This window comes from Archocentrus centrarchus, chromosome 7 (assembly GCF_007364275.1).
Source record: "Archocentrus centrarchus isolate MPI-CPG fArcCen1 chromosome 7, fArcCen1, whole genome shotgun sequence".
Classification (NCBI taxonomy): domain Eukaryota; kingdom Metazoa; phylum Chordata; class Actinopteri; order Cichliformes; family Cichlidae; genus Archocentrus; species Archocentrus centrarchus.
Window position 1 is genome coordinate 36,642,032 of NC_044352.1, and position 144,179 is coordinate 36,786,210.

Here is a 144,179-nt window from a genome sequence, read left to right on the forward strand (position 1 = left end):
CTCGGTCCGGCCCGATTATAGCGCTATAAATGATACATTAATTATATGGGTTTGCATATTTAATCCCTTTGTACCCGATAAGCCGATGGAGGATACGCCAGTACGATTGTCTCTTATCTGTTAATATTCCTCCGTTTAGGCTCAGATCGCTTGATGACTGACGGCGCACTGACCGGAAACGCAAACTTCTCCCTGACGTGTTAAAAAGTAACGAGTCTGTTTGATAATGTAAGAAGTAGAAAGTACCGATACTTGTGTAAAAATGTAGGGAGTAAAAGTAAAAAGTAGTCAGAAAAATAAATACTCAAGTAAAGTACAGATACCTGAAAAATCTACTTAAGTACAGTAACGAAGTATTTGTACTTCGTTACTTCCCACCTCTGGCTGCTCCTAATTTATGTCCTAAAATCAGTCAGGCTCTTGCTTCTTTTTGTTCATCTGCTAAGTCCAGTGTTTGAATATCTTGGTTCATTATTTGATTCCTCTCTGGGCTTTGATTCACATGTTAAATTGATTTCTTGTTCCCATGCTTTCATTTAAGGAACAAGTGATGCATGGTCTCCTTGGCTTAACTGAAGGAAATTATCCACGCATTTGTGTCATTGCATTGAGATTACTGTAACACCCTGTTAACTGGCTGAGATAAATCATCTCTTTCACACCTCCAAGCAGCAGAAGATGGATGGATGGATGGATGGATGGATGGATGGATGGATAAACTTTACTCACTAACTTAACAAGAAGTGATACAACAAATTCATGTTGGCAAGCAAATTCATGGGTGGCAGTGGTGCAGTGGGTTGCTGGTTTGAGTCTCCGTCTGAGTGTATGCTGTTGTTGTGTCCCTCGGCAAGACACTTAACCCACATCGCCTAAGTGTGATGTGGTTGTGTGGTTGGTGTTGGTGTTTGGTGGTGGTTGGAGGGGCCGTATGTGCGAACTGGCAGACTTCTGTCAGACTGCCCCAGAACAGCTGTGGCTGCATTAGCAGCTTACAGTACCACCACCAAGTATGATTGAGGTGTGAATGAATAGTGCATGAAATTGTAAAGTGTCTTTGAGTACCTTGAAAAGTGCTATATAAGTCTAATGCATTATTATTATCATGTTCAATAATAAGTTGTTTTAATAGGAGTTAATGTCAGAAACCATCAAGGAAATAACTACAATTTGAAATGACCTGTAAGTACAATAAGAATACATCACAAAAAAACGTTTCTATTTATTAAACTAAAAATTGAAAATAAACTAAATCACAAAAGCAAGATAAGGCTAGATAAAATACAATAAAATGGCAAACAGATCATAGAGTATAATCAATTTATTGATGGGACGATATTAGCTATTTATTTAATATTTATTTAATATTAGCTATTTGCTGTTATGGGCATTTATTCCACTGGTCAAAAATGATTTTGCTACCTGGAGAAAAATACCTGATATAAGGTATTTCAGGTGTGCTGATTCCAAATCTATAATCAGAATTTCTCTAGCACGTCAGCTTCTTGAGTTATGCACATATCAATATTTAGCTGTTTTGGAGCTTCTCACACAAATGTAGAGTGTGCTAAGATTTTCTAATTTTGAAACTGAAGAGAATTTAACAATAATTTGGGTGATTTTGGGGCTGAATCCAAATATGTCATTAAAATTCAATCAGCTAAAGTTTAACTGCCAATATTGAGGATCAATGATGACAGAAATTTGCAGTTTCTTATAGTGACCACTTTAATCTGTCAGTAGATGGAAACAAAGTTTTAGTTCTACATCCAGTGATGAATCGTGTTTCTGGGGCGGTCCAAAGTGATGCCAAGCTCAAAGCTGGATCTCTGATGGACCCCGAGTCTGTGAGCTTATTAGAGACAAAGGCTTTCAATCTAAGCTTGAACTAAGAGCACAGGAATCATTTGTTCAGGTGGGACAGAATTTCTTGAGTTACCACAAATTATGAAGATCTAGTTGACAACATGCTCGAATCATTCAAACATGGGCTGCAGAACGTCACTGAAGATTCGCCTCCTTCACTCTCATCTTGATTTCTTTCCACCCAGTTTGGGTGATGTGAGCGATGAGCATGGTGAAAGGTTCCATCAGGATACCTCTGAGATGGAGATCAGGTACCAGGGGCGCTATAACAAAGACATGATGGTGACTGCTGCTGGTTTTTACAGCGTCAAACTTCAGTGAAGCACAAGAGCAAGTGTTTGTCACACTTTGAACTGTTTAGGCCGACTAACTGTGGACTGTATTAGTTTGAGATTCCTCGTATGATTGATTTTGGTATCTGTGTCTTTTTTTAAGAAATTTTTTTGATAGTTTTCCAGTGGAAATAGACAGGAAAGAGAAACAGGGGAAGACACGCAGCAGATGGCGACAGGCTGGGACTCGAACCTGCGCTGACCACCTGCTCACACCCTGAGCAATCCTGGAGCCCCATCTGTGTCTTTGTTTTTCACCAGCTTTGTGTTCATGCTGTACTTTTCTAATAAAATCGTTGATGTCGAGTTTGATGGTTGGCATTTATTGGCATAGTTACATAACTCAAGATCCTGACGTGCTCGAGAAATTCTGTTTGCACATTTGGAATCAGCACATTTGGAATCAGCACATTTGGAATCAGCGTACCCAAATTAGTGAAAATCAGCCGTGTTTCCTCAGGTAGCAGACAAAAAAGGGTTTTTTGTTGACCAGTGTAATGGGTTAAAATGTAATGAGTAAAGAGATGGGAGAAATTGTCTTCAACCATGAGTGTTGGTGTCATAGAGTTTGTCCACCAGAGGGCGCTGTGCAGCTTCCCTGTTGGCAACACAGTTCTGTGAAACCCCAGAGAGAACAGTTTAGAGCGGCTCAGGGCATAAAAGCTGAAAGCTGCCTTTCCAAATGCTGTTGTTCATATGTTTATTAAAAAAAAGCAGATTTAAAAACAGACCCCACATGAACCCCTAAAGGTCGAGTCAATGTTTACCTGCAGTTTTCACGCAGGTAATGGGTAGGGTAAGCCCAAAGCGGTGTTAATGGTCTGAATTGAAGAAAAAACACAAAAAAACAAAAAACAGGGATAGCTGAGCTGCTAACTCTTCTTTGTAACCTGTACTGTGTGTTGACTTGTTTGCAGATGTGGATGACATCTATGAGGACATTCAGAGACCTGAAGATCACCTCGGCTCCAAAAGCTGGAGCTCCAGTGAGTTTGAGAGTTACGATGAGCTGTCTGACTGTGAGGCTGCTCCTCCAACCCACAGCAAGGTCACTCATTCATTCACTTAACTGATTTATTTTCATTACAAAAGACTGCATGTGAAGTAATTTCAAAAGGAATTAAAGTAGATTTCATAGATGTTTGGTCAGTGGGATGCTGCAGGAGACTGTATGAAAACAGCGTTCATGTGTTATTGTGTCTGGAGATTTTACAAAATGATGAACTGAAAGGGAGAGGAAGTGCAGGGTTGGTGCAGATTCACAGGAAAATGCAGCCTTTATGTTTTGTGAAAAAAAAAAAATCCAGCAGTATCAGCTTTAAATTATTCACACTTCTTTCAGCTCAAAACGCTCTCTGCTGAAGAATAGCCACAGCAGTTTGAAAGTGAGGCGTGATGAAAAGAGGAAGTGATTTATTTCTGGTAGTCCCTCACCCTGTCAGCACTTCTGTCTTCTGCTTCTGTCACCATGTTGCTAATGTTCTGTCACTTGCTGTCGGACTTTCCCCACTCGGCTCACGTCTTAGTATTTTGAAAATGGAAGCATGTAACTTGAGTCACACGCTGAGTGTGGAGAACTGATCACCTTCATAATAAGGAATAAGGAGTTCATCTACCGGGTCTCTTTACTTTGGATAAATAAAGAGTGTTGACTCTACTTAAGGTAAGACTACATACAAAGAAAGTATTAACAGGTACTAGAGGCAGGTTACTGATACTGGTTGAACATACCATACTTAGTAACGCTGAGTTCTATTTTAATTAGATTTGAATAAAATGCTGTTCTGAGATGTTTAAGTGCGCCTGTGAGCTGTGAGGACAGAACTGGACAGGAACAGCAGCCTGCTGAGAGCTCGGAGAGCGTCAGGTACATGGAGGCGGGGCTCTGAGTGCTTTAACAGAGTTAAAGCATGATCAGTGATCACATCTATCCCTCTGCCCTCATGTTAGTTCACAAAAGACTGCTATACCAATCATTTCATCTAGTTAGACACAAGCTTCCCCCGCATGTGCTGCCTGAGTCGCTCAGGCAGGAGGAGGTGGCTGGCATTAGCTGCTGAATGGAAGGTTAGTGCTTGGATCCTAAACATCATCATGATGCCTCATCACTGCGTGAGTGCGTGTGACAGTGAATGAAGCACGGTCTGAATGTGGCTTCTAGTGTCAGAGAATAACTTGTGCACCAGCTCTTGCTTTAAAAGTCACTGCAGATGTGTGTAACCACTGACTGCACTGACACTCATGCCCATGGTGACTGAGGTCAGCTTCTGACCACACAGTGTTGCAGAGGGGTAGATCAGAGCCATGCACAACACTGTTAAATACATTTAAGAGCACTGCAGCTTTTGCAGTGAAGCAGACAGGTGTATTAGCAGGCTGACAGTCATGTGGAAAAGGTTTCAGCATACGAACGCGTGTTTTTCTTCTGGCCTCACTGTTTGCTGTTGATTTCTTTAAGCTGGGACTAACTCCTGTTACACTGCTGTTCTGCTCTCGCTGCCGGGCTGCAGCTGCCTGCAGATGTGCTGGGGCTGAAGCAGTGCTGTGCTGCGACCAGGAGAGAGCTGGCGGTGTGTGTCGGTGCACCTCACATCAGGCAGAGCTGTGACGCTAAGGTAGTTTATTCTGCTCTTATTTATCCTGCCTACAATCATCCTTCTTTGATTTTTATTCTGACCATTGATCACATCAGCTTCATTGAAGAGCTGGTAACAAACTAACAAATACTAATAAAACATTCTGACAAATTTATCGAGAGCTGAGCAAATAAATGTATATATAAATAGTTATGGTGTAAAAACTTTCTTCCATAGCGATATAAAACTTGAATATGAAGGCGATCCTTTTAGGATCTCAACAATGAAACAAAGTCTCATCACTCTGATCCAAAAACCAGCACACAACAACTTTAACTGCAGCACAGTGACCCTCTGCAGCCAGCACACTGTTTATGCAAATAGTTCATTGAATGTTTAAGACATAAAGTGGATGAATGTCAGTCAGCATTTATGAAAGGGAGGAATATTCATAATCACATTAGACTGATTCTTCATATGCTTGATTACGGAGAGCTGATCGAAACAAAAATCGATCAGAAAGAAGGATCCATGATGGATGTCATTTCCCCAAAGCTGTTCATTTTGACCCCTCAGTTAAGTATCCAACATGACCCTGAATTGAAAGCATAACTATTCCTGAAAAAGAATATGGAATCAAATCCAAATCCATAACCAGAGGAGACACCGTGCTGTCGACATAACCACAGAGATTTTGGTCGAGTGGTCCTGAGAGCTCTGTCTACATTAACGTACCCGTCTCAGTCTCTGCACGTCTCTGATGATGATGAGGGTGAATCAGAGGTGGCTCGGCTCATGTTTGTCACAGCCCGACTCCGTGTGGGTTCATAAACCCACATCTATACTGAAAGAATTACAAAGATCTGATTTTTTATTCAAATGTGACTTTTATCAAATTTCCACAAACAGATCCTTTCCTTTTGTAAAATGATATTTATACGTGACTTTTCTCCCACATGTGAAAACAGAAAGTTATTTGCTGCTTTGAGAGTGATGTTTTATTCATAACAGCTTTACTGCAGTCAGAAGCTAATCTGTTGGATTATGTGTCATTGGATTATGAACAAATATAAATGATGCTGTACATCCAGCTTCGTCCTGCAGTCCCATTAAAGCAGTTAATCTATAACATCATGTTACAGTCAGTTATTGTAAATGTGTCTGTGCTTCTCTCAGATAAATTCCATCCTTCGTGGTTCATTAATTAAGATTTTAGTTTAATATGTATGTCTGTGATATTTGTTTAAAATCCAGTGTTGCCAGTGGCGGATCTAGGATTTCTCTGAGTAAGGGGCCATCAAGGGGCCACAGTATTCATAGAGGGGCCAAGTATTTGTGGTAGATGTGGTGATGTACAGACCAATAAAAATAAAAGCCATTACATTAAAGTTATGGTAAATCTTATCACCATAACTTATGTGGCATTTCACTAAATAACAATATCAGACATTTCATACATTACAGCATTAACTGTTGTTGCTCTCCCTAAATGATTTCTGACCTGATGAAAAGGGGCTGGAGGTGTCCTGCTCTTGACCAGCCTCTGGTCTATTGTGTCCTGCTGCTCTCTCCCTCCTCTCACCCTGCTCATGTTCAGCTGGCAGACTCACTCTGCTCAAAAACTGCTGAATTCCCTCCTGAGACTGACCCTTTCTTTTCATTTTCTTCTCTATCACCGCCAAACATTATAGTTAATGTTAGCACACAAATGCAAATTACAAAGAAGTACATGATTTAGTGAAATGCAAACATTAATGTCCAAACACAAGTAGGGCCTCAGTTAACATTACTCTTAACTAGCTTTGCTTCTTAATTTAATGTTTATCAGATTTATACTGGGACAACTGTGAGTAAAAGGGATTTATGACTTAGCATTACCAACAAACTCCTCAAAATGTAGACTGGCATCAGTTGTCGGTTAAAAACTTTCTTCGCGAGATCGTTAAAATCTTTTTTCTTCTGTAAGCTTTATTGATGCTGGACATTCCTATTTGGCTCATTAGCGCTACTGGTGTTTCGGGATGGAATTGCATCCACCTATAATTTGATCCTCACTCTCGGACAAAGGACAGAAGAGTGACAAGACAGGGGCACTTCAGGGGGCCAATCAGATTTCAGATGGGGCCAATGCCCCTGTGGCCCCGCCCCTAGAACCGCCCCTGAGTGTTGCAGCACATTTATCAGGTTCAACTGCTGACTGAAAGTAATTAAACCAAAATGAATCTTATGTTTTCTCATCTGAGACAGATTTGATCATTATCATGATGTATATCAATATCAACTGATATGAAAACAATGACTGTGTTCAGATGCTTTTCCATTTCGCCCAGTCCTGTGAATGGGTTCATGTTTTTCAGATCTGAATTTGCAGTAACCACGCTTACGCAGTTGTTCTTGTTTTCCAGGTGCAGCAGTTGGTGAAAGCGGCGAGGAGCGGTACCAAGAGAACAAAGTTAGCCATGATTCGCAAAGTGTCCTTCCTGCAGAGAAAAGACTCGACAGGTACAGGAGCTGAGCCGGGGTTAATGAGACGTTCCCCTAATGTGGGAATGATCAGTTGCTTCCTGTGCACACGGTACAGATGGTGCAGATCTGTAGGACAACTCCAACCAACAATGGCAAACCCATCAGGCCGGCCGAACAACAGATATTAAAAAAGAAGTGGCTGTGATCTGTGGCTCAGCCTCAGCCTGATCAGTCTGTAAATAATGGCTCCATCAGGCTGCAGTTTACAGTGAGGCTGCCTTGTAACTGTGCATGCATGCCCTCAGTCACAGACACGTTTGGATCCAACACCAAAAATGCCAAACGCAGGGTAACAGCAGCAGGTGAAGCCTGTCACCACAACATGTGGTCAATATTTGTAATGAGTAGGTTACTGCTGAGCAGAAGGCATCTGCCTGGAGTGAGATGTTAAGATTTTATTAATGATAAAATGCTTTTTATATTAATGTTATATTCTGTTATGGTGATGGAAAAGAGCCAGTAGTTGATTAATAAGCCAGTAAAGTCAGTTTTCTGCCTGTGTTTGATTTTGCAGGTGATGGAAAGGATGATGCAGGTTACATGGATGTGTCTGTGTGCGAGTTGAAGCACCCTCCACCACAGCTCTGCCCCATGCCAGAGGGGCTCAGCAGTCAGCAGGTGGGTGGGTGTGTGTGTCAGAGGGTGCTCTGTTTCTGCCAGCAGCGGGAGCCACAAGCAGGGTTGCACTAATAAACTTTTTTTGTTGCAGTGTGCTGATGTTGCATAATCAATTTGTGATATATTGGTCACTTTATTAGTTGGAGGAACATGCACTATAACATCACCCCCCCAGCAGCATCACTGTTGCTTTCTCTCCTTCATGTGAACACCGACTTTTGTCGGTGGTAGCACAGGCAGGGGAATGCCTGCAGAGCATTGTTGCTTGCCACACCTCCGGCGGTGCCAGTGCAGGTAGCTGCAGGGTCATCAGCCAGGATTTCGCTCCATTAATCCCGGAACATCTTACGGTGGTGGAGCAATGGCAGGGACGTCTCGCTGCCACCCCCTGCAGCTGACCCTAGGACCCTTGCTATCCCCACACCTGGTCTTTCCTTCTTAGCCAAAGCCAGAAACTTCCTTGTTCTGCTTCCTCAGCCAGATCTTTCAAAGCCTTTCTGCATTTGGGGCCAGTGACACCCATACTCTTCAGGAAGTGCTGGGTGGATGCTCCCACAAATCCCCGGCAGTCGACTTCAACTGGGTAGCAGACAACTGACCACCCTTTTTCTCTGCGCTCGTTTATAAGGTCTTTTTTCCTCTCAAAGGCTGCATCCATTCCTCCTTTCCATGGAACAGTAAGCTCCGCCACGGTCCCTGCCCGGTCCATGGCAGACCAGAGAATCATGTCCGGTTGCAGGTTGGTTGTCTTGATTTCAGTTGGGAACCTGGGCTGTTGGTCGAGATCCACTCTCAGGTTCCACTCACAGCTGCCTGTCATGGCTGATTTCTCTGATTGCGTGATGTTGTGGGCCCCTAATCCTTCTCTGATGAAATGGATCAGGTGTTGGTGATGGGTTCTCCCTGGTTTATTCCAGCCTGTGTTCCTGCAGGATCTCTGCCAGCTTCCTCAAGACTCAATCATGACGCCACCTGTATCGCCCCTGGGCCAGTGCTGTTTTGCAGCTTGAAAAGATGTGCTGCAGGCTTGGATTTGGGGCATTGCAGAGTTAGCATCTCTCCTCTGAGCCATACCACATCCAAGAAATACAAACACAGAGACAAACACAAACAGGGGGGGACAGGTGTCTGAGGTCATGCAGCCGTTTTACCGGCACTACCTTTAGCAGGAAAACAGAAAGAGATACACTGGGATAGGTAGGTTCAAAAAAATCATCTGGTACTGTGTTCATTATGAACACCTTACGAGGTTCCAAAAAACACCTCAGCAAAGCAGCAGCACATTTAAAGCCTGGAGAGCACTAGGGTGGGTAGGGGAGGGGCTGCCAGCGGAGACGAGCAGGATGCTGTGATGGTCACACAGCTTCCAGACCAGCAGTTCATGATAATGTTCATGATAAGATGGTACAGTGAGCCTTGGTTGCCAGGATACCAGTTCATACAGGTCACAGGGCGGGGGTGAAGAGCATCTGTTTACAAAACATCTCCAGGAGACGATTTAGACAGACAGCATCCAAGGCCGTCTGGGAGCCAAACTCCAAATACTGCAACTGTTTTGGTTCAGGCCGTCATAACTATTTGCTGACAGAATTACAGTTTTCTGGTGACCTCTCAGAAATCCAATCATCCGAATTTGGTTCTACTCCGCCACACAGAACAGAGACTCCAACACTCCTCCAGATGTAATCCATTTCGATTCAGCTCTACTGAGTCTGATTGAGTTCGTACTGTTTCTGCAGTCTTACTAGGGCCTGAACAGCTGCCCAGAAACCAGGTATCCCCAGGTCCAATTCAGGAAAAATCCTGGGATCAATATAAATGCCACACCCACGCAGTGCAGCCAGGAACGTTATCTTCCATCCCCACGGGAAACCATAACATAGCCAGCCGGGTGTGTAGCCAGGCCAGAGGAAAGAGGGTTCCCCTTCTCCCAATCTCCTTGTTATGAGAATTTGATCATCAGTAGTGTTGAGAGACCAGCTGACCAGATCCATAATTTAATTTCCAGTTCGGGGATGTGTGAAGAGATGCTCTAAGCAGCGAAGCAGCAAAAAGCAGGGGTAGATAGGGAAGGCTGGGGAGAAGAGAAAAATGCATCCGTCTCCACCGAGAGCAGGAAGAAAAAACAAAAAAAAAACTTGGCAGAGTGTCATAGGTGGACCTTATGAGCAAGCTCAGTCTGGCTTGGGGAATCTTCCACATGCCAGCCCAACCTATGGTTCTGCTAATTACTCCTTCCCAGGTTGTCCAGTCTCCTTGCTGTCGTTGGCTGAGGGCTTTGATCATATATTGCTCCTCCTCGGTCCTTACCACTTTGGAGATCACTAGCTCCTTCCTCTCTTGTCGCCTTGAACCACAACTTTGGAGCAGTCCCCCACCCCAAACCAGTTCTCCCAGACTGAGTTTTGCCAACAATCTCTTGATGCTTCAGCCTGGTGATGGCCTGGTCCACTGCAAGCTCTGCCCTCCACTTACGACCTGTTCAAATTGGTGCCTTGGTGTTCTGCACAGATGGATCCAACAAGTCCCTCAGCTTGAAGACGAGCCTCGCCTTCTCCTGTCTGCAGCCCAGGAGGATTGACTTGCAATGGCAGCTGCAGTGCATTTCTCCCAAACAGGCCAACACTGCAAAGACTCCGGGGTAGGCCCAGCTATTTCCTGATGTAACTGTTGGCTTTGGAGTCCATCTTCAGCACTGTAGAAGTGGCAATCTTGCACATCTTGAGAGGCCACATTGCAAGGTGAACTGGTAGCACCAGATTTTAACCCTTTAACTCCGAATGCATCGGCCGTGGCACAATATACTTCAAAAGTGCTGCTGTTCGTGAACTTACGGCAACGAATGTCGTAATACCCCTATATGGCTGTGACGTGCAATTTCTGGGCTTTCAGGAACCGTTTGCATTTTTTCGATAGGACAAACGGTTGCGGAGTTACGGTAATAAGCCAGCTGATCAATGTTTCTTTCATCAGCCGACTCCACGCTGATACGTCACGTCTCAATCAGCTGTTCGCCGCTATCGAGGGCAAGTAACGGGCGCTTCAGCGGTGATTGCCCGGCGTTAAAGGGCTACGTGCTGTTAGGTCTGTAAATAAATGATCTGGAGTTCATGATCTGGAGGAAGGCTTTCACATGGGTAGGTGTACCATTGTCAAAGCCTACAATCAAGAACAGTTTACAAAGGTGCAAACCACAGGTTACACTCAAGAACAAGAAGGCCAGATTAGACTTTAGAAATCATCTAACAGAGCCTGCACAGCTCTGGAAGAAGTCTTTCAGCATCAGGAAGAATCAAAGCACTTTATGAATTACCTTCCAGGATTATTGTGTTGTTTTGGCAGTGAGAGGAGCTGACTACTCTGGAAACCTTCCAACTGTGAGCCCAACCTTATGGGCACTGGTAAGTGGGCTGGTAATGACTAACTGCTGGTCACATTCAGCCACTCACACACATTCATACAGTAATTTATTCTATGCCTTTAAGCACTTTGTCTCACACACAGGAACAGTTACTGATGGATTCATCGGGGCAATTTGAGGTTCAGTAGCTTGCCCAAGTGTAATGAGACAGCCGGGGATCACGCTACCAACCTTCCTATCAGTAGACAACTACTCTATCTGCTGTTTTAAAACAGACGGTGGTGCAGTGGTTAGCACTGTTGCCTCACAGCAAGAAGGTCCTGGGTTTGATTCCACCTTGGCTTCCCCCACAGTCCAAAGACGTGCACTTAGGTTATTTGGTGATTCTAAACTGCCCGTAGGTGTGAATGACCCCCCACCCGTGTGACCGTGAAAAGGATAAAGCAATCATTAAACATGAGATACTCCAAATAAAGATCAGCTGGTCTGTGTGGCTGAGGTTCACTCATAATTGTAGAAATCTCTGTCCACGTCTGTGCACTCAGCTTGATGACATTTACAAACCTGAATCACTCTGATGGTTGAAAACTTCAGTTTTTGTAAACTGAAGCTGGGACCCAGGTTACCCTCTCCCTGTGTGAGTGTTAGCTTTGCCAAAACCAGCTGCCCTAAAACAGTGTTGAAACTGCATTCTTCATTTTGTTAGGCTGTCATGATGATAATGTGCTGTCCGAGTTTGTAACAGTATGATAACATTTTTCTAGTTAATATCAGGTTGCATTGTAGGTTGTGACGTTTGCCACTGCTTCATTCAGGTTGTCAGACGCCTCATCCTCAGATCCATTGTGCAGAGTGAGAGCAGCTACTTGGACTCTCTTAAAAGAATCCTTCAGGTACGTCATGTTTCTCCTCAGGTGTGGAAACCCTGGAACTGAGGAACTCAGACCTATGGTTCCTGTCCAGCCAGCGTTCTGTTCTACATCTTACATATAAATGTGAAGGCTGATGAATAGTTCTCACTGCTCTTCTGAACCCTTTTGGGAAACTCACTGTAAAGCTTTAATTCCTCTGTTGTTGTATGGAAAATATCTTAAGCCATCAGAAAAATAACACTACAATTTCTAACATTAGATTATGAGTCATTATTTAGCTGATAAATTCATTAAGGATATCAAAGTGCAGCGTATACAGTTTGCACTGTTTTGGGGTAAGCTCAGTGGAACCTGACAGAAGCGTACCAGTATACCAGACTGATCTGTGTCCTTCAGGAGTACCAGAAGCCTTTGCTGGAGCCACAGAGCTTGATTTTAAACCCAAAGAAGGTGCGTCAGATCTTTTACCGCCTGCAGGAGATCCATCAGTGCCACTCCATGTTCCAGATCGCCCTCGCATCCCGTGTGGCCGAGTGGGATCAAAGTGAGAAGATCGGCGACTTGTTCGTGGCTTCGGTCAGTCAACATTTCCTTCCTTATTTCCTCTTTTAATTTTCTGTCCTCCTTCCCCTCTGAGTGAAGCGTCCAGCACCACACTGCACAAATCTCTCTGAAGTCTTTCAAATTCCACACAAACCTGCCTGTTAAAGAGTCTTAGGCATACATCCCTACAGCTCCTTTTGCAGGCTAGCGCTCTCTTTAATTTATCATGACTCTTCAAATCTGTGGAGTTTCCCTTTATTGTGATGGCCCTTTGCTTCACCCCACTGAACTTTTAAAAAGTTGCATTGAATAACACTGTTTGTTTGAATGGGTATTCATGGCACGTATCATGAGGCAAGAATTTAATGTGTTAGAAGCAGGAAAAATGAGCAAATGTTAGGATCAGACGGTCTTTGATGAGGGCCGTGTTGTGAGGTCAGTCTGCAGTGTTAGCACCTATTAAAGTGATCTCAATAAGGATCATTGATGGTAAATGGTAAATGGACTAGTTCTTATATAGCGCTTTTCTACTCAGTATGAGCACTCAAAGCGCTTATAATGGGTATAATGGGATGGGTCAAGAGTACTCAAGTCTCACTGATGTGCATGGGCAGGGAAGGCTGGTGCATGTGGCTATGATAGAAAGCAGCTTGCTGCATATGGGGCTGTGAAGCCTGCAGCAAGCACGTGCTGAATCTCATTTTCCTTACTTAGATGGATGGACCTGAGGAAGAAATTGAACAGATGTTATAGGAAGTAAGCAAGAGGCAGTATGATGCTTTGTGCAGCATTCCAGTTGGTCTCATGCAGGCCACATCCCTTCACGGCAGCACTGTTTCCTGATGACATTGAGCTAATATAAGGACACAGATATAGAGTATGTGTCCTTATGGCAGCAGAGCTCAGTCATTTTGTTGTGGGTGGATTATCCACGATGCTTGCTAACGCATTAATCTGGCTTCATAGTCGCACCCCTCTGAATGCTATAATGCAGATATTGTATGAGCAGCTGAATCCTGATGTCACACTGTTTCCTTCACAGTTTTCAAAGTCCATGGTTCTGAACGTGTACAGTGACTACATCAACAACTTCACCAGCGCCATGGCTCTCATCAAGAAGGCCTGCACCTCCAAACCTGCTTTCCTGGACTTTCTCAAGGTGTCCACACGCTTCTGTTACTGACCCCATAGCTGTTCTACATGCTTGTATTTCCTGTATCACAGTCTCACTGACAATCATAAATGTACAAATATTTAAAAATATGAGCTGCTGGAAGAATGGCTGAACTACATAAGAAACTTCAGCATTTATGTGACCGTTCATGCACCAAATGGTAAACAGGTGTTACTTTTTTTTTAATGCAGTTTAAGAGAAAATAAAGTGATAAACAGTTTTGATGGATTATTACTCGGATTTGTGAGAAAGGAAAGAGCGTGGTGGAGTGGTTAGCGCTGCCACCTCAGATGGTCGTTTGAAGGTTTAAAGGTTCTCCCTGTGTTGGTTTCCTCCTGCTTCCTCCCACAGTCCAAAGGTGAACTGGTGATTCTGTGACAGTGAGGAGATCAATAAAGTGTATGAATGCTTAAAATGTGACTTTCACAGTAAAAAACAGCGCTGCTGCTGGTGGGCTGCCGGTGTTCAATGAAGTGTGTGTGTGTGTGTGTGTGTGTGTGTTCTTGAATCCTGTGAGTGAATCCATGCAAACCTCTGCTTTAAAGCACTTCTTATTTTAAGAGCTCAGTGAAACTAAATCAGTTTTCTTTTGACGTTTAGAGGAAGCAGGCATCGAGCCCAGACAGAGTCACCCTGTATGGCCTGATGGTCAAACCTATCCAACGCTTCCCACAGTTCATTCTGCTGCTGCAGGTGAGTGATTGCAGGTCTCTGATCCCTGTGAGCACGTTTCTCTGCTGTCTTATCATCTGCACTGGTCATGCTCATCGAGTGCATGCTGAAGTTTTCAGTTTTCATCTCGCACAGCAGGACGAGCAACCAGTCGCTGAAATAGAGTTTAAACAGATGACCTGCATGTCAAATAGAATGGTGTGTGGTCAAGTGCACATGTCAACTGATACTGAAACTTACCGTCTCCACTGGAATAATTTAGGCCTTCAAAGTTGCACTGAAACTTTGTGATGAGAGGAAGTGAAAGGCAGCTCCCCCCCACTATCTGGTACAGTGAACTGTGCAGCACACGTTACTGTACCAGCGAGCTGGTTCTTCAAACAGCAGCCAGGAAAGCAAAAAGAACTGCATCAACATTTAAACACGACACTCAGTACACAACCTGCATCACATGGACCAACTAACCCTCTGGGGTATAATTACCCATATTTGACTACTTTTATATTTCACCTTTCAGCACAACCTCACACGTGTGACTGAGCAGTTATTTTTCATTTTGACATGCTGTATTAACACACTGGACAAAATCATACACAAAAAAATAAAATCAGAGTAGAAAAAAGTTAGATTTTTACTGTGAAAAAACTTCTGTACAGATTTAGCAACAACAAATTTATTTACAGCTATTTTACATTAAAATGCAGGCAGGGCCTCAGGTGTCACAGCTGCCGCTCCGAAAACAGTTCCTGTCCCCACAGACAGAGGGCGCCATCGCAGGGTTGACACTTCCAGGTGTGTCCCTCCTGCTGCTGTACACCTGGAGACGGCGTTTACCTTTGAGTCTGCCTTTGGTGGCTTTTTGTCCATGAGCACACAACCCGCTGGCTACACACTCCAAACATGCTAAAATCTCTCACTTTTCAAAACTCACCATCAACATCGCGGTCAGTGTTTCACCCCGTCACTCTCACAACTTTCACCTGTTGATCAGCATCCATAATTTTGGATTGGTTGATGTGGTGATTTTTCCACCAATAGGAAAGGGCGTCATGTTTTCTATATGTGTGGTTTTGTTTGTTTGTTCCTGCTAGTAAGAATGTCACGGCTGCTGCGGCTAACTAGGCCGGGAGGACCTCAGAGCAGGACAGGGGCGAGAGCACGATTGATACTTGAGATTTTATTAACAACGTTTTAACTGAAATAGGCTGAACAGAAGGCAGCTACACAAAGAAAACCCGAAACCTGAAATCCAAAACTAGAAAACCCCAAAACACTAAAGACACAGCAGGAATGTCGACATAAAAATGACGAGGACTCGAACACAGAACTAAACAACACTGAGACTTAAACACACAGAGGAAACGAGGGGTGAGTGGACACAACTGGGAACAACAGGTGAAATGAATGAGACTAATAACAGGAAGTAAAACACAACACAAGGAGCACAAGACTACCAAAATAAAAACAGGAAGTGAACAAAACACACGCAGACCTAACACAGGAAAGTTGACAAAGGGGATCAGACATTCACAGAGAAATAACAGGAAGGGAAACTAAACAGAACATCTAAACAACAAACTGAAACACTAAAAGGCACAACCCAAGAAAAACAAAACAGAGCTATACAAAAGAAACACAAAACACTGGGCCAGGACCCTGACAGAGAATCCCGTTTTTCCCATTTCTTCCTGCACCAAACGAGCATCACAATAAACAGGAAAAAGCATGGTGTAAATTATTGATCATAATAATCAAGTCTGCACTTTCTACACAAGTTGAACAGAGACTGAGCGAGGCTGCATCCTGCTGCTACATCATCCTTAATCAGTGATGTCATTTGGGTTAAAGAATTCGCCTGCTGCTGTTAGTGAATATCAGTGAATAACAGCTGAATAGGCAACATTGTATTAAGTATTAGTAACACTTGCCTTGTTCTTCTTTTATGTTTTTAGTTCTTTATCAGCATTTTTATTTGTGTAACAGCTGCCTATGAAAAAAGAGTAGAATAGGATAGAATAGAATAGAATGCCTTTATTGTCATTATACAGAATGGACAATGAGATTGGAGGCTAATACATGTATTAGCTAACTTAGCTAACATGAATACACATTGTGTCAGGGTTCCATTAAAAAGAAAAATGACTGAAAAACAGGTATGATGGCACACTCTGGGACTAAGACCTGGTGATTAGTGCCATCTGGTGGCTTTCAGATAGAATGCAGATTTCTGCATGCATGGTTTAAACCAGGGATCCTCAAGTCCAGGCCTCGAGGGCCGGTGTCCTGCAGGTTTTAGATGTGTCTCTGCTTCAACACACCTGAGTCAAATATAGAAGTCATTAGCAGTACTCTGGAGAGCTTGACTGCATACGGAGGAGGTCATTCAGCCATTTGAATCAGGTGTGTTGGATCAGGGACACATCTAAAACCTGCAGGACGCCGGACCTCGAGGCCTGGATTTGAGGATCCCTGGTTTAAACTGTCAGTGGCATATTCTAAGTGTGATAAGCTGATAAACCTGACGAACCCATTTATCAGTGAGGTTTGAGTTTAAAGTTTAAAGTGGATCCAGTTTGGTTTGTTTTTTCTGTGGGTTTTGGTTTTTTTTTTGCATATATCTGGTTACAATGGTGCACGTTAGCATGTGCACAGGTAATCTTCTCCAGACTTCTCTGTCTGTGTCTCAGACTGTTGGTTCTGTATGATCTCAGTGAGGGGATAATCCTAATGTGGTCATTTCAGTGTAGCTCTGACAGCAGCCCCACCCCCCTGCTGTTGACACTTCTGTTTATGAGGGGCTTCGGGGGGGGGTTGGTTAAAGCAGGAGGAAGAGGTAAAAGGGTTCAGAGAGAGGATGAACTGAGGGGCTGGAACAAACTCAGCATAAGGTGAATAGAGATTATTTTTGCACTGTCAGTCACTCTAATCCAAAATGAAAATAAGGAATCAAAATGATCCGCAGACTTTAAATGAGTAAATATTTGTACTTTAACCCACGGACTCAGCAGCTTAGATGGAAGGCTGTAAAACCCTGTTGTGTTCAGTATTTTTTGTCTTTAACTTTTGCATCCCACTGTGTAAGGAATGTGTCTCTTTTACACTGCACATTACCAAGTTCTCTGCTAAGAGTAAATGGTTCTTATAGAGCACTTTTTTCACACATGCTTTTCTACATCTGAGTGCTTTCTGACATTCACACTGATGAATGCATCGGGAGCAGCCAGGGATAGAACCACCAACCTTCTGGTTAGTAGATGACCTGCTGTAGCCACAGCCACCCTTTAACTGTCCTTTTGTTGTGCTGCATCAGGACATGTTGAAGAACACTTCGAGGTCCCACAGTGACCGGCTGCCCCTGCAGCTGGCTCTCACTGAGCTCGAGACGCTGGCCGAGAGACTCAACGAGCAGAAACGTGTGGCCGATCAGGAGGCTGAGATCCAGCACTTGGCTCACAGCATTGGGCAACGCAGTCTCAACAAGGTGACAGCAATGCATTCACTCATGCATAAGCTCTTCATGTTACTGTTTTGCAGTGTTTTTGGATCATGGCGTCTGCATGTATTCCTAATAACCAGCCACTGTGAGAACTACCTCCTGCCAAAGTAAAACTGACAGCTGGGATTGGTTACCTGTAACAAACCTCCAGAAGTTAGCAGGAAGTTCGACTTATTTGCTCACTTTTCTCCATGTCCTCCTTTTTCTATATATGTAATTGTACAGTGCCACCTGAAAATTATGTTTATTGAAGAATGTGATATCTACAGCACCATAATTTTGTTGTTAGATATGAAACTCTGGTTTGTCGACTCGTAGCTTGTGATGTGTGAATTTTAGCTGGTTTGCAGCAGCTCTGAAAGTGAAGACATTTCTTGATATTTTATAACCAGTGACCTGCTGTGTTTCCAGTTGCTGAACTCAGAACAGAGGCAGCTGATTCATTGTGAGCTTCTTACTGAGACAGTTTATGGGGATAAAGGTCAAGTTCTCAAGTCAAAGGAGCGGAAGGTCTTCCTGCTCAATGACACCCTCATTTGTGCCAATGTGAACCTGAAGTAAGTACCTGACCTCTAAAATGGAGCACACACCTGTTGCTCTTATTCTCCTAATATCAGGTGTTGCTGAGTATTCTGAACCAGTCATGCTGCAGGTTGTTGGTGACTCTGTATGAATAAAATGGAGCTGAACTGAACGGCTGAAACCCATGTTAGCAAACACAGATCAAATCCTGGGATTTTTATCATTATTTGGAGAAACACTTATTTTTCTGCCAATTTTAACTCATTATTATTATTATTTTATTTTGGGGAAATTGGAACATTAACTCATGTGCATATCTGTATGCATACCACTATTTCTATGTTGTGCTTCATTATGCAGCAGGTCAGTGGTCCCCTTGATGGAGCTGCGTTGCCTCAGAGACAGATACAGGAAGTCTTTCAGAGCACCTGTGATAACTGCAACCACCTGTGTGAAGCTTTTCTCTAGAGTTGTTCATACATTTGAACATTTTATTGTATTTGAAGTATCTTATTGCCTTTTACTAGCTGACCTTAAATTCAATTTGCCTACTTGTTGGTTTAAGTTTTGTTTTTATATTTTTTCATTGCGTCCTCTCACACAGCAGTGTGTGTTACACTTCACACACCACAGGAGTGGAAGTGAGCCGTCATTTGTAAGATATACTGTTGTGGTCCCAGCAGACTTGCGAACTTTTATAAATCGGTCATACAGTGTGCATCCTGGGTGTGAGTTATTGATAACCACCTTTGTGTGAGCAGATGTTAGAGGAAGATGAGGCTGCCCTTCTGCCATAGCTCAGGTCCCTGCTGGGACCGCTGTGTGTTAACACTGCCATGCTGCAAATGTTTATAACATGTTTGTCCACCAGGGGTCCCCCTGACATCAACAGCCTGGTTCCTGTTGGTCCTAAGTACACAGTGAAGTGGAGCGCCCCTCTGCTGCAGACTCAGGTGGTGGAGGTGGGACAGGATAGTCTGCAGAGCACAGACGGTGTCATCACAGACAGACGCCGCAGCTGCAGCACCACTGGTACTGTCTCACACTCAGTGATGTGCAGTGTAGTAAAGGCAATTCTGCACTCTTTCTTGTACAATACTGTGCAAAAGTCTTGATCCAGGAGTCAGACTTTCTTGTGGTTTTGTTGTTTTGAAGTGTTCTTGAGAAGGACTTCTTCAGGCTTTCTGAAGGGTTTTTTTTTTTTTTTTTGGACATTGGCTGCTTTTTCAATCATTTTCAGTCCTGTCCAAATACCAGACCAGAGGATGCTTTTTGTTTGTTAGGCCACTTAACACTGATCTTTGAATCACTTGAGCATAAAAAGGCTCCTAACTCAAAGGATGAACCTGTGTTGTTTCTACACAGAACAGAACCCACTGTGTCATGTGCTGTGTGGCAGGGGAGGGTTAGTGTCACGGCCTACGGCCGAGGCTACAAGGTGGACCCAAACCCAGACAAGACGGCAGGAGCTGATAGCAAACACTTTATTTACAACACAAAGTAATTGATGCACAATGCCAGGAGTGATATCCAGAAGGGCATTCTTGTAGAGCACTAGTTCACTTGTAAGGGGCACAGGAGGAAAATGCAGGTGGCGTGGCTGCATCTCTCTAGGCAGAGGAACAGGAGAGTTGTTTGCTTTACAGAAAAAGTGGTTAAAGAGACGTTCCAGAATGGCACAAGGGATCTCAAGCAGGGGTTGTGTAATCTGTGGGAGGAGTTATGTGGTTGCTGTGGAAGCTTTGATGTCTTCCAGGAGGGCAGGCAGGTAAAGGGAAGTAGCGAGGTATCTCCAGGAAGCATGGTGAGCAGGCAGATCCAAAAACACTGGTAAATGAGAAGAGAGTTGGACCTTGTAGTGTAGCTCTTGGATAAAACCAAAGACATGAGCACAGGGCAAACGATTCTCTCGGTAACAAAAGGGCTGGAAGTCATACCGCACAATTACACACACTCTGGCGGAGACTAGGGGATCAGGCTGGGCCTTAAAGACTGGGTAAATTGCCACAAAACAGGAAACAGGTGCACCAGCTCTGGCAACCAGTCCTGCCCTGAGGGGCGGAGGAACTCCATAACGCTTGCCTCCTGGAGAAAAAGGAGAGAGAGCACCACAGCAACAACAACACAGCATCCTGACAGGCAGACCCCAAAATGCAGGACTCAGGCAGACTTAACTGAAAGGTTGTTTATTGTGAAAGGACAAATGAAAAGTGCTATACTGGGCAGGACGGGTGCCAGAACTAAATACAAGAAAACCAACAGGCAAGGTGACACACAGCAGAGGGATCACAGCTGACAACACAACAAGGAACAGACACAGACTGAGGACTTAAATACACACACAAGGTAATCAGGGAACAGGTAACAGGTGAGGGGCAAAGCTGAACGTAATAACCAAACGAGACAAGGGGAAGCAAAACTAAACACAAAGCACCAATGAACGAAGGTCTATCAAAGTAAAACAGGAAACACACAGACACAGGACAGAGACGCAGGAGAGACAGGAACTAGGAAATCAAAATGTAAACATAATTAATAACAAGACAGGAAAATAAGATGAATAATCAAAACCAAAACAAAATAGGACATAACAAAACTCAGTGAAAACAGAACTAAACATAAAACGCTGGGCACACAGCCCAGGACCGTGACACATTTTCAGTTTTACCTTTAGGCACTTTGTTACCAGCAGCCCATCACAAAACGTATCATTTGTTCCCAGAATTTGGCAGATTTGTTGACAGCAGTTCAACCTGATAAATGTACTGCAACACTGAACAACTGGAGTCTACATAAATATCATAGACATACATAATAAACTAAAATCTTAATTCTGACCAGTCAAAAGCTTCACGTGTGACAGAAGAACAAAGTGGAAAACTGAATTCTTTCGTCAGTTTCAAAGAAATAAAGTAGCTATTAAAAGAAAAAACACCTCCACACCGTATCTTATTTTTTTTGGTGTAAAAACAATCTGTTTGAACTTGTTGGGAAACAAACCCTCAGACAGAAAGGAAAACAAACATTAATGGATCTCCTCAAAGTCCAGAAACTGTCAAATGTAAATGAAGGCAATCAGAAACACGCAGCTGTGGTCTGTGAAGTACAGTACTGCCCCGGTGAGGTGGGCAGCGAGCCTCAAACACGGATCAGATGTGCGACCAGCTGTTCACCTGTCTGCCTGCACTCGTGCAGCTGGGAAAGAGACATCTGTTTATGGCCACTGCTGTGTCCCCGGCCGAGGGTTAATCTGCACACAACAGAAGGTGTGACTCCCCCTCCAACCAGTCCCAAGAAAAGTTCAACAACACCGAAACCACCGAAGACACCGAGCAGCAGTTTATTGGCTTCAGATGTGACAGGTAAACAGGTAAACAAAAGACAGTTCTACGCTCCTAACAACTCACAGGGCTTCTCACTGCCACACTGCTCAGTGTATGCACTGTATAAATATTCACAATTTTCTATTTACAAAAAGCTTGGTGCTTATAGTAATGATACAGTATGGATTTTAGTACAGGATTCTCACACGAACACTCAGAACTGTGTGTCTGTCGGGTGTAGAGGAGTGGAACAACATGGTGCACAATCATGGATCATAACACCACAGAGGTGGTCAGTTACTTTAATCCGTGGCTAGTCTGCAACCAAGCAAACATGAGTGACCACGACTAAACAGTAAGAGGAAAAATCTCCTGTAACAAAATTAATGACCCCACCCGCGAAGGTAAAAAACCCTCAAGAGCCGAAGGATATTCCAAATCCCTGGTCCAGGCTGTAGAAAAGTTAACTGTGAAGATTGATAACATCATGATAACTAATATTACAAAACTTGTGGAGATGAATGGAGCTGATGTAATATAAAACAGGGACACAGAGGCGAGTGCAGCTGCCGGGGCAAAGATGGAACGATCCAGAGCGGCAGGGAGCTCGGCTACATCGGTGCTCACAGCTGATGTTTTAGCAGAAATGTTCAGTTTGACCCTGTTTAAATAGATGGTTCTTATAGAGCGCTTTATACAACATGTCTTTATTCACCCCATTCATACAAGCACTTGTTTCTATGTGTTTCATTTGAGAGATGCATGGTGCTCCATAACCCTGATGCCTCAAGTCTTCACCTGGTTTACACCAGATTAGACTATTCATTTGGATCAGAAGCTCTGGTCTGCAGGCTAACTCTAATGGCACCTTTAACAGGCCACGGCTTCATTAAACTTATCTTCAAACCTATGAATGTATGGACACCTAAGGAATAAAGCTTACTGGAAATTAAATTCAGGCCTTCTGAGGTAGGAACCATTCTGTCAGGAAACTATAACAATTATAAACTAGAAGCACTCAGAGAGCACAAACCTCCGCCAAGGCCATAGGGTCACTGACGCTGTAATACGTGTATGTAAATATTGTGAAATAATCTTTCATCTTTCCCGGTGAAGAATCCTTAAAAAAATTCCTGGATCCAGATCGTGATCCGGATCACCGCCAAAATTTAATCACTTCTTCCTCTTGTCATTTCCAACCACTCCACAAAATTTCATCGAAATCCGTTCATAACTTTTGGAGTAATCCTGCTGACAAACAAACAGACAGACAGACGAACAGACAAACAAACCAAGGCGACCGAAAACATAACCTCCTCGGTGGAGTAATGAGATAATAAAATGTTACAACTTGCAGGGATAAATGGGATTATTTGTCAAATTTCCATACCTAATAGTAAAATTAGGGAGGACTAGTCAACAAAAGGAAATTGTTAAATAGATAGTGTTTGTAATAATCTATCACTGAAAATGATAAACAGAAACTAATTGCTCTGAAATGTTCACTATATAATATTTACATTGATAAGGGAAAGAGTTCAGCCAGGAGTCACAGACCCGTCAGCTTTCGTGTTCAGATGCTGAAGCTGTCTTTGAACATACTAAAGAATGGATGATTGTTTCAGAAGAATCTGCGCTCCAGAGAGCAGAATGGATGAACCGGAGAAAGCCAGGAAATTCTTGTCCTTAGACTAATCTGTGTTCAGGTGGATTAACCAGAGTGTGTCCAAACTGGTAACAGTTCAGTCACTTTGACTGCATTTTTTCTTTGCCTTTTCTAAGATTAGCTTAGAAGCTAAACATGGCTGCCTGTGTGTTTCAGGTAAAGTGTTCCTTGGCCCTCCAAGATTGTACCAGGAGTTGGAGGAGCTGCAGCATGACCTGGCTGTGGTGGAAGAGGTCTCACTGTTGGTGGGGACGCTCCACGGAGTCTACCAGGTAGCAATGTTTGCCTTCAGTTTGCTTTACACAGCAGGTTTGTGCTCCTATCAGCATTCTGACAGCATGTGAGACTTATTTATTTGTTATGCAATGATATAAAAGAAGCTGTCTGGTTTTCCACCACCTTTCTGTTAAAAATTCAGAATCTGACATCTTGCACAAGATTACGTGTTTTCTCAGTGTGTTTCTTCTGAAATCTCTCTGAAACAGCTCTGCCAGCTCCCAAGAGTGCAAATATGTTCTTAATTTTTCTATACACTGTCACATTATGTCAAATCACATCATCTTTAGCAAATGTGAGCATTTGTTTTAGTAAATTGTTCTTGTGCCCGAGCACAAACTGTGTGAAGGCCCTATTGTAATTGCTTTGGACATTTAGGCAAATGAATTGCTTTTTTGAGGGCTCAAAAACTCATGAAATTTTGCACACATGTCAAATCTGGTGAAAATTTACATATTTTGATAAGGGACGTTTAATAAATGTCGACATTTTCCAGAGCGTACAAAGCGTAGAACAGGGGGGAGGGGGGTAACACCCAGCTTACGCTTTTCAAATAGTTGCACGCTGCCGTCTGACCGCCGATGGCCGAGGAATCCACACCACTGCACCATTGCATGGTCTGCAGCCATATTTCCTCGGGTCTGGCAGATCATTTCAAAGGCCTCACTGAATTCTGTAAAATAGGCCATCATCGATTCACAAAATGACTCTACTGACGATATTAGACAGGAACAAGCTGCGAGTGCAGCGCAGCAGGTGTGGAAAGCAGCCAAAGCCGCTTTCCACAAATGAAAACCGTACGCAGTAAACCGCAGAAAACGATGATGAATTTTATTCTACATGTTCCGGCCCATTTTCATCTATGCTGCCCCGGATATTTGTGTGTAATCTAGCGATCAGCGGCCGGCGCTGTTGCCAACTTTTGTGCAACAAAACTCGCTGTGGGCTGTCTCAAAAGCAACTAGAAGTTGCTGAAGGACGAATCGAGGTCCTGGGGTGTGTGTGCTGTCCCCCTCGGTTCAAAGAGAGGTCTGGGCGATACCACAGGATATGACGGGATGCAGTACGAGCGCTGTATGTACACAAAACACGGTGACAGTGGAGTTTTCAGGTTTCCTGTGTTGAGTCAAAAAGGGATTTCCTTTTTTTTAAAAAAAAAATGTTTTCTTTGCTTATATCAGTAAATAGACAGGTGCACAGGATTTATGAAGGGCTTATATATAAAATGAAGAAATTGTTCTTACCCTCATTAATAAAGAATATATTGTAGCGTCTGTTAAGACGTTGAAGAAGATGGCGACAGATTGCCAGAAAAAGTTGCCCTTTTATTAACAATTAAATGGTTGCTGTGTACCGCAACCAAAACAAAACAGTAACAACAATGAGACTGACTCTGATAATGAGGAGAGGGAACCCGGCATGCTTGATGCCGAAGTCGCCCAAGTGTTGAACTCAGACACTGAAGATGAGGTATTTGATGGATTTGTGGAAGATGAATGATTTAAAATGTGAGGGTATTCTCTGTATTTGATACAACTGAACAATATTCTGAGTTATTGTGAATGAGATGAATAAAGTTCGACGCTTTTGTTTCGCTCTACATATGTTTTATCGTGCGCCTTATAACCCGGTGCGCCTTATGGTCTGAAAAATACGGTACATTATCCAATCTGGATCAAACTTCTTCAGTAGGATGATGGTCCGCCCCTAAACACATACATATGACAATATTTAATGACAGTCGCAGCGCTACGTAGTGGAAACAGGAATTGTCATGTTTTACACTTTGAGGTACAGCTCCAAGGTGGTTGAGCAGAACCATCTCAAATTTTGCCTGGAAAGCCTTAAGCAGTTGGTCTTACATTGTTTTCAAAACTGTGAGTTTTCACCAAAGAGCGTGACCCTGGCGGGAATTTTGATGTTTCGCCATGAAGAAAAAATGTCTGTAACTCAAAATCTGCAAAATCTTGCCCAGTCTGCACCAAACTTCAGTGGTTTGATAAGCCTCCTGTCCTGAACACATTGATATGCATAAAGTCCCTAAACATTAGAGCACCAGCTAGTGGGACCTTGAAATATCATGAAATACCATGTCTCATACTTTGATGTACTACTCCTCCCAGTTCAACTCAATCCACCTCGAAAGTTGTCTGAATAAGCATCAGACATTGGTGATGATTTGGTATGAAAATTGTGAGTTTTCATACAACAATGCACCCTGTGGCAAGCCGATTCACAATCACTCCAGATCATCTAGACAAGGAGCCCATCAAAAGTTATCCAAGGTTTTATACTATATCAAATGGTGTTGCCATAGCAACACTTTGATTTTGGGATTTCAATCATATAACACAGGACACCAAATCATCACATCTCAAATATACGTTGTCCAATCTGTCCCAAACTTCATATGCTTCATGAGAGTGTGAGTGTGTCTGGACACACCTATCTACCAGCTTTGCATCACACTCATAACACCACCTAGTGGGGACAGGAAATCAGCAGTAGACTGATAATCATCATCCCATGAGCATTACATTTTCATTCTTGGTGCAGGCATTACATACAGCATCATGACACTTTAAGTAGTGGGCACTTGCCAACACCACCTAGTGGGTGCGGGAGACGTTCAGTGGCCGAACAAACACAACATCCGAGTAGCACACTGGGCTGACAACATCCAGGTGAGCCCGTGACGCTCCCGACCCTGGCAACCTCCGAGTGCAGCATGGCTCGATGCGCGCCCTGGTGCGAGGGCCCGATCAGTGCCGCTTGCGGCTTTAATTTCCTTTTATATTTCTTCTTTTTTCTCCTCTTGATGAATTATTGTTATTTTTAAGCATCCATCCACTTACGTATAAATCTATCACTATAAGCTGAAGGCAGACAGCTGCAACATGCCACATCCTCCCAGTCTGGCAGTTTACTCTAAGCTAAGCCCTCAGTGTGAGTGCTGCTGCTGTCCTGCATTCATGTCTATGACGCATTCCAGACACCTCAGAAGTTGTCATTCCTGAGTTAGTGTGTTCCAGTAGTAAAGTCTTTCTGGCTTTACTACTGGAACACAGTCTTTTTTCATTGTTTTGGAGTGATAAGATCCCAGGATTTGTTTTGGTTCATGGCGACAGTGCTGCAGCACGTTCATGGACAAAGCATGATAAGTGCTCTGCGTATGGCTTATTTAGTGAGTCGCAAATACACAGCAGTGGCAGCACAGAGTTCACAGTTTTACCACTGTTTACGTTCACTGCTGCCATCTTGGATTGTTAATTTGGGATTGGTGGGGAAACCTGAGCTGAAGTGGCATTCCAAAAAAACTTCCAACTGAGAACTCAGAAATTCCAACTTCTTCTGGAACACACTATTACTGTTTCAATGACTCCACCACACCAGCATCCACTTGTGGGTTCCAGTGGGGATCTTATCACTCCAAAACAATGAAAAAGACTCATGTTGTGGTAAATCCAAACTGTCCTTTCAGGTGAGCCAATACAGGCATAGAGGCGTGATCTTGGAGAGTGAGAGGAACAAGGCTGATGTGCTGTGGTAACTACAGAGGGATAAAGCTGATAAGCCACTTCGTGAAGCTGTGGGAAAGACTTGTTGAAGCTAGGTTATGAGGAGAGGTGATGATCAGCAGTATAGTTTCATGCTGACAGAGAGCACAACAGATGTGATGTTGGCTTTGAGAGGGCTGATGGAGAAGGTCAGAAGGAGCTTCACTGTGTCTTTGTGGATCCAGAGAAAGCAGATGATAGGCTGCTGAGAGAGGAACTGTGGGACTGCATGAGTAAGGCACGAGTGGCAGAGAAGGATGTGAGGGAGCAGGATGTGTCTGAGGACAGAGGGACAGCAGTGAGGATTGCAGTAGGAGTGACAGATGGGTTCAAGGTGAGTTTGTAATGGCAATGGAGAGGTTTACAGAGGAGGCTAGGACTCTCCGTGATGGTCTGTGATGGTCACACACAACATTGCAGTAAGAGTTCAATTGTGAATGAACTGTGATTAACCACATTTTATTTTGGAAAGCTGAGTTCAGTCTCGCTGCCCCGTCCACCCTGATCACTGCCAGACCTGCTGAATCAATAAATAGAAGCTGTCTGACAAAGTGAACCAGTCTTTAAAGGGTTATAGTAAATGGACTGATTCTTATATAGCACTTTTCTACTTTGGCGCTTTATGCAACACGTTTACACACACACTCATACAAGCACTTGTTTCTGTATCTAAGTGCTTTCTAACATTCACACTCCGATGAACACATCGGGAGCAACTCGGGGTTCAGTATCCTGTCCAAGGATACTTTGGCATGCAGACTGAAGCAGCCAGGAATCAAACCACCAACCTTCCAATTAGTAGAAGACCTGCTCTACCTTCTGAGCCAGAGCCACCCCAGGCTTGAGTCATTTCTAAGGCTTTGGGACTCTAACACACCATGGTGAGAGCCATTATTCATTTGTGGATAATGGATGTTACACAAATCCATAGTGTGGATTTGTGTATTTGTGGATCCATAGATTATCCATAGTGATAATCCACAAATTAATAGTGTCTGGCCTACCAAAATGACTCCAAGAGCATCGATGACTCATCCAGGAGGTCACAGAAGTATCCAGAACAACATCTAAAGAACTGCAGGCCTCACTTGGCTCAGTTAAGGTCAGAGTTCATGATCGAACAATAAGAAAGAGCGACTGGGCAAGAATGGCCCCCACGGGAGAAGAAAACCAACAAGGACACAAAGATGTGTGTCACTTTTGCCATCTTGATGCTCCCTGAGACTTCTGGGAAAATATTCTGTGGACTATTTTGTGTCTGGTGATATCTGGCATAAAACTCACACAGCATGTCACAGAACATCACACCGACAGTCAAGCATGGCGGTGGTAGTGTGATGATCTGGGCCTGCTTTGCTGCTGTGGGACCTGGACAACTTTCCATGATCGATGGAACCATGAATTCTGGGGGGTGCTTTCTCACAGTGCTGTCTGTGCAGGTGTAACTGTGAACATGCAGGGAGCAGAGGCAGTGAAGGTGGACGAGTTTAAATACCTGGGGTCAATAATCCAAAGCAATGGACAGTGCAGAGTGCAGGTGGGGCAGAGTGGGTGGAGACGAGTGTCGGGGTGACATATGACAGAAGGGTAACAGCAACTAACAAACACTAAGAAACTAACAAAAAGACAGGAAGTGGAGCTAGAGGTACCAACCTGCAGGAAAAGGGGAAGCCCACAGAGAAGGTTTGTGGATGTAGTGAAGGACATGCAGAGGGCTGGTGTGACAGAGGAGGAAGTTAGGGATGGGGTGATGTGGAGGCCACCTCTAAAGAGAGCAGCAGGATAAAGGAGTATGAAGAACTCTGAGACCTCTGGCTTTCATATACGTCTTTTCTTCAGACTAGTGGAAGGAAAATGTCCAAATATACATTCAGGTGTTTATTTTACTGCACAGTGTCCACTTGCAGGTTCGTGCAGGTTCTTCACAAGCCTGGTTTATAAAATACATTCTTATTTGTTCTGGTAGTATTATTGTTTTTATGGAGTGATAGAAAGGTTTCTAAAAGTTATCTATGTAATAAACTATGACTGGGGAATATTAGTGATATTTTACCGTATGTTTGTCACCCCCACCAGGCGGGCGGGCAGCTTTTCAATTGTGCCATAAACGCATCTACTAAACATTTTGGACGAGTTAATCGCAGGAAGTATTCTCAGTGGGTTATATTTCTTATGATTTCAGCATTTCTCATTCCTGGTTCTTACTCAGCCCTTTGATTTGAATTGATATGGTCAATAAAGTCACTGAGGCTCATGTGTTAATCTCTACTGAGACCTGAACTGAGGGCGGCTGACAGCATTATTCCCTGCAGTCACAGTTAAAGGTGTGCAGCTGTGTAATGTAAAGCTTTGTAAAGCTCATTATTGACTGAAACTCGATGTCTATTTCTTGAGTAAAGAAAAAAGCAGAGTGAGGTCCATCCTTTTTCTTCTCCCTGCCAGAATCTGAATACCACAGTGTCTCAGGACTGGTGTCTGGCTCTGCACAGGCTCATTCGTCTGAAGGAGGAGGAGATCCAGAATGCCAACAAGTGTCGCTTACGCCTGTCTGTTCCAGGCAAACCTGACAGGTAAGTGTCCAGAGGGCCATATCCATAGCAGGCTGGGAGCAGATGCAGTGAGGTTCTGCTGTAGTGAGACAGAGATGTGTGACAGTGTGCTTATGTCTTCTATACCTCTCAGGTCTGGTCGTCCAGTGAGCATCATGGTGGTCTTCAACACTCCCAGTCCCTTCAGTAAGATCTCCTGGGTGAACCGGCTTCATCTCGCCAAGATAGCTCAGAGTAAGCTCAGCTCTGTGTGCAGTGTGTAAACAGACTGGTACTTTCCTAATGAAGCAATCAGCGTAGAAAGGTGTTACTCTACCTGAGCACATGAATCAGTCACTCAGACTCTGGGGTTCAGAAGCATGAAGGCAAATTTGGCAAAAATGAAACATGAATCTTATATATGCTGAGCCATGTGTTTGACATGACCGATGAATGATCAGGCTACTTTCTATTTTCCATTTTGTTTTAATCACAAGTTCAAAACCTTTTGTTCTTCCAGTGAATATTTATCTTCAACTTTACTTTCTGGGTGTTTGCAGCTTTTTGATCTTTTTAATAAGGCATAAGTACAGGTACTACACACAACAAAGTTTGTATTAATGTGTGTGCATGTGTGTGTGCGTGTGTGTTGTTTGGTTAGGAAAGGAGAACACATCGGGATGGGAATGTGCTGAAGAAGATGGGAAGACGAAGGCTGTGTTTAGTGGCCCGCTGCTCACCTGCAGGCTTTCTGCTTTCTCCTCCAGGACACACACACTGAAGGTGAGGGGAGAACTGTTGCTGGTTGTAAATACAGTTGTTTAAAACATCATTTCACAGGCCGGTGCTATCAGATCAGCGAGCAGCTGAAAGATGTGGTGTAAGTGTATCCTCATCATGATGAATTATATGCTCTGTGGATAGAAGCACATTCACCCTGAAAGAGCTGGAAGAAAAACTTTGTGTAGATTTGTTGCCAGGTTTCATAGGCTTCAATGTTTTCCTTTAAATTGTCACCCAGTGCTCTATCCTACACCGAGCCTTAGCCAAAGATTCATGTAAAGAGCTCATATCTGTGTGAGGCTGAACAGAAGGAAGGGGGGGTTGTAACATTTCATCAGACACCCCCCCCCCACCCCCCCCACCCCACCCCCCCATGGTGGATTTTGGGAAAACCAACCATGAAAAAGCATTTGAAGATGATGAAACTGAGGCCATCAGAAATCCATTTGAATTTCCTCTGCCTCTCCCAGGAGCAGATTATTGTCTGTGCTTTGGCAGTGCTGCAGCCTCTGTGTGATGCTGTGGGATGTATGCATGTTCTATATTAAATATTACATGATAAGAATCATTTAGTACACGTAATAATAAAATAAATACAGAATTCACTAAGTAAAAACAGTACTAGATTGAAATACGGTACAAATATATATGTTCGTTTATTAACACATTATTGTGTGTACATTTTGTCACTTTGAGGCGCCTGTTGTTATGAATTGGCACCATAAAAATTAAAGTGAAGCAAGTTGAATTTTTCCTTTTTATTGATGAAATATTTGGTTTGTTTGTTTTTTCTTTTTTGCTTATATTGTTATATATTACTTATTGTTACACAGTGGGGAAAATAATCCCCCACTGTATAAAATTAAACCACCATAAAAAAATCAGAGACTGTTCATTTCTGGGAAGTGAGCAAATATAAATTCAGCAGGGGGTCAAATAATTATTTCCCCCGCTGTATGTCTTTATTCAGATCAGTTTTTGTTCTGTTCTGTTGTATTCATGCAGTTAGATGTTTAGAGATGAATTACAATATTCATTTATTTTGGCCCCTCCTGTTAAAAGGGACTTTCTCCTTGCTCATAGGGGGTCGTGTATGACTGTTGGGTTTTCTCTGTATAATTGCAGGGTCTTTACCCACAGTATAAAGTGCTCTTAGGTGACTGTGATTTGGTGCTTTATAAATTGCATTGAATTTGTTTGTAGCATTGTGCTTGCAGCCACACTGTTTCCAGTGAGGTGACTGTTTGATCTGTCAGCAGTAAATCAAACATGTACGTTATGTTTGCCTAGCTGCAGGCAGCTCTTCACAGCCCGTCTCAGTCCAGCCTGCTTGGTTTCTGTACTGCCAGCACATCCTTACCACAAGGTTACCTTTGGGTGAGTACAGTTAGAGCTTCTGCTCTTCAGAAAACATGTTATTTATTCAGTATTCACCTGTATATTAGAATGCAATATATTTTGTCTAACTACGGCAGTCCCTCCATCCATCTCCTTAATTGCTTCTTCAAGGGGGGGCTGGAGACTATCCCAGCATGTTGCATGGAGTGCTTTGAGTGCTCATGTAGAGCAGAAAAGTGCTCAATAAGAACCAGTCTGTTTAGCATTTAGAGACAAACTGACTGCAGTAGGTCAGGAGAGAAAGACTCAGTGAATCCATCCGAGTGTGCAATCAGCTGTTAAACCTAAACAAACACACGCTACCAGGAAGGACATTTTATTGCAATTACAGCAAAATAAGTTATTAACTCAAGTGATATTACGTATCTTCACATGACTCCACTACATCAATTGCCAACATTCTCACACAGCTACTAATGTGTTACTGCTGTTAAATTAAGCTTATGTATGAAACCCTGGCTGTTTGCATCTGTTTTTGAGACATGCTGTCATTGGTGTTCTACACTTCCAAGGCAAAATTCTGCTTTTTTAAAAATACCATGTTAAGTTACACAAATGGGAGCTGGATCTGTCTGCTGTTTAAGTTCCTGCGATGAGCTAAGTCACCTTTTTTCCATCGTGGTGTTCAGGTTGCCGGTGGAGGTGGCAACTCCAGCCATGGCCAAGTGGAAATCTTCTCCCTAAACCGAGCCAGCCCCCGCTTGGTCAAGACCCTCCCACTGAGAGCCCCAGTCCTCTGCCTGGAGTATGTGAAGGTGCCAAGCCCCAGTACAGAGGAGGAGACTGAGATGGTCCAGAGGGCAGCCAAGATGGGAAACATCATTTGTGTTGGCTCGCAGGACGGCAGGTCAGTTCTTTCTACCAGAACAACACAACACATTATTATTCAGCTTTACAGCTGTGGGTGGACGTAGTTCTGAGTTCTGGGCAGAAGTCTGCTTCATGTATTTTTGTGACAGTGAGCGTGATATCCATCTCACCCTTAAGGTCGTTACACACCAGATGCATAAAATTTGTGTGAATGTTTTGTGCATTTTCAGACTCGCCTGCTCTTAATGCAGCCGTTCACGCCAACCGCATCATTTCACAGGATGAATTTGTGGCATTTATTTTTTCGGATCAAGTTTGATTTTTCTGACTTTCACAAGTGAACAAACAGATCCGACCAATCGGAGCGCTGCATTTGGCAACATGTGAGCTCATAGCTCAAAACGCACACTGATATACTGATATAGAGTGTATACACAGTGATGTGGGAACAGTAAAATAATTCTGTTTAAAACTGCCCCCTGATATCCTGAAATATGTATGAAATCTTCAACTCCAAGCCGTGAAATTCTCCCCGCTGCTGCTTTCTCATGAGAGTTCGAACACCAGGACCAGCTCATCATCAGTTCATGTCAACTTCATTCTGTTCACAGTGTGTTTTTTAAGAATGAAATATTCACAAAAACACAACGTGCTCAGTATGTAAAGACCTTTAGGAAAAAGAAGGAAAATTCCCAAAACACGGAGCAGCTTCTTTCACTTCATGGAGCAGTTTTAAGGTCTTTTTTTCACTGCTGTTAGAATAAAAACAGTGAAAGGTTAGAGAAAAAATGGCTTCACCACAGTTCTTTTTGAAGCTGACATGGTTTTGTAGGAGTTTCCATTTACAGCTGCTCAGTCAAGTCAAGTCAAGTTTATTTATAAAGCACATTTAAAACAACGACGTTGACCAAAGTGCTGTACAAGATCTGTAACCCCAAGGACTATACTAAATAAAAATAAAAATATATAAATAAATAAATAAAATAGTCACGTGATTTGCTAAGGTTTATGATTATGCCGTTATTATTTTTTTTCCAGAAAAAGGATGCCTAAACCTATTCTTTGGTTGAAATGTTGCAGTAACTGCTGCAAGGCATGAACTGCCAAAAAAAGAGTTTATGGTAGAAAAACATTTTTTCCTCTCATGTTATTTGAATGCACATAAAAGATGTTATCAAAACAAATCGATTACCAGCATATTATTCTGAGCAGATTCTACTTTGGGATTTCCACTGCACCGGTCTTTAATAAACTTTTACTTACACATAATTTTCATAAGGCTAAATGTCATCTGTGCAACCAAAAAACTTATATGACATACATGAACTTTCCAGCTTAAAAAGCATTCAGATTTGTTAACTTCCCCACAATCATGTTGCGAATGTGTCTCGTGATTGTACTTTGAAACACTAATGCAGAGTCTGTTCAGAGGACAACCCAGGTTATTTTATTACAACAGTAATTTATAGATGTTCCATTAATGTCTCCAGTTTAGGCACTCGTAAAGGAACAGTTCAGAAAGAGGATGACTTTAAGGATACACTTGCTGAATATGTGTGTGAGGGTAACACTACGTGTAGTATCTGACCTTTCAGTGTAATGGGTCTCCTTGTCTTCCCAGCATCCATGTTCACAGCAGCGTGGACACAGCTGTTGAGTGCCTGCTGACCTTGGTAAACCCTGACAGCTGCCCGGTGCTCTGCCTCAAACACTCACTGTCTTTCCTCTTTGCTGGACTGGCCAATGGCAAAGTGGCTGTGTACCAGAGAAACACTGGAGGTGAGTCGTCACGGGACGCCGCGCTCACATGATGCCAGTTTGCATGTCAGACTGATGAGCTCAGGCACTGTGGTAGCAGCAGGCTAAGCACAGCTCATACTAGGTGCTAAACCAACAACTAATTCTTCCTATCAGAGAGACTGTGGGATGTGGACTCATGCAGGCTAGTGTCTCTGGGCTCCAAGCCGGTCTACAGTCTACTGGCACTTGAAGACACTGTGTGGGCCAGCTGTGCAAACCAAGTCACTGTCATACAGGGAGCCAGCCTCCACATGCAGGTATAGTGACTGCTCTGTTCATGCACGCTGAGGAAGTTTAAAATGGACCTTTGACACTGTCACTTGTTTTCTGTGATACATATGTGTGCTGTTAAAATTATTGATACATGTTAAACATGACCAAGGTTTTTCAGATGGTGAGGTCAGCATATTTATGAGTATTTCCTGTGAGTCGATGCCTCAGGCTTCAGACAGCATGTCAGCCCCTCCCTGCTGAAATAAGACAAAGTGGCTCATTTCAGACTGACGGTGAACTGACGGACTGTATCAAGGCTTAACAAGGATTACCAGCTCTAGAAGAATTTAAGGATTAAATGAGTTTGACTAGTCAGCATCAACAGTAAAATCTACTTTGGAAAATATTACCTGGATTGGATTACAGCTCTAAGAAGCTGGGGCACTGTGTAAACTCTAAAAAAAATCCCCAGAAAGCAACAATATGCAATATTTTATTTACAATGAAATGTAGAAAACATGTCAAATGTTTAAAGAGGTGTTTTATTAGTTCATTATTACTATATAATGAGCAAATGTGGAAAAATATTAGCTAATTTTGAGTTTGATGACAGCAAGTCATCTCAAATTCATCTTGGGACGTGGCAACAAAAGATGTTAAAAGTAAGTGATGCTAAGAAGGAAAAAAGGAACGTCATTGGGTATAAAAACAGAAAAGATGGGCAGACCTTCACCAACGCGCAAAAACTGTCTACAAAATGCTGAACAATTTCAGAATAATGTTCCACAACATGAAATTGCAAAGTCTTTGACTCTCATGATCTACAGTACGTAATATCATCAAAAGATTCTGAGAATCTGGAGAAATCTCTGTGTGCAACACACAAGGCCCAAAATCTGTACTGATCTTTGGACCCTCAGATGGCGGGAGACAGGACAGGACACAAACTATGGGAAAGAAGACACTGTTTCATGAAATTCAGTAGGGGTGTATAAATGTATGGGGACTGAAGATGAAGAAGACGGTTCTTGTCACCTGATCCAGCCCTAACTATAAGCTTGATCATAAAGGAAAGTTTTAAGCCTAATCTTAAAAATAGAGAGGGTGTCTGTCTCCTGAATCCAAGCTGGGAGCTGGTTCCACAGAAGAGGGGCCTGAAAGCTGAAGGCTCTGCCTCCCATTCTACTCTTAAGTATCCTAGGAACCACAAGTAAGCCAGCAGTCTGAGAGCGAAGTGCTCTGTTGGGGTGATATGGGACTATGAGGTCTTTGAGATAAGATGGGGCCTGATTATTCAAGACCTTGTGCATTCAAGGACATATGCTGATCGAAAATGACTCCAAAATTCTTCACACTGTTACTGGAGGCTAATTTAATGCCATCCAAAGTAAGTATAGTAGAAGAAAAGTTACAGGACATCCAGCTTCATGTCTTTAAGACATGCCTGTAGTTTAATTCACTGTCTTATGTCATCAGGCTTCATAAATAAATATAGCTGGGTATCATTTGCATAGCAATGAAAATGCATGCAGTGCTTTCTAATAATACTGGCAAAGGAAAGCATGTTTAATGTAAAAAAAAGGAAAAAGCAGTGATCCAAGCAGAGAACCCTGTGGAGCTCCGTGGCTAGCTTCCGTCCATATACATGCACATATTGGAGCCTATCGGACGACAGACTCCAACAGACGATTGTTGATACAAGTTAAACCAGTGCAGCAGAATTTCTTTAATACTACTGGTGTCTTCTAGTTTTTATATTAAAATGTTTGAAAATGTTGTGATCAACATTTTTACAACTCTTTTGAATTTTTTAAATAAAAGGAAGGTTAGAAATCCCTCTGTAGCTCAGACAGTTGAATCAAGTAAGGGCTTTTTAAGTAGGGGTTTAATTACAGCCACATAAAACCCAGGTGGTAAATAGCCTGTTAATAACTACTTTACCACCCCTTTCTGCAAATCATCCTGGCTGCTCCCTGTATGGGTCACCACAGCAGGTCATCTACCTTCATCACACCCTATCCCTAGCATCCTCCTCATACCAGCTGCATGTCCTCCTTCACTACACCCATGAACCTTCTCTGTGATCTTCCTCTTTTTCCTCCTGCCCGGCCGCTCCATGTTCAGCACCCTCTTCTCTGCACATCTGAACTATCCCAACCTTCCATCTTACTTTGTCACCGTCAAAGTAAACATGATCGCTGATCACTCATCATCACTTCTCTACTCAGTCAACAACTCTTTCCCATATTTTCATGGTATGGCTCATCAACTCTACCCCTCTGTAGTTACTACAGCTCTGCACATCAGCCTTGTTTTTGGAAATCTGTAGCAGTACACTTCTTCATTCCTCAGGCATCCTCTCACTCTCCAAGACTGTGTTAAATAATCTAGCCAAAGAAAGTCCACTGTCCTCTCTCCCAGACATCTTCATACCTCACAGGCATGTCATCTGGACCAACCACCTTTCAGCTCTTCATCCTCTTTATAGCTCTGCTCACTTTCTTCACACTAATCCTCTGCACTTCCTGATTCCCTAACTGTCCTCCATACTTCCACCTCTCTCATCCCTTCATTCATCAGCTCCTCAAAGTGCTCCTTCCATCTTCTCAGCACACTCTCTTCACTCGTTAGTACATTTCCATCTTTATCCTTAATCAGCCTAACCTGCTGCACATCCTTTACAGCTTGATCTAACTGTTGTTAGGGATTATTTTTTACTCAATGAATAAAGATCAAATGTTTAAAGGTAGAACACCAGTAAATTAATTACAAAACCAAATAATAAACAATTAATACCAATCAGTTCAAGTCCTTTTCTCCCTTTTTAGTGTCCAGCTTCACATACAGCTCACTAAAAGCCTTTTCCTTTGCTTTTGCCACCTCTCTCTTTGCCACACGCCGTGATTCTCACTACTCCTGTCTACTTTCTTCATATCTTTGGTTATCCCACTTTTTCTTTGCTAACCTCTTCCTTTGAATACTTTCCTGTACTTCCTCATTTCACCACCAAGTTTCCAAGGATACACCAAACACCTTCTGAGAATGGCCTCTCCCTTAGTGATAGAGTGAGGAGTGCAGTCACCTGGGAGATGCTCAGAGTCGAGCTGCTGCTCCTCCACATCGAAAGGAGCCAGTTGAAGTGGTTTGGGCGCCTGACTAGGATGCCTCCTGGGACCTCTTGGGTGAGGTGTCAGGTGTAGGAGGCCCTGGGGCAGATCCATGACACACTGGAGAGATTATATCTCTCAGTGTTCCTCCAGATAAGCTGGAGGAGGTGGCTGGGGAGAGAAAGGTCTCTGCTTAGGCTGCGGTCCCCGCAAACAGGTCCCAGATAAGTGGAAGAAAATGGATAGATGGATGGATGCCTTTAGCTTAGCTAGTGTACTACTCTTCTGTTGATAAGTTCAACATTGAAATATTATGTGTTTCACCTACTGCATCATTTATTTGTGGCTTTTTACCTTTCTGAATGTTCATGAGGCCCTCACTGTCAATATCTGTTTTTCTAATCTCTGTATCTCTACAAGAAGTAAAATTCTTTTACTAATTTCTGCTTGTTCCAGATATATGTGAGACTTCCACTTATAACAGTACATGGCTATAATAAGTGGACATGAGCTTACTAAGAATTGCCGACAGTGAAGTGTGCTTCACTGTTTTTGTGGTTGTAGTCACAGCTTAGACACATCCATAGACACTGACTGATAGGAATATAGGATTGTGCATGACTAGACAATCTAAAAGGTTAAACTCATTATTCTTATTTTAGTAATGATCAACACCTGTGAACTATTGTTTCTGAAATCTTATGACCAACCTGTTACTTCCACCAACAGACAAACTTCCATGTGTCTGTTGGTGGAAGACAACAGCACAAACCAGCATGTTGTATGTACTGTGGTCAAGTCCAGTCACTAACAGAGCGATGCGTTCATACATTCTGGACAGGCATGTGGACACTAAGGCAAGGAAAGAAGGCTACTGCTACCAGCAATTAGTCACCAGGAACATCCCTTATCTTGAACTCGTCCTTTAATGAGAGTGGGCCGACTGTAGTCAGCACAGACACCTGAGTGCCTGCGCTCAGTTCTGCGTGGCTTAGAGTTGAACTGTTTAGCACATAATGAAATGATGCAGCAGTGAGGAAATCTCATATGCTGCATTATGTTTGTTTGGAATCAAATTGCCATGCATCACAGTGTGCCAGAAAGTCGTTGCTGCTGGCTCACAGTGCAGTACTGCTGTCCTACTTTCTCACAGAAGTTGAAAATGAATTAACTGAAATAAATTGAAGCACTTGGGTTAAGTGAGCATTTAATTTTCTTCTCCAAGTCAACTCAGTGTATAGTTTTCTTTTGTTAGTATTTATCAAGTTTGTTTTGATTTCTTTTTTAAATACAGCACCATTTCACTACACAGGGTTCTTTATGCTGCTCTAATATTGTAAAGAGGAACTCTGTCTGGTGACAGTGGGAAGAGAAACTCCCTTTAACAGCTAAATGTGGATTCTCAGGATACTGCAGCCAGCAGTGACAGGCTTTCACCTGAAGTTCCTCACAGTGCTGTTGCTCTGATAGACCTGTATCACGGCATCAGGACTGTGTGCAAGCTTAACTGACAGATGAGTGCGTCTCTGGAGCCGACAGGCCACATGATGCAGTGTGGCTGTCCCTCCGTCTCCACACTGACCACTCCAGCTCCATATTTGTGGGAACAGCTACAAAACTGACCAGGAATGTGTTATTTTGGTGTGTTTGCACTTGTGTGTTTGTTCAGCATGTGACCCCTCTGCTTCTGTTTGCGTCTGTGAAACTGCAGATGAATGAATATGACCTTCAGGAAAAAAGCTGTTGGCTCAAAATGGCTCAAAATGGTGTCGTAGATAAGTCTCTATTGTGTCAATAAAACATACATTTTTACATATATATTTTTTCCATTCATTCTCTTCGGCTTATCCTGTTCAGGGTTGTGGGGGGTGGGGGGGTGGGGGGGGGGGCTGGAGCCTATCCCAGCTCTCATAAGGCGGGAGGCAGGGTACGTCCTGGTCAAGGTGGATCTGAACCTAGGACCTTCATGCTGTGCGGCAGCAGAGCTTACCACCACACCATCATTTTATATTTAAAATAAGTAAATTTAATCAGTGGATAAATCGTTAGTGATCTTTATCTGAAGCCAACAGAGCCATCACTCCAGCAGCACATTGCACAAACCCAGTGCAAGTTCATCGTGTTAAAAAACTGATCAATGCAAAAACCTGTTCTCTGTTATGTTAGCATGGATGGTGGAAGATTGCTTAACATTATCTGTCAGTAACAAATAAACATAGATCACAATCTGGATCCAGGATTTTGTGAAATGGTTCTTCACTGTTGTGAGATAGGGATGATGTTCACATCCTCTAAAAGGAATAATGTGCAACACAACCATAAGTCCTGAATGCTGAAAATGATTTATGATCGAGTGTGACAACATTGGGTGGTATTTACTGCAGCGCAGTATTGGAACATTGTGTGGTGAGGTATGCACAGTATTTTTGTGCCATTCTAGTTGTTTATTTGAATTATTCTTCTCCATAAAGTGTTTTCCTCAAAGTTTAGACTGACCCTTTCTGTCTCTGTGCTGCAGAGCTTTGAAGCCCACGCTGACCCAGGCTGCAGTGTGAGCCACATGGTCCACTCAGGCGGAGGTGTTTGGATGGCCTTCACCAAGGGATCCTCCATTCACCTGTTTCACACAGAGACTTTGCAGCCACTCCAAGAAGTCAACATCTCCACCCGTACCACCCATCTGGCACCAGGCAAGGCTGAACAAGACAGATGGACATACGAGTGCAGGAGTGCTGCTTTCAGACCTGTGTTCAGCATTTCTATAACGTCACTGTCACTCACTGCCTGTTCTAATGCTATGTTCAGTCAGACACTTTGCCATTATAAATTCTAACTAGGTATCTCAGAATAATAGCATAGTGAAGGCATCTCAGCTGACTGCAGTGCAGCTACACAACAGAGTCACAACATATATGACAGCCTTAAAGTAACAACCCCATTCTGTAAGTTTACAGTTTAAGCTATGAGCAAGCTTTCCTGGTCAGCATCTCTTCCTGTCCACCTGTCCCTTAAGACTACCTACCGTCTGATGAGACTGTAATTTTAACTAAGCTGCTCAGGGACAGAGTTCAGCACAAGTGGCTGTAGCTCAGTAGGTAGAGCAGGTCACCTACTGATCGGAAGGTCAGCGGTTCGAATCCTGGCTACTCCGGCTACATGCCAATGTATCCTTGGGCAAGATACTTAACCCCAAGTTGCTCTCCGACCGTTCTGTCGGAGTATGAATGTGTGTGAATGTTAGTTAATTAAAAGCACTTAGCTTCATAAAAATGGAAGTGCTTGTATGAATGGGAGTGCATGGGTGAATGCAAACAGGTTGTATAAGCGCTTTGAGTGCTCTGACTGAGTAGAAAAGCGCTATATAAGAACTAGTCCATTTACCATTTACAAGTTCAGATTTTGGTACATAGTAGTGTGTGGCCTGGATCAGGACTAAGCAGCTGTAAATCACAGACAGTCACATTACAACCAAAGTAATGGTGGCCAGGGTAATGGTTACATGCCTGTTTTCCAGGTCAGGTTTGTGTCTCCAGCTTGCTGATCTGTCAGGGTCTGCTGTGGGTGGGGACCAGCCAGGGTGTCATCGTCACTTTCTCTATACCGACACTGGAGGGCATCCCCAAGATCACAGGTCAGTGCATGCATCAGCCCTCCCACTCCTGACTGCTGCGTGTTCTTTGTGACCGAAGTTGAACGTTCACACAGCATGTGGTCATTATTGCTTGAAGGTGGTCCATATGTTTCAATATACAGTATATGCATGTTGAATGAGATCCTGGCCTCGTGGTATGCCGGTCCTGAAGAAAGCTCTGTCACTCACCAAAACAAACTAAACTCCAAGACCGAAAACTGAATCCCAAAAACAGGAGGTGCTCTATTAAACACCGTAGGAACTATGTTTATTTAGGCCAAAAATAACCTTCCACTAATATATTTTTATATAGTTTCAAAATGGATGATAAATAGATTTTCTTACACCTTGAAGATTGGGCTTAAAGTCTTACATGTACTGCTTTTTTATGTAATACTATGCTGACACACTGACAGCACTATCCTTCAGTCAGCCATTTGGAAGATAATGTGGATCTCTGAGGACTTTAAGATATGATTGGGTTTGATCATTCAGACCAAACTGGAATCTATCTGAAAATTATGATCAGATTTATATGGAGCAGAAATAATTGTAACAAATGACTCAAATTAATCATTAAACAAATTAATGACATTAAATATTCCCAAAAAGAAGCATAGGTGTTCATTAATTTACATATAAAATGTATCATAAACTCCTATTTCCAGCTGCTGAATGTATTTACTATATTAGTTCCCTGTTATGTTACTGAATCATTTAATGTGTTTTATATTCTAACTCTGACTGAAGCTCATCAGCGGTACCCTTCCTGTGCATGTGCTTTGATTTGAAGTACACTCTATCCCCGTGGCCTCAGTGAGGATTTCGACATCACAGGTTTTCAGCTGTTAGAATTTTGATGATGTATCTGCAGTGTTAAATTCAAAGACCATATATATTTACCACCACTGCTTCATTCTAATGCAATGGTTAAAAAAACATTTGTTAATAGTTCATTTATTTGGATCTGGCTGTTGTAGTAATATGTTTTAAAGATCTCGTTATTCTGGTGCTGTCATAAAAAATCACTGATAATGTGATGAAACAAAGAATAGTAAGTTTCTCAGAACATGAGAACAACTTTTCTTTGAATCATTTACTTCCTTCGTGTATTGCTGTGATGAACTGAGATGAAATGAACTGATGTAGACCTTTTGTACCCTCAGGTAAGGGGATGACGTCTCTGAATGCTCACTGTGGTGCTGTGGATGTTTTGGTGTCAGCCTCCAGCACCCTGGCCTCCAACTTGCTTAGGCGGGATTCCATCTTCAACAGTAGCAAGGAGGATGCTAATGGAGAGGGAGGAGGTGGAGGGCAGAAGAATAGCAGCCATGCAGAGAACTTAGAAGCACCTCTGTGGAAGGAGGACAAACCCAAGCATCTCCTATTGCAGTACCACCTCCATTCCACCTGTCAGCTGCCCGGGAAGCTGCTGACAGCTCAGCCAGAGCAAGGGAACCAGAGGGCCCCTCCAGTTCTCCAAACGGAGGATGGCTCCATCTATGAAGTAAATGAGGACCCTGATGTCTGGGTGAGGGGGCGGCCACTGGAGCTGGGGAAGGAGGGAGAGGCCAAGCGTAGCAAAGTCACATCAACAGCCATCTTTTCTTGTGGAAGAGGATACCGGCGAATAGGACAGCCAGCCTCAGAAGACACCTGCTCAGACTCCACTGAAAACACGCTGCTCGTGTGGCAGCTCCCTCTCACTCTTAGCCAGTGACAGATGGTTCCTCAGTTACTCTCAGTTGCTTCTGATTACTCTTAGATCAGGTACTTTTAAACATTTTAAGTCGAGTCTAAAGCAAGATGAGCCAAGGACAGCTGATGGTTTTCCACATAGTTTCAGTGTTTTGGTTGTGAATACCATAAGTAATGTCATCAAGTTAAAACAAAGATAACATTCATTACGAAGCCTACTAATACTTAGTGAGCAGCTACCTCTAGTAATTTTGGTTATCACAAAGACAGCAGCACTTGGTGACAATAGAGTCAAAGAACTCCCTTTTAACAGGAAGAGATCCCCAGAAGAACCGGGCAGGCGGTGAGCCAGGGTCTTTGGGGGCTGACTAGTATGCTAATATGTATGTGTTTCAAATCAAGTTGTACAAAGAAAGACTTGGTGGAAACAGTGTCTTTGTACAGATCAAGTGTCGAGCTTCAGTAGTTGTATTTAGACCTTAAGCCTTTTGATTCATTGGACACACGTCTCAATGCTAGGCAGAAAAAAGCTAACAAAATTAACAAAGTAGTGGTATATTCTGAAAAGAACTTGATGAAAACCTAAATGTCGATATAATAAATGAAAAAAGTCTCTATAAAAATGTGTCTTTCCATCATAATCATATAGTGGGGGAAATAATTATTTGATCCTATGCTGTATTTGTAAGTTTGCACATTTACAAAGACATGAACAGTAAGTTTGTTCCTTGGTGATGGGTGGCGCTACGATGTAGTGATGCAAGGCTTTAACGAGAATCTCAGCAGCACTGAATGTGTCACTGATTCCAAGCACTTCAGTCTTCTCCATCAGTTTATTTCCAGAAAACCTGAAAGGTAATAAAAAAATATTTCTAGATATATTTCCAATAACTGTGACACTCTGGAGCATTTGGTGAAGAGCATTTGGACAGTTTGTAGATTTATTCAGTTCAATTCAATTTATTTAAATAGCACCAAATCACAGCAACAGTCACCTCAAGGTGCTTTATATTGTAGGTAAAGACCTACAATAATACAGAGAAAACCCAACAGTCAGAACGACCCCCTATGAGCAGCACTTGGTGACAGTGGGAAGGAAAAACTCCCTTTAACAGGAAGAAACCTCCAGCAGAACCAGGCTCAGGGAGGGGGGTCATCTGCTGAGGGGGGGCTGAGGGGAGAGAGACAGAGATTAATAATAACTAATGATTAAATGCAGAGTGGAGTACAAACAAAGTAAAGAAGGTGAATGAAAAGAAACAGTGCATCATGGGAACCCCCCCAGGAGCCTAGGCCTATAGCAGCATAACTAAGGGAGGGTTCAGGGTCACCTGATCCAGCCCTAACTATAAGCTTGATCATAAAGGAAAGTTTTAAGCCTAATCTTAAAAATAAATCCAAACTGACTAACTGCAGTCAGGCTCCTGTCAACTGCTGCTTTTTTGGAAGTGCCTGCAAACTGGGGTGACAGTGGTTTAGTCTTTTCACAATGTAATGTGTTTATAAGCTCATTCTGTACAGTTTGTACTGTATAAATCTTCACCTGGTCAGTAAAATATGGAAGTACAAAGTGAAGTGAGAACAGTACTTAAATGTATAAGTGAATGTTTTTTCACCACTGCTCATGAGTCAGAGATTCGCTGCACTAAAGTGCTGTAAAGTTTTGGTTTGTTTCTGTAAGAAGAAATCAAAGGTGCTCACATATCTCATAATGAATAAACTCAGTGCTGACAGTTGACCACTGTGTCCATAAATGCACTATAAATATAATAATGTTAGTATTATGGAATGTACTTACTGTTATCAAGCCATAATACATTAATAAACTGGGTGTTTAAGTGTCATGTAAGTATCTATTTGAAACCGTATTCTTGAGGAGACTGTATCATTTAGAAGCCCAGAAACACTATTGGCCTATCATTGATATATTGATATTGGTAGACAGTATGTATGTTCAGTATGTCACAAATATGTAACTTTTTGACAGAAAATAATGGAGGAAAGTGTCTTGGTAATTTATCAACAGTGGCATGTGTGCTGCCTTTAGTTGTAGTTTTTTAGGCCAGCATTTCTAAGCCACTGATAGAATTTCTTGATCTCAACCACTTATTATAAAGAGGTTTGAGGCTCATGCAGAACAGCAGCAGGGACAGTGCATCACCTTAGTATATTCTGCGCTTCATGGTGACTTATGCGACTGCCTTGAAATTGGCCCACACTCCCACTGAGTCACTGGTGAAGCTTATCAGTGCACCATTAGTCTTGTACAGTGCTCCAGTATCCATGTGCGGGCCATCGAGTCATAGGCTCTCTTGTCCAGGTGGTGCTCAGGATGGTGCTTTGACCCTCTGGTGTTATTTCTGATTTTTGTATGTGCTGTGCTCATGTCTCATGTCTACTCAGTTTGGTTGCTATGATGGCTAATGATCCTTCATGATCATGATTACTCTGCCCTGTGCTCGCCTGTCCGGTTGAGTACTTGGTGTTATTTGTGCTGCCGGGCATTCATGGAGTGCCATTAGCCTCTTCAGCTACGTGATGAGCAGAGCTGTGTTCACATCTGCAAACATCTCCTATGCAAACATCTTCTCTGATGGGACTTTGTTAGTGAGTCGGGGTAGTTGTGTCCTTGGTTGTGTGGCTGCCTCAAGTTTAGGCACAGTCTTCATCCTCAGAGCTGTTCCAAGGCAAAGTGGGCATGTGGTTAGACACCATGTTTCTACAGGTTTTAGAAAATATAATAAGCAGGTGATTTCACAGTGTGTGCTCTGGATAAAGCATGTGAAGATTACACCATGAAATAAGTTTTTATTTAGAGATTTATAATTAATTGAGCTATACAGAAATACCACTCTGCTGGAACAGGAAGTGGTGCAACACCAAGTGAGAGCGCCACCAATCAGGCCTCTATCCTGTGGAACCAGCTCCCAGTTTGGATTTAGGACACAAACTCTTTACTTTCAAGATCAGACTCAAAACTTTCCCTTTTGAGGAAGCTCATAGTTTGGGCTGGATCAGCAGTATCACAAAGCTCAGATCATCTCAAACAGGTTCCTGAACATGACCATGAGGTCACTGTACCTAAATGACCTCCACGGTCACAGATCTCAATCCAGCAGAGTACCTTTGGGATGTGATGGGGATTCAAATCATGGATGTACCTGACGTAGCAGTGTGCTGCTCTCATGTCAGTAAAGAATATCTGAGGAATGTTCCCAGCATCTTGTTTAATTTACAGCACCAGTAAAAGGTTTGGACACACTGTGTGTCCAAACCTTTTACTGGTCATGAAAAATTAAGACTGTTATTCAGGCAAAAGGGTATCAAAACCAGGACTAGCCTGGTGTATGTAATGAAGTGAGTAAAGATAACGTAAAGCTAGCGTAGATTGTACCTGACTGCTCATCTGTGAAAAGGTTTCTACTCTGTATCACTGCGTATAACTTTGGATACTGTGGCTCCTCTGAAAAGGAAAGCTTCAAATCAGAAGTGCCTGACTCCGTGGTATAATTCACAAACACACAGCTTAAAGCAGATAACCCGTAAGCTGGAGAGGGAATGGTGTCTCACTAAATTAGAAGATGCTCATTTAGCCTGGAAAAAGAGTTTGTTGCTCTATAAAAAAGCCCTCCATAAAGCTAGGACATCTTACTATTCATCATTAATTGAAGAAAATAAGAACAACCCCAGGTTTGTTTTCAGCACTGTAGCCAGGCTGACAAAGAGTCAGAGCTCTGAAGAGCCGAGTATTCCTTTCACTTTAACTAGTAGTGACTTCATGGATTTCTTTACAAATAACATTTTAGACATTCGAGAAAAAATTATTCATAACCATCTCAAAGATTATTCTTCATGTTCGGCTGCTTTCAGCACTGCTGGTATTTGTTTAGACTCTTTTGCTCCAGTTGATCTTTCTGAGTTAACTTCAATAGTTACTTCCTCCAAACCAGCAACATGTTTGTTAGATCCCATTCCTACTAGACTGTTCAAAGAAGTCTTTCCAATTATTGATGCTTCAATCTTAAAAATGATCGATCTGTCTTTATTAGTTGGCTATGTACCACAGACCTTCAAGGTGGCTGTAATTAAACCTCTGCTTAAAAAGCCATCACTGACCCAGCTGTCTTAGCTAATTATAGGCCAATCTCCAACCTTCCTTTTCTCTCAAAGACTCTTGAAAGAGTAGTTGTAAAACAGCTCACTGATCATCTGCAGAAGAACGGTTTATTTGAAGAGTTTCAGTCAGGTTTCAGAATTCATCACAGTACAGAAACAGCATTAGTGAAGGTTACCAATGATCTTCTTAGAGCCTCTGACAGTGGACTCATCTCTGTTCTTGTCCTGTTGGACCTCAGTGCAGCTTTGATACTGTTGACCATAACATTTTATTACAGAGATTAGAGCTTGCTATAGGTATTAAAGGTACTGCACTGCAGTGGTTTGAATCATATTTATCTCATAGACTCCAATTTGTTCATGTAAATGGGGAGTCTTCTTCAGACAGTAAGGTTAATTATGGAGTTCCACAGGGTTCTGTGCTAGGACCAATTTTATTTACATTATACATGCTTCCCTTAGGCAGTATTATTAGAAAGCATTGCATCAATTTTCATTGTTATGCAGATGATACTCAGCTTTACCTATCCATGAAGCCAGATGACACACATCAATTAGTTAAACTGCAGGAATGTCTTAAAGACATTAAGGCCTGGATGACCTCTAATGTCCTGCTTCTAAATTCAGATCAAACTGAAGTTCTTGTACTCGGCCCCACAAATCTTAGAAACATGGTGTCTAACCAGATACTTACTCTGGATGGCATTACTTTGGCCTCCAGTAACACTGTGAGAAATCTTGGAGTCATTTTTGACCAGGATATGTCCTTCAATGCACATATTAAACAAATATGTAGGACCGCTTTTTTGCATTTGTGCAATATTTCTAAAATGAGAAACATCCTTTCTCAGAGTGATGCTGAAAAGCTAATTCATGCATTTATTACTTCTAGGCTGGACTATTGTAATTCATTATTATCAGGCTGTCCTAAAAGCTCCCTGAAAAGCCTTCAGCTGATCCAAAATGCTGCAGCTAGAGTACTGACAGGGACTAGAAAGAGAGAGCAGATTTCTCCCATATTGGCTTCTCTTCACTGGCTCCCTGTTAAATCTAGAATAGAATTTAAAATCCTTCTCCTCACCTACAAGGTCTTGAATAATCAGGCCACATCTTATCTCAAAGACCTCATAGTACCATATCACCCCAACAGAGCACTTCGCTCTCAGACTGCTGGCTTACTTGTGGTTCCTCGGATACTTAAGAGTAGAATGGGAGGCAGAGCCTTCAGCTTTCAGGCCCCTCTTCTGTGGAACCAGCTCCCAGCTTGGATTCAGGAGACAGACACCCTCTCTATTTTTAAGATTAGGCTTAAAACTTTCCTTTATGATAAAGCTTATAGTTAGGGCTGGATCAGGTGACCCTGAACCATCCCTTAGTTATGCTGCTATAGGCCTAGGCTGCTGGGGGGTTCACATCATGCACTGTTTCTTTTCATTCACCTTATTTACTTTGTTTATACTCCACTCTGCATTTAATCATTAATTGATATTAATCTCTGGCTCTCTTCCACAGCATGTCTTTCTCTTCCCTCAGCCCAACCGGTCGCGGCAGATGACCCCCCCCCCTCCCTGAGCCTGGTTCTGCTGGAGGTTTCTTCCTGTTAAAGGGAGTTTTTCCTTCCCACTGTCACCAAGTGCTGCTCATAGGGGGTCGTTTGACTGTTGGGTTTTCTCTGTATTATTGTAGGGTGTTTACCCACAATACAAAGCGCCTTGTGGCAACTGTTTGTTGTGATTTGGTGCTATATAAATAAAATTGAATTTAATTGAATTGTCAGAATATTCAGTAGAACTAAACTAACATAGATTTCTACATTTTATAATCCCCAGAGCCACAGTAGCTCTTTGTCCCCTAAAATGCTTGGATGGTACTGAGCCTTCAGGCTGTTGGAACTGTAGTCAGCAACAAACTATTTTTAGTGGCCATCCACACACGTACTGCATAAATCATGAGTACAGCTTGTTGCTGCCAGAAGATTGACTCTTAATGAAGAATATTAGGGTATGCAGTCATTAAAGAAAAATAAACAGACAAAAAAAAAAGCCTTTCAATGTTTCAGCTGAGCTCACATGAAAAAAAGAATATTTTTGTTGAACTTGATGAACTTTTTTGCACAAGCCTATCCAGAGCCATGTTTATAACAAAAATAGAAAATAGTAACAAATATTTGTGATAAGCAATATAGAGTAAATCAGAAGAGAGAGAGAATAGGAGGGAGCGTTAAATATTCTGGCAGAGAAGAGAGGGAAGCAGAGATGGAGAAACAAAGAGTCCAAGCTAAAGAGATCGGGCGATAAAAGTGGAGATGCAGCCAGAGAGGGGAGAGAGAGAGAGAGAGAGAGGTAATCCTGAGTATAAACCCGAGCAGCAGAGCGAAGCAGCCTCACACTGAAGGATGGGAGATGAAATGCTGCTGTCATCCTCTGCTCTGATAACAGATGGAGCATCCTTCAGTGTGAGCAGCAGCACCCAGCAGGATGACTGCTTCTCCTGTCCTCTGCTGCCTCCTCCTCTCTCTTCACATTCTCAGTCTAACAGCTGGTAAGTACACAGCCCACAACAAGCAGATGCTCCACAGTACTTTTTTAGCTGAGGTGTAGAACAGGAAGGCTCTGAACAGCTTCTCTGAGGACTGGCAGGTAGATTTGTCTGGAAGCTACGCGTGCTTTATGATTCTTTGTTGATATCATCTTAGCTGTGTTGTGTCTTCTGAGTAGTCAAAAAGCTGAAAAACAATCTAAAAATGAGAGTGGCTATAAAAGCTACTGTGACAGGGAGCACACTACAACTCTGTTATCATGTCAAGCTGCAAACAACATCTGGAAACATTTCTGAAACAATTTTTCTCTCAGAATCTGTTCATTTGTTTTTCATCTGTTTTGAGAACATAAAGGTTTCAGATACACTTGTGATGAAGCTAATCGTGTTGGAGTGCAAGCAACACTTTTTTATACTGGTTTAACTTAATAAACGTGTGTGTGTGTGTGTGTGTGTGTGTGTGTGTGTGTGTGTGTGTGTGTGTGTGTGTGTGTATTTAAAGGACCATTCCAGTATTTTTACACATTTGGAACAGTAGTTTGAAAGAACACATCACTGTGTGACAGATTTTTTTTTTCTTTTTTTGGTTGTTTTATTTTCATTTGAGTAATTGTGAAATTAATAATTTGCCTAACTAAGTTTGAGCATAAATACCTTCTTCTAAGACATCCACCCACTTTCTTCAGCCTTTCCAATTCATGGTCATGGGAGACGGTTGAAGTCTGTCCCAGTTATCAGTGAAAGGCAGGGTACAACCAGCCCTGTGACAGACTTCATCTGGTCTCGTGTTCAATTCAATTCAATTCAATTTTTATTTATATAGCGCCAAATCACAACAAACAGTCGCCTCAAGGCGCTTTGTATTGTGGGTAAAGACCCTACAATAATACAGAGAAAACCCAACAGTCAAACGACCCCCTATGAGCAGCACTTGGTGACAGTGGGAAGGAAAAACTCCCTTTTAACAGGAAGAAACCTCCAGCAGAACCAGGCTCAGGGAGGGGGGGTCATCTGCCGCGACCGGTTGGGCTGAGGGAAGAGAAAGACATGCTGTGGAAGAGAGCCAGAGATTAATATCAATTAATGATTAAATGCAGAGTGGAGTATAAACAAAGTAAATAAGGTGAATGAGAAACAGTGCATTATGTGAACCCCCCAGCAGACTAGGCCTATAGCAGCATAACTAAGGGAGGGTTCAGGGTCACCTGATCCAGCTCTAACTATAAGCTTCATCATAAAGGAAAGTTTTAAGCCTAATCTTAAAAATAGAGAGGGTGTCTGTCTCCTGAATCCAAGCTGGGAGCTGGTTCCACAGAAGAGGGGCCTGAAAGCTGAAGGCTCTGCCTCCCATTCTACTCTTAAGTATCCTAGGAACCACAAGTAAGCCAGCAGTCTGAGAGAGAAGTGCTCTGTTGGGGTGATATGGTACTATGAGGTCTTTGAGATAAGATGGAGCCTGATTATTCAAGACCTTGTAGGTGAGGAGAAGAATTTTAAATTCTATTCTAGATTTAACAGGGAGCCAGTGAAGAGAAGCCAATATGGGAGAAATCTGCTCTCTCTTTCTGGTCCCTGTCAGTACTCTAGCTGCAGCATTTTGGATCAGCTGAAGGCTTTTCAGGGAGCTTTTAGGACAGCCTGATAATAATGAATTACAATAGTCCAGCCTAGAAGTAATAAATGCATGAATTAGCTTTTCAGCATCACTCTGAGAAAGGATGTTTCTAATTTTAGAAATATTGCGCAAATGCAAAAAAGCGGTCCTGCATATTTGTTTAATATGTGCATTGAAGGACATATCCTGGTCAAAAATGACTCCAAGATTTCTCACAGTGTTACTGGAGGCCAAAGTAATGCCATCCAGAGTAAGTATCTGGTTAGACACCATGTTTCTAAGATTTGTGGGGCCGAGAACAAGAATTTCAGTTTGATCTGAATTTAGAAGCACATACTGTAAGCACATACATAAGACACTGTTTCCTTGTTAAGCCACTTAAAACTGACGTATGACTCATTCAAGCATTAAAAAGGCACTTAACTCAAAGGAATAACCAGTCGTGTGTAAACAAATAACAGACACCTTAGCAAAGAACCAATTTTAAGTTGACTTTAACAAATTTGTTACTAGCAGCATCTCAAAAACACAATTTGTTAGAATTTCTTTCTGAATCCATGAAAAATGCCAACAATAACAGTGTGACGGGCACAAAATAGTTTTTCACCAACAAGGTGATTATCAGCGGGCTAATAGGAGAAAAATGGCACAGTGGGGAAAATAATTTTCTGATCTCACGCTGAATTTGTCAAGTAAAACATGATTTAGTAGTTGTTGGTGAGCACAGCAGTAAGACCATTCTTGTAGTTGGTCATCAGGTTTGCACACACCTCAGGAGGGATTTTGGCCGACTCTTCACAGGAACTCTAAATCCTTCAGGGTTCTTGGCTGCTGCTTTGTCACTCGAAGCTTCAGCTCCCTGCACAGATTTTCTAGAGGACTGAGGTCTGGAGATTGGCTGGGCAGCTTCATGAACTTCTTCAGCCACTCCTTAGTTGCATTGGTGGTATGTTTTGGGTCACTGTCATGCTGGAAGACCCATCAACCCATCATTCTTCCCTCCTGCTCTCTGACGGGGACGGTCGCATTCTATCTCTGTCCTGCTTGCTGCTTGCTGTAAGAGCGTCTCTCACACACTGTCTGAAGAAGAATAAGATTAAGAAGCAACATGGATCTGGCAAACTGGGCCCTAAACACCACTGACTGAATTTTCTCCACTATGAGATCGGGGAAAGAGGAGCCTGCCTGTCCGAGTGGAACAGACCCTGTCGGCTACGTCATCGATTCTTGGAGCTCATGGAGACCTGTGTGCTCTCAGCTCTGGAGGTTGAGGACATGGAAGACGTATACATATTCGGCTATTTGGTAGCAGGATCACTTCTGTCTGGACTTGGAGGATACCTGATATACCAGGAAATTAAGAAAATCTGGGCAGCAGTTCGACATCTGCCGAGGCTGCAGACCCAGGTGGATGGGCTGTGCAGAGCCGTACAGACTCAGACTCGAAGCCTGTTGGACCTGAGCCGTAAAGCGGACACGTAGTCCATCTGAGAACGTGCTCGCAGGCGAGAGGGGTTAGATCTGGAGATAAGGTTCGGTTCTGCACAGTGGGGACAGTAACTAATGAATTTGGATTATTGGATTACTGAATGGTTCCCCAGTGAGACTGAAGGCTGCTGGAAAAAAAACAAGCAGCCTGTTCCAAAACAACATCTGCATTATCAGGAATTCGGCTCCCTAGTCGGCCTTGAGCCTGGTAATCATATCTCTCCAGGACAATGTGTGATGGTCGCTCTTCCCCTCAGCACTCTCTGTGATTTGTGTGAGCTGGATCTGGTGTACCACGGCCGCTGATGAACTTCCACCACTATCAGCGAACTGTTTTGGCTGGGAGCTGGAATCTGGCTCCACAATGCCCCCACCCTCTCGTCTCCATCTGCATCCCCTCCTGCCCCCCTCCTCTCCCACCATATTGCTATCCTGGCTTTAAATGTGCAAATATGCTTTGCTAAGGTGGTTTTTTGGACCCTGGTATGGTGCTCATTTTGAGCACCGTACCAGATGACTTTTTTTTTAACCTAACTACCCCATGATGTGTGTCTGTTTCCTTGTTCTGGGGACTGATTGTAGCGGCAGCGCCAGTGAAAAACGGCAGCGGCTGTGGACACCCATCTCCCCTATGTTAGTCTGTCTGTTCTTCTCTGGATGGTTGTTCCGAATGAAATTTCGTTATATTATGATGGTTATATAATTCGTTGTATAATGATTAATTTCGTTGTATGTATAATGGCAATAAAGTTCTATTCTATTCTATTCTATTCCTAAAATCTTGCATTGCTGCCGGACTGAATGGAATACGGAAGTCTGAAATATGGTGGCAACTCCTTGACTGCCCTCAGTAGCTCAGAAACATCTTGCTAAAATCATTCAGTGTCACCTAATAGTTGCTGAAACCGTCCTGCCAGAATCACAGAGTGGATTTCACCATGGATGTGGAACTGTTGCTGCGATATTCTCTGCCCGACAGATACAAGAGAAGTGTCCTGAGTACCACATGGACCTATATGCAGTGTTTATTGAATTAACCAAAGCCTCTGATATTGCCCATTGCAGCAGCTTATTCAAGAGTCTGTCAAAGTTCGGGTGCCCCATGAAAGTGGTCAGCATCATTCATGACTTCCACAATGGTGTGAATGCCTTAACTGTCATTAGTGATGTGCGCTGAGGTTTGTGACGAGGCACTGACTCGTCTGGAGTCAGATGTTCACAATACCCTTTACTTCACAGTACTTCCTGCCTCCCCCTGTGTATTTTCACCATGCATTTATGACCAATTACAAAGAATAAACATGTCAGTATATTAATAATAATAATAATAATAATAATAATAATAATAATAATAATAATAATGCATTAGTCTTATATAGCGCTTATTAGACAGACTGTGGAACATCAGCATGTGCAGCACATGTGTAATCAAACATGTATATTAGCGATATAAAGACAGACAGCAAAAGGCATGCACCACCCGCCTGCTTCATTTGTTGTATGTGACACAGCGCCCCCAGAGGTGAACCACAGCACTGCACTGGCTCGCACCGTATTTCTTACATGTGTTTGAACAGGCGATGCGTAAACTCTGCGATTTTGACCATTAAAGTGTTGAAATAATTCAGAAAACAGTTTTATAGAACAGTCAAGTGGTCAAATATATTTTCTCTCATCATTGTTAGTATTTTACTTGTCATGATGACAGGGGAGGCACTGCCTCACCTGCCACCCCTGACTGCACGTCAGTGGTTGTCATTAAGTCAAAATCCTTTGTAATCTCGAACAAAGTAAAGCAATGGTGAGTGCTCGCATCAGTCTTATTAAACTTGTTTTTAAAGGAAACTTTTACAGCGTCCCCTGGAATTGGCATCCAGTTTAGAACAGACGGCAACATTTTCAGCCTGCGCAGGCTGCAAACTACCACAAAGATCGAAAGAATGCTTTTCTGGGGGATGTTATGTGCTGACGAATGTGGTATAGTTGCTCACACTCACAATGGCCTACAGACATTGATGGACAGTTTTGCTCGATCCTCCAGAAATTTTGGCCTCACAATCAGTGTCAAGAAAACAGAATCCTGGATCAACCTGCTCCAGGTGGTGGATCTCAGAACCCAGAAATATGCATTGGAGACCACATCCTTCACAGATGCAGGCAGTCATCTGTCTGACCATGCTTTGGTAGACAATGAAGTCAATAATCACATTGCATTGGCTCATGCTGCTTTTCCAAACTCCCCCATCATGTCTGTATGGACCATGATATTCAACTGGGGACAAAGATTGCAGTCTATAATGCAACCATGCTGCCATATCTTCTCTATAATTTGGAAGGCACCACGATCTATCAGAGGCACCAGAAAAATTTGGATAAGGGACACTTACAGGGTGGCTGTAGCTCAAGAGGTAGAGCAGGTCACCTACTGATCAGAAGGTTAGCAGTTCAATTCCTGGCTACTCCAGGCTGCATGCCAATGTATCCTTGGGCAACATACTTAACTCCAAGTTGCTCTCCGACGCAAGCGTTGGAGTGTGAATGTGTGTGAATGTTAGATAATAAAAGCACTTAGTTAATCATGGAAGTGCTTATATGAATGGGGTAAATGTGTTGTATAAGTACTTTGAGTGCTCAGACAGAGTAGAAAAGCACTATATAAGAACTAGTCCATTTATACATTTTGAGATGTATCTTATACTCAAAATGGCACAATAAGATCTGCAGTCTTTCACTACTGGACACAACCGACAGCTGCAGTATTGCAAGTATGCTGATGAAAGCATGCTTCCACTGGGCTGGCCATGTGAGGGATGAAGACAATAACGGTATCCCAAAGCAGTATCCCTTTGAACAACTAACCTCTGGAACACGGCAGACCGGTGGACCCAAAAAAGTGATGGAAAATTATATGAAAGTGAATCTAACTCTGTGTGATTTGGCAACAGCTTGCAGCAAAATGCAAATCAGAATGGTGCAGAAAGTGCACTGACAAGTGTGAGAGGCAGGATGATATTATGGTGAAGAACCAGGCTTGTGACATACCATCAGTGTACTTCTGCACTGTGTGCAATAGTGATCTCCCCTAATTCACTGGTCTGTGTAGCCATCTCGGGTCTACTCGCCACTGTGAAACTCCCTGTCAGTATCCCAACCCATAGGTGATCCCAGCATGCTGCCAATGTAGTAAAAGCATTAGAAAATGTTCCACTGTGTGTTTTTCACTCATGGATTGACTTTCCCAGAGCCTGGACCTCAACACTGAAGCAGTGTGGAATACTTTTGACAGTGAATGGAACAAAGGCAGCCAAAGAAGAGATTTGAATGCTGGCTGCCTTTTGGCCAGGAGAACTATTCCTGAAGATTACTTAAAGAAATTCCAAGAAAGCTCACCTAAGAGAGTTCAGGCTGTGCTGAAGAATAACTGGTGGCCATGCCAAATATTGACTTTCAAGCTTGTTAGAATTGTACAGACCCTGTCTTTGCCTTATATACTGTATTTCCATGTCTGTTTGCACATTCAGTAAGTTGCTGCATCTATTTCCCATTTTCCTATCAAAATATAAAGAAATGAGGGGTGGCTTAAGAATTTTGCACAACGTTCTGCATGAAGGGAAGTGAAAAGGGAAGATGTGAAAGGTGTTTTTAATATGACTGTCTGCATGAGGATGATGTTCAGGTTCTGTCAGTTCATTTTCACTTCCTGTTTAATATCAGGGGAGCTACTTTAGAAAACTGCAGGTTTTGTAAATGGCCACTGAAGGCTGTTGTAACAGGAAACTGTAGCTTTATGAGGGTTTTGCTGCCGTTGCCTTTTAAGAGCGTTTGAATGCAACAATCTGATAAATAATTTGTCTGGCTGTGTGATGCAGACATTCCAAGAAGTCTGTGCTTCAGTTTTGATGAGTGAAATTCAATTTTTTTTGTTAGTTTTTATTAGTTCATCAATCATCATCAATCATTAATCAAGCTTAACATTAGCTGATAAACTCTGGCTCCAGAAACGCTAACATTGAGGCTTTAAAATGCAGACATCACAGTGGCTCTGTTCATCTACACCAAACACTTAATAAATTTCCAACCCATATCATAATTTGCCATGTTTTGTCAATCTGAATTTAAATACACACTGATGGAAAACAACTAAAAGGTTACCATCCACTATTAAAAACAGTGCCACTAAATATGCTGCAAGGTTCAGTAGGTTTGTGATTGGTTATGGGTGGAAAATAAGGCACAGTGAAGACAGCATACTTCTGGCCCTAGGCTTTCTACTGGCTCATTTGGCTGAGGTGAATTGGCTGGAAACCAGAGGCTGTCTGGAAGCTATTAAATGATCAAAAACCTCAAAAGCTTTATCAGCTTTGTAAAATTTGCAGCTATGTGGGGGTTATGTAAACATAGATTTAATGCTATAAATTCAGCAGCTGCAGCCTTTCTCATGGCTCTTGTTGAAATCCATTTTTATGAAAGGGAATTTAGATGTTTATTAAGCCTTTTGATGTGGCTTCAGAGCAGGAAAGCTGCCCTTTAGTAAGTTACTTAATCCCGTTCAGAGATTTTCCCCTTGGGGATAAAAAAAGCCCATTGTCTAACTGTGACCCATATTGCTCAAGGTAATCTGTACTTTAAAATTATTAAATGTTAACGGCTCTTCAAACCATAGAGTGCATGGATGCTAATCCCAAAGCAGAATTCACAGATTTGCTATCTACAATCTTGGGAATGTCTGTCTAGATTTTGGATTATGAATTAGTTTCTCCACCCACTGAGAGAGGACAGTGCTGAGCTCCTTCACCACCAGGATGTGGAGCCTTGGGGAGTGGATATGACACCCCCACTGGAAGGAAAAAAAAAAGGGATATTGAATTTGACACGACTATTTAAATAAATTATGGAACATGAATACCACAAAATGAAATACGTAGAAAATATTTAATAAATCACCATGTATAAGTTGATATATATATATATTCAACAAACCCAAAAGGTTAAATTAAAATGACCAAGGCCTTAACCTGCACTCCAGGAGGAGCGGGACAACATCCCACAGGCCGCCTGACAACCTGCTGATGTCTGTGCGCCGCAGATGTGTGACACACTCGGTGATCTGTGAACTGTGATCGCTGACCACGCTGTGTTCACTGTGTGATAACACCTGCACTGCTGCATAAAGCTCTGACACACTGGCTGCTACTGAAGCCTGAACTAATTGTTGTGCTTATATTATCTTATTATTACTGTTGATTAGTTATGAGATGAAATATGAAATGTTTTGTGCGTTTATATTTTTGTTGAGTGTATAATTTAGGTGTCATTGCATCAAAGGCTTCAGAGGGGCCTTAATCATCATTTTATTTGATTGAACCTGCAGCTTCACTCATAAATCCACATTAACCTCTTGCTCTAGTTCATTTCACTTTGTCAGTGTTGGAGCCACTGTGTGCTGCAGGATGGGTGTAAAAACATCTTCTGTGAAAACATTCCTGTGATTAAAGTCGATTGTTTCTGAGAAAAAACAACAACTATAATCTCTGACATTAGTGTCATACACTTACATGAAACAGGTCAAATATTCTGACAACAGTCCTCTAAAATCTAAAAAACATTAGAAATTCTCTGAATGAAGGTCATAAATTTACAAATGCACATCAAATTTTAATGATGCTCCAACACCTCAGCTCTAAAAACCACATGATTTCATAGTGTTATTTCAGTCTTTGCAATTTTCTGTTCAGCCAAGTGTAATACCTGGTTTGAGGAGGGCAACCCAGGTTTTAAGTAAATCAGTTTAGATACAAGGATTTTAATATTCATATGTATCATTTTTAATCCCTTGGTGCTCTACAGACGCAGTTCTACAGTGTCACTGTTTAAAAACATTTAACACCCACTAGATCATTGAGAAGGTTGGGTTCTCAATGATCTCTAAAACTCGACAACACAACCTCACCTGTGATTTGGTGAGTGTTAAGCGATTCAGTGCAGTCAGTTGTTACCTGCACCTTCCTCTTCCTTTCCAGCTCCTCTCTGAGCCCTTGGTATTTATCCATATTCTCGTGTTCCTTCTTCTTGATGTTGCCGTCATTTGGTATTGCACCATCTATCACTACAACCTTCTTCCTTTGTTTGTCCATCACTACGATGTCCAGTTGGTTAGCCATCACCAGTTTGTCTGTCTGTATCTGGAAGTCCCACAGGATCTTAGCGCCATCATTCTCTACCACGCATGGGGGTGTGTCCCATTTTGACCTCAGGACTTCCAGGTCATACTTGGCACAGATACCAGTCAGCCCTGTTTGACTATCTCAGGGGTGTCTCTGCACAACCTGAACCTGGGGTCTCGCCTGGTGTGGTAGACCCCAGTCCCTCTATCTGTCTGTCTGTCCGTCTGTCCGTCCATAAGTAGGGTTTAATATGATGATGGCTTCAACTCTTCTGGGAAGTCTTTCCACAGGTTTAGGAGTGTTTATGGGAATTTCTGACCATTCTTCCAGAAGCACATTTGTGAGGTCAGACACTGATGTTAGAGAGAAGGCCTGGCTCACAATCTCCACTCTAATTCATTCATTTTGATAAAAGTGGTTTCCATGTTAGTTCTATATCAGTAATGAGCTGCAGTCCAACCCATTCTAGAGAGTGACTATTTCAAGAAGAATAGAATAGAATGCCTTTATTGTCAGTGAGATTGGAGGGCCACTCAATGTGAGTGCCATGCTGTATAAAGTCAAACTTTCTAAAATATAAAATAAAACTTCTAAAAATATACAGAAAATAAAACAGAATCTATAAAAATATATGAATGAATGAAGGTTTTATTGCCATGTGGGTGAACAGGTTCACACACTGGAAATTGCAGTTAACAGAGCACCCATCCAAGAATACAACAAACACAAACACAAACACAGGGGGAAAGGTGTCCGAGGTCATGCAGCCGTCTTCCTGGCACTACCTTTAGCAGAAGAACAGAAAGAGATACACTGGGATAGGTAGGTTAAAAAAAATCATCTCGTACTGTATTCGTTATAAACACCGTACGAGGTTCCAATAAACACCTCAGCAAAAGCATATTTGCACATTTAAAGCCAGGATAGCAATATGGTGGGTAAGGTCAGGGTCAGGAGGGGATGCAGATGGAGACGAGAGGGTGGGGGCATTGAGGAGCCAGATTTAAGCTCCTAGCCAAAACAGTTCGCTGATAGTGGTGGAAGTTCATCAGCGGCCGTGGTACACCAGATCCAGCTTAACAAATCACAGACAGGGCTGAGGGGAAGAGCGACCGTCACACATAAGCCTGGAGAGATATGATTACCAGCCCAAGTCCGGCTAGGGAGCCGAATTCCTGATAATGCAGATGTTGTTTTGGAACAGGCTGCTTGTTTTATCCAACAGCCTTCAGTCTCACTGGGGAACCATTCAGTAAATCCAATATTCCAAATTCATTAGTTACTGTCCCCACTGTGCAGAACCGAACCTTATCTCCAGATCTAACCCCTCTCGCCTGCGAGCACGTTCTCAGATGGACTACGTGTCTGCTTTACGGCTCAGGTCCAACAGGCTTCGAGTCTGAGTCTGTACGGCTCTGCACAGCCCATCCACCTGGGTCTGCAGCCTCGGCAGATGTCGAACTGCTGCCCAGATTTTCTTAATTTCCTGGTAAATCAGGTATCCTCCGAGCCCAAACAAAAGAGATACCCCTACCACATAGCCAAATATGTAGACGTCTTCCACGTCCTCGACCTCCAGGGCTGAGAAGCACACAGGTCTCCACAAGCTCCAAGAATCGATGACGTAGCCGACAGGGTCTGTTCCACTCGGACTCGCAGGCTCCCCTTTCCCTGATCTCATAGTGGAGAAAATTCGATCAGTGGTGTTTAGGGCCCAGTTTGCCAGATCCATGTTGCTCTCAATCTTATTCTTATTCGGACAGTGTGTGAGAGATGCTCTCATAGTAAGCAGCAAGCAGGAGAGATGGGGGAGGGCAGGGAGAGAGAGATAGAATGCGACCGTCTTCATCAAGAGCAGGAAGAGAAAAATAAAATAAGTGTATACATACAATAATGAAGATGTGAGTATTGAACTTGGTGAATAAATATTGGATATTACACAATATAGGAGTGACAGATATTATTCAGTATGAATAATATAATATTGCACAGAAATGTGGCTGAGTGTGTGAGTTCAGGGTGGTGATTGCTCTGGTGAAGAACCTGTTCTTAAGTCTTAAGATTAGCTCATTTTAAATTTGATGGAATATATATATATATATATATATATATATATATATATATATATATATATATAGACCAAGAACTAACCCATTTAATATTTCTATGAACTGGGCTTATTTGTGTGACATTAAATGAATCACATTTAGATTTAAGACAACCAGTTCCAGCTAAAGTCTGCAGTCAGGAGAATTCATTTCAAATCTAAGCTACATATAAATGTGTGTGTGAATGCAAATATGTTGTATAAAGTGCTTTGAGTGCTCGAGTAGAAAACTGCTATATAAGAACTACTCCATTTACCATAATTGCAGTGTTGTTTTGTAACACTAAAGACAAAACAAGAATATCAGTGTGTGATGTTTTCATCCCGATTTTCACCAAATCCAGTTCAGGAAGAACATGTTTGACACTTTAACAATATCGAGTCTGTATCTGGTTTTAAAATCATACGGGGTACTCATAAAATGTATATGTGTGCCAGGGTTACACTGTACATTGCCAGATAAAAGAAGAAATCATTAAATAGAGTGGTATTTCTCTTCACTGTATGTTTTTTATTATTTGCTTTGGAAAAGAGGTGAACGGTTATTTGGGAAGATGAAAGGAATTTCATATAGCAGTTCTCTTTCTGTGGGGATTTTGGCCTCAGGTTTGACAGCTTGTTAGCTAGATGACAGATGTGGTGGTCTTATATAAAGAATTGAGCTCTGTGAGCAAAGAAGGGCATTAATATGAGCCTCTGTAGTTCCCATTCAGAGCAGCTTTTGTTCTGTCTCATTGACGTCCACCATTCCTAACGTGTAGAGAAGGAACACTTGAACATTTTTTGTGGTGTTTCAGTTTGCTGCATGTTTGGATGTTAGAGTCTAGTAACAGGGCAGACTCACTGAGTTGTCCCAATGAGCCAAACTTTATCCCCTAGCAAAGACAACGCAAGACATGGACTAACAGTCCTATTGTTCACACACTGTCCTGTATGTGTTTATCAAACGTAACGACTGTCCGCTGCTAAAGCTAAGCTGACTGGGGCAGTGATATCATTTCTCTAGATCTCATTTCACTAACATTAATCTCATTGCACAATATGCTTTCTCTCAGTTAAATGATTGCTTTCTTTTGTTCAGAGTATATTTCGTTATCATGTGTGAGTACTGTTTTCTGTTTGTTTTGTTCTGGGGGATTTCAGTGTTATTCTGATTTGTGTTAATCTCTCTGCCACATTGATTGTGTGTGTGTGTGTGTGTGTGTGTGTGTGTGTGTGTGTGTGTGTGTGTGTGTGTGTGTGTGTGTGTGTGTGTGTGTGTGTGTGTGTGTGTGTGTGTGGAGAGACAGAGTTTGGCAAATGGTTGGCTTTGTGGATGAAAAGCTGCAGGGAGGATTAAGTGGAAAAACATGGGGAAAAATAATCTGAGGCAGGATGACATCATGCAGCAGAGCAGCATGGTGAAGGTGAGCCTCACTATAATGACAGAGAACATCAGAGTGCCTCCCAGCACACCGTGCTGCTGCTGCTTTGCAAGTTGCATTGGATCCGTCATGTCCACATATCAAGAGCTGCCCTCTGACATGGGAGGAGCAGCTATGGCTCAGGTGATAAAGCGGGTCATCTCCAATCAGAAAGACTGTAGATGGATCCCTTACTCCTCCTGTCTGCATGCCCATGTGTCTTAGCCGAGTTACTGAATCCCAAGTTGTCCCAGATGGAGGGAGTGTGTTTGTATAGCAAAAAAGTGTTTTTGTAAATGAGACTTGTAGTACAAAGTGCTAAACTTCAGTAGAAAGCCACTATATAATTACCAGTGCATTGGTACATGTGTACAGTCTAAAATTCTCCCTTAAAGGTAAAGACTTTGCACGTGTGATGAAAAAATCAAACATTTGCCTGCAGGTAAAATCATGTATTTGCAGGTGTCACTTCATTTCAAAGGTGAATACAGTTAGATCCATAATTTGTTGGAAAAAAAACAGTTGTTGTAGTTTTGCGTCTGCACACCACAACACTGGTTTTTAAATCAAACAATCACACTGTCGCACTTCAGTTCAATGGGTTTTACAAAAATTCTGCATTAACTGTTTAGGAGGGCCAAGGGGAACGCGGCCTCTCCACGACTCACCACCTTATTCTGTTGGAGGGGTTTATGTGTCCCAGGAATCTCAGGAACTATGTTATCAGGGGGCTTTTGCCCCCTCTTAGGTTCTCCCAAGGAAAATTGGTCCTGGGTGAGGGGCGCAGCCCAAAGAGGACAGGTGGGCCCGCACTGCTGTAGGCCCACTACCCATAGGGAGGTGCCTTAGGGGTTGGATACAGTGTTTGTTGGGTGGCAGCCAAGGGTGGAGGCCCTGGTGGGCCGATCCCCAGCTATTGAGGCTGGCGCTTGGGACATGGAATGTCACCTCTCTGGTGGAAAAGGAACTTGAACTAGTGCGTGAGGTTGCGATAGTAAGGCTCACCTCAACATATGGCCTTGGGTCAGTCTCCTGAGAGGGGCTGGACTCTGTTCCAGTCTGGAGTTACCCTCGGTGAGAGGTGGCGAGCTGGGGTGGGTATCCTTGTGTCCCCTCGGTTTGCTGCCTTTATGTTGGAGTTTTTACCAGTGTTTTCCTGCACCTTCAGGCCAGGGTGCAGGTCCTAACTGTTGTTTGTGCTTATGTGCTGATCGATAGTTCCCCAACCTTCTTGGAGTCACTGGGCAAGCTCCATCCGGTGACTCCGTTGTCCTACTTGGGAGCCTTCAGTGCTTACATGGGAGACGACAGTGACAGCTGGAGGGGTGTGATTAAGAGGAACAGCCTGCCTGATCTGAATCCGAGTGGTTTTTTTTTGTTATTGGACTTCTGTGCAAATCCAAATCCATCTCGGTGTTTCCACCACCGAGGTGTCGGTGCTCGTGCCAGTGCTGGAACCTGCGAGTCCGTGAACTGCTCCTTTACGTATGAGCGTGGGCGGGTCCTCGTCTGGACACAGAAGCCGAAGTGCACAAAGGTGGGAGAACACGCTCCCCTTTCTTGTGCTGCAAAGACATTTTAGGGTCTAAACCAAACTACTGCAGCATCTGTGTGCAGCACAGAGGGAAACAGACAGCGATTAGAGCAAGACGACAATTACGCACTTTGTGTCCTTTTATCTGTGATATGAACTGATACAAAGCAGCAAGTTCAGCCTTAGAGCCCAAGCTAATTCACAGCCGTGAAAATCGCTTCGCTTTTCTCCTGTAATACACATGTAATATGTTAGAAAACTTGATGTTGAGACGGCAGAGTCACGCCCTGCTGCCGCTTTCATCATGCGTTCTTGGTTCAAGACCAGCTAGCTTGCGGGGCCCGAGTTGAACCCATTTTTCGGTCGAGCACTGAGTGCGTTTGCAGTGGAAAAAACACTGAAAAGTTCAAATACTGGCACCGGCACCGGCACCCGGTCGGTGGAAAAAGGGCCATAGTGATTCTGGCACATTAGGGGGGAAAGCGGTGTTCTATTTACACGGTGTATAGTGCGGGTGGGGCGCTGCTGACGTTAACTGAGGATATAGTCAGGTGATCCAAGGAATATTTCGAGGACCTTCTTAATCCCATTGACACAGCTTCTGTAGAGGAAGCAGAGTCTGGGCACCAGGGGGATGACTCGACCAAGATTGGGGGTGAGGTCACCGAGGTGGTTAAACAACTCCTTGGTGGCAGAACCCCTGGAGTTGATGAGATTCACCCCGAGTTCCTGAAGGCTCTGGATGTTGCAGGGCTGTCTTGGTTGACATGCCTCTGCAATGTCACCTGCAGATCTGGGGTAGTCCTTCTGGATTGGCACACTGGGGTGGGGGTTCCCATCTTTAAGAATGCATCAGACTGTTGATTTGGCTACTCAATATTTTTTTTTTGCACACTCTCGTTGGTTTAGGTTGTTTTTTTAGGTTTTTTTTTTTTTAGCTGAAAAAAATGATGGCTGAAAATAAAAGGCCCAAAGAGATGTCAGTGTGAATGTGGAACTTCACACTAACATCTCTTTGGTCCTCATATTTGAAACTACAGTGAAAAGCTGTAAAATGCAGCTTTTACGAGCTGCACTAGGAGTACCCAGGCCTGGATAAATGGGGAGAGTGATGGTGGATTCAAACTGTCTTACCACAGTGTAGACAGGAAATAAATGGAGTAGGTGTAATCCTCAAGGAAGAGTACGTGAACAGGGTTGTGGAGATAAAGAGAGGGTCAAATAGGATCACATGGCTGAAGCTGGAAATCAAAGGGATGATGTTGAATATTGTCAATCCATTTGCCCCACAGGTTGGATGTCAGTTAGAAGAAAAAGAGGAATTACAAGTTGGATGAAGTGGTAGAGGGTGCAACCAGGGGGAAAGACTGGTGATTGGAGCAGACTTCAGTGGACATGTAAGAGAAGAGAATGGAGGTGATGAGGAAGTGTTAGGTAGGTATGGTGTTAAGGAGAGAAATGCAGAAGGATAGCTGGTGGAGGATTTTGAAAAAAGGATTAGAATGGGTGTGGTGAACATGTACTTCAAGAAGTGTGTGTGTGTGTGTGTGTGTTTGTGGGGTACCCACAGGTGGAATACATCTTATTCAAAAGGTGCAGTCTGAAAGAGAGAGGAGACTATAAGGCAGTGAATGTCAACTGGTGGCCCGCGGGCCACATCCGGCTCGCCAGAGCTTTCCATCCGGCCCCACGAATATTATTGAAATCAAGTCTAGTCTAGTGAGAAGGAAAAAATATAAAGAGTTCAGATGCAAAAAGCTGCTAAATGCCACCTCTGTCAAAAATGACATAATGATATTTACAGAATGCTTTCCACATGTACTATACGCCAATCAATCATGTTGTGTCATAACCCGTTAAATATCCGTCTCTGACTAACCGTGTGCTGCCAAAAACTTCGACATCCCTAGAACCAATCTGAATGCAAGATCGGACCATGTGACTTAAAGCATTTTCTGGCTGCACTGAGGAGCCGGCTTTTGTTGGTGGTGATCAGATTGTAAACACAGCTGTAACTGAGTCTAAAATTGTTTTGTGTAGAAATGTTGAGCGATCAAACTTGACTGGAGGAAGTAAAAGTCGTAACGAGATTTCCGTCAGTGAACCTGCGGAAGGATCATTACTGGCTGCCGAACGTGTGAATGCAAGGAGCAGAGGGAGTGATGGTGGATGAGTTTAAATACCTGGGGTCAACCATCCAAAGCAACGGACAGTGGACAAGAGAAGCGAAGAAGAGAGTGCAGCAGGGTGGAGATGAGTGTCAGGGGTGATCTGTGACAGAAGGAGAGCAGCAAGAGTGACAGGGAAGGTTTAAAGATGGTAGTGAGACCTGCTGTGATGGATGGAGACGGTGGCTCTGACACAAAGACAGGAGGCGAGCTGAAGATGTTAAGATTTTACTGGAAGTGACCAAGATTAGAAATGAGTCCATCAGAGGGACAGCTCAGATGGGAGACAAAGTCAGAGAGGCTGAGATGGTTTGGACGTGCAGAAGAGGGAGAGTGGATACACTGGACAAAGGATGATGAAGAAGGAGCTGCAGGCAGGAGGAAAAGAGGAAGACCTCAGAGAAGCTTCATGGATATAGGAGGACATGCAGAGGGCTGGTGTGACAGAAGAGGATGGCACAGATAGTGTGAGACGGAGACAGATGATCCTCTGTGGAGACCTCTAAAAGGAGCAGTTGAAAGAAAAGATGACATGTAAATATAATGGGGCAGCATGGAGGGAGGGGTAGATGACAGTGTAAGGATTGAGAGCTCGAGAGCTTTACAACTACCCCCAACAGCCTGATGCCACCCTGTGAATTTCACCCAGGGAATTTCTAGTTCAAAAATTTTACCAATTACTAAAAAGGTTTTCAGGTTTGTTATAGTTCAGTTTATTTAAAATCATTAAAAAAAAACAAAAAAAACAACAAACCACACATATGTTTAAATTAACTCAGAGCTGCAGCTTACCAGTGGGCGACACATATACACAAACACTAAAGTGCAAATCAAACCAAAAATATACATAAATAACCATCGCACACAGGAGCAGGTCCCACCACCGAAGGCACCAAGTCACCTCCACTTAGGCCTTCAGCTCCTGAATAAAACAAAACACAAAATTATCCAAAACATAATACCCATCGACTGTGACCCTGCCACAGGATACACTGGTGACCCACACCTAGACAAAGGGCCTCCTTCCGCTGTCGTAACACAAAAAAATAATAAAAAACTTCAAACACACTCAGACAAAATACACAGAACAGAATAAATCCAAATAATGTTCATACTAGACCAAATAAGTCATCATTTTATAGGGTGATGTGGTCTACCACACACAAACAACTTCTAAACGATCATTTGGGTATATTAATAACTCTCCCTTCGTATACCACACAGGCGCATGAACCATTCACTGTTAAAAAGAGGGGTACAGTACAGGACAGTAACAGAGACTTTAGGAGACTGAAGTTTAGCCACAAGCTGTTTTACTACCTGTGCCAAGGTAAGAGACATAAAATGACACCCTTGGTCATTTTGTACCACGTTTGGAACACCAAGAGTTGATCTGAAGGTAGTGAGAACCTACAGCACCAGTTGAGCATAAGATAAAGGTTGCAGGATAGCAAGTACTTTTACACATCGCAGTCAACATGTAGTTATTCCCAACCTTGCTGTTTGGACGGACGCAGTCCAGGATCAGATATTCTAGCGACCTTTCCACAACTGGAATTGGTTACAGTAACTGTCTTTATATGCTGACTGGGCTTTCTCGTCAGCTGACAGGTCTTGCAAGTTTTACAATAACTTTTCACAGCTTTTTTTTCAAACAAGACCTGGAAAACTGAAGATGAAATAATTAAATTCAATAATTCAATGCAAATCCCATTCAACAAATTCAGCAGGGGGTCACGTACTTATTTTTCCCACTGTATGCCACCATCTTCAGTCTTGTGGTCCCTCAAAAGTGCAGCCTGTGATTCAGGGCTCTTTTCCTGTTGAGGTTGATGGTTATTCTTTAGCACTGACTTACAGGACACCTTCCGATGTGTAACACACTGTAAAAATAGCTATTTCAGTTCTGGGTTCATTTCAGTCACTTTATCTTGCATCCACTTCAAAAGTCTGACATTTTTCTCTGTCAAACTGGGACCGCCATCAGCCACCATGTCCCATTTCAGCCCAAGCCTATCCAAGCATTCACTTACCTCTGTGAACAAATCATTCCCTGTCATAGTTCCTTTCATTGAGTGCACTGGTTCCAGCACCTGCATGATCTTAAACTCATTATTCCTTGTACAAAGATGAGAAACTGGGCTGTGTTGCAGACATCATGGTTCTTGTCCAGAGCCAAGGCGAAAAGGTCTCTTTTTTTAATGGAAGCTCCGGATTTCCCACAATGTTGTCTGAAGAAGGCACATATTCAGACACTTCATATCAGTGTGGCAGAGTCCACTAAACACTCAAAGGCACATGGCTTTACCCTGCTTTATGAACCTGACCAAGTCCAAGGCCCTCAGCAGGTCAGAACATATTCATCGGTTACAACAGCAGTCGCAGAAGCTCTCTTCACCTTCTTCTCATTAATATAAGTAGCAAAGTGAGCAGGTAGAGTGCTTTTAAACTGTTCCAAGACAGTCAGGTCAAATCACATCAAGAAACATGACACAAAATATCCTGGACGAACTCAACATAAGTCTGTTTTTCTCTACTTTTTCCAGTTTTTAAATATTTGACTGTATGACTCCACAACTTCATATGCTTTAAAATTTGATCTTTGATCCTTACTTGTGAATCAAGGTTATGATGATCAGGCCACCATCTAACCTCTGCAACATGCTCAGTGTAAAAAATTTATTTTTTTAAATCAAATGTATCAGACAGGTCGATTGAGTTCTTCTGCCTACTGACTTTTCTGCCTTTCCCTTCTTTATTAGTTCCAGTCTTCCACTTTTACCCTCTCCAAATTCAATGCTGCCTCAGGCCTCAGTCTTTTATGTTCTAACTCAATGTTGCGTATCCATTTACCAGTTAACTTGGACTACATGACAAGGAGGAAATATTGACGATAAATCCAGTAGAACAAAACCAGGCAATGTGAGGATACACAAACACAGAGTGACTGGTTACAGAGCATCCCCCATCTGTCAACCCCAAAACTGCACCCTAGTCTTCATGTGCATATTAGTGATGGGTATTTATCTACTTGAAAACAATCTGTATTGGGCAAGACATGTCCCAGCCAATACTCCAGCGTGCTCCCAAGTCAAAGTCAAACCTGATGTATAACACAAAAATAAAGAACCGAGAAAACAAAGGTTGAGCAGTTTTTCCTTTAGAAATAACTGCTGCCACCAGACAGCAAAGATGTAACTACCCAGCTTCAGTGATTCATGGCCAGCATTCACCGTTCTTCTTGGTTATGCAACCAAGAACAAAACTCTCCAACACATCTCACTCCAAACAAGAACACTTTCTGTAATTTATGGAACCATGAATTCTGTTCTCTACCAAAAAACCCCGAAGGAGAACGTCCAGCCATCAGTTTGTGCCCTGAAGCTGAAGAGCACTTGGGTTATGCAGCAGGAAAATGATGTGAAACACAAAAGCAAGTCCACCTCTGAATGGCTCAAAAAACAAAAGTGTAGGTTTTGGAGCAGCGGTAGGTTTTTCATATAGGCCCAGTTATGTTTGGAGAGCATTTTACTATTAATAAATGAGAAATCATCATTTAAAAACTGCATTTTGCATTTCTTCAGGTCATCTTTAGTTTGATGATCTGAAACATATAAGAAATCAGGAATGGGACAAATACTCTTTCACAGCCCTCGAAGTCATTTTCTAGAGAAAAGTTGTGTTGCTTTCAAGAACCTAAACAGATTTCTCCTTCCCTTTACTCAGTCGCCACACATGAGCACATTTTCAAACTGACCTCTCTGAGCCCTAAACTCTTCTTTCTTCACAGTATTCCCTGCACAACATTAAAACATGTTCAACCGTTTCTTGGCACGGATTACAATAGGTAGTTGGCTGCTTCCCTGTAATAAAAACTGTGTCATATAAATTACTTTGAAGTCTGCTGGTGATCGCAGGCTCCTTCCTGTTAACGTCCCTGCTCCTCGTCTCTCCCACCTCCCTTTGTACCATATCTGTCTCCCTTGTGCTGCACCATCCCAATCACGTTGCCACAGTTTAGTTATTTCTTTCCATGCTATGTTTTTCCCATCTGACTTTGATAACTTGATTAAAATATCTATATTTTCTTTTAAAGATCCTTTTGCTAGTTTGTCTGCCTTTTCATTCCTGTGTGCTGGTACCCACATGAATGTTGTGCTTTTCCCCTGTTCAATTAAGCATGAATTAACCTGAGAATTTCATAGATTATATTCAAATGCTTGCTGGCTATCCCCACATCAAAAAGATGATAAATGCACACAATTCTGCCACATATACACTTTAATAATTAAATGTTCTTCTTCTTATGGCCATCTTATATGTGGGAATAACCACAGCTGCCCTTGTTGCCTCTGTCTGTTGGTTCTTTGACCCATCTGTGAAAATCTAAATATAGTCCCTGTAATTCACGCCCCTATGCCTGTAATATTCCTGCACCAATATGTCAACATTCACCCACAGTTGGATAATAATCAGCATCTTTAGTCAACGAATGAAAACGAGACGAAAATGCTTGTGGGGGACGACATCCAATCAGAACTGATTTAATTTTGTGACAAGTTAGGAAAACATCCAATCAAACGCACAGTTGCACAAATTTTCTCTAAACCCGGGAAGACCAAACTAGCCTGTGATTGGTCGTTACTTCCGAAAGAACTAAGTTATGTAAACAATGTCAGCAGGGAGAAAGAGAAGAGCCGATGTATGGACACATTTGTCCTTTGATGCCGTGACAAACAAAACGATGTGTAAACATGTGGGGCGACTATCTCGGGTAAAAACACGACAAATCTTAAACATCTGCAAACCAGTCACCCAGATCTCCATGCAAAGGTCAGCATTTTAATGTCATGCAGGGTAAAGTGTTTTTCCCAGTTTAGCGTTTGTGTTTAGAGCAAATCTCCACACCGCGGTGGATTAGCCTTTCCTAATCTTAGTCCTGAACACTGCCCTGTAGCTTTCAGAGCGTCCTGCTGTAAAACGCTCGGATTATCTCAGTAAGGTGGTGTTAATGATCAGGTGTGTGGGAAGCAGGTGAAACACTAATGTTAATATTATTAATAATATTCCATAACTTTTAATAAATGTTTAATTTTGTGTAAGTGTGTACAATGACTAATTCAAGGGAACTGAAGAAAAAGCATTTATATTTTAGTAAACTGAATCGACTGTAGATTTAGTCGACTGTATTCTTACGATAATTCGTCGACTAAAACTAGACTAAAACTAAAACTATTCAGATGACTAAATTATGACTAAAACTAAATTACATTTTCGTCAAAAGACTATGACTAAAACTAAATCAAAATTTGCTGTCAAAATTAACACTGGTCTGGTGAATACATTACAGGCCTGGCATCTTCCATGAACTGCTTGTGATCCTGACTATTGGCAGTGAGGCTTTTTGCCTTCCACTGGAGGCGCAGCACTATTCATAATATTAAACAATGCATTGTGAATCTTGACAAGCCTGGACACTTAACTCATCTGACTTCCTTCCATCTCACCTCTCTCAAACCTAGATGATGGACAACTGCTTTCACTGTAATTTGTATTCTGTCTTGGACCTGACAGTAGTCACATTTATAACTCCTGCTATGAATGTGACTATCCTCCTTTTCTCCTTCAACTTCTTGCATGACAGTCATTTACCCCTCCCTCAACCCTTACTTACTGGAAATGTTCTCCTGCACAGTGATCTGCATACAGTACCTTCTCTCTGACTGTTATTTGCTACACTGTAGCTTCACGCTTCATTGCTTCACATCCCCAGTAGGCAACACCTCCACAAGTTAAAGCACTTGGGTTTGACATCTGCCCCACATTTCCAATATTCATGGTCACCACCAGTCCTTACACATCTTCTCTTACCTTTGCATGTCTTGGCAATGTGCCCAAACTCCTGGCAGTTAAAAAACCTTTTTGGCTTTGGAACAGATTCCCTCACATTAAAACTTGTAAATCCAAAATATAGTTCTTTTAGAGTATCTTCTGAAGCAAACTCCACCAGCACTGCTTCTGTCTCCTTTATTCTTCTGGTCCTTTTGTCATTCTTTTTGTGCTGTTGACTGTACTGTTACCCAGCCCCATCATGCTAATGCTACCCCCCCCACCCCCACCCCCATTCTCCCACTAGGTCTTTGCACTTCAGTTCTCACAGTTTGAGACTTTAACGTCACCCACAATTAGAATAGAATAGAACTTTATTGTCATTATACACAACAAAATTAACCATTATACAACAAATTATATAACGACATTCCATCAGAAGACCACTATGATTGAAACAGCAAGGGAACAGTTTACCCTGCCCGGAATAGGGTTACCGGGGCCCCACCCTGGAGCCAGGCCTGGGGAGGGAGCTCGAGGGAGAGCGTCTGGTGGCCGGGCATTAGCCTGTGGTGCTCGGCCGGGCGCAGCCCGAAGAGGTTACATGGGCCCGCCCTCCTGTAGGCCCACCACCCGCAGGAGGTGTCGTAGGGGTCGGGTGCAGTGTGTGTCGGGCGGTGGCTGAGGGCGGAGGCCCTGGCGGACCGATCCCCGGCTATCGAAACTGGCTATTGGGACATGGAATGTCACCTCTCTGGTGGGGAAGAAGCCTGAGCTAGTGCATGAGGTTGAGAGATAACAGCTAGATATAGTTGGGCTCACCTCAATGCTTGGCCTGGGCTCTGGAACCAGCCTCCTGGAGAAGGGCTGGACTCTGTTCCAGTCTGGAGTTGCCCTCGGCGAGAGGCGGCGAGCTGGGGTGGGTATTCGTGTATTCCCCCGGCTTGCTGCCTGTACGTCGGAGTTTACACCGGTGGATGAGAGGGTAGTTTCCCTGCACCTTCGGGCTGGGGAACGGGTCCTGACTGTTGTTTGCGCTTATGCACCGAATAACAGTTCAGAGTACCCACCCTTTTTGGAGTCGCTGGGCGGGGTGCTGGAGAGTGCTCCATCTGGTGACTCCAAAGTCTTGCTGGGAGACTTCGACGCTCACGTGGGCAATGACAGTGAGACCTGGAAGGGCGTGATTGGGAGGAACAGCCTGCCCGATCTGAACCCGAATGGTGTTTTGTTATTGGACTTCTGTGCAAACCACAATTTGTCCATAACAAACACCATGTTCGAACATAAGGATGTCCATAAGTGCACATGGCACCAGGACACCCTAGGTCGCAGGTCGATGATCGATTTTGTAATCGTATCATCAGATCTGCGGCCATATGTTCTGGACACTCGGGTGAAGAGAGGAGCTGAGCTGTCAACTGATCGCCACCTGGTGGTGAGTTGGATCAGGTGGCGGGGGAAGATGCTGGACAGACCTGGCACACCTAAACGTATTGTGAGGGTGTGCTGGGAACGCCTGGCAGAAGCCCCAGTCCGGGAGATCTTCAACTCCCACCTCCGGCAGAACTTCAACAGCATTCTGAGGGAGGCTGAGGACATTGAGTCCGAATGGACCATGTTCAGCACCTCCATTGTTGAGGCTGCTGTTCAGAGCTGTGACTGCAAGGTGGTTGGTGCCTGTCGTGGTGGTAACCCCCGAACCAGATGGTGGTCACCGGAGGGGAAGGGAGCCATCAAGCTGAAGAAAGAGTCCTATCGGGCTTGGTTAGCCTGTGGGACTCCGGAGGCAGCTGACAGGTATCGGCAGGCCAAGCAGAATGCAGCTCGGGCAGTGGCCGAAGCAAAAACTCGGGTGTGGTAGGAGTTCGGTGAGGCTATGGAAAAAGACTTTCGGACGGCATCGAAGCAATTCTGGCAAACCATTAGGCGACTCAGGAGAGGAAAGCAGTGCTCCACTCACACGGTTTATGGGGCAGTGCCATTGGATTGGCAGACCGGGGTGGTGGTCCCCATCTTTAAGAAGGGAGACCAGAGGGTGTGCTCCAACTTTCGGGGGATCACACTCCTCAGCCTCCCCAGTAAGATCTATGCCAGGGTGCTGGAAAGGAGGGTCCGTCCGTTAGTCAAACCTCAGATCCAGGAGGAACAATGCGGTTTTCATCCTGGTCGCAGAACGCTGGACCAGCTCTTTATCCTCTCAAGGATATTCGAGTGTGCGTGGGAGTTTGCCCAACCAGTCTACATGTGCTTTGTGGACTTGGAGAAGGCATTTGACCGTGTCCCTCGGGGTGTCCTTTGGGAGGTCCTGCGGGAGTATGGGGTGTCTGGCCCGTTGTTGCGCGCCATTCAGTCTTTGTACAACCGCAGTGAGAGCTTGGTCCGTATAGCCGCAATAAGTCGGATTCGTTTCCTGTGGGTGTTGGACTCCATCAGGGCTGCCCTTTGTCACCGATTCTGTTCATAATTTTTATGGACAGAATTTCTAGGCATAGCCAGGTGGCGGAAGGCTTCTTCCTTGGTGGCCTCAGAGTCTCATCTCTGCTTTTTGCAGATGATGCGGTTCTGTTGGCTTCATCAGGGGGTGGCCTCCAGTTCGCAGTGGAACGGTTCGCAGCCGAGTGTGAAGTGGCCAGCATGAGAATCAGCACCTCTAAGTCTGAGGCTCTCTCCGGCTCAGGAACGAGTTCTTGCCTCAAGTGGAGGAGTTCAAGTATCTCGGGGTCTTGTTCACGAGTGATGGGAGAAGGGAGCGGGAGATCGACAGACGGATCGGGGCTGCTTCTGCAGTGATGCGGACGCTGCACCGGTCTGTCGTGGTGAAGAGAGAGCTTAGTGTAAAAGCGAAGCTCTCGATTTACCGGTCGATCTACGTTCCTACCCTCACCTATGGTCACGAGCTTTGGGTAGTGACCGAAAGAATAAGATCGCGAATACAAGCGACAGAAATGAGTTTCCTTCGAAGGGTGGCTGGCCTCTCCCTTAGAGATAAGGTGAGGAGTGCGGCCATCTGGGAGGGGCAGTAAAGCCGCTGCTCCTCCACATCGAAAGGAGCCAGTTGAGGTGGCTCGGGCATCTGATTAGGATGCCTCCTGGCCGCCTCTTGGGTGAGGTGTTCCGGGCATGTCCCACCGGGAAGAGGCCCCGTGGTAGACCCAGGACACTCTGGAGTGATTATATCTCTCGGCTGGCCTGGGAACGCCTTGGGGTCCCTCCGGATGAGCTGGAGGAGGTGGCTGGGGAGAGGGAAGCCTGGGCTTCTTTGCTTAGGCTCCTGCCCCCGCGACCCGGCCCCGGATAAGTGGGAGAGAATGGATGGATGGATGGATGGATGGATGGATGGATGGACATTCCGTCATAATATAACGAAATTCCGTTCGGAACAACCATCCAGAGAAGAACAGACAAGACTAACATAGGGGAGATGGGTGTCCGCAGCCGCTGCCGTTTTCACTGGCGCCGCCGCTACAATCAGTCCCCAGAAAAAGGAAACAAACACACATCATGGGGTAGTTAGGTTAAAAAAAAGTCATCTGGTATGGTGCTCAAGATGAGCACCATGCTTGTTTTTTTCCAACAGCCTTCAGTCTCACCGGGAAACCCATTCATTAATCCAATATTCCAAATTCATTAGTTACCGGCCTCGCCATGCAGAACTGGACCTTATCCAGATCGAACCCCTCTCGCCTGCGAGCGCATTCTCAGCTGGACTACGTGTCCGCTTTACGGCTCAGGTCCAACAGGCTTTGAGTGGGAGTCTGTACGGCTTTGTACGAATTGTAAGCTTTCTTGGTGTCTGTGTTGCACCCAATCAGCAGGTTGCTGTTTCCTAACACCGTAGCATACTTTACCTCATCAGCATATGCTCTGATTATTTTTGTGAAGTTTAGCAGGTCAATTTCCTTTTACTCCACCAACACCCTCAAACCTCACCACAATGTTAAGGGACTTATTCACCTCACCGTCCTGGCCCTCGCTCTCTGTACCTTCCAGCTTCCTCCTGCATCTTTCTCTTTGCCACTTCCACACATGGATGATTGTGTTGATCATGTAGGCTCAGCTATGTTTGAGTTTGGGTGGGGGGGAAGTGTCATCATCCTGAATCATTTAGCATGCTGTTTATCTGCCTTGTCCTTCCCACTGGAGTGTATGTGGAAGTGTGCTTTGCTCACTCCTCCCTTCAAGGTGTGTGTGTGTGTTTGTGTGTGTGTGTGTGTGTGTGTGTGTGTGTGTGTGTGTGTGTGTGTGTGTGTGTGTGTGTGTGTGTGTGTGTGTGTGTGTGTGTGTTTGCTGAGACAGGCGGAGATTGCTGATTGACCAGGATGAATAAGTAATAATCACAGCCACCTTGCCCTTCTCCCTGTCTCCTCCAAACCCAACCTGAGTGATCCTGAGTGTTGTGTGAGAATTGTGAGCCATCACTGACCCAGCTGTCTTAGCTAATTATAGGCCAATCTCCAACCTTCCTTTTCTCTCAAAGACTCTTGAAAGAGTAGTTGTAAAACAGCTAACTGATCATCTGCAGAGGAACGGTTTATTTGAAGAGTTTCAGTCAGGTTTCAGAATTCATCACAGTACAGAAACAGCATTAGTGAAGGTTACCAATGATCTTCTTACAGCCTCTGACAGTGGACTCATCTCTGTGCTTGTCCTGTTGGACCTCAGTGCAGCTTTGATACTGTTGACCATAACATTTTATTACAGAGATTAGAGCATACTATAGGCATTAAAGGTACTGCACTGCAGTGGTTTGAATCATATTTATCTAATAGACTCCAATTTGTTCATGTAAATGAGGAGTCTTCTTCACACACTAAGGTTAATTATGGAGTTCCACAGGGTTCTGTGCTAGGACCAATTTTATTTACTTTATACATGCTTCTCTTAGGCAGTATTATAAGAAGAATTAGAAGAAACAGCCTTTATTGTCCCACAGAGGGGAAATTTAGGTGTAACAGCAGCCACAGATCCATCCATCCATCCATCCATCCATTCGCACATCCTGTTCAGGGTCGCGGGGGGGCTGGAGCCTATCCCAGCTGTCATAGGGCGAGAGGCAGGGTACACCCTGAACAGGATGCCAGCCTGTTGCAGGGCCAACACAGAGTTACAGACAACCTTTCACACTCACATTCACGTGCTCAGTCATACCTATGGGCAATTTAGATTAGCCAATTAACCTAACCCCAGTAAGTTAGGTTAGTCTTTGGAATGTGGGAGGAAACCGGAGTACCGGGAGGAAACCCACGCAAGTACCCATGCAAACTCCACACAGAGAGAGGGAGAGGCCTGGGCTAAGGTGGAATCGAACCCAGGCCTTCCAGATGTTATTCTAACTGTGAGGCAGCAGTGCTAACCACTGCGCCACCATGCTGCCACAGATATTTTTCTCTGTATTATTGTAGGGTCTTTACCCACAATACAAAGCGCCTTGAGGCGACAGTTTGTTGTGATTTGGCGCTATATAAATAAAATTGAATTGAATATAAATATAATTTACATTGTTGGGATAAAAAAAAAATATATATATATAAATAAAAATGAGACAAGGTTCACTTGAAAAATGTATATGGTGTGCCTGTGTGTTGAACCTTGAACAGGACAGACTATTTAAAATATACTATATATATTACCATACAATATTTACATACTGTTGATTGTGTTTTTGTTGGGAGCAGTGATGGTTATACAGTCTTACAGCTGCTGGGAGGAAGGATCTGCGGTAACGCTCCTTTGTGCATTTAGGGTGCAACAGTCGTTCACTGAAGGAGCTCTCTAGTTCAGTAAGAACTTCATGCATGGGGTGCATGCATTAGAAAGCATTGCACACATTTTCATTGTTATGCAGATGATACCCAGCTTTGTCTATCTGTCTCTGTGTTAGCCCTGCGACAGGCTGGCGACCTGTACTCAGTGTACCCCGCCTCATGCCCTATAACATCTGGGACAGATGTTATAGGGCATAGTACCATATCACCCCAAAAGAGCACTTCACTTGGCATTTAATCATCAGTTATTATTAATCTCTGGCTCTCGTCCACAGTGTGTCTTTTGTCCTGTCCCTCTCCCCCCTCAGCAGATGACCCCCCCCCTCCCTGAGCCTGGTTCTGCTGGAGGTTTCTTCCTGTTAAAGGGAGTTTTTCCTTCCCACTGTCACCAAGTGCTGCTCATAGGGGGTCGTTTTGACTGCTGGGTTTTCTCTGTATTATTGTAGGGTCTTTACCTACAATATAAAGAACCTTGAGGCAACTGTTTGTTGTGATTTGGCGCTATATAAATTGAACTGAACTGAATAAAATTGAATTAAATTGTAATTGAGAACTGTTACAATTTCAATTGGAGGACAAATGGTGAAGTGGGAGGCCTAAAAATAAACTCTGCAGCATACACTGATAAAAATATCCTCCCTTGTTTACTTAAAAAAATTAAGGCAACTATTTGCGTAATTTATTTATGTTGATCAAACAAGACTGTTCTGTGTTTAAAGTACTTGCTTATTTCTTTACATGAAATATAAAATCCAAGTAAAGTGAACTTATTTTCGTCAAGTAGATTAAGCAAAACTAAACTTTGTATAAATTACTCAACTTTTTCAATGTAGTAAATGAAATTTGCAAGTAAAAGCAACTTCATTTTTTTATGTAGATCAAACAAAAAACCTTTGTATAAATTACTTAATTTTGTTAAATGTATCTAATGATTTTTCTTAAGTAGAATTAAATAAATTTTTTCATGTAAAGCATAACTATTTGGTAAATGGACTAGTTCTTATATAGTGCTTTTCTACTCTGAGCACTCATACAACACATTTACATTTACCCATTCACACAAGCACTTCCATGAGTAACTAAGCTTTTATTGTCTAACATTCACACTTCAACGGTCGCGTCGGAGAGCAACTTGGGGTTCAGTATCTTGCCCAAGGATACATTGGCACGCAGCCCAGAATCGAACCGCTGACCTTCTGATCAGTAGGTGACCTGCTCTACCTCCTGAGCTACAGCCACCCCGTTCGTATTCATATATATATTTTTTTTTTAGATATTTACAATTATTTCTGAAAGTGAAATTTATTGAATTTGTAACAGATTGCGCACAAATACTGATTCTATTCACTATTTTAACATTCCTAACATAAGATGAGAGTTCTTATTTTAAAGTAGCATTTCCTATTGAATATTGTAAATGGACTAGTTCTTATATAGCGATTTTCTACTCAGTATGAGCACTCAAAGCGCTTATACAACACTTTTACATTTACCTATGCACACCCATTCATACAAGCACTTCCATGTTTACTAAGCTAAGTGCTTTTAATTATCTACATGTAACATTCACACACATTCATACTCCGACAGTCGCGTCGGAGAGCAACTTGGGGTTCAGTATCTTGGCCAAGGATACATTGGCATGTAGCCTGGAGTAGCCAGGAATCGAACCGCTGACCTTCCGATCAGTAGGTGACCTGCTCTACCTACTGAGCTATGTATTATATGTAGGCAATCTTATCTGAATTGCATGCCTGATAATGACAAAAACTTCATAAGCAAAGGAAAGCATTTCTCATTTCAGAAATTATCACTTTTTTGTGCCACTTGCTTTATTTTGGATATGCAAATATCATGTGAACAACACACCAAAAAAAACAGAAATGTTGTCTCCCCTAGAAGTGCCAGACCGATTGACAAAGATGATTTAGTATGAAAGCAAAAAGAGGGGTAACAAACAAAAAGAGGAAAGGCTTCCAAGCCATCAGGATCTTTTTTCCCGTATGAGATTAGAAACACATACTACAGCAAATCAAAACAGCATGTATATAAAAAAAACCCAAACTTCCTAAACTCTCCTGTCAAAGGAGAACGAATCATTTACATTTGACAAGTAAAACAGGCAACAGAGTAAAGAACTGTTGACTCATGTGTTCAGTTCTGCTCCCTGGCTTCAACATGAGCTCCATGAATCAAACAGATAGCTCAAGATATTATACAAAATACAAGCTAAATAAAAGCACTGAGATTAAAGTGGTTTCCACAGGTAGAACAGAGGAAACATAAAATACAACCAATCAGGCTCAAAAACAACTGTGAGCAGAAACAAAGTTTGTGGCAGTTTCTTACAAACATTTAATAATTCTGTTAAACACTGTACATGGAGCAATGATTGTTAAAAAAAGGAAATGTGTGTGTGTGTGTGTGTGTGTGTGTGTGTGTGTGTGTGTGTGTGTGTGTGTGAAGTACATAGAGTTGAGAACCAATCAAATGGCTCAGATTGAAAGAATGTAAATATTGCCACGTGTGTCTACATGGCGCTGGAAATGGAGACAGTGGATGGCGCAAATTTTTTTTTTTTTAGGAAAGATAAAAAGTAGACGGCGCAGAGTGGTGGAGTAGGTGGAAAATGCGCCTGCCGCCGGCATAATTTGAAAGCCCTGTGCAACCCTGGTCTATACTATAAGGACAGAAAGGTCAGGTAATGTTAGCTAGCTAACAAATTGAGTAAAGCTGTCCTAGCATATTAATCAGCAGCTAGAAAAGACAAAAACACGTACCTCCGTGACGTTCAATGAAGAATTTGTAGCCTTTGTCCAGTTTTGAACGTGTTGTCAGTGAAAACTTGTCTGCGTGTCATAGTATATCCTAAAACCGTATTTGTGGCAAATGTACTAGACTGCGTAAACTCCATCTTCCAGAAGTAAAGATCCCCAGCATCGAGGCTGAACAGAAGTTGTGTGACATCATGTGAAAAGGGTCTATACCAAATGAACAACGCAGATGAAACACAGTAAAGATAACAAGATTATTTTTTGTTGTGTGGATGAACTTAAAAAGATTGGCTCTTAGTACTTAAACAATTTAGTTTCTAAAAAAAATTACAATGTCTTGTATCTTGAACAAATGTTTTTGACCTCAATACTATGCATATTTATGTAAAGACACTAACTTGAATTTTTATTGTTGATTTCACAGATTCAGTTATGTTAGATTTACTTAACTACAGAATCATTTTTTTCAGTGTATGAACAGTATTTAAAAGTCATGTCCTTAAGGAGGAAACTGATGGCTGAAGCCTTGTTAGAAATTATCCTCGAGGCAAGTGTCATTGTGATTTTTGCTATATAAAGAAAACTGCATTTCAGGCAGTGTTGTTTAGGACCTTGTTAAAATTGATAGAATTCAGGGCTTTCAAATTGTTTTGGAGTAGCAGGGGGGCATGCCAAAGTAGCAGGCACCTTATGACCGAGAGTAGGCGGAAAATGCGCCTGCCGCCGGTATAATTTGAAAGCTCTAGAATTATGAATGCAGAAAAGTACAGTCTGATTTCGATCCACCATGTAATACTATCTTGAAAGCATCTGACTGGCAAAAGGCATCATTTTTCCTCATGATAATAATCCCAATGCTGATTTGAAATGAATTGAATTGAATTGAACTGACTCAAAGTCTGGGGAGTTTTCTGGCCATTAACCCAAATTCTCGATGTTCTGTTTCCTGAGCTACTTAGTTATCACTTTTGTCTTATGGACCAATGCTCCATCATGCTGGAAGAGGTATCATTCTTCACCAGACTGTTCTTGGACAGTTGGGAGAAGTTTTGGTGCTGGTCTTTATTCATCACTTTATTCTTATGTAAAATTGTAAGCCCACTTCCTTGGATAAGAAGCAACCCCACACATGAATGGTCTCAGGATGCTTTACTGTTGGCTTAGCATAGGACTCATGGTAGCACTTTAATTTTCCTTTTCTTCTCCAGACAATAACTTTTCCAGATGCCACAAACAATTTGAAAAGGGCTTCATCAGAAAAAATAATTTTAACCCAGTCCTCAGCAGTCCAATCCCTCTCCTTTCTGCAGAATCGCAGTCTGTCCTTGATGTCTTTCCTCGAGAGAAGTGGCTTCTTTGCTGCCCTCCTTGATACAAGGCAACCTTCCAAAAGTCTTCAGCTCACTGCACTTGCAGATGCACTCACACCTGCCATTCCCGAGCAGACTCTGCACCAGTGATTCCCAATCCTGCAGCTGAATCACCTTTAGGAGATGGTCGTGGCGCTTCCTGGACTTTCTTGGGCACCCTGAAGCCTTCTTCACAATAATTGAATCTCTCTCCTTGAAGTTTTGATGATCCAATATGTGGCTAACTAGCAGTAATACCCATGCATGTGAAGCCCTTTTTAGGATCTTTGGTCACCGTGTACAATTGTGTACATTACTTTCTATAGTTATATATATTGCACTGTAATATACATTTTATTACACCTTGGGGATTTAGTTCAATTTCAAGGCAAACAGGGACTTCACTCTTCATAACATTCTGGAGAATATACAAATTGTCATCATAAAAACTGAAGCAGCAAACTTTGTGAAAACCAGTATATGTCATTTTCAAAGACCTTTGGCCACAACTGTATATAGAGGTTTGACACCTCTATAGGCACACTTAGCAGCTGAGAATGTCACCTTGCAGAACCTGGTATATGCTTCAGACACTGGGATGTTGTGAGGGATACATATTATGTTTATGTCGAGACGTGCAGCGAATTAATTCCAGCTGGCTTTACGAAAAAATTGCATCTCGGTTTTTGCAGAGACTTCAAAGGTGGGATTTGGATGCCCACGTAGAGAATAATTGATCAGTTTTGATTCTTGGGAAAGTCATCAAGAAGTGTTGTCCAAACCAGGAGCAGTTGACCCTTTGGGGCAGAGACCCAGCACAGGTTTGGGTTGTAGTCCTGGTTCCACCGGGCTGAGTGGAAAGACCCACATTGTTTGAGCTTCTTGACTAGGTTTTGGTTAGGTTGAGAGGCCAGTTTACTTACTATTCTTCATTCTCGTCTCCCATATTATAGCCCCAGATAGTGTTAGTGGCAGTTAAAGTTGCCCTAATAAGTGCCTGGGTGCTGATAGGCAAGAACCGATGCTGTTGCCCATGACGCTGGCAGAGGCTTGGAGACATTCGTCACTTGATAGCTGCCCGTCTGAATCATGTCACTGAATGTGCTGCTTGCTGTTCTTTTGGTCTGTGATGGTATTATCCACTTACAGAGCTCAGCTGTGTTTTCTGTGAGCCGAAAAAGCAAGATCATCAAAATTTGGAATGTTCAAGCAACTGGCCGGGACCCCATGTTCAAAATGAGTTTGGTGCAAGCAGAGTTGCTCCCCTTAAGTATCCAGGAAAACCCCTCGGGGTAAACAGTGATCCTATTAGCACACCAAATCTCACCAATACTTGGCTCACTACAACTGTTGTTGGGATTTGATGCTATATAAATAAAATATAATTGAATTGAACTGAATGCTCTTGGCCAAAGCACTTTTACACTACAAGCCACATCCACTCATTTACTCACACATTCATACACTGCTGTATTTTGTGCACAAAAGCTCACACTTCCCCTTTGTTAGGTGCCTTTTTTATGCTTAAATGATACGTAAGTCATTTTTCTAAAAATGATCAAGTACAAGGTCTGAACTGAAACTAAATGAAAAAACAGCCAATGTCCAAAGAAAAACTTGCCTTGAGAGCTATTGCTCAAGACAGTCTGACTCCTTTGAAGCCAAAAATGTTTAAAAATTAGATATGGCTCAAGCCTTTTGCACAGTAATGCATTTGTCTAGAGAAAAAAGCACTGAAATGTCGTCCTTCTGTAATTACTGACAAATGTAATAAAGAAGCACCTGCATAGGAAGAAGCTGAATCTTTAAGCAAAGGACAACAGTCTGCAGAGAAGAAGCTTTCTGATTATCATTTGTAATCTGCTTTTAGCAATGCATGCAAACCAGTGTTAATTTTGACAGCAAATTTTGATTTAGTTCTAGTCACAGTCTTTTGACAAAAATGTAGTTTAGTTTTAGTCATAATTTAGTCATCTGAATAGTTTTAGTTTCAGTCTAGTTTTAGTCGACAAATTATCGTAAGAATTCAGTCGACTAAAATATAAAAGGTGTAAAATGTAAATGCTTTTTCTTCAGTTCCCTTGAATTAGTCATTATACACACTTACACAAAATTAAACATTTATTCAAAGTTATGGAATATTATTAATAATATTAACATTAGCGTTTCACCTGCTTCCCACACACCTGATCATTAACACCACCTCACTGAGATAATCGGAGCGTTTTACAGCAGGACGCTCTGAAAGGTACAGGGCAGTGTTCAGGACTAAGATTATAAAGGCTAATCCACCGTGGTGTGGAGATTTTCTCTAAACACAAACTGGGAAAAACACTTTACCCTGCATGACATTAAAATGCTGACCTTTGCATGGAGATCTGGGTGACTGGTTTGCAGATGTTGTTTAAGATTTGTCATGTTTTTACCTGAGATAGTCGCCCCACATGGTTTACACATCGTTTTGTTTGTCACAGTAACAAAGAACAAATGTGTCCATAATCGGCTCTTCTCTTTCTCCCTGCTGACATTGTTTACATCACTTAGTTCTATCGGAAGTAACGACCAATCACAGGCTAGTTTGGTCTTCCCGGGTTTAGAGCAAATTTGCGCAACTGTGCGTTTGATTGGATGTTTTCATAACTTGTCACAAAATTAAATCAGTTCTGATTGGATGTCATCCCCCACAAGCATTTTCATCTCGTTTTCATTCATTGACTAAAGTGTCAGTTAATTTCGTTATCGTTTTTATCATTTTAGGTAGTTTTTATTTTAGTCGTTTTCATCATGAAAAAAAGGGTCGTTGACGAAAACTATGACAAAAATATTTCGTCAACGAAATTAACAGTGATGAGAACACCAAAAAGATGGATTGTATCTGCTGAAATGGACTTTCAAAACATCTCAAATTAGTTGTGATCTGGGGAAGATTTAGCCTTTTACTAGCTTTTTGAAACAGGAAACTTGCAAACAGGAATTGGATTTCTGTTACGTATTAGCCAGATCTCCTGGCTACATGGCAAGCCTGGGGGCCAGTGGGTTTCAGAATTACAGTAACTTTGATTACAATTTCTTTCAGACCTCTGTGAATGTATCTTTTTGCAGTGGATGTCATAAATGCTGTGTGCAGTTGAAGACTTGCATTTTGCATTAACCCTTCATCCCACAACAGCATTTAAATCTCATCTTGGAGTAAGTACTGTCGCTTCTGGGGATTATAGTGTATCCACAGTATATTGTAAGCTGTCAGTGTTAGACTAGGGTCAGCTTGTGCTGGAGCTGGCCAAAATTGATGGAATGATGAACAGACAGCCGTTTTCACAGCACCAACCGACGGTGAGCTGCTAATCTAACGCAAGAATTACAGGCAGAAAATATTTCAGCTGCATGTTCCCACTAAATTTAATCCTTAAGCTCAGTGGGATTTAGACCATCGTAAATATTCAAGTGTCAGGAAAGAAATCTGGAGCACTTCAAAAGTCTGCACCAAATACTGAACACAGCAAATTATGTTTTTCTTTGGTGATACATGAATAATAATTACACCAAATTAAACATGCAAACCTTAAGACTCAGTCTGTTGTGGTTTCTTGTTGGAGTACCTGTAGAAAGTAACATGTGCTATACTGCTGCTGCTTCTCAGTGCTGCATTTTCCAGGTCATGCTGCAGCTCTTAGCTTTTGTCTTTTTTCTCTCACTTTGTTCTATAAATTCCACAATTCTCTCTGCTTCTGATCGTCCCCACTTTGTGCAGGTTTTTACGACCGTCACCTTGTTGTGAGATACGTCTGTTACACACTCTGCACAAAAACGTGCTTTCTCTGTAATTATTGTAGGGTTTTTACCTTACAATGTAAAGTGCCTTGAGTCAACTGTTTGTTGTGATTTGGTGCTGTATAAATCTATGATGTTTGCAGACAACATTGTGGTCTGCAGTCAGAGTAGGGAGCAGACAGAAGAGAGCCTGCAGACGTGGAGGTATGCACTGGAGAGAAAGTCAGTAGCAGCGAGACAGGTGTAACAGTGAAGCTGCAAGGAGTAGAGGCAGTAAAAATAGATGACATTAACCATTTAACCATTCAAAGCAACTGAAAAAGAGAGTGCAGGCAGGGTGGTGTGGTTGGAGACAAGTGTCAGAGTGACATGTGACAGAAGCAGAACAACAAGAGTGAAAGGGAAGGTTTACAAAGTCATAGTGAGACCTGCTATGATGGATGGTTTGCAGATAGTGGCGCTAACAAAATGGTAAATGGACTAGTTCTTATATAGCGCTTTTCTACTCAGTATGAGCACTCAAAGCGCTTATACAACACATTTTTTACATTTACCCATGCACACCCATTCATACAAGCACTTCCATATTAACTAAGCTAAGTGCTTTTTTAATTATTTAACATTCACTCACATTCATACTCCGACAGAACGGTCGGAGAGCAACTTGGGGTTAAGTATCTTGCCCAAGGATACATTGGCATGTAGCCTGGAGTAGCCAGGAATCGAACCCCTGACCTTCCGATCAGTAGGTGACCTGCTCTACCTACTGAGCTACAGCCACCCCAAAAGACAGGAGGCATCATTGGAAATGACCAGAATGGAGAAGATCAGAAATGAATACATCAGAGGGACAGCTCAGAATGAGCAGTTTGGAGACACTGTTAGAGAGACAAGTCTGAGATGTTCCCCCTGGTTCAATTCAAGCAGCAGCACGATGGCCCTGTGTACGCAGACACTGATGGAGATGGTGGAGAGTTTTGCTAGCCACTGTGCTAGCGTACCTGGTAACGTTTCCTTGTTCCACTGTGAGAATTAATCAGCATTTTTTCTGCATGACTTTCCTCCCAGGTCATTCATCTGTCATGACCCTGTGCCCCATTAATGGGGCGCGCTCCACAGTTTGAGAAACACTGGCCTAAAGGGAGCAATTGAAAGAAGAAGAAAACCAGTTGGCAAACAGTTGAGTCGAGTTCCCTATTCCATCTATGTCCATCTATGAGCTGCACTCATCCAGTGACTCAGATTCATTGCAACATGTTAGCAATCGGCCTCTATTTATAAATTAGACAACCAATCTGTTGCATACCTTCACCATCCGGCCTGAGAGTGACAGTCAGAGTCAGACGGTGATTGTTTGGACACAGGTCGGCTCCCACAAGCAACCTGTGCAATTGCCTTGCAGTTAAAATTGAATGCCCAGAGGCTGAAGGTGTGGCGCACTCAACCTCTGGGTGACTAATTGGTCACCACAACCATTTGCAATCAGTTCATAACAACAAAAAAACTTCACCGGTGTCAAAGAGGTTATTCTAGTCCGACTGGACCATTACTGCACACTCAAAGGCAACAGCAGAACCACTACACTACATGACGTACTGCAAACTGTGACCGTCCGTGGCAAACAAATTATCACCATGTTCTGGTGATGTTGTACTCTGTTATCATGCTGAAAACTGAATAATAATGGAGACTGCAGTATCTCTATTCCTGACTTCTACTTCAGTGATTTCTTTAGTCGAATTATCAACATAAAAAGAATTTGTTTTTTCATCTGTTTTACAACTTTACAACTCTTGTGGCCAGAGACGTTACATTTTCAGCTTGTCTGCCGTGTTCCTGTTAACACAACTGTTATAAACTGGTCAGAATTTAGTGGTCGAGACCACTGAGACTTCAATACATGTTTTGAACATAAATAAAATATTCCACTAATATGTGTTACCATAAACTGATAAATTTTACATTTTATAGCAAAAATCCTCATGTTCTACAAAAACATTTTTCCAACCATTATTCAACAATTAAACAGAAGAGAGATGGATGTTAACTGATCATTTACTGGTTGGTCAGATTTCCACTCTGGTGGTAATTCTTCCTGCATCAGTACAGTTAATGGTAGTGCTGTTTATTGGTATGTGTCATCATATCTTCAACAGGTCGCAACTAAAGCGTTGCAGTAAATTCATTTCTTTCAATTTATATACCGTAGTACGAATTCACAAAGACAGTCACCTCCAGCTGCTTTGTATTGTGGGTAAAGACCCTCCAATAATACAGAGAAAACCCAACAGTCCAAACGACCCCCTATGAGCAGCACTTGGTGACAGTGGGAAGGAAAAACTCCCTTTAACAGGAAGAAACCTCCATCAGAACCAGGCTCAGGGAGGGGGGGTCATCTGCTGAGGGGGGGGGGGGGGGGGGGGGGGGGGCTGAGGGGAGAGAGACAGAGATTAATAATAACTAATGATTAAACATTAAACACAAAGAGTGAAAAGAGGTGAGCAAAAAAGAAACACTCAGTGCATCATGGGAACCCCCCAGCAGCCTAGGCCTATTACAGCATAACTAAGGGAGGGTTCAGGGTCACCTGATCCAGCCCTAACTATAAGCTAAATATAAATCAGTTAGCTCTAAGGTTCCTAAAATGTGGATTTAGCATTGTTAGATTTAATTTAGCACCATCACCCTAATGTGGAGAACAGTGGAAACACAACCTGTGATATTGCTTGATGAACCACATTTAGTTAAGCTTGTGCAACATAAAAGGTTTTGCTAAATGAGGGTCCAAACCTCAGCCTTGATACAACAGAGTGGAAGTAAAGTGAACAGCACCAAAACTACTGACTGTGAGAAGCTGCTCAGAGCAGGACTTCCTCTTCACCATAGCAGCCATATCTCTTACTCTTGTCTCTTTGGCAGGTTATTTAACCGTTTCTATTGAACCTCTTCCTCCTGTCGTCATTGGAGATACAGTCACGCTCAAGTGCAACTTCCAAACAGATGGCAGCCTACGAGAGATTGTGTGGTTTCAGGTGAGCAAACGGGTGCGCTTTGAGCCAAGTGGTGATCTCACATGCTCACAGTGACAGTGATAGTGGTTTTCCCACATTAATATCTTGTGTGTGTCATTCTGATACTAGAATTACATATCTAAGTATATAAGGGTATCTAAAATTACCACTTAGTTACTGTTAGAAGACAAAATTCACAAAATGGTCAACACTGCCCAACTGATATTTTTACACTCTATCTATTCCACATGGCTCTCGGGTTCTGGCTCTACTCATAAGTCTGTGATCAAGGTATTGGATTGAAAAACAGATCTATATTTGAAATCCAACCTGTGAATAATAAAACAAAAATGTACTTGGAGATGCCCAGATGTAAGGGATTGAGACCCAAATATTTATTTATTGTTGTTGTTGCTGTTGTTATTATATTTTATTAATATTATTATATTTTATTTAATTTTTGTCACTGTACTTTATGCAAAGGTACTTTCTACTTTTAATTTCACAAAGCTTCTTAAGTCCGGTTTTCCAAGCCTACTAGTGGCTTTCTTCAGATTACACTCTTGGAACCTTCTCCAGGTCATTGTGCTGTGGTCCTGGAGTGAGGACTGTGGCCCTGGAGTGAGGACTGTGGCCCTGGAGTGAGGACTGTGGTCCTGGAGTGAGGACTGTGGCCCTGGAGGGAGGACTGTGGCCCTGGAGTGAGGACTGTGGCCCTGGAGGGAGGACTGTGGCCCTGGAGTGAGGACTGTGGCCCTGGAGGGAGGACTGTGGCCCTGGAGTGAGGACTGTGGCCCTGGAGTGAGGACTGTGGTCCTGGAGTGAGGACTGTGGACCTGGAGTGAGGACTGTGGCCCTGGAGGGAGGACTGTGGACCTGGAGTGAGGACTGTGGTCCTGGAGGGAGGACTGTGGCCCTGGAGTGAGGACTGTGGCCCTGGAGTGAGGACTGTGGTCCTGGAGTGAGGACTGTGGCCCTGGAGTGAGGACTGTGGCCCTGGAGTGAGGACTGTGGTCCTGGAGGGAGGACTGTGGACCTGGAGTGAGGACTGTGGAACTGGAGTGAGGACTGTGGTCCTGGAGGGAGGACTGTGGCCCTGGAGTGAGGACTGTGGCCCTGGAGGGAGGACTGTGGCCCTGGAGTGAGGACTGTGGCCCTGGAGGGAGGACTGTGGTCCTGGAGTGAGGACTGTGGCCCTGGAGGGAGGACTGTGGTCCTGGAGGGAGGACTGTGGTCCTGGAGTGAGGACTGTGGCCCTGGAGGGAGGACTGTGGCCCTGGAGTGAGGACTGTGGTCCTGGAGTGAGGACTGTGGTCCTGGAGGGAGGACTGTGGTCCTGGAGTGAGGACTGTGGTCCTGGAGGGAGGACTGTGGTCCTGGAGTGAGGACTGTGGTCCTGGAGGGAGGACTGTGGTCCTGGAGCAGCTACAAATGAAATGCTGAGGTTTTTTGGACTGAAGCTGTTGCAGCGATCATCTTGAGGAATGTGAGGTGCTGGGACAATAATACTACAATAGTGAGCTGAATAACACAGTGAGTGCGGTTTGATGTGCTTTATGGCCACAGTGTGACTGTACCTGGCTTCAGGACTTTTCAGGCAGGGACATTAATCTGACCAATAAGAAGATACACTAAATTACCAGAAGTATTCACTCACCAGGTGTTCCAGTCACTTCCACAGGTGTATAAACCAGCACCTAGGCATGCAGACTGCTTCTACAAACATTAGTTAAAGAATGGGTCACTCTCAGGAGCTCAGTGAATCCCAGCGTGGTACCGTGATAGGATGATACCTGTGCAACAAGTCCAGTCACTGCTAAATATTCCACAGTCAGCTGTTAGTGGGATTATAACAAAGTGGAAGTGATTGGCAACAACAGCAGCTCAGCCATGAAGTGGTAAGCCATGTAAAATCACAGAGTGGGGTCAGAGGATGCTGAGGGTCATAGTGCACAGAGGTCACCAACTTTCTGCAGAGTCAATCACTACAGACCTCCAACCTTCATGTGACCTTCAGATCAGCTCAAGAACAGTGTGTAATGGGCTTCCATGGCAGCTGCATCCAAGCCTTACATCACCAAGCTCAATGCAGAGCGTTGATGCAGTGGTGTAAAGCACGCCGCCACTGGATTGGGTTTGGTGGTTGCCAGGGGAACAGTACCTGTCTGACTGCATTGTGCCAAGTGTAAAGTTTGGTGGAGGGGGGGTTATAGGGTGGATGGGGGGCATTATGGTGTGGGGTATTTTCAGGAGTTGGGCTCGGCCCCATAAGCCGCGTTTCTATTAGTATCTACTCAGCGTGGCTCGACTCGACGTGGTTTGAAAGTGTTTCCATTAACAGGTACTTTTTTAGTATTTTTAGTCAATTACAGCATGTTCGGGGGCATAGGGTTAATACTTAACAATGACAACCTTCATCCATTAAAACATTGTACGGGGACTTATGCATGATGATGATATTAAACTGGCCTTAGCTGTGTTACTGTAGCTTGCCTCCATCTCATCCATTGTTGTGTTGTGTTTTGAGTTACATACAAATTACGTCAAGAGACTACTGCCCACGCTGCTCTATCGACTCCACCCACACTGAGGTGGTCCTCAATTGTATGGAAACAAAACAAGACCGTGCTAAGTCAAGTCGTGCTGAGTAGGTACTAATGGAAACGTGGCATTAGTTCCAGTGAAACAAACTCTTAATGCCTCAGCATACGAAGACATTTGGGACAATTTGAAGCTCCCAACTCTGTGGGAACAGTTTGGGGATGGCCCCTTCTTGTTCCAACATCGCTGCACACCAGAGCACAAAGCAGCTCTATAAAGACATGGATGAACCAGTTTGGTGTGGAAGAACTTGACTGGCCTGCACAGAGTCCTGACCTCAGCCTGATAGAACACCTTTGGGATGGATTAGAGTGGAGACTGTGAGCCAGGCCTTCTCTCCAACATCAGTGTTTGACCTCACAGATGTGCTTCTGGAAGAATGGTCAGAAATTCCCATAAACATTCCTAAACCTGTGGAAAGACTTCCCAGAAGAGCTGAAGCTGTTATAGCTGCACTAGTAGATTGAAAATTGGTGTAGTCCTGGATACGTTGGTGCACAGGAACATTTCTGAATCTCGTTCATCAACATACGGTTTGGATTCCTCCATCACCATGACTGTGGCTGTGTCTACTGCCAGAAACATGGGAAAAAATATCTTTACCACCTCATACTACAAAACCTGCATTCATTTAGATTTGAGCTCCTTATTGTTTAGATTTGATACAGTAGGAGCTTAATTGATCTCCTCTCTTTTTTTGTATTTCATGGTTAACTGAGCTCCTTTTTAGAGTCATTTTTTAACTTTCCAAGCTATTTTGTTCTGTGATGTTTTTCATGTTTTGGCTGCTGTAACACAGCAGCCAACTGTTACTGTGAATGAGAATTTTATTAAAAATAAAATGGAATGTACAGAAACACAAAGAATGGGACACGCTTTGTAAAGACTCATTCCTTATGTTATTATTTCACATCCACATTAGCTATTACAGGAAGAATGGACAACAGTTTGGAAATTAAACAAAAACAGGAACTGAATACATTTAATTCCATATGAAGAGTTGGAGTCATCCTGTACAAAGATAATATGAGGCTTTTTTTTTTTATCCCTTTATCACATCAAAATTTGGTGACAGCTGAGGTTAGTGCTGGAGGGGCTCTTCTGGGAGAACATTTAAAAAATATCTAAATACAGATCTGCCTTTAACCATGTTACTCTATTAGATATTCCACCAGAAGGATTCAGTGATAATGAGATATTACTTCTGAGAGTCCTTCTACTAATTGCTAAGATGATTAAAATCTCCTGGCTGAGGTCACAGCCCTCCACAGTGGGTTGGTGGAGGGAGAAGGTTAAGGAGGTTTACTGCAGAGAAAGCATGTAGTCTGTAGTGTAGTGGATTACACGTTTGCTTTGCAAATGAAAGGTTGCCGGTTCAGTTCCAGGCAGAAATACAAATCCTCTCATGGGTTGTGAGGAATCTGGCATCAAACATGTACAACTACAGTACCTGTTGTGACAAGGAGGCAGCAGCAAGTAGCTGCTTCTTCTTCTTCTTCTACTACTACTACATGGAACGCATGACTGCAAGATTACAACTAAAAACGTGCATATTTTCAAAAAAATGGGCCCTAAATTCACCGATTTCTCGTTTGATTTAAGAAAATCTTTGTTTTTGTTTGTTTGTTTGTTTGTTTTACATTTTGGGAAAGAGAATGATAATATATAATGTATAATGTGTAATCTCTGGGTTCCAAGGTTTGTTGATGAATGTTATTGATTTGTTTCTGCTTTCTTTCTGCTCTCTCTTTTGAATGTGAGCATGATATAGTTTTATATTTCATGATTGTGTTTGATGAATAAAAAGAATAATAAAAAAGAAAACAAAAACTGTCACATCTAACCAGGTGAAGACACTCTGGGGGGGGTCCGTGTGTCATCAGTCATGAATGGAAATACAGAAGGTTTACAGCAAGATGCAAACTGCTGGTTACACCCAAGAAGGTCAGATTAGACTTTGCTTGGAAACATCTAAAGTTCTGGAAAACAATCTTTGGACAGATGAAACTAAGATGAACTTGTATCAGAATGACAGGAAGACAAACGTATGGGGGAGCAAAGGAACAGCTCGTGGTTAAAAGTGTACCACGCCATCTGTCAGGGATGGTAGAGGCAGTGTTACAGCATGGACATGAAGGACGAATTCAGAGGTGTACAGAGACCATCTGCTCAGATTCAACCAAATGCTGCAGGACTGATCTACAGCGCTTCACAGTGCAAATGGATAAAAAGGTTTGTCAAGGCAAACAAACTGGATATTCTTTAACGTCCAAGTCAGTCACCTGATCCCAGAGCAGCTTTTCAGTTACTGGACACAAACTGAGGGCAGAGATCCACAAACAAGCAGCATCTGCAGCAGCTGCAGTAAAGGCCTGCAGAGCATCTCTATGGAGGAAACCCAGCATTTTAAAATGTAGTCTGAACAATTAATTTTACTTCAAGCAATTCAATACTTTTGTTAAACTCCTTGAACTGAACCTGAACATGTGCACTTCAGTCACATCTGTGCTGCTCCACAGAGAAAATGACAAAGAATGTCCAACACTTGTGGACCTAACTGTATATTACAGAAGAGACCTGGTGATGCAGCTGCTCATGTTTATAGGGTGCCATGGGTAAGGTATTAAAGTAATCAATCCAATCAGGTGAAGAGCAGGAGTGTGGCGTGAGAATCTGGTTTTAAAATGCATTTGGCTGATAGTAATTCAATGATCTGCATCTCATTTATCGTGGCTGCACCCTGCCATTTTCCTCTGTGCCCTCCTGTCCCAACTTTTGAACTCTGATATGAAAAAGAATCACGGTATTGTAGGACTAGTGTGCAGTAGACACTAATGTTGTACTGGAAATACATTTTAGGGGCTGGCAGATGCACGCGTTTACCTTTTTATGGAATGCATAAATTGCAGCCGTTCTTCTTAAATTGGGTCTAATGTTAGTGCACGCTCCCTATGCAGGTTATTGAAGGAGGCGGGGCCAAGCAGAAGATTTTCACTTATGATGCCATGTACAACACGAGCTACTCCCACATGGAGGACAGCCACAGACGGGAGGAGCTAGTTTACCAGTCAACAGTGCGGTGAGACTACTGTGTGTTTGTTATGTCTATATGGATTTTCCACTGAACATCTGAGATGTTTAAAATGAGAAAAACCATCCCCTGTTATTTTTGTAACTGCGGATATGAACAGACTTCCGGAGGTTCAGATGGAGGATGATGGCCTGTATGAGTGCCACGTAGGGATCTATGACAGAAGCTCCAGAGACAAAGTTATTCTCGCCTCCAGCAGTATCAGCCTCACTGTCATAGGTATGTATTCATATTCATGTTGTCCCATCAAAACTGTACTGGAGGATTTATTCTGTAGGCACCAGGATATCCTTTACCAAACTTTGCAGTAATTTATCCAAGTTTATTTAGTGAAAACTCACTTTGCCCTCGGTGTATTTTTTACAAAAACAATTCCCTTTATCAGAGTAACAACATATAAAAATAATAATAATAAATGATTATGATGATTTGAAGGTGTTTCCACTGCATTCATCTAAAACACACCTTCAACGACTGGAAAGCACTTCCGTCTTTGAGCCTTAGTCTTTGCATTTCCTCTGCAGTACCTCCCAAGTCGATCTCTGTGGTGGCAGCCGACAGCCCAGCTCCATTCAGCCGCTACGAGGCCCAGAACTTCACTCTGGTTTGCATCGTTACTGGAGCGAAGCCAGCTCCCGTGGTGAGATGGATACCTGAAAGATTTGGTATTTGTGATCTAACCGGTGTCAGAGCCGTGTATGTGAAAGCTTCATGATCCATCATCTCTTTATGATCGTGAAAACACTGAAAACTCTTTTCCTGGTCGAGTTACAAAGAGTGCTCCCACTTTCACTGCAGAATGAGTTTGGGAGCTCTGCTGGATTTAAGAGGTTAGTGCTCACAGAGAAAAGCAGTGACCCCTGTTTGATGCATCCTGCAGCAGTTTGAAATTTGGAAATGAAAAAGCTATTTACAGCTGTGGTCTGCGCCCTGGATGACCTCTTTTGAAAATACATTGGGAATTAATATGAGAGGATTAGAGGATAGCACCATATGTGATAAAATAAAAGTCCAGAGAAGCGTGGCAACACTTCTCAATAAGAAACAGAGAAAATGATGAAGATGAAGAGGAGCAATGTTCCTTCATTTCTCTGCTGCCTGTTTAAAAGTTCTTTTGTTTAATGACTGTGATGATGATGATGATGATAATGATCAATAAGGGCACATGATTATGTAATGTATAAGATCAACAGAGCAGTATCCAGGTGTAAGCTTCCCACTGAGACAGCAACACACACGTCACAGCTGGACTGTTTCTAATGTTTCGATGCCTCAGAGGCAGCATCATTAAAAACACAATTCTGACTAAAATGTCAAAAATAAATGGATAATTTATTATTTTTAAAAAGCAGGAGTTAGTGTGAGAGCAACTGCAGGTCCATCTCAGAGCAATCTGCAAAAGCCCTTATGCACACTGAGAGGATTATTAGATTGTGTTATTGTTCCCCCTTTAAAAGCCCTTCTCAGTGTAATTCTCCTGCACTAGATTCCTGTTGGCACTAGAGGAGGATTGCTTTAAACCTTATGTCCTGTCTCACCTTCCACCTTCTGGACCGGCAGCCCGGCCTCACAGCAGCATGTGGTAAACTATGATCCTTAAAAATACCTAAAAAAACCTAAAACTAAAAACAAAGGTACAGCTGAAAATGATTTTGCCACATGGAGCATAAATCCCAACAACAACAGCCAGTTTCGATAGCCGGGGATCGGTCCGCCAGGGCCTCCGCCCTCGGCCACCGCCCGACACACATTGCACCCGACCCCTACGACACCTCCTGCGGGTGGTGGGCCTGCAGGAGGGCGGGCCCATGTAACCTCTTCGGGCTGCGCCCGGCCAAGCACCACGGGCTAATGCCTGGCCACCAGACGCTCTCCCTCGAGCTCCCTCCCCAGGCCTGGCTCCAGGGTGGGGCCCCGGTAACCCTATCCCGGGCAGGGTAAACTGTTCCCTTGTTTTTTCCCTCATAAGGGTCTTCTGAACCACTCTTTGTCTGGACCCAAAAAAGGGTTTGTTTGCTCTTTGTCTGGACGGAAAAGGGTGGAGTGCCATCTCCGGCTCAGGAACGAGTTCTTGCCTCAAGTGGAGGAGTTTAAGTATATCGGGGTCTTGTTCACGAGTGATGGGAGAAGGGAACGGGAGATCGACAGGCGGATCGGGGCTGCTTCTGCAGTGATGCGGACGCTGCACCGGTCCGTCGTGGTGAAGAGGGAGCTTAGCGTAAAAGCGAGGCTCCTGATTTACCGGTCGATCTACATTCCTACCCTCACCTATGGTCACGAGCTTTGGGTAGTGACCGAAAGAATAAGATCGCGAATACAAGCGACAGAAATGAGTTTCCTTCGAAGGGTGGCTGGCCTCTCCCTTAGAGATAAGGTGAGGAGTGCGGCCATCCGGGAGGGGCTCGGAGTAGAGCCGCTGCTCCTCCACATCGAAAGGAGCCAGTTGAGGTGGCTCGGGCATCTGATTAGGATGCCTCCTGGCCGCCTCCTGGGTGAGGTGTTCCGGGCATGTCCCACAGGGAGGAGGCCCCGTGGTAGACCCAGGACACGCTGGAGAGATTGTGTATCTCGGCTGGCCTGGGAACGCCTTGGGGTCCCTCCGGATGGGCTGGAGGAGGTGGCTGGGGAGAGGGAAGCCTGGGCTTCTCTGCTTAGGCTTCTGCCCCCGCGACCCGGCCCCGGATAAGCGGAAGAAAATGGATGGATGGATGGATGGAGCATAAATCCCAGTCTCCTGTATGAAAGTTGCCTTATAACTACCAGCTCCTGAGAGGTGCCTTGCTTTGCTGCCCGTAAAGACAACAGGAACAATTACAAGTACCAGTAACCTTTGACGTCCTCCAGGTTGGTGTCAGCATGTTGCAGCTGATAGAACTGTAAAACTGGAGACACTATTTAACTTCTCCTGCTTTTAAATTTACAGCTGATCAGTGAACATGAGGCCCACATTTGTGCTATCCTGTAACACCTCCTGAAGACGCCTCCACCTGAACCTAACTGTGATTTGAAATGCTTCCAAATTTCCTGGTGAGCTAATTTTTTGCCTCTGCTTCTTAGGTGTACTTCAAGAGAGATGGTGAGCTCATTGATGTGGTTCCAACAGCCAAGTCTTTCTCTTCAGTGGGAGCCCAGAGTAAGAGCCCAGGTCAAGAAAAGAGCTGGAGCAGGAAGCAGGCAGGGCTTCGGAGCACACAGGTCCTGACCGGTCGAGATGCTGATGACACCAAACTCCGGAAGTCCCTGTCCCTGCTGGAGCAAGAGGAGAAGCAGGTTTGGCTAGGCCACGATGGACCTGATGATCCTCAACAGGGCCAAGAAGAAGGGTCTGAACTGAACCCCGAGGAAACCACTGAGGTGATCCCTGAGACGATAGTGAGCAGGGAGTTTCCCCGCTGGGTTCAGAGCAGTGACCCTCTCTACTACTTCCATCACCGGCAGCAGGCAGCAGGTGACGGCACCATGGAGGTCAGAGCCATGCTGACCTGGAGCCTCAACCCCCAGCTGGACAACGAGGCTCTGTTCAGCTGTGAGGTCAACCACCCAGCTCTGTCCATGCCCATGCAAGCTGAGGTCACTCTGGGTGAGTCATTCGCTAACACACACTGGCTGAGCTAACATGCAAACCAAAGTGTTTTCCAGTTCCCAAATCATGTGGTCATAAAGTCAGCTGTGCAGGTGAGAACTATATCACATGAACCCTAAAGACTGGAGATGTGCTTAATATGAATAACCTTTAGCTGTTCACACAGGCGTGTCCTCAGAGTTTTGGGCATCACAGTTATTGATTGGCTAGTCTTTTCAGATGGGAAATCTAAATTCTAATGTTTAACTTTGTGACATTTTCTTCAAATCCAATCATGAGCTGCGCCGGCACACATTCCCATTTCAGCTGCACTGCATTAAAGGAGGCTCTGCTCTTTGTTTACCTGTTTCTACGGTCACTCCTGGGCCGGGAGCTGCAGTGCTGAAGGCTTTTGTATTAGTGGGTGGGTATACTCGAGGGTGATGGAGCCAACTCTGATCAGCAGCTCTGAACTCTGTTTTCTGGAACAGGCCGCTAATCATTGGGTTTTGAAACCAATAAAAATTAAATACAGAAGTGAGATAAACTCCCAGTCTTCCCAGTGTAGATGGTACATTGTATAATGAAAGCTGCTGAGATTTAAACTTCAATACAACCACATTTTTGAAGGACAAATTCAGGGCTACAGAGAATTAACAAAGCAGTGAATTCATTTACTCAACATGAAGTGTGAACAATTGACAGTAAGTGGGTCATTCTGAGCCCTCAGCACAGCTTTTACTGCTCCATAGCAGGTTTGCAGCATAGCTGTGTGATCCTGAGTGTTCTGCAGGTGGGTACAGTCTAATGTCGGTAACTCAAATGTAAATGTACTGTTTTGATTTTAATTAATCTGGACGTTGTCCTGCTTGTTCCCCAGTGTTTAATATCCAGTGTGGTATGTTTCCACTTTTCCACTCAGCTGCTCCCAGGGGGCCGAAGCTGTCCATGAGCCCCAGCAAAGCCAAAGTGGGAGACACAGTGCGGATCACAGTCCAGGGCTTCCAGCTGGGACCTTCTGCAGTGAGTATTCACCACAGAGACCTTTGAACAAATAATCTCTGTGAAGTTTAAAAATCTCAACAAAGGGTGGGGGACGTTCCATTACCAAAGGATAGATGGGTTTTTAACTCCTCTGACCGCGTTCAAAGTGCAAGATGAGTTTTCATACTGAGTTGGTTCCTCAGGCAGTAACTGCTGTCACTGCCTTTATGTTCTCTTTGAAAATCAACTCCGAGCATTTCATTTGGTCACAGTGCAGAATTCACTACATGGCTCTTTCAAGGAGTGTGTGTGTGTGTGTGTGTGTGCGTGTGTGTGTGTAACATGACTATAACTCATAAATAAGTGTGCCACTCTGATAGCTAGTAATAACAGGGCTGGCAGTTTGTTTCCACTTGTAATTAATAAACACAACAAAACAAACATTTTACAGTTTTTCATGTTTTGAAAGTTTTTTTTTTTTTAGACCTGAAATGCAAATTCCTGGAAAGCACTTTGGATCATCTTCAGTTGATCCAACGTGCTTTGTCCTCTGCTTTATAAATCAAATGGACTTGAATCAACAGTTCAAACAATAGAATTCAGTTCAATTGTAATTTTATTTGTAAAGCACCAAATCACAGCAAACAGTTGTCTCAAAGCTCTTTATATTGTAGGTAAAGACCTACAATAATACAGAGAAAACCCAACAGTCAGACAACCCACTGTGACAGTGGGAAGGAAAAACTCCCTTTAACAGGAAGAAACCTCCAGCAGAACCAGGCTCAGGGAGGGGGGGTCATCTGCTGAGAGGGAGGGAGGGGGGGGGGGGGGGGGGGGGGGGGGGCAGGACAAAAGACACACTGTGGAAGAGAGACAGAGATTAATAACAATTAGTGATTAAATGCAGAGTGGAGTATGTACAGTAATGCACAGTTTCTATTTGTACAGTTAGTATTTTTCCACTTATTTATTTTAATTTCCCTATATTTTTAGCACAAAGAAACAGACTTTGTAGTGGAGCATGCACAATTTCGTTGTACCATGTACAATGACAATAAAAGGCTATTCTGTTCTATTAAAAAAAGTGAATGAAAAGAAACACTCAGTGCTCACTCAAGTGCATTGCAACTAAGTCACACATAGTTCTTACTGCCTTATACAGGGGTTGGACAATGAAACTGAAACACCTGTCATTTTAGTGTGGGAGGTTTCATGGCTAAATTGGACCAGCCTGGTGGCCAATCTTCATTAATTGCACCAGTAAGAGCAGAGTGTGAAGGTTCACTTAGCAGGGTAAGAGCACAGTTTTGCTCAAAATATTGCAATGCACACAACATTATGGGTGACATACCAGAGTTCAAAAGAGGACAAATTGTTGGTGCACGTCTTGCTGGCGCATCTGTGACCAAGACAGCAAGTCTTTGTGATGTATCAAGAGCCACGGTATCCAGGGTAATGTCAGCATACCACCAAGAAGAACGAACCACATCCAACAGGATTAACTGTGGATGCAAGAGGAAGCTGTCTGAAAGGGATGTTTGGGTGCTAACCCGGATTGTATCCAAAAAACATAAAACCACAGCTGCTCAAATCACGGCAGAATTAAATGTGCACCTCAACTCTCCTGTTTCCACCAAAACTGTCCGTCGGGAGCTCCACAGGGTCAACATACACGGCCGGGCTGCTATAGCCAAACCTTTGGTCACTCCTGCCAATGCCAAACGTCGGTTTCAATGGTGCAAGGAGCACAAATCTTGGGCTGTGGACAATGTGAAACATGTACTGTTCTCTGATGAGTCCACCTTTACTGTTTTCCCCACATGCAGGAGAGTTACAGTGTGGAGAAGCCCCAAAGAAGCGTACCACCCAGACTGTTGCATGCCCAGAGTGAAGCATGGGGGTGGATCAGTGATGGTTTGGGCTGCCATATCATGGCATTCTCTTGGCCCAATACTTGTGCTAGATGGGCGCATCACTGCCAAGGACTACCGAACCATTCTGGAGGACCACGTGCATCCAATGGTTCAAACATTGTATCCTGAAGGCGGTGCCGTGTATCAGGATGAAAATGCACCAATACACACAGCAAGACTGGTCAAAGACTGGTTTGATGAACATGAAAGTGAAGTTGAACATCTCCCATGGCCTGCACAGTCACCAGATCTAAATATTATTGAGCCACTTTGGGGTGTTTTGGAGGAGCGAGTCAGGAAACGTTTTCCTCCACCAGCATCACGTCGTGACCTGGCCACTATCCTGCAAGAAGAATGGCTTAAAGTCCCTCTGACCACTGTGCAGGACTTGTATATGTCATTCCCAAGATGAATTGACGCTGTATTGGCCGCAAAAGGAGGCCCTACACCATACTAATAAATTATTGTGGTCTAAAACCAGGTGTTTCAGTTTCATTGTCCAACCCCTGTATATTATTAGTAGTAGTAGATTGTTAATCTTGTCCTGTTGTGTTTTGACATTTTTGTGCTGTTACACCTAAATTTCCTCTTTGCAGGACAATAAAGGCTGTTTCTTCTTCTTCTTATGCATCGCTAAGAAAACTATCCTCATGAACTGGAAATCAATAAATGATATGTGTATTACTCTATAAATTTACTTTTAGATTATTGCCTCCTCTAAAAGAAACAGTTGGATGAATTTGATTCTCTCTGGTCCCCACTGATCAATACAATCACATAATAGGGGTAATCAGCTATAGTCTCGTCTCCCCGTGTGCCTAGGAGGTGGTTGGGGGTGGGCCCATGGATATGGGTTGCTGATGGCTTTTGTGTTTGCCCTGGTTGCTGGTGGTGGGAGCTTGGGTGGTTGCTGCCTTGTGGTTTTGGGTTGTGGGGACTGGGGTGCTTGCGGTGGCGGGTGCTGGCCCTGGGCTGGGTGGCTGGCCCCCTCTGCGGGAGTCTGGGTGCGGGGTCTGGGGCCCTGGCGCCAGAGGTGGCCAAAGTACTGACATTCTGTACTTAAGTAGAAGTACAAGTACTGTGTTAAAAACTACTCTGGTAAAAGTTGAAGTACTGGTTCAACGTCTGTACTCAAGTAAAAGTAAAAAAGTACAGGCTCTGAAATCTACTCAGAGTAAGAAAGTAAAAGTATCTCCTTGGAGGACGTTTCTACCTCTTTCTTACATCTTCCTCCATCTGAGTGAAGTTATCGCTCATTCTTTGCTCTCCCTTAAAATACAGCAGCTGTTCTTTTAGCTGCAGACACACTGTGTGACAAACTGCTCACACTTTTTTTGTCCTTTACGTTTTCCTGTCATTTATTTTCCTCACCGTTCCGGCGTGCAGCCTCTATGTAAAGCCCAACTTCCTCTGGCTCTTTCCGGTCTCCGAGCGAGCGTTGCAGGAGCCCCTCCCTCTACCGTGTGGGGTGTCTGTCCTCCCACCCTGTTGTTGCGACTTCCAAGAAAAAAAAATGCTCGCAATCAAAAGCCGGCTCCACACTGACCGGAAATGCAAACGTTTCTCAGACGCATTAAACCTAAAGTAACGCGCTTGTTTTGAAAATGTAAGAAGTAGAAAGTACAGATACTTGTGTAAAAATGTAGGGAGTAAAAGTAAAAAGTAGTCAGAAAAATAAATACTCAAGTAAAGTACAGATACCTGAAAAATCTACTTAAGTACAGTAACAAAGTATTTGTACTTCGTTACTGTCCACCACTGCCTGGCGCACACTTCCTGGTTGGGTCCCTCCCTGTACTGGAGGGTGCAGTGGTGATCTGGGCTGTGGTCACTGCAGGCACTGGACCTGAGGTGGTGAATCAGTCGGCTTATTAGAGTTTTCTCATCCACAATGGATGAGAGGCTTGCTTCCCTGCATCTTTGGACTTGGGAAAAGGTCCTGACTGTTGTTTGCACTTATGTGCCAGATAATAGTTCAAAGTACCCAACCTTCTTGGAGTTGCTGGATGGGGTGGTCAAGGGTGCTCCATCCGATGACTCTGTCGTCTTACTGGGAGCCTTCAAGCTCACGTGGGCAATGACAGTGAGACAGTTAGTGTGGGAGAGAAGCTGCAGAGAGGCGCCCTGGTCTCAACCCTGGGTAGTCAGGTTTTAGGAGGGTTAATAATTCATCCAGATTTCTAGAAATGAGAGCTGCTCCATCCAAAGTGGGATGGATGCCGTCTCTCCTAACAAGACCAGGTTTTCCCCAGAAACTTTGCCAATTATCTATGAAGCCCACGTCGTTTTTTGGACACCACTCAGACAGCCAGCGATTCAAGGAGAACATGCGGCTAAACATGTCGCTCCTGGTCTGATTGGGGAGGGGCCCAGAGAAAACTACAGAGTCCGACATCGTTTTTGCAAAGTTACACACAGAGTCAATATTAATTGGCGTAACTGGGTGTCATTACTGCCGACGTGGATTATAATTTTACCAAAACTACATTTATCCTGGGGTGGTTGTAGCTCAGGTGGAGTAGAGTAGAGTGGGTTATCCTCTAATTGGAAGGTTGGTGGTTCAATCCCTGGCTGCTCCAGTCTGCCTTGGACAAGATACAAGAAGAGTGTGAATGTTAGATAGGGTGAATGAGGCATGTTGTATAAAGCACTTTGAGTGCTCAAAGTAGAATTGAAAAGTGCTGTATAAGAACAAGTCCATTTACCATCTTCAGATAGCAGTTTGAAAGTTGCTGGTGTTGTTAGCCAGATGACACACATCAATTAGTTAAACTGCAGGAATGTCTTAAAGACATAAAGGCCTGGATGACCTCTAATTTCCTGCTTCTAAATTCAGATCAAAGTGAAGTTCTTGTGCTCGGCCCCACAAATCTTAGCAAATATGTTGGACTGCCTTCAGTCATTTGTGCAGAGCAGATTTCTCCCATATTGGCTTCTCTTCATTGGCTCCCTGTTAAATCTAGAATAGAATTTAAAATTCTTCTCCTCACATACAAGGTCTTGAATAATCAGGCCCCATCTTATCTCAAAGACCTCATAGTCCCATATCACCCCAATAGAGCACTTCTCTCTCAGACTGCTGGCTTACTTGTGGTTCCTAGGATACTTAAGAGTAGAATGGGAGGCAGAGCCTTCAGCTTTCAGGCCCCTCTTCTGTGGAACCAGCTCCCAGCTTGGATTCAGGAGACAGACACCCTCTCTATTTTTAAGATTAGGCTTCAAACTTTCCTTTATGATCAAGCTTATAGTTAGGGCTGGATCAGGTGACCCTGAACCATCCCTTAGTTATGCTGCTATAGGCCTAGGCTGCTGGGGGGTTCCCATGATGCACTGGGTGTTTCTTCTTCTTGGGTAAGATACTGAACTCAGAGTTGCTCCTGATGCATCCACTGAAGTGTGTGTGTGTGTGTGTGTGTGTGTGTGAGTGTGTGTGTGTGTGTGTGTGTGTGTGTGTGTGTGTGTGTGTGTGTGTGTGTGTGTGTGTGTGTGTGTGTGTTAGATTAAAAACACTATATGTAGGTGTTTGTGAATGAGACTTGTAGAACTAAGCAGGTGCTTCATGAGTACCATTTCACAGAGAGGACATTATGTAGAAGATGAATTCATAGCCAGCCTCCACGCTGTTATATCAGTGGTCTGAATATTATTCATTTTTTCAGCCTTCTTTTCCTACTCGTTAAAGACAGAAATTCAACTTTGGCCACACATTTTATTTAACAGATGAGTTGAAGTTCAACTTTCTCTGTATTATTGTAGGGTTTTTACCCACAATACAAAGCGCCTTGAGGCGACTGTTTGTTGTGATTTGGCGCTATATAAATAAAACTGAATTGAATTGAATAGAGTACAGACAGACAGACAGACAGACAGACAGTTTTTTGGATTGGTCTTACAGCACTTCTTTTTGAAAGCTATGGAAGGAAATTCAAAAAGCTTCTCTGTGTATGATTTTTTGCAGCACAGTGTTAAAGGTGATATGACTCAGAGAACCATAGCACCTCCTGGACATGTATTCCCTTGGTTTTTCTCCCTGTAAGCTGTGAGCAGAGACCTGACCTACAGCTCTGCACACACCTGTGTCCCCACAGAGCGAGGTCTTCCCTGAACCCATGTTCACTTGGACCAAAGTTGGTGGGCATCTGCTCGATGGCAGAACAGAGCACAGTGGAAGGGAGCTCATCCTGGAGAGAGTTCCTGCTGAGCTCAACGGCTCCATGTTCCGCTGCACAGCCCAGAATCCTCTGGGCTCCACAGATACCCACACCCGCCTCATTGTGTTTGGTGAGTTTGCACAGCGATTTGTTCTGATTGGTTATTGATTTCAGTCTTCTCAAAGCAAATGCTTATATTTTGTGTTTTTACAGACAACCCGAGACTGAAGAAAGGAAAAGAACATGTCATTGGTATGTCATAGTTCAGGTACAGCTACAGTACAACTGTGACAGTGGCAACTTTACATGAATCTAAAACCTGTATGTTTGAGAGTTTCCAGCACTTATTAATAACTATAAATAACCTCCTTACCTCCAGGAGGTAGAGCAGGTCATCTATCAATCAAAAGGTCGTGGTTCAGTCCCTGGCTCCTCCAGGCCAAGTGTAAGACTGTCCTTGGGCAAGATACTGAATCCCAAAATGGCCCCAGTGCATCCATCAATGTGCCTGTGTTTGTGAAAGTTAAAGGCATCGAATCAAGTGTTGCATCAACGTGTGTGTGTGAATATTTCTTGTCATAAAGAGTGCTTTGTGTCCAGTCAGAGTAGAAAAGCACGATGTCAGGCCTTTTAATACTTTTTGAAACTGTTTGCCGTTTTTATCAAATGTCTGTCAAACACATTTGGTTCTCCAGTATTTCTGTAGTCAGAAGAAAGTACAGTATGTCTGTGTTCATCATAGTGAAGGAACATGTGAGCCAGTGTAACACTGCAGCACTTTTAATGTGTTTTTAGTCATTTTTGAACAACTTTGGAGCTCTGAGCAGGAATGAGAACACTGCTCGTGTGCTGATCCATCAGTAACAGCAGACATGTTTTGGTGGTTGCATGATATTTGCTGACAGTAGAAATGCAGTATGCTCGGATGGGAGGTTGTAATGTCAACATTTGAATGTTGTCTTGTTTGTGTGCAGCCATCAACACAGCTGTCATTCAGTGCTCCCTCACATTACCCTCCATGCTGCTGCTGAGATTCACCTGTGAGCTGACGTGACCTGAGGCTCTGCTCCTAAACACACCATCCAAACTTCCTGAGGCACCTTCAATGACCCCCTGGAAGTAGTTAAACTCCATCCCAGTCTTAAGTGCTCAAGCAGAAGGACTTGAGAGGAAGGACTCATTCTGATTCTGCATCAGACACAGAATGAAGTTTCAGAGACGTGTAATCTAAATGTGTGCAGAGCTTCACTTTATCCTTGCCTCTACCATGGTGGTAATGGTAATGGCAGATATACTGCAGGCTGGCCAATCAGCATTACCAGCTGCCAGGTTTCTATTTTTCAACATCACACCAGCTTAAGTTCCCCGGAGCACCTGTACAGACTGCCAGCAAACAAACCTGTAGGCCCATCAACTATTGATTAATCAGGACTGTTATTGAAAAAGAACTGGTGAACGTGTTTTCAGAAATCAGCAAAAATGAACAGCAACATGAGTGGCTTTCATTTCCTTGTGCAACATATCTGTGGTTTGTCGGGGCCTCATCTTTCCTCCTATTCTGTGTCTGAAGAACATAACAAAACCTTTTATTTCATTTTGTTTCATTAGGTGTCAAAATAGTATCTATAGATACTGAAGTTGGATCACTTGCTTCCTGTTCCTGCCAGATTAAAAACTTTGTGCTTCACAGAGGTGCCTTTCACAGGACTCTAAACTGCTTTATGGAACTTTATTCAGCAGACTTTTGTCAACTAATCAGCGTTCAACAACTAAAAATGCATCATCTGAGGTGTGATATATGTCTGCGTTTTCAATCTTTGAAGTTGTACTCGACGGGTTTTACTCTAGAGGTCTTGGTGGTCTGCACTCCTGAAGTGTTCACTTTAATTCACTGTTATTCAAATAGCACCAATTCACCAACAGTCGCCTTAAGGCTGTTGTTGTTGTCCCCACATGAGAGCAACCTAAAGGATGTGAAAGCAGAGGGTTGGGAGTTATTCCATATAAGGATTTTTTTTTCTTTGCTCAGGTGTGAATGTAATATTTGACACACATTTAAAAATATGGTTTAATGGTCTATAAAGTGCAGGTGCTGTTAACATCTAAAACAATGGAAAGAAGCCAATATGTAAAGACTGTATGTTAATATAAACTCTCATTCAATTCTAAGGTTTTATGTATCAGGACATAATAAAAAGAAAAAAATCAAAAACAGTGTCATTGTTTGTTTAACTGAAACTGAGCCAAGAAGCAGAAGCAGTGTGAAAAACTATGTTCAGCCCATGACTCTTGTAGAACCTCCTTTGTTAGCAATAACTCTTTCAGTTCACTGATGTTTGCAGGACTTGTTCACGCACAGCTTTCTTAAGGTCCTGCCACAGCACTTCAGTCAGTGTGAGGGATGGACTTTGACTCGGCTATTGCAACACATTCTTCTCTTTTTCAATCCTCCTCTTATACATTTGCTGCTGTGCGTGGGACCATTGTCTTGTTGCATGACTCAAGCTTTAGATGACAGCTGGGGGTGGCTGTAGCCCAGGAGATAGGTCACCCACTAATTGGAAGGTTGGTGGTTTAATCCCTGGCTGCTCCAGTCTGCATGCCAAAGTATCCTTGGGCAAGATAGTGAACCCCAAGTTGCTCTCTGATGTGATCGATGGAGTATGAATTTTAGACAGAAAGCACTTGGACATAGAAAAAAGTACTTATATGAATGGGTTAATGAAGAATGTTGTATAAATTGCTTTGAGTGCTTGAATAGAGTACAAAACGTTATGTAAGAACCTGGTCCATTTACATTTGACTAAAATACTTCGGTATACAGATGAGTTCATGGTCAAGCCAGTGTCTGTAACGTTCCCAGGTCCTGCAGCTGCAAATTTTAATTTATATGGTGCAAAATTATAACAGTGGCCTCAAGGTGCTTTATATTGTAATGTAAAGACCCTACAACTCCCTTTAACAGGAAGAAACCTCGAGCAGAACCAGGCCCAGGGAGGGGGGGTCATCTGCTGTGAGGGGAGAGAGACAGATTAATAATAACTAATGATTAAATACAGAGTCAAGTATAAACAGAGTAAAAAGAGGTGAATGAAGAAAAAACACTCATCCTGCTAAATGCACTGGTTTGTATGTAGTGCTTTTCTACTCTGTTTTGAGTGCTTAAAGCACTTTATAAATAGGCCTAGGCTGCTGGGAAGAACCCCAGCAGCCTAGGCCTATAGCAGCATAACTAAGGGAGGGTTCAGGGTCACCTGATCCAGCCCTAACTATAAGCTTGATCAAAAAGGAAAGTTTTAAGCCTAATCTTAAAAATAGAGAGGGTGTCTGTCTCCTGAATCCAAGCTGGGAGCTGGTTCCACAGAAGAGGGGCCTGAAAGCTGAAGGCTCTGCCTCCCATTCTACTCTTAAGTATCCTAGGAACCACAAGTAAGCCAGCAGTCTGAGAGCGAAGTGCTCTGTTGGGGTGATATGGTACTATGAGGTCTTTGAGATAAGATGGGGCCTGATTATTCAAGACCTTGTAGGTGAGGAGAAGAATTTTAAATTCTATTCTAGATTTAACAGGGAGCCAATGAAGAGAAGCCAATATGGGAGAAATCTGCTCTCTCTTTCTAGTCCCTGTCAGTACTCTAGCTGCAGCATTTTGAATCAGCTGAAGGCTTTTCAGGGAGCTTTTAGGACAGCCTGATAATAATGAATTACAATAGTCCAGCCTAGAAGTAATAAATGCATGAATGAGCTTTTCAGCATCACTCTGAGAAAGGATGTTTCTAATTTTAGAAATATTGAGCAAATGCAAAAAAGTGGTCCTACATATTTGTTTAATATGTGCATTGAAGGACATATCCTGGTCAAAAATGACTCCAAGATTTCTCACAGTGTTACTGGAGGCCAAAGTAATGCCATCCAGAGTAAGTATCTGGTTAGACACCATGTTTCTAAGATTTGTGGGGCCGAGTACAAGAACTTCAGTTTGATCTGAATTTAGAAGCAGGAAATTAGAGGTCATCCAGGCCTTAATGTATTTAAGACATTCCTGCAGTTTAACTCATTGATGTGTGTCATCTGGCTTCATTGATAGGTAAAGCTGAGTATCATCTGCATAACAATGAAAATTGATGCAGTGCTTTCTAATAATACTGCCTAAGGGAAGCATGTATAATGTAAATAAAATTGGTCCTAGCACAGAACCCTGTGGAACTCCCCATTTACATGTTTAATGGACTGGTTCTTATGTAACACTTTTCTACTCTATTTGAGCACCCACTTGCTGCAACATGCCTCATTCACACCATATTTATATAGTGCCAAATCATAACAGTAGTCAGCTCAAGGCCCTTGAAGTATCTGTAAGCTCTTTATGGAGGATAAGAAAAATGAATGAATATTGTAATTCAACTCTAAAAAAATACATGCATGAATACAACAGAACAGAATAAAAACTGATTTGAATCAAGACATAAAGTGGGGCACTAATTATGCTGAATTTGTAAGTGTGCTCACTTACAAAGAAATGAACCGTCTCTGATTTTTATCGTTGTTTAATTTTAATGGAGAGAGACAGAATAGTTATAAATTGATTTTCATGGCATTAAGTGAAAATAGTATTTGATCCCCAAGAAAAACATGACTCAGTACTTGGTGAGCACAGCGGTAAAATGCTTCTTGTAACTGATCACCAGGTTTGCACACACCTCAGGAGGGATTTTGGCCGACTCTTCACAGAAACTCTAAATCCTTCATGGTTTCTTAGCTGCTGCTCGGTAATTCAAAGCTTCAGCTCCCTGCACAGATTTCTTAGAAGACTGAGGTCTGGACACTGGCTAGGCAGTTCTTTGGGTCATACTCAGCATTTCTCTTCCTCTAAACATGGTGAGTGGGGTTCAGCACTTTCTCCCAGGCCTTCTCTGAACCATTCAGATGTTCACTGGCATGTGCCTTCATGTGTTTTCAGTCCATTGTGTCGTAGTGTGTTAGCAATGGTGTTCTTGGTGACTGTGCTCCAGCTGGCTTCACATCAATAACAAGCTCCTCCTGTGTAGTTTGAGGCTGATCCACCACCTTTCTCATGATCATCTTCACCTCATGAGGCATGGAGGTCCAGACTGAGGGCCAATCTGTGGGAGACAGAACTCTAGCTGGCTGTAGGGGATCAAATACTTATTTCTCTCAATGACATGAAAATCAATTTATAACTTTTATGCAATGTTTTTTTTTCTGGTTGATATTGTCTCTCACCATTATACCACAAAAATTAGACACTGTTCATTTCTTTCTGAGCACAGTTACAAATTCAGCAGAGGATCGAATAATTATTTTCCGCACTGTATCACTTTGACTTTTTGCACTTTCTCTGCACATTGCAGTCTGACTTCAGGGGCCCTGATTTAATTGAGTGCATTTATCAGCACCTGGCGGCTCCTTACCCTCTTAATTCCTATGGAGGCAGTAAGGGTGTACAGTACTTAATTATTTCACACTGCTTCTGCAATTTGGTTTAGTTTTTGCTAAATGAATAATTACACAGTGTAATATGTTGTTGTTTGTCTCAGTTTGCATTTACCTAATTTTAAGCCCTGGTAAGGATCAGGTGATCGATGCCCTGAAACCTAAAACGTTGGCTGCACTCTCATCTTCACACAGATCACTTCATGTTCTGAGATGTTTTGGGGCACCTCGCACACAGCATATTTATCTCCCCCACAAGCTTTACGTTGTGTTTGTTGAAGTAGTTGATGGATACTGAGGTCCTCTTTGGATCGTTCTCCTGTTGGCCGGCTCCTCCCCCAGTACCCTGTTGGAAAGGCCAGCCTTTTTCCACCTTGATGGTTGACAGCTGGATATTTGCATCCAGAACATCTGCCAAGAGTCCTCGTTTCCATGGCTGATCCAGATGTTGCTTTTTCAGACTTCAGATGGTGACTTTTGCAGTGCAGCTGCAGGTAAAGCTTCACTCTGATGGCTCTACTGTATCAAGACTCTCTGTAAAGTGTCAGTTAAACCTTCCTGCAGTAATCAGTGTTGGGTATAATGTATTCCACAGTAACATGTTACTGTAATTACAATTACATCTTTGCAATGTAAAGTGTTATTGTAGTAAATTCAGGAATTGCGATACACTTACAACAAATGCTGGAACAAACCCGGCAGACGTTTTAGCTGATTTGAATGTCTTCTGTCTCACAATCACGTCACTCTCCAAACACCGAATCACCGACGTAACGCAGGTCCTGCGCCAGATCAGCTGACGGTGTGAGCAGGTGGCAGAGGCCCGGGTTTGAGTCCGGCCCATGGCCATTTGCTGCATGACTTCCGCTGCTCTTTGTCCCTACTTTCCTGTCTACTCCTGACTGTCATACTATTCAATAAAGCCAGAAAGGCCAAAAAAAAAAAAAAAAATCATAGGTCCTATTGCCCATAACTTTCCTTTGACCTTAACCTTGAGGTCAAGATTCAAACTTGTTTAGTAGCTGCATCTATGGTGTGAATGTGAACATCCTAGGTTGTTCTTGTTCTTGAGTTATCACGTTCACAAAATGTTCAGAGGACCCTGACCTCTGACCTTGACCCAATTATAATAACAATGTAATCAGGTGATGTAGGGGTCATTGGTGTTCTTTCATGCAAATTTGGTGTGAATCGGACCGATAGGCTTTAATATTGTCAGACACACATACCAAAAACAATGGAGTTTCTACATAACTCCCATCAAACATGCCTTTTTCTTAATGCACAATCAGCTGATCCAGTTTGTGTGCCGAAGGACGATAGTGCAGCGGGCCACAGCTTTACAGAGTGGAGATATGGACTTTACTTTTATTTTTATTGCATGGAAGACAAGAGCGTGATGGTAAAGTGCAAACTGCATCCAGGACAGAAACAGCAGCACTGTACTGCTAACACAACTTTGGCAGCAAACAGCAGGCTAGCACAAAGCTAGCCAAGAAGCCACAGTGATGTTAAAGCTGAGAGTGTGCTGACCCCAGTGCTGCAGACATGGCCTGATTTTCAACAGGTAACAAAGGCAGTGATCAGCAGTGCAGCTCGTAGAGCCGCTGCTTCAAAGTCAAAGGAAGGTCCAGCCGGTCTGTGGGACCCTCAGGGTCATATAGTCCCTGATTATTATGTGACAGTGCATTTTAGGTCACGTTACGAAGTAATGTGAATGTAATGTAGTGTAATGGTTATGTAACATACTGCATTACTTTTAAGAAAAGCAGCACGTTATGTTTTTGAGTAATGACCCCAGCACTGCCAGCATGTGTGATTTATCTACAAGAACTGAATTTGTCCTCACAGAACAAGGACTGAATAATCAGGGAGTTCTTCATCCCCACCGTCACCAAGTGCTGCTCAGGTTGTAGGTATGAGGCAGCTGCTGTAGTGAACTGGTGCTATAGGAATAAAACAGAAGCTGTACAGAGCTTGTGCTTGACTGTGGGGAAATAGAGCATTGATAATATGAGAGATAATGAATAAATTGCTGTCCAATGATGTAGTCTCTGAGGTTTAAATACACAACCATAATAAGACCCTAAATGACCATTAACTGTTATGAAGCTGGAAATAACTTTAGGAGGGAATTAATTGACTGAAAATACATCTGATGAGTTAAGGACTTCATTTTATATGTAGGTTATGTACATATTTATACTTTTACACACAGTAAATATCCAAAAATGCAAAAAGGTGCAGCTTTGATGAAGGATCACTGATGGTGCTGAGAAACTCTAATTAAAATATGTGATTCTGAATTTCTGGATTCCTCCTGTTTCTTTTAATCAGGTCAAACATGATGGAATGATGTAAATGTGTGTTTGGGAATAACGCGTCACACACAGTCAGTGCTGCAGTCTGGTGCTTTATTTGAAGTAGTGTCAGTTTAAATCCTGCCATTTTCACAGGATCACAGACTGAGTGTGCTGCCTCTGACAGGCCTGTCCCAAACTCTGCTCACACACAACTTACTCAGCGTTTAACAAAAAACAAACAAAAACAAAGCTCTGACAAACAACAAATAACTTCCTATCATGTGCTGTTGCTCAGAGTAAAGGGCGCCTCTGGACGCTCGCTTCAAGCAGGAAGTCCACACGTTCCTTCAAAGAAAGGCTGATTACGAGCTCGTTAAAAAGAGCAGCTAAATAAAAGCAGACACATCGATGGAGATCCATGACTGTAAAAAGCAGAGCAGACGGTGATAGATACTCCAGTGTGTGTATTTCAAAGGTGGGGGGGGCTGCACGTCCCTCCCCATGTCAGTGCAAATCATTGTTCCCCACTCTATTAATAGACTCTTACACAAAATAAAATTGTAAAGGCAGTTTGTTACATTATGCACTTCTGTTGTGACTCTCTATACTTCATCATAACAGTATGTACAATAGTTTATATTGTTGGTGCGCAGCTCTATTTACATTTCTATTCACAAACATACAGAGCTGCTGTAGGAGGGGTCACCTACAGCCATCAGAGGTCACAGAAGCACAAAGGCCCGGTGGGTACCGCTGTGAAAACAACACTGCAGCACACGTTCTCCTCTATCCTGTAAAAACACCAGGTCATGTGACTCCACTAACTGCACGTGGATCTGTACCCAGTGCCCTACACTGCTGTTTGTCAAAATGGATTAAAAAGCTGCTGTCTGCAGAAATCAAGTAAATGGCAACACGCTCTCAGGATTACGTCCCACAGACAGCATTTCAAAAAGTGCTCATCAGGATTCAAGCAGTAAGCAGTCTTCGTTCTCAGTGGAAGGAAGCATGAGCTGCTGCTCGTAGTACAGACTCTTGGCGTAGTTGATCTCTTGAGATATTTTGATGGCGAGGCTCTCGCTTTTGACATGGACCTGCAGGAGGAGCGTTCAACAGTTACTACACAGTGAAAACCCTGAAGCTGGATCACACAGAGGAGCAGGCGCAGCTGCTGGAACATCAGCCTTTTCATGCAAAGAGCATAACACACAGCCTACATGTTTTTTATAATTCAAAGCCTCGTCCAGCTGTTTACTGACATTTGTCATGTTTAATGGGGGGGGGCTAACATGGCTATGATGAATTTAGCTGATGTGCATTTCATAATTTGATTAAAAGGATATCCTACCTCATAAAGAGCATTTGTTACAGAAAGCTTTCTTGGTCTTCTAACCCACAGCCTGACCGTGACTGCTCCTGTTAACTACACGTTCATCAGTATTTCTGAGGATTATGTATCAGCTGGCTTTATTGTAAACAAGCCACATGAAGGCTCCCAGGGCACACGTGGGCTGGAGCCTCTCTGAGTGCTCTCTGCATGTTTCCTCCAGGTGCTCCAAACACACGCATGTGATTCTAAATTGGCCGTGAATGTGAGGTACAGCAAAGCACTGTGTGACTGGCTTATGGTTAAATATGGCTTATAGTCTTAAGCTCTGTAAGTGGTCCGCAAGAGTAGACAGTGCTCTGCTAATGTCAGTTCATTTTCATTCAATAGTTAGGAGAGCTTAAATCTCTTGTGGCCCCACGTTGACGTGTGCCACAGTATCAGGTTACAAGATGAGCTCTGCGCTCTTTTAGCCACTGAACACAACAGTAAGCCACCCTGAGGCATTTCTGTGTGCAGCTCTGTGAACATGACACAAATAAACCCTGGTTCCCTGCGTGCTGACTGAAGTGCTGTCTGCATTAGACCAAGCAGGACAAATAAAACCCAAATCAGCTGCTCAGAGAGAAATCAGAACAGCAGAGGAAGAATCCAGAGATGTCCCAAATGAAACTCACCATGGGCTTCTGGTGGGAGGGGCCGGGAATTGCCACACCACTGCTGGTATTCTCAGCCTTCTTGGTGAGCTGCACATATACCTTCCCGTGATCCTTAGATACCAGACAGTGATAGAGGTCGTCGTATTTGACCTCCAGGAAGATGGCTTCACGATCCACGTAATCACCCGGCTTCAGGAAGTAGATGACTTTGGAGGAGATGAGTACGCAGTAGCTGTCGATGGGCTCGACGGCGATGAAGCTGGTGTGGAAAACAACAGGGTGAACTCTGCTGAAGCTGCAGGTAATCAGCTGTAAGCACACACACAATGAACTGAGCGGCACTCACAACTCAGAGTGAATGTTGTCAGTGAGGCGGAACAGCTGCTCCTGACCGTCCGCCTGTGTGGCTGAGTACCGAGGCAGCAGACCCTGGGGCCCCTTACAGCAGCGGGGCTTCCTCACACGCTGAGCACCGAGCCTGAACAACAACAGAACACAAACACTTCACACACCGCACACCTCCTGACCCAGCACGTTCACTTTACTACTGATCAGTTATCGTGTGGCTTCTGTGCTTCCGTTCATCAACAGAACTCCTTTTACTGTCATCTCTGAACGTGTTAGCAGGACCACCTGTGGAAACGGGAATGCCTTTAGCCTCAGCACAGGTGTGCAGGTACACCTGAGGCCAGCAGCAAACACGCTGACAATATAAAACAGAAGCTGCCACATTATAAAGGAAGAATTCATGGGTGCTGCAGCTTTTTCCTGGTTAAGATTTAAATGTATTTATTATTATTTTTTAATTAATTCTTCACGATATAAAAACATGGACCAAGGTCTGAAAAGGCCTTAAAGGTACAGTCAGTCATTTTTTGAGGGTCTAAATAGAAAAACTGTGTTTAATTAAGAAATTGATGCATTTTCATAAACTTAGAATTAATACATTAAAAATACGTAGCAGCAGCTGCTGGTCTGTGGAAGCTGCCATGTTCTCCCAACATCTGGGACAACCCGGGAAGGACGTCTGCGTTCCCGAAAAACCACATTTTACGTACACCATCTTTCCAAAAATGTTCACATATGAACCTGAGTGACATTCATTCTTAACAGGGTGACATGATGGCAGTCCTCCCTCGGCAGCTATAACAGCTTCAACGTTTCTGGGAAGGCTTTCCACAGCTTTAGGAGTGTTTATGGGAATTTTTGGGAACTGTAATTATTGTATGGTCTTTACAAAATAAAGCACCGTGAGGTGACCGTTGTTGTGGTGAGCACTGAAGTTCAGAGCTTTATGTCTGAAGCAGTTTGAGCCTTCTGTAGCCAAAACCACGAGGCTGCTGACAGTGAAGCAGACTGCAGATTCAAATATTAATCATAGCCACCAAACACTGAGAGGAAGCCCAGTATACGGTGAGCCTGGCTTCCTTCAATCAATCAATCAAATCCATCCATCCATCCATCCATCCATCCATCCATCCATCCATCCATCCATCCATCCATCCATCCATCCAGAATATCCTGAAGACTCCTAGCTGACATGAGGAGAGAGGAAGGTCAAAGGTCAGTTACAGAACTTGACTGTTGTGATTTGGTGCTATATTAAAAAAACTGAATTGAACTGAACTCAGTTACAGCCAATAATTCACACTCCCGTCCACACCTGCAGGCAGAGTGGCCCGACCTGCACATGGTCAGAACAAAAGCTGGCCTATGTTCAGCTCCAGGTTCTCTAACAGAACCTTTACAGCAGCCTGTAAAAAGAAAAAACCTCCAGTGTGATTTTGGAAAATATTTCCTGCTCTCCCTGAAATAAAAACTCACAGCTCACGTTCAGTATTAGCAAAAGCTCATGTCCATGTTTTTTCTGTACGTTCCTACAAATCACGTTCACTTAGCTATACTTAGCTTTACTTATCACTTAGAAAATAACATCTTTTCTCATAATATCCAGGTAATAGACTCGACCCACCTATGATTACTGAGACTAGCCATGTCCCGGACCGTCTGGGCTGTCTCTGATGCAAAATCCAGAGCTCCAGCCACCGGTTTGGTCACAGTGCCAACCAGGCCTTTACCCAGGCCAGAGAAGAAGCCACTGACTCCACCCTCTGTCTTCACCCCCTCCACTGTGGAAGTGATGATGCTCGTCATGCCTCCAATGATACCTGAGAGAGAAGAGGTGGGAAAGTGTATCTAAAAGGATGTACCAACTTGCAGAAATGCTGGCTTCAAGGAGTACAGGGTGGGCTTGATCCAAAACCAATATTACCATACTATTTATGCCAGAAAAATGAGTCACTATGTCCCATTACTTATTCCACTATATGGAGAGAGACACTGGGCCACCTCCACATGCTTAAGCAGCTTGTGGGGGTGTACTACAGGAGCAGCTTGGGTGCAGTTTTTGTGCCGTTAATGCCAGAGGAGGTTTGGACCTGAGCAGTTCTTGCTAGTATTTTAGATACTGTTTCTCCTTGTGGCTAAGTGTTTCTCACTCTGTTTCCAGTTCACCAGTCTCAGCTGTTTAGGTGGTGCTACTTTGAATGTTTCTCACTCCACTGCAGCATTACAGGACAGCCATACCCCTCAAGGCACTGAACATTTGCACTAACTGCAGCTGGATGCCATGACCAGAGTGGCTGAAGCCTGTGCTCAGCTCCTTTCCAGGTACTAAGCACCACAGGTGATCCCCGCAGACTAGGAAGAAATGAAGGGGTGGTAAACCATTGGCACACTGGCCCCAGAGTTTGACTACATTAAGGCTGTACTCCTTAACCTGCAGCCCAGCAGTTCCTCTGCTGCTATAATCAGGGGTGAAAGTACGGTCCAGTACTGCGTACTAATAAAAGATTCAGCAGTACCTGGAAGAGGGGGAGCGGCTGTCTGCTGTAAAGCCAGCATTCAGAACGGCTGCAGTCACGGCTGCACTTTGGGTCAGAATAGATCCACTAGCAATAATCAGTCTAAAACACGACTTAATTAGTTAATAAATGTTTTTTTGTTCTCATTTCAAATTGTTTCTGAACTCTTCGTGCTTTGCTGGAGCCTCAGTTCTCCAGCTTCTCTCCCCTCTGAGCTCGAGGCTTTCGTCAACGGCCTTTAAAACGTTCACCGTTATGACTGATGTCTGTCTGCTCGATACAAAATATCTCAATTAAAAGCGAAGAGAGATTAACTCATTGTGTTTCATGTTATTCTGCTCAATTTCAACAACACAGCACAGCTCGAAGACACTGCTTATGACCAGAGATTTCATTTATGCTACACCAGAGTGCATTCACCTCCAAAACACAGAGGCTGCCACAGGCACTGAGGTTTGAGAAAGTTTGGTGATTTTTTATTTCCAGAAGTTTTGTGTTGGTGGGCAGAGGCAGAATACAGATCCTTCCACAGTGTCATGTTTTGGCCCCTGTAGAGGCTGCTACCTTCAGGGCCTTCATCACACATGTTCTTCAACTGTCTGCCTGGCATAAATCCACGACCAACAAGCTGTAGGGGCTGCGCATGAACTCTGTTACGGTCCCGTCAGTTTGAGGTCTGGACTTTGACAGCCCAGATTATTACCCTCCACTAACATGCTGGCAGTGGGTATGAGGTGTTTGTGCTAATATGCTGTGGCTGGTTTTCTCTGAATGTGGTGCTGTGATTGTGTCCAAACATCAACACTTTGGTGGAACCTTTGGAATTCAAACCTCATCTCCATAGCTGATTAAACAAAGACTGACTCGGTGTATTTAATATGGGCCTGAAAAATACCACCGTTACTGAGTTATAGTTCAGTTTGTTTCTGTCTGCAGTTGTGATTTAGTCGACAATCTGAGCAAATTGTGTAAGAAATCTACACTGAAACACTAGTTATTCCAAAGATTTTCTCCATGTATAAACTCTTCTAGTGTCATCTGTCATTAAATGATGTGTGAGCTTTGACCATAAATATGTAGTTTCAATAAGAATTTGTTCTCCCCATTTTTCAGCATTTTAACATGTAGACAACAATCCGAGCGCTCTACATAAATGAACTTTGAAGGGTTTGGGAGATCCTAAGTCTTCATTCAGACACTCACTGAATTATTCTTGCACAAACATTAACTAGACAAAAGAAACGTTTTCATGCTGTACCATGAGCCAGTCCATGGATCCCTGCGACCAGGTGCTCTCCACTGGTGGCTCCGTGGTATCTGATGTATTCTCGCTCACTCTGGTGCCGGTTATCCATAGTCTTTCCCAGCCCATCTGACAAAGTCCCTGCAAACTGACACAAAAAGCAGAGCTCCATCACACTGCTTTTCTACTACCACAGTTTACACATCTACAGTTATGAGCTCATCTGTGTATTAACAAAGTAGACATCAACAAGAACATTGTGGTCAGAAGCTTACATACACTCATTGTGGGCATGAAAAGTATACATACAGGAACACAGGATACTTAGGCTCCCTGTCAAATCCCAAGATCTAACAGGGAGCCAATGAAGAGAAGCCAATATGGGAGAAATCTGCTCTCTCTTTCTAGTCCCTGTCAGTACTCTAGCTGCAGCATTTTGGATCAGCTGAAGGCTTTTCAGGGAGCTTTTAGGACAGCCTGATAATAATGAATTACAATAGTCCAGCCTAGAAGTAATAAATGCATGAATGAGCTTTTCAGCATCACTCTGAGAAAGGATGTTTCTAATTTTAGAAATATTGAGCAAATGCAAAAAAGTGGTCCTGCATATTTGTTTAATATGTGCATTGAAGGACATATCCTGGTCAAAAATGACTCCAAGATTTCTCACAGTGTTACTGGAGGCCAAAGTAATGCCATCCAGAGTAAGTATCTGGTTAGACACCATGTTTCTAAGATTTGTGGGGCCAAGTACAAGAACTTCAGTTTGATCTGAATTTAGAAGCAGGAAATTAGAGGTCATCCAGGCCTTAATGTCTTTAAGACATTCCTGCAGTTTAATTAATTGATGTGTGTCATCTGGCTTCATTGATAGGTAAAGCTGAGTATCATCTGCATAACAATGAAAATTAATGCAGTGCTTTCTAATAATACTGCCTAAGGGAAGCATGTATAATGTAAATAAAATTGGTCCTAGCACAGAACCCTGTGGAACTCCATAATTAACCTTAGTGTGTGAAGAAGACTCCCCATTTACATGAACAAATTGGAGTCTATGAGATAAATATGATTCAAACCACTGCAGTGCAGTACCTTTAATACCTATAGTATGCTCTAATCTCTGTAATAAAATGTTATGATCAACAGTATCAAAGCTGCACTGAGGTCTAGTAGGACTCTTCAAATAAACCATCCCTCTGTAGATGACCTGTTAGGTTGGCTGGAGATGAGTAGTGAGTAGTTGTGGTGTGTTATTAGCATTGTTAACAGTAGTTAATAGTTAATGTTTTGATTTCCAGCCAGTATTGAAACATAATATAAATCATAATAATATGAATCTAAAAGACTTAAAAAAAAAAAATCCATTTAATAACCACTTATCCAATTCAGGGCCACAATGAGGAGCTGGAGCCAATCTTAGGGCAAGTGGTGGGGTACAACCTGGACAGGTCAGCAGTCCATCAAAAGACTAACACAGAAAGGACAGATCACCACTCACACCTACAGCCAATTTAGAATAACCAGTTAAGGTAACGCGTGCATTTCCTTCCTGTGGGAGAAAGCTGGTGTACCAGGAGCATGCTGAGAACATACAAACCAGCTGGCAGGTGTATGCAAAGCAGGGATTTCTGATGATTTTATCAATACAACAAGTAACCAAACTTAAAAAGAGGCTACCATATACATACCTTGGCTGCAGAGTTGGACACACCGTGGGTAACACTGCGTATGAGCCCACCCACATTGCCATGCTTGAAGAGCTCAGTCATGCCCTCAGAGACGTCATTGAGGAGGCCCATGGGGTTCCCCAGGAAGTCCACAGAGCCAAGGATCTGAGCCGCTTGGCTGATGAGCTCCTTCAGACAGAAACACTGCACTGTAAAGACCTGACACAAACTAGACAGTCTACCACATCACATGGTACCTCTGTCCATGTGATATATATCTTTGTAGCAACTTATAGTGGATTTAATTGAAGGATCCTTCTTTCCTAAAAAAACTACACAAAACAAAAAACACAAAAACGGTGCTCTGACCTCATGCTACCAGCAGTGACTCTGACCATAGCCAAATGCAGAACTAGTGAAAAACAGTCAGAAAAGATGAGGAGAGAAAAATGTGAGTGTCCTCCACCTGTAACCCATTCCTGTTTGGGGGGTGTCTCATTGTTGCCCCTCTGGTGCACCTGTTGGTAATTTCATGAACACCAAAGCAGCTGAAACTGATTAATAACTCCCTCTGATACTGACTGACCACATCAATATCACAGGTACTATACTCAGTGCTTTACTCTGATTAAAAAGTGTTCCTTTATTTTTATTTTTTGAGCAGTGTATCATCTGTGTAGTGACTCTGTGCAAAGGTCACTTTTGTTTTAATTAAATTAGGTAACAGATAAGCTCAGCTGAACAGAGCTTCTTACCTCTCTGAAGTGTTTAAGGATGTCATTGATGATGATCTCCTGTGTCTCGTAGGGGTGCACTCTTGTGAACGGGTACATGTTGATCACAGCGTCTTCAAAGCGAACCAGAGGAAAGCCGAGGGTACCTTTCAGAGCCTAAAGTGACCAACAAACGTCAAACACAAATAAGACCATTAACAAGGCAGAGCAGCAGGTGGAACAACAAGTATTAGCATGGCATTTCTCCAGTCTTTAGGTTGATTTTATGCCACGTCTAAAGTCGGGCTTTAATCACATTATTAGTGCTGGTATGAAACAACTGTTTCAAAACCACAGTTCCTGTGGGGGCCGGCTTCAAACAGGAGTTCATTCCCTTAGACTCCCAAGTTAATGTGTTTACAGCCTGGTAAGCTAAATTATTTTGGATTTTATAGCTTATCCCACCCTCATAACAGCTGTAGGGGAATTTTCTTCCCCTGTAGCTAACAGCTGCCTGCCAGACTTCACCTCTGCTCACTGAGGTCAGCGATCTGGACCTCTCAACCATGTTTGGGTCATTGGTGGATAATTTTTAATGGACTTATCTGACAAATAACAGGCAGTCTGTGTGATACACAGCAAGCCACATTAGTACTGATGAGCAGATATGCTTGTGTGTGTTGCATCATACAGTTTATGGATGCAGTATCCAGTATATGAGCTACACTCGGCTCCAGTTCTTATGATGACACGATTTTATGGTATGACATCATATGCTGATCAGCCATCGCACTAATACTAAAAGTGTGTATGCACAAATCTGTACATAAACGGTGTGTATGAATGTTTCACACACAAATCTGTGATCTATCAATACTTTTATGACTGTTTGTACATTAGGATCACTTGTATGAACAAATACATATGTTCATATATATACATATATATATATGAACATATCCCATTATCACTTCTAACCCAGCTCTGTCCCACGGCTGGATGCAGATAGTATGGTGATTGCACACTGCTGTTGGTTCTGAATGATTTTGATTTACTAACTCATGCATGGTGGTGAGAACAGAACGGACAGCTTCAAACCTCCAGAGGTTAAAAATGCTTCCATGCAAATATTAGTTATTGAGGCCCTTCGATCCTCTCCTGTAGATAGAAGGCAGCGTTCTGCTGTGAAACCTTGTGTCCTGGTACCTAAATGTTGCTGCAGAATCAAAAACTGTTTTGGCAGCACAAGGGAGACCTACACAGTATTGGCAGGGCTGCGGCTGACTGTACTCCCATTCAATCAAGAAGTCGATATTCCCAAAACGTTAAACGATTGCTTTGAGATAACATCTGTTAATGTGTACCAGAACGCTACTCTGGACATGTCGCTGTCTATCAAAGGTGCTGCACTCTGCATAATCAAAGGGATAATCGATTAAAAGCTGGGTAAAGAAAAAGTAAGAGAAGGAAAAAAGGTGCATGTTTGGTACCTTGAGCTCAGCAGGCAGCTTGTGAGAGGTGAAGACGCTCAGTTTGACCTGAGGGAGGCTGATCTTCAAGTTCTCAAAGTAGTAACGCTTGGGCGGTCCTGAGTCCTCGCTGGGCTTCTCACGGAGGTTTTCATCCAAATTCTCCAGCTCTGCATTATGATAGAAATGCTCTGATTGTTTCCCCACAGCCTGTCACCACTACAACAATGATGCTGAAACAAAGACCCACCAGCATCTGTCTGTCCATATCCACAGAAGCTGAGCAGCTTGAGCAGCAGCTTCTCCTCGATGATGACAGTGAAGCGACGGGCCGTCACCATCAGGTGCTGCGGAGATATCACGGTTACATAATTAGCCACAACACTCTGGCACAACAAAGCTATCTGCTTTATTAAGAAAATGATGTGCTCAGTTAAAAACGGCTTCCCTGAAGTGCCTACGACACAGCAGTGTGAGGCACTCACCTTGTAGAGATCAGTGAGCATGAGGCTGCTAGGAACCTTGACTGAATTGACTTGCAGGGCCGGGCCACTGTCGTTTACACCGCTGTCACTGGAACTGGGAGTCACACACAGCACGACAGGCTGGGTGGTACCCAGGAGCTGATTATCCACCTGATAACCACAACACGACAAACCGAGTATTTATACAGCAGGAGTTAGCACAGCAGTCACTACATATGAAGTACCGAGACAGTAGCAGAGATTTCTTGGCCACACAGTGGATTTGAAATTAAACATTTTTCTTATTCATTTATCGGTTTTCTCAAATGCTTTTATGGTTCTATGTGTCTTATGTGTCTAACTGAGCTGTCAAAGGGTTAACACAGGGAGAGACACAATCATTCACACACTCATCCAAGCCTTCAGCCAATGACCAGTCAGCAGTTAATCTAACAAACATGTCCTCAGACTGTGGAAGACCACTGGAGAACCCACACAGAAACAGGGACAACATGCATGTCTGGATTTGGACCCAGGACGTTCTTGCTGTGAGGCAACGGTGCTGACCACTGCACCACTCTGCCACCCATTCTTAATAAACCCCATTAAAAATCTACATTTCAATCAAATCTTGGTTCCTTCATTTCAAGTCAGTTGTGTGTCCTTTGATAACATGAGCCAGCTAAGAAACAAAATGTGTTACAGTTTGGACAATGATGTGCTTGTAATTTTTACACTGTAACAGCTGTACTGCAGCTGTTTCTTCATTTCTCTACCTTCAGTTCTGATTTTATCTTTTCATTTACCAGCTTGGATTCAGGAGACAGACACCCTCTCCCCACCCCACCCTGTGATCAGGTGACCCTGAACCCTCCCTTAGTTATGCTGCTATAGGCCTAGGCTGCTGGGGGGTTCCCATGATGCACTGAGTGTTACTTTTCTGAGTGTGTCTCTCCCCCCCCAGCAGATGTCCCCCCCCTCCCTGAGCCTGGTTCTGCTGGAGCTTTCTTCCAAGTGCTGCTCATAGGGGGTCGTTTACACTGTTGGGTTTGCTCTGTATTATTGTAGGGTCTTTACATTACAATATCAAGTGCATCGAGGAGACTGTTGTGATTTGGCACTATGTAAATAAAATTGAATTGAACTGAATTATTGTTCTATAAGTCTTAACATATGATCGTAAAGCCTAAACTTCAATTCTGTTTCTATTTATTCTTTAGTCGCCACCAAAGCTGCAGCTGAGAGAATAAAAACACTGGGGGGCTAACTTAGCAAGCTGCTAACCAGTTTCATGTTCATCCTGATCACCCATGTTAGGGTAAGAATCCAGATAATGGAACGATACCCTGGGTATAGCAATTCAGTGTGAACTTGAACAGTGCTTAACAAATCAGACTACTTGCAATAAAACAAGAGAACACATACTTTAGAAATCTGTCAAAAACTTGTTTAAAACTTATTAATATAACATAATAAAAATATAACATATAACATAATAAAAATTATTATATGTTATATAAATAACAAACCAAATTCATGTTTTTATACCCATATTTGAGCGGGCACACTGGACAGTGTAACATTAAAACTATTTTTCCTGTTAATAAAAACTGTGATTTGGCCTCTTAATCAAAAATTTACCATTTCTTCTGCTTTTTTGTAAAACTGTAAATAATGGATAACAACAATAATCATCTTTTGGCATTAAAATATAACTTTGACTAAAGAGCTTGCACAGAAACATAAACAATTGTTTTGGTAATCACCAATACTTCAGGGCAGCTGTGGCAGCAACCTTACACTGGGTGGAGGTCTGATGCATTTACTGTGGATGTTCTCACCTGTATGTTCTGGATGCTGAGCTCCAACACTTCATTGGCAGCAGTGCAGGTGAAGTGGACATCTATACCAGACAGGGTGGCGAAAGCAAGCTCCTCAGGAACTTTGTTGACCAGAGACAGACCCAGACCCTCCTCTAAGGTCACCAACACCTGAGCATGAATACAAAGAAGGCTTCAGAACACTGTAAGGTTTTGTAGAGAGCCGCACTATAAAACTAAAGTAAAAATAATAGAATAATAAACTGTAGACTCCTTTACAGGATCCAACTCTGACTCAGGAAAGGAAATACACATCAAGATTTATAAGACAAAACTTTACGTGTGCATGAGAAAACTAAAAAGTCAGACACCATTTCAGATAAAAGAGCTATGTGAGATTTTCAGCACTTAAACACAGATTGAAGCTCCATTTTATGCCCACATTGAATATCACAATCTCCAGTCTACATCTAATGTCTGTGATGGAGAATAAGAGTAACAGGTGGCTGGTTAACAATGACACATAATATTGACCTACATTATGACACCAGGCACGCCTCCGAGCTGAGATTTCTTCGGTGTAAAATTATTTCTCTTTAACACTCAGAGCCATCAGTGTTAAACTCTCATGCTATTAGTTTGTGCTGTCACAGTGTGAACAGTGCTCATGTACAGTCTTGGTGTCCAACTCCTCTACAGGCACAGGAAGGTGATGGACCTCAGGACCTGATGAAGTCTAGAAGGGTATCTTCATCCTCAACATCTAGAACTGCTGCAAGGGGTCGTGCACTGTTATAGATGGCAGTCACATAATGACTGCTAACTTGTAGCACTGCAGCTGCTGTTCTTGGCTAGCCAACCTGCCAATTTTCAGTTAAGTTGTGAAGCTGAAGCTTGAAGGCTGAGGATTGCTGGGAGGGTCTTCTCAAAATCATCAACTCAACACTGCTGATGGAAACATAGACCTGAGCAATTCTAGTGCTGCTTGAGTGTGACCACTCAGAGAGTTGGGGTCAGGATGTGATTGTGATTGCTTCAAGCTGTTCCTAGACTTCCATCACAGAAGCGTCTGCCATGGCTTATTTCTGAACAGGTGTTCTTGTGGCACATAACCTCTGTACACTGGTACCCATGCCTGCTGGGGGTCAGCTCTTCAACCATCTTCTGTGGACTGTTTTTGTAGCACCAACTAAGCTTCACGTGCTCATGATGACTTTCAAGACCAGGCATACTGCTCATAACATCAGCAAAAAGTCGAAGGCAACCTTCAGACCATTTCTGTGCAGTTCTCAGTCACTGTAGAAAATGACTTCGACACAGAAGGAATCTGAGCGAGAAGACAAACCTAGTGTCAAAATGTTGAACGGACTGCTGCATTCACACCTTTAAACGCCTCATAACTGTCACGCACACACTCACACTCCAATGGACACATCAAGAGCAATTATGGGGCCAGACAAGGTCACTTCGACACATGGACTGGAGGAGCCGGGGATCAACCTTCACACAGATGGATGATCCACTCTACATCCTGAGCCACAGCTGCTCCTGTGTATGTACAAATTGGTCTTCCATTGGTCTTCCGTTTTCAGAGGAAACGCTGTCGTTTCGCCATTTTCGTTTTCGAAAAGTAGCACATTCACACGGAAACGTTTCAGAAACGATCTCCGTTTACATGGAAACACAAGATGCTGAAAATGCTGCAGTTCCTATTGCCAGGCCTCCAGCTGGCAGTGTGGATATACTGCAGGAGCTGCAACCATAGTGCACATGTGCCAGTGCCCCTGTTTTTAAAAAGGAGCGTTTTCGCCTGTTTACAAGGAAACAGAGACTGGAGCGTTTCAAAACCGTTCCAGTCTGGACACCGTTTTCAGAAAGTATCGTTTTCACGTCGTTCTGGTGTGAACTGGAGGCCCAAAGGCATCAAAATGTTCGGGTGTAAACAGGGCATCAACCTTTACTTCCTGCAGATTCACCAGCCCCCACCACAGGCCAGTGAAAGCACAGCTCACCATTGTTTCTCTCTTTCTAGTCTCACTTGTGGAGAGGTGAGGGGGCATTGCTCTGTTCACAGCATTGACCTTTGAGGCGGAGGCCTGCTCTAAACTCTCCTCTTAACTGCATGCCCTGCAAACAGACACACTGATTTTTTCACTGCAATGCGAGAGTCTGCACAAGATTCCTGTCTAGCTGAGCACACAGCACTAACCAATGAAAAGTTTTAGTTAGCAACAGCAGCTAGCCTTACAGAAGCACTGAACCAAGCTGGTGCACAGCGCTAACTCTTCAAACAGCATAAAGGGAGGACACCTCTCCTTGGACCTGGACCTCAGCAAAGAGGTGAACTGGTACACAGCAGTTCTTAGACTGGATCGGATCAGCTGAACCATGCAGCAATGAATGGACTCGGAACCAGCTGGACAGGCTTTGGTTTCTTTCCTGTTTCATCACTGCAGAGCTCATAATAGACACGAGGGTCTTGGACTGATAACTAATAATGTTCCTTATTACCCCAGCATCATTATTCCATATGATCATCCATTAAGCATATGATCAGAGCATGCCAGGTGGTGGAACTATATGGAAATGTTGACCAATCAGAAGCCTACAAACAGTAACATGGCACACGAAAAGAGCTAAAGGGGTCCACGTGTGACACAGCCAGACAAAAGCTTTGTTTTTCTTGTCTACGTGCTTTTTTCAGTGAACTAAAATACAATTTATGCATAGAAAAAGCTCCATTCAGCAAAATACCCCCACACACACACACACACACACACACACACACACACTTTTGGTTAGATTTCTGTGTTTTTGATTTGATTACTTTTGAAAAATAAATGGTCTTAAATACGTATAATTAAACTGCCAACCTCTGCAATTCAGGACAGAATACATGATTATTACACATGTTTAACACCTCTAAGTTCAATTTATTTATGGTTTTACAATGTAGCCTAGTGGCTAATACCATCGCCAGCGTTTATACTTGTGCCGTGTGCCAGTTAGAGGTGGAGTTTCCCTCTTGGAGTTGATCCATTTTCTTCCAGTCAAATTGAAAGAAGAAGCCAGAAGCACACAGGAGGAAATGATGGTACTGAACGGGCCAGTCACAGTTACTGCAGGCTGTGTCATCACAGCATGTAGTTACAGTTCTAGGTTATGCTGTAAGCTAACGTGTTACAGTGCAGCCTATGGAATAGGGTTTCAGAAGGGCTTATAGTCACAATGTACCTACAGCATATGTTTACCACAGAAACATAAATCCCACTTTACTGATTTTCTTTCCTGCACTGGTGCACAGCTTTAGTCTGACTCCAGCTTCACAGAACAGAATCATGACTGCAGGACTGAGGAGGGTGCAGAAATTTCTCTGGGTACTTTTTTTGTTAAAAATGCTGAAGGGGAGTGAAGAGTTCCTTTAATGTAGCCTCAGTGCTGCTAATCTGGGAACAAAGAGATGAAGTGAAGCGTGACAATCACTGCTGTAAGAAGGACGTTAGCAGCTGGGATGGCACATCCATATTGTCTGAATATCTGAATCCACAAATTGAAAAGTAAATACTACACAACAACATAATACAGAGCATTTAAGTCAGTGGTACCTCCAGCTCCTGCTCAGGCTCTCTCAGCTTCATGTCATCTTTGCTCCGCTCCTGTTCTGTACTTGGTGAGTTCCTCATCATTCTCCTCTGACTGAAATCACTGATCTGCAAAAAAGTTCAGTTTAAAGAAAAATCAGTATGAAGATTCACAGCGACTGTAAACCAAAAGCAGATATTTCAGACGTATTTTTAGATCATTAGAGCACCAAAGTCTAGTACACTGAAACAGATTAATCGTGTATGAACACATGCACTCTGCAGCAAAGAAGGACAAACATCTTTAAACATTTTTTAAACATCTGGAGTCAGGTCCATAAGTGCTCCACAAGGAGACCATTATTTTTGTAGTTTTGCCTTTAAACAAATACATGATTGAAGTACAGACTTTAGAATGAATGGGACTGGCATTTATTTAAAATGACTCACCACTTTATTTAAATGGCTTTACCAAAAATATTATATTATGGCAGTGTAATTTTCTTTACATTAAAAGAGTCGACCCTCTGCCTGTCCTTCAGTAAATGCTCAGCTGACTTCAGGTCAGGTGGCCATAGAGGAACATTCAACTTCTGTGCATTAAAGGGCTTCCACGCAGGGAGCAATGCACCCACCGTGCATCATTTTGCCCCCCACATTTGCTCACTAGTAGTACGTTTGTGGACATCATCCATCACTTTGCAGCACTTGACTGCATCTAAGCAAAGAATACAGCTCTGTACACATCACATTTCATCCTATTTCTATCAGCAGCAACATCATCAAAACATCAGTAACTCATTTCCTTTTTTTATGCACGCCCCCCATCCTGGAGCACTGCCCCCAATGGTAACTTTATATCATGAGTGCCTCCTCTTCTTAATCCTTTCATTTTGGTTCAAGTTAATATTTTATTCCTGTTCCAGGACTGGTCTGGCCTGTGCAGACAGTTTCTATCAAAGTCTCCTTCTCCACACAGATGCAAACCACAGTGTGGGGCGTGTCTGAAGAATGGAGACGGTGGGAAGTCAAGGTGGAGTAAATTCACAGCAGGTGTCCAACTCAAGAGCATTCCAGTAGATTGTCATTTTTTTGGTGTTTAGTAACTAACTAACTTTCTAACTCACATCCTAACAGGTATTTGTTGGTTGGGAGCTCACTTCTGATTGACAAGGCTGCTTACAGAGCTGAGATGAAACATCTGCCACGTGGTGTTTAGCCAACAACCTGCTGCAACACCTCAAAAACCAAGGAGGTCATTGTAGACTTCTGAAGGACCAGAGTGGACCACAGCCCACGGTGCCATCCTTCAGGTTCCTGGGAGTTCACATATCAGAGGAACTACAAAAGGCCCAGCAGAGATTACACTTCCTGAGGCTCCTCAGGAAGAACAAACTGGATCAGGGGCTGCTGGTGATCTTCCACCAATCCACCATCGAGAGTGTGATCACTGCAGCTCTGCCTGGTACGCTGGGAGCTCGGCTGCAGACAGACATGCTCTCCAGAGGATCTTAAACACGGCCCAGGATACTGTCGGCTGCCCTCTGCCCTCCCTGGCTCCAGATGCCCAAGAAGGTCCACGGCCACTCAACTGTCAATGTCTCCATCATGTGCAACACCACCTCAAAGGTGGTGCACAACTCTGTGCAGTGCTTCTGTTTGCCTGTGCAGTACCTACCAAACTGCTGCAATGGTTGCTAATATTCATCCATACCCATATCACCCATATACATCCATACTCATATTTTTGATAAGTATATTTATGTATTGTGATATTATCCTTAACTGTGTAAATATAACTTAAACAGATGTGTACAAAGTGTTTTATTTATCTTATTCTATTTCTATATACTTTACTACTTATATTACTGCACAATGGGAGAAGCTCCTGCAATTTCATTCTATGTGATGTATAATGACAAAGTCTGTGCAGGTTCTCAGTCATCTCTGCAGCTTGAAAAAGGGTGATGGTTCATCTCTCATCCAGAAGACTTCTTCAGGTCTCAAACCCCCCTCCCCAGGCACCTCAACCCCCATTCACACCTTTGTCCCAAACTGGTTTCACCTGAAACCACTGACTGTAATGGCCCAACGCCTCCTTTCACACCTTGGCGCATGTCATTATGCACATGAACAACAGAATGAGAATTATGACAGCAGAGTGTCAATTCAGTGCTGGGTCAACTGTTATTCATCCATCCATCTCCAGTTCTGCAGGGGGGCTGAAGTCTATCCTAGCAGTCACAGGGTGAGAGGTGGGGTACCCGGACAGGTATCAATCGCAGAGCTAACGAAGACACAACTCCCACAATTCACTCTCACATTTACACCTACAGCCAATTTAGAATCACCAACTAACCTAACGTGCATGTTTTCGGACTGTGGGAGAAAGCTGGAGTACCCAGAGAGAACCCACGTATGCACAGAGAGAACATGCAAGCTCCACACAAAGGCCCCAGCTGGCCAGTAGATTTGAATCCAGGACTTTCTTGCTGTGTTAACCACTGCACCTCCGTGCCACCCATAGATAACTATTCAAATAGTATATATACTGTGTAGGTCTCAGTTCACAACTCTATACTTCAGTATATGCAACCACAATCATGGGGAAGAGTGCTGACCTCACAGTGATTAAAATGACCATCATCAACACCCCCACAAGCAGGGTGAACCATGGAGGATCACTGCTGAAAAGGCTGGCTGTTCACAGAGTGCTGTATTGAAGCGTATTAATGGAAGGCTGACTGGGAGAGAAAAGTGTGGGAGGAAAAGGTGCAACAGAGATGACTGCAGCCTTTAGAGAACTGTTAGGAAAAGTCCACTTAATAACATCACTTATCAAAGTCTCAGCTGACTGCAGGTGTCCACAGCCTTATAAACCAGCAGCACCACATAACAACAGCCACAAGATCAGTTTCATGATTGTTTAAACTGCCACTGATCAACAGCAATGCAATTCAATTTTATTTTTTTTTTATATTGCACAAATTCACAAAGACAGTCGCCTCAAGGTGCTTTATACTGTAGGTAAAGACCCTACAATAATACAGAGAAAGACCAACAGTCAAAACGACCCCCTATGAGCAGCACTTGGTGACAGTGGGAAGGAAAAACTCCCTTTTAACAGGAAGAAACCTCCAGCCCTAACTATAAGCTTGATCATAAAGGAAAGTTTTAAGCCTAATCTTAAAAATAGAGAGGGTGTCTGTCTCCTGAATCCAAGCTGGGAGCTGGTTCCACAGAAGAGGGGCCTGAAAGCTGAAGGCTCTGCCTCCCATTCTACTCTTAAGTATCCGAGGAACCACAAGCAAGCCAGCAGTCTGAGAGAGAAGTGCTCTGTTGGGGTGATATGGTACTATGAGGTCTTTGAGATAAGATGGGGCCTGATTATTCAAGACCTTGTATGTGAGGAGAAGGATTTTAAATTCTATTCTAGATTTAACAGGGAGCCAATGAAGAGAAGCCAATATGGGAGAAATCTGCTCTGCACAAATGACTGAAGGCAGTCCAACATATTTGTTAAGATTTGTGGGGCCGAGCACAAGAACTTCAGTTTTATCTGAATTTAGAAGCAGGAAATTAGAGGTCATCCAGGCCTTAATGTCTTTAAGACATTCCTGCAGTTTAACTCATTGATGTGTGTCATCTGGCTTCATTGATGGATAAAGCTGAGTATCATCTGCATAACAATGAAAATTGATGCAATGCTTTCTAATAATACTGCCTAAGGGAAGCATGTATAATGTAAATAAAATTGGTCCTAGCACAGAACCCTGTGGAACTCCATAATTAACCTTACTGTCTGAAGAAGACTCCCCATTTACATGAACAAATTGGAGTCTATGAGATAAATATGATTCAAACCACTGCAGTGCAGTACCTTTAATACCAATATTATGCTCTAATCTCTGTAATAAAATGTTATGGTCAACAGTATCAAAGCTGCACTGAGGTCCAACAGGACAAGAACAGAGATGAGTCCACTGTCAGAGGCTGTAAGAAGATCATTGGTAACCTTCACTAATGCTGTTTCTGTACTGTGATGAATTCTGAAACCTGACTGAAACTCTTCAAATAAACCGTTCCTCTGCAGATGATCAGTTAGCTGTTTTACAACTACTCTTTCAAGAGTCTTTGAGAGAAAAGGAAGGTTGGAGAGCTAAGACAGCTGGTTTAATTACCTGTTAATAAATTATTCATATTTAAGATTGAAGCATCAATTAATGGTAGGACTTCTTTGAGCAGTCTTCTAGGAATGGGGTCTAACAGACATGTTTCAATGTTATTAAGAAATGATCAGACAGAAGAGCTTTATTATTATTATAAGATCTGAACTGTGATTAAAATGATCATTTAAATTTTGACAGAATCCAATTGAATCTAATCAAAAATTAAAAGCATCTACACATTATCAGAGCTTAGAAATCAGATAAAAAGTAGAGAAAGTTGATTGAAACTCTGAGTCCAGGTGATAACAACTAAAACAGATCTTTGATTTTTCCAGTTAGGGTGAACAAGGCTTTGAAATGGATTAAACCTCTTTCTGGGTCTTTGGTTTATTAATAAACTAGAATTAAAGATTGAAGCCACTCCTCCTGAATCAATATGTTGATCAATTATTAAATCATTCACTAACAGGGACTTGGAAGAGAGAGACCTAATGTTTTACTCTTTCTTGCAGTTGATGAAGCTAGATTATTCTTTCTTTTTGAATTTTTATGCTTAAATAGCTTTTTGCTGATTTTAGCTTTGTTTTTTGGTGGTCTGGGAGCAGGCACCGACTCTATGGGGATGGGGTTTTGGGGGGATGACAGGAGGAGAGAAGCTGCAGAGAGGCGTGTAAGACTGCAACTCTGCTTCCTGGTCTCAACCCTGGGTAGTCAGGTTTTAGGAGGGTTAATAATTCATCCAGATTTCTAGAAATGAGAGCTGCTCCATCCAAAGTGGGATGGATGCCGTCTCTCCTAACAAGACCAGGTTTTCCCCAGAAACTTTCCCAATTATCTACAGTATAAAGCCCACATTGTCTTCTGGATGCCACCTAGACAGTGGTTGAAGGAAGACGTGGGTATACATGCCATCAGTGGTCTGACATCGTTTTGAAAGAGCGGAGAGAGCGGGAGAAGATGCACAGCAAGGGGCTGCGGGATGGACTCAAACCCAGGCCGCTGCATTTTAGCCGTATAGCGTATGGCTACCTGCTCAACCAATGAGAAACTGCAGGGAGAAGAAAAGACTGATAGCTCAGTCTGGTATGTTGTAGTTTCCAGTGAACGAGATAAATATGCAGAACTGTTGTTATGACTCTTTAAGATGAGCAAAAAGTGCATTTTCTTATTTATAACTGAAGAGGAGAAAAGGCCACCAAGATGAAAGTTTGTAATTTCTGTGTTTTTCATTCATCCTTTAAGAGCTGTTTGACATCAGTGCTTTAAAGTCTTTCCTGTATTTTCCCACCTGTAAGACACGTGTGGGTCCATCCGGCAGCACCTGCACCGACAGCACCCCAGAACCAGGTCTCATCTTCTGATTGATGAACTGCTGCTCGGGACTAGGCTCCAGAAGCCCAGAATCTGGTCCCAGCACCACCTCTGCTCCATCATACAAGCCTGCAACCCCGCCTTTCACCTGAACAGTACCGGCCATACGTTAGTGGAAAACTGAAGAAAACCATGAAAGGAAAAACTGAGATGTCAGGAGTATGGTGGTGCACTCACCTGTACTACTAGTCGGGGAAGGCCACAGGTCAGCATGCCTGAGCTGAAGTACCATGTCTGGGTGGTGCTGCGCCGGGAGTCAGGCCTCCTCAGCATCAGTGGCTCAAAACTGGGAGAGACAAAGAGGAGAGAAATGCCTCTTACACCCAGACATCATACATTTCCCCCCGGTTTATAGTTCGGGGGCCATGAAGTGATTGAAAATCACTCCTAGGACAGAATTCCGAGCTGCAGAGAACGAACCTGTTGTCACTGACAGCTGCAAGCCCAGCGATGTCCAGTACGAGAGAGGAGTCCAGCGGGCGCGGCTGGGCCGGCTTACTCTGCGGTGGAGACGAGCCTTCGTGACAAAGCATGCCAGTCCCGGTCATCCTCCACAGCTGGGAGCGCTTCCCTGGCTCCTGCACAACAATCGGTGTACGCACACCTACAAGCTCATTTTACTGCAAACAATAAACGCTTTATATACCACGGCCCCCTGGTGGGCTGAGAAGCTACTGCAGGGGTGCCCCAGTAATAACAGAAATTCAGTTTGAAATTACTCTCAAGTATGTGTAGTTACATATTTATATACATGTATTTATATAAAGTGAATTCAAGCTGGTTACAGGAGGTAGTTAGTTTGTGATATTAGTCATTGTATTGAAGTTTGTGTCCCGGTGGGTCACATGTTAGATCAGCACTTTACATATGACTGGGTACTATTAACAACTTAGAGCCAACAGCCTGTGTTGTTTATGTTTTTGAATCAAAGTTTTGAGGAAATCCATCCCTTTGTCTTGTATTTTGATGAGAGTGAAGACAGGCTTCTACCCAGAATACCTGCCAGTGTCTGGCTTCCCTAGGCCACCTGGAGTGGAGTGGTGGCCTAGGGTGACCAGGGTCCTCTCAGTGACGAACCCTCTTCTTCTCCCCTAGGCCACCTGGAGTGGTGGCCTAGGGGAGAAGAAGAGGGTTCGTCACTGAGAGGACCCTGGTTCAAATCCTCGGGCTGGCATCACTGTGGGTCCCTGAGCAAGCCCACCCCCCCAGGTTGCTCCCCGGGCGCCCTTTGGCTGCCCCCTGCTCCATGCTGTGCTGTGTGTACTACATACTCCATGTGTGTGATGGGTTAAATGCAGAGAATGAATTTCACTGCATGTAAATGTATGTGACAAATAAAGCTCTTTCTTTCTTCTTCTTCTTACCACAGCAGAGAGGCCAATCCCCTTATTTTTGCTGCAGGCTGAAAACATCTGAGTTTAACATCAAAAAATCTGCAGTTTAGAAAAGAGCATGGCTTCAGACCAAAGGTGGAGTATCAGATCCAGGTGTCAATACCTGCAAATAAAAGCTGAGATGTTGAGCTTTTGTCTCGTATTCATTTTCTGATGTCAAACCCAAATGTTTTGAGCCTACACAAAAAAAAAAAGGGAGATCTGATCTGAGGTCCTTTGAGTTTATTGAGCTGCTACTTTGGCCAGGTCTCCCGTGTAAAGAGATCTGATCTCAATGGGACTTTCTGGTTAAATAAAGGTCATAACTAATAAATAAATTAATTATGTATATGGCTTAAAGTTCCTGCTTTGCCTTTAAACAGGAAGTACAATCTAACATAAATACACTACCTTCTTCCTCAAGATGACCCTCTGAGTCTTTGTGTCCACATCTAGGACCAGCTCAGCACAGCTCACCAAACACTTCTTCCCCACAGGTCTCCTCTCAGCAGTCCTGCAAATACAAGTAAATGCTTTAACTTTTAAAACAAGGACAACTGAAAGAAAGTGACAGATTTTTAGTTACTGGGCCATACTGTGAGAACGTGTGTGTGGCTGCGATGTAGATGAAGTTCTCATAGTAGAGTTTGTTGTATTCCCGAAAGAAATTCATGTCGGCCGTGACCTCGGAGGATCCTGCTCCCTTCACAGTGAGGGTGAGGTACGGGGGCAGCGTAGGCTCGTCACAGGCGTAGTCCAGCACGGAGCCTGGCTTCACCTCAGTGTGCAGCCGCATGTCGACTACGCCGTGCTGCCAGAACTGAATGGGCACCTGAAACAATTTAAACAAAGGAGTTTATTCCACTGATTCTACTTAATGTCCAATCTGGACTTTGGTTTTTGTTGAAGACGTGCAACACATCACAAAGCCAACAAGATGCTTCTGCATGTGGAGGACACAAAGAGATCCAAATAGTCCCCCATCAAGACCCAAGATCCTGAACTCCGAGTTGCCTCCGATGCATCCATCGGAGTGTGAGTGTGTGCTTTTATCAACGTGTGTGTGAATGGGTGAATATTTGTGAAGCATATCCAACCTTATCATGGCACACTGGGAGGAAGATGTTAGACTCACACAAATGTGAATCTATTCACTCACAATTCAATATGTTTCAAACTATGAGATTTTTGTTTCTCTAAACATCCACACCTCAATCTACAGGATACCCATGGCCTGCAGTACTGTCCTACTCTAACAGTAACCAGCCAACACATTTAAAACCAAGCATACTGAGGGGCAGTTCTCATGCCATGAGCAGAAACTGCTCAGAACTGGAGGAAGAGGCAAAGAAGATGAAATCAAGATCCCATGAAAGCCTACAATGATGCACCAACAAAAACTGCTTAAGTCTAAACCCCATCAGTGTGCTCCAGAAGTGAATCAACATGTGACTCTAACCAATCAGCTGCCACACTGGGGTAAATAACTGACAGGACCTCCATTCTGTCCCACTCTGAGGCCAAACTGTTGGCATGTTTGGTGACATGGTCAGAATAAAGTAGACAAATTCAGATTTGTCTCTTTTGTTTTGTATAAGTGCACCTGTTTATGTTTATATATAACAGTGCCTTGTTCATGTCAATCGGATCATTATACTGTGGAGGCGTGGGTGAAAGACGAGGGGATCTGAACGGGCCCAGTGTGTACAGCAGAGTCACAGCTCATGCATGTCTCTGAGGAGAAATTGTAAACATGCACATGTTGAATGGCTTCCACACAGACACGGGGAAGAGTTCAAAGAGCGAGATCAGTGATTTGGATACAGGCTTTGTGTAACACAGTAACAGCTCGAGTTACCAAGAACTGACGGTCTGGACTCACCTCAGAGGTGTTGTCGATGCGGAAAGGTGGAGGCAGCTGGTCAGTGTCAGTAAAGGAGATCTGGTAAGTGGCTCCCTTCAGGGTGATCTCTGTCCGCAGGAAGAAACAATTCCCCAGTGTGTCCCTTTCAAAGCATTAAAAATAAATCAATACAAATCCACACTTATATATACATACATACACATACGTATAGCCTGGGGACCCTTACTGGATGCACACTCTTGCCGGGATTCAAACCCCCAACCTCTTGTTCCAAAGACGGTAATGTTGCCACTACACTATACACTATATAAATATACATACACATAAATACATGACTCATTGACTCATCAAGCCAGGCAATGTTTTTCAGCCTTCTATTGCCTTATTTTGGTGAGCGAGTGAGAACTGTAGCCTCAGCTTCCTGTTCTGAGCTGACAGAGCGCCACCTAGTGTGGTCTTCTGCTGCTGCAGCCCATCTGCTTCGAGCTTCAGTCAGCTGTGCATTCAGAGATGCTCTTCTGCATACTATGGTTGTAACAGTGGTTATCTGAGTTACTGCTGCTGTCCTATCAGCTGTTTGCCCATTCTCCTCTGACCTCTGACCTCTGGCATCAATGAGGCATTTTCTCACAGAGAGCTGCAGCTCACTGGATACTTTCTCTTTTTTGGACCATTTAATATTCTCTCAGATTAGAGTGGAATTCCACAGGAGCATAGATGGTGCTGGAACTTCCCTGGAGAGGGGTCAGCAGAGGTTCTAAGCTTTGGACTTCTGTTTTTACAGGCCATGCTATACATTAATAGAAATGAAAGTTGTACTATTCATGCTTCAGAATGGAAATGGTACCAAGATGGCTGCTGAGGGGGAAACATGATGCTAGGAGGACTCTGGCGCTCTGTGCTGACAGACTGATTATTGCTTCTGTACATGGATACAGTAGGTGGCTTACCTCATATTGACATGAAAGGACTTGGGTTTGTTAACCTCAAAGCCTCCAGACCAAGTGCAGTTGGGGATGTCCATGAAGCGCACACATAGCAGTTGGTCGTAGTCATTTCGGGGCCAGTGAAAGACAACGCTGGAGCCCGGCAGGGTGGAGATGTAACCGTCGGGGTTGGCCGTACCCTAGGACACGTGTTTATGAATATTTGCTGTTATGTTGATACTGGCTCATTGGAATCACTTATTTCACGGTTCACTTAATTACCAACCAGCAGAGAGGATGGTATCTTTATAGGTGAGAGTAGAGACACAGACAGGGAATGAAACACAGATCCCTGTCTTAACCTCAGCTGCCGCCCCTGCATTTACCACTCAGTCTAAGACACCTGTGCAACATGACTAAAAAATGAAGGAAGTGTTTTCCTCACCTTCCCTCTGGCAAATTCTCTCTGAGCGAAGGCCAGTTTGTGTGTGGAGCGGTTGTCCAGCAGGTAGCGCGGGGCAAAGGTCACTATGTGGGTGTCTCTATAGCGTCCTTTTCCTTTGCGCACACTGATACCTGTGAGCAGGTAACAACTGCTCGTTAGTTTTGGTGGCAGTGAGAAGAGAAAGCTTTCACATGCATCAGTCGAGAACTGGACAAACAGAAATGCTGTGCAGAACTACAGACTCAGGCCAACAGAATCATATTCAGGAAAAATGAAAGAAAACATATCAACACTCAACAATGTAACCATGCAAGAGTCAGGAACATTGTTGCATCAACATTAATGTCAAATCATCCGGAGAGGTTATGAATACATCCTGAGCTGCAGTCCAGAGCAGAACCAATAGAACAGATTGAATGCACATTAGAACTAAATTTCGGCGCATTGCCTCACAAACATGAAACATCTAAATCTAACAAAAGCGCCGCCCCTCTGACTGCATCACCCCCCTTCACTGTCACTATGGGACCTTGACTTTTGACCTTGATCTCCAGGAGCTGATCTCTGCATAATGTCTTGATATGAAGAATAATCGTACAAAATCCTTCAAACCATTTCTTGATATGAGGTGGACATGAAAAAAGATATAACCATTTGGTCTTGACCCCTGACCTTGACCCCATATACAATCCCAACCTTGTTTTGGTCATCAGCCATCTACCCATGAAGTTTGGTAAAGCTGAACAGTTTTCGCATTATTGATTGGACACTTCAATGGATGCCACCTTCCCGCCCCCCCACCGGTGATCACATAATGTGTCCTGGTGTATAAAAATATATGAAGATAAAATATAAAAATACCCTGAGATATGAAAAATGTGTCTATAGAGATAAATGGAAATAAACGGATCTGTAAAAATGTCGGTGCTTCTAGTCGCCCGATTTAACCGACTTTACAAACTCAACACAAGCAGAAAAACTGCAGTAGTAAAGAAAGTCTTAAATACTTCTTAATACTTCTTTCCAAAACACTGTTTTCTATCTTAATATCTGAGCCTGAAGTTTTCTGATTTTATTCAGTAAATTCAATCGAATCCTTTCATTACTGTAAATCAGACATGATCGGATTGTTCAGCTCACACCGGTGGTGAATTCATCAACTTGCCTATGTTGTAGATGAGGCCAGGCCTGTTTCCATGTTGGATCACTTTTACTGCCCTGACTCCACTTCCTCCATCCAGGGAGAAGCCTTGGCACCAGCCAGGAATCCCATCCGGGTGGATCCCTTTTCCGATTCGCATTGTACACCTGGGATCATTATAGAGGGGGAAACATGACAGAGGATGGAGGAATAAAATTCTACAGCTGGGGGAGAACTTGAGGCCCACTGTGGGCTCACTGTTGTTTATGACACACACTTACATAGCGGGCTGCTCCTTGTCAGTGTAGCAGAAGAGTAACGGGCTGAGGCTTCGGGCCAGCTCATGCTCCTCAAACTGGCCCGCTGCATCAGTCTTGGTATTATCCTGACGGAAAATTAATGGCAGACCTGAGGGATGAAAGTGGCTTTAAGGACCAGTAAAACAGAAGCTTCCTGCAAAGCATCTTCTTTTAAAATCAGTGTGAAAGGAAACAGTACCAGTCTTGTTGATGAGCCAGTAGGGGGCAGAAATCAAGATTTTTAATGCGCCCTGTGCTCGTAGGATGATGCGGATGGTGAGACAAAGCAGACGTTTGTTGGTGTCATACAGCCTCATGCGTACGACATAGTTCTGAGTTCCTGGAGGAATCAGCAGCTCTTTGCACACAGGGAAGCTCTCCAGCAGGACTCCTAAAGGATGTACACCATCAGCACCACGACTGACAACAAACACCAGCTGATGTTTGGCTAATGCTCACCTAGCTCCATGTTCTGTGAGGTGTCAGCAGCATGGAGCACAGCCTCTTTTCCCGGCTTCAGTGAGCCTTTAATGGACATTCCTTTAATGTAGTAGGTGATGTCACAGGGTAGCAAATTGGCCAGCACCATGGTAGGCAGCAGGTAGATGGTGTGGCCTGGCTGTCGATAGATTTGCTTCGTACTGCCAGAAACGTGCCTATTGGCAGGCTGCTGGTCTGGATAATTCTCCTTTTTTATGACCACACAAAATCTAGAAGAGGAACAAGGAGAATGGTACCTGATTCAGGCGAGACGAGAAGCAAGAACAAAAACGTCTGACTGAGTGCGTCTACCTGAAGTTACGCTTGGCGCTGTCATCAAAGTCTGCTGACTGACACTCCCTCTTACTGCTGCTGATCTCTCCAGGCCGCTCCACGCTGGTCCAGTGGATGGGAACCTTACAGAAGAACAAGCCCATGCCTTTAGGCCGAGCCTGCAGCCGCCAGGACGTCAGGTGAAGGGGGACGGCGAAAGCCTGGCCAGGCAGGACGGGAGGCAACACCACTGGTTCTGTCAAAACACACACAAAAGGAAATGAAATAACAGAATCATGAACAATTAAAATATATATATATAAAATAAAAGAAGTCATGAAGACAAGAAAATAAAACAAAACAAAATAAGCTAAAATATACATAATAATAATGAATAAAGAATAGGTGAAGTGGAAGATGTTGGTTTGGTAGGTTGACGGGATAAATGCGCCTCACAGTGGAAACGAGTTAAACGGAGCAGGGTCTTACTGTCGGGCGCCGAGGGGCTATCCAGCCTGACCTCCATGGGAACATCCAGTCGGTTCTTGACCATGAGGGCAGAGCGGACAGTGATGACCTTCCTGGCACTGCCCTCCATTGTGATGGAGAAGACCACTCTCACAGGAGGCAGGGCTGAAAACTGAGGGGCCACAGAAAACACGCCATCATCAGGAAAACTGAAGAACAAACTTCATTCACCTGCATTTCAAAGTCACTATGAATCCACTTTAAAGTGGTCCTAACATAAATACGAGATGCAGTTATTACTATATAAAACACGAGAGCTGCTGGCCTTTAGAGCTGCGCTGGACAGCATGAGATAAACAGAACTGATCTGGCTGCAGGCTGACCATCACTGAGCTGAAGAGAAGGGAGGAGAAGCTCCTGGAGTTAAACATCAGTGGAAACAGTGCAATTAGCACTTCACATATGACTGGGTAGCATTAGCAATTTATAGCCAACAGCCTGTTTATGTTTTCAGAATACAATTTTCAAGGAAATCCATCACTTATTTCATTCAAGTGAAGACTTAAGACTCGGGGTGGGGTGGAGGGATTTTCTGATTTTGGGACTTTGGGAATGGCTGATCTAGACCTTTGCCTAATGAATAATATAATATGAATAATATACACCAAGTTTCAGAAGAATTGGCCAATAAAATCGGGGGGAGTAGAAGTTAAACATTGAAAGTTTAGAAAATTAAAGACAGAAATCATTTGACCCAATGAATACTGCCAATAAAAAGGGGAGGAGTCATCTCTGAAGTTAACCATGAACTTACTGTTTATCTTCAACACTTTTAAAAAAGTTGTAAAAAAAAAAAAAATGAAAATAAAACATTGTCTGAAGCATTTTGTAGAGCTTTGCACACTGAATATTCCAAATTTAAAAGAGCTGGACCAGGAATAAGAGAGGAGTTGGGATTAAAGGTAAACATCAGCCTCCAGCATTCCTGGAACATTTCAAAAATTCACTAAAAAAAGAATCCAGCTCCCTGTTTCGTAAAACCCAGCGAGCGTCTGCGCCACGTTTCAAACATAAGTGACCGAGGAGCAGCCAACGGGATCGGATCAGCTGACAGAAACTTCAGCTGTCTCTAATTATCTGAGAGACCCTAAAAAACCAGCAGCAATCATTTGGTGAAGGCTAAGAGTCCAAATCTCCCTGCTGGTTTCTGAATGCTTTAACCTTTACTGCGGTTGTTATTCTCCAAATCTGGTCACTTTATTTTCTGGGTTTTTGTTTTGCCATTTCTCTATTTTGGACAAAATCCCAGCAGAACATCCAAAACCAAACAAGAACTGATGACCTGACTGCAGGTATCGCTCCGTCTGCAGAGGAGGTCGTGCTCTTGGTAGCGTGTGTGTCACTGACTGTAAACACAACTAATCCAAAGGTTTTGAATGAATTCTGATAAAACTCTGTAGATCGATCTGATTGATCTGAAGGTCAAAATGATAATAATGCTCTATTCATTAAACTATGTTTCCTACTGACATTGTTTGTATTGACAACATATGGGGATTCTAAATATCACATTATAGTTTGCATGCAAATACCATGTGACCTTTGACCTCTGACCTCACGTTTACATTTCACATCTAAATTCTTTCAGGGTGACCCCAAAATGTGTTACATCTTTAAAGGAAGTGTCGGGAGAAAGAGAAGTCAGTTAGAAATATACTGCAGTATAATACTGAGTTATTCATGAACATCCAGCTGCCCTGATCTCAGTTTTACTTCTTCAAGTACGTTTAAAAAGAACCAAGAAAACAAAGGGGAGATTCTTCCTTCAGAGGAAACGCTGCTCAGAGAGCTTTTAAATGATTCTGATCCAGTCCTGTCAAACCCAGCTCGCCTCTTCCTCCATGCTTCTGGTCTTGAGACACTGTAACTACTGTAATACAGATACTGCCTTCTTCATGTATTATACTGGGTTGTTATTTGTAGCCAGTCATTTGAAAACTGAAAAACCTGACGAGACTGAAGACCAGCGAAGCTCTTTTGCTTTTTCTGCTGTTCAGAAATGTGGAAACAAGACTTGGCAGACTTACGTAAACATGTGGGTGGATAATGTTGGTCCTGCTGATAGGGCTGCCAACCTGTGGGGAAAATGTTTATGATCAAAAATGGTCCAAGAAGGCAGAAAACTTCAACATTACCGATATGAATGTTGTTTCTGAGTTGTGCTCACAGTGTTGGAGGAGTTGCTCCTGTCTGGGGCTGCGTAACGAAAGAAAATGCCCACTTTGTCCACAGACACCGGCTTGACTTGCTCCCATCCACACACACGAACCAGCAGCTGGTGCAGCTTCAGCTCATGAGTGTGTCTACAATGGAAGAGGCAGTGATACAAAGTAAGGGTGTTTAGCTCCACGGAGCTGATAATATGAGCAGCTGTGCTCATGAGAACATCAGGCTAGTTGGAGATGGTCTCCTACTGTTTACGTCAGGTGTCTTGTCTATATACAGTGTGATGGTGCATACAATT

General features: G+C 43.2%; 3 protein-coding genes across 3 annotated transcripts in view; 2 read left to right on the top strand and 1 right to left on the bottom strand.

The window, feature by feature from the left end:
• Positions 1-4,768: 4,768 nt before the first annotated feature.
• Positions 4,769-44,294, top strand: LOC115783203 (rho guanine nucleotide exchange factor 10-like protein). Its single transcript, XM_030733922.1, has 22 exons — positions 4,769-4,813; positions 7,180-7,276; positions 7,815-7,918; positions 12,095-12,172; positions 12,548-12,727; positions 13,737-13,853; positions 14,469-14,561; positions 17,851-18,021; positions 18,448-18,593; positions 19,430-19,551; positions 23,417-23,452; positions 23,677-23,819; positions 29,823-29,950; positions 30,063-30,163; positions 30,570-30,691; positions 31,982-32,068; positions 32,719-32,936; positions 34,521-34,678; positions 34,814-34,956; positions 40,538-40,709; positions 41,534-41,650; positions 42,817-44,294. Exons 2-22 carry the CDS (start codon positions 7,234-7,236, stop codon positions 43,368-43,370), a joined length of 3,033 nt encoding a protein of 1,010 aa, XP_030589782.1. The 5' UTR covers positions 4,769-4,813; positions 7,180-7,233; the 3' UTR covers positions 43,371-44,294.
• A 5,578-nt stretch (positions 44,295-49,872) lies between these two features.
• On the top strand, positions 49,873-107,463 carry LOC115783225 (immunoglobulin superfamily member 21-like). Its single transcript, XM_030733950.1, has 10 exons — positions 49,873-50,005; positions 88,892-89,004; positions 94,542-94,663; positions 94,776-94,894; positions 95,200-95,315; positions 97,733-98,255; positions 99,160-99,260; positions 105,223-105,415; positions 105,499-105,537; positions 106,260-107,463. Exons 1-10 carry the CDS (start codon positions 49,942-49,944, stop codon positions 106,337-106,339), a joined length of 1,470 nt encoding a protein of 489 aa, XP_030589810.1. The 5' UTR covers positions 49,873-49,941; the 3' UTR covers positions 106,340-107,463.
• A 5,666-nt stretch (positions 107,464-113,129) lies between these two features.
• The window catches only part of vps13d (vacuolar protein sorting 13 homolog D), an 81,863-nt gene continuing 50,813 nt past the window's right edge, over positions 113,130-144,179 (bottom strand). The window contains 28 exon segments of the mRNA XM_030733006.1: positions 113,130-114,133; positions 115,044-115,284; positions 115,372-115,503; positions 116,998-117,193; positions 119,148-119,280; positions 120,821-120,988; positions 121,555-121,689; positions 123,003-123,151; positions 123,232-123,328; positions 123,467-123,616; positions 125,287-125,436; positions 128,871-128,975; positions 134,304-134,474; positions 134,564-134,672; positions 134,807-134,964; positions 136,171-136,273; positions 136,356-136,591; positions 137,642-137,765; positions 138,574-138,749; positions 138,995-139,125; positions 140,160-140,302; positions 140,417-140,543; positions 140,634-140,825; positions 140,894-141,144; positions 141,227-141,443; positions 141,677-141,827; positions 143,743-143,790; positions 143,883-144,018. Of these exon segments, the coding sequence (XP_030588866.1) occupies positions 114,002-114,133; positions 115,044-115,284; positions 115,372-115,503; positions 116,998-117,193; positions 119,148-119,280; positions 120,821-120,988; positions 121,555-121,689; positions 123,003-123,151; positions 123,232-123,328; positions 123,467-123,616; positions 125,287-125,436; positions 128,871-128,975; positions 134,304-134,474; positions 134,564-134,672; positions 134,807-134,964; positions 136,171-136,273; positions 136,356-136,591; positions 137,642-137,765; positions 138,574-138,749; positions 138,995-139,125; positions 140,160-140,302; positions 140,417-140,543; positions 140,634-140,825; positions 140,894-141,144; positions 141,227-141,443; positions 141,677-141,827; positions 143,743-143,790; positions 143,883-144,018 (4,261 nt within the window). The 3' untranslated portion in view covers positions 113,130-114,001.

Excerpts from the sequence above, each read along its gene's own strand:
- LOC115783203 (XM_030733922.1), top strand. The coding sequence starts at position 7,234 with ATGATTCGCAAAGTGTCCTTCCTGCAGAGAAAAGACTCGACAG. Across the intron at positions 7,919-12,094 it reads AGGGGCTCAGCAGTCAGCAG|GTTGTCAGACGCCTCATCCT; the intron begins GTGGGTGGGTGT and ends TGCTTCATTCAG. Across the intron at positions 23,453-23,676 it reads ACAGACCCGTCAGCTTTCGT|CTAAACATGGCTGCCTGTGT; the intron begins GTTCAGATGCTG and ends TTAGCTTAGAAG.
- LOC115783225 (XM_030733950.1), top strand. The coding sequence starts at position 49,942 with ATGACTGCTTCTCCTGTCCTCTGCTGCCTCCTCCTCTCTCTTCACATT. Across the intron at positions 94,895-95,199 it reads TATCAGCCTCACTGTCATAG|TACCTCCCAAGTCGATCTCT; the intron begins GTATGTATTCAT and ends TTTCCTCTGCAG. Across the intron at positions 105,416-105,498 it reads CACCCGCCTCATTGTGTTTG|ACAACCCGAGACTGAAGAAA; the intron begins GTGAGTTTGCAC and ends GTGTTTTTACAG.